The sequence below is a fragment of the Oryctolagus cuniculus genome, chromosome 16 (genome assembly GCF_964237555.1).
Source record: "Oryctolagus cuniculus chromosome 16, mOryCun1.1, whole genome shotgun sequence".
Taxonomy (NCBI): domain Eukaryota; kingdom Metazoa; phylum Chordata; class Mammalia; order Lagomorpha; family Leporidae; genus Oryctolagus; species Oryctolagus cuniculus.
This window is the reverse complement of record NC_091447.1, coordinates 52149564-52287359: the sequence shown is the minus strand read 5'-3', so window position 1 is coordinate 52287359 and position 137796 is coordinate 52149564. Positions and strand designations below refer to the sequence as shown.

Sequence of the window (137796 nt, the reverse complement as noted above, 5' to 3'; positions counted from 1 at the left end):
AAGAAGAAGAAGAAGGTGAAGGTGGTGGTTTGGGGCCGGTGTTGCAGTGAGCAGGTAAAGCCACCACCTGCGATGCAGTATCACATGTGGGCACCAGTTCAAGTCCTGGCTGCTCTGCTTCCAGTCCAGCTCCCTGCTAATGCACCTGGGAAAGCAGTGGAAGATGGCCCGAGTGCTTGGGCCCCTGCAGCCACCTTGGAGACCTGGAAGAAGCTCCTGGCTCCTGGCTTCGGCCTGACCCAGCCCTGATCATTGCAGTCATCTGGGAAGTGGATGGAAGATCTCAATCTCGCGTGCGCTCTCTCTCTACCTCTCTCTCTCTGTAACTTAAAAAAAGAGTTTTATTTATTTACTTGGAAGCAGAGCGGGGGCGGGGGGCCTTCCACCTGCCGGTTCAATCTCCCAAACAGTTACAACAGCCAGGGCTGAGCCAGGCCAGGGCCAGGAGGCGGGAAGCACATGCCCGTCTCCCATGTGGGCGGCAGGGCCCAAGCACGTGGGCCGTCTTCTGCTGCTTTCCCCGCAGAGAGCTGGATCCGAAGTGGAGCAGCTGAGACTCCAGCTGGCACTCACATGGCTGCCAGCAGCCCAGGCAGCAGCTAAACCCGCTCTGCCACGGCACCCACCCCGGACCCGGCAGGCTCGCTGTGGCTGGACGCAGTGTTACAACTGCAGCGTGAACTGAGGCATATCCACAGCGGAGCCTGCGGCCCAGGGGTCAGCGCTCCGCAGGGTGGGTGAGCGAGGACTGAAGGGAGGAAGGAGCCGCTGTCTTCCTGACCGGGGAGGCGGTCTCCACTCGGCATCTCCAGCACCGCACGCGTGGGTGTTCCCCACGTCTGGCAGTGCTCCCTCTCTGGGCACCTGCTGGTGTGAAACCGACACTGCAGAGCCTGGGCAGCCCCGAGCCCTCACAGAGGTTGGCCAGAAAAAGAAGGACTGGGTTCTGGGTTGAGTTCCCGCAGCCCCCAGCAGCGGGCAAACATGCCACAGCACCAGAGCCAGGGCCATTTCTGTCACCCTTGGGGACGGTGACCCTGCCCTGGCTAGGAGAAGAGGGTGGGGGAAGCAGAGTGGCCAGAACCCCGGGGGAGGAGGGCAGCCCGCGAGGAAGTGCACCCGTGGCATCTGGAATGATGATGATGCGGGAACAGGGCTCGGTGGGCCTGGTGCTGGGCTGTGGGTTTTCAGAGCTCTGTCACTGGGCCACGCTGCCTGTGGCTTCCCGTCGCCCCCAGGGCCAGCTGAGCCGCCGCTGTCTCAGTGGCTTTCCCTGCCCGGTGGGTCCAGGCCTCCTGGGGGTCTCTCCCGAGGCACTGTTGATGGAAATAAAGGGGTGTGTGAGTCGTGCTGACGAGGATCGCTCAGGGCAGAATACAGTGCCTGGGCCCAGCAGGCACGAGTCCGGTGGCCCTCAGGGAACCCTGGGAAGGGCGCCGAGTGGTCAGACTCCAGCCAGAATTTATGCATGGACAGAGAGCATGTGCTGGCGTGGCCCAGAGGCCAGCGAGGCCGGGGTGCGGGCAGGTTTCCTACCGGTGGGAGGCTAAAGTACCACTGGCTACAACAGCCTCAGAGGCAGGCCAGGCGCTGTCTTGGAGAGAGGCCCTTGAAGACAGGTGTTTCAGGGACTACAGCAGCACTGCAGAGATGGGGAACAGAGCCCGGCTCGGAGCAGACCCCGGGTTAGGGGGTGGGGCAGGAGGAGCCGCTCTGGGGCCCAGTCCCCAGGGCGGACGCAGCGGCTCTTGCTCCGGTGCCCGGCTCTGAGGCTTGCTCTCTGCACCTGCTCCTTCCACGACTTCCCGTGGTGCCTGAGCATCTGTGTGTGTGCCTGCGGTCACCCCAGAGAGAGGGGAGCCACGCAGGCCACCCCATGCAGCTCCCAGTCTGCAGGCTTGGAGACGTGCTGGGCACCAACACCGACCAGGTGAAGCCACGGCAGCTTAGGTTAGAGGGCTGGTTGGCTTGACTTTGCGTTCTAGAATCCGGCGACACTGTTGAAACGGCAGAAACGACAGGAAAGGCGGCGTGGCCACCTCAAAGTCGGCTTCTTTGTAAATGGGGACGGGGTGATGGGCAATAGGAAAGAGACTTGGGGGTCGACTCCAGGTCACCTCTGCGCCAGGACGAGCGAGAGGGAACTCCGCCAGCCCGCTGGTTACAACAGGCGGTGTGGGAAATGTGGCTGTTAACACGCTAATCCTGATTTCTTGGAAGGTCAGATAAACCGCTTAGCTTTAGCGAGAGCGACTCCATCTTTATTTTTAGCCTGGCCTGCTGGGACCTGGTACAGGAGCTTAGTCCAGCGTGATGGTCACATGGCATTTCTATTTAACAACACCGAGAGTATCAATTCCTAGAAACCAAACATCCTGCCAGAAAAATAATGGTTGGATACACAGAGGCTGTGCTTGGGCATCTAAGGTCGCTCCCTCCCTCCGTAGGCTCTAACCCTGCCTGCAACCAAGTCGGGCGCAGAGCTGCCCCGAGTGTGGCAGACGGCCCCTCTGCCTCGGAGCTGAGCTGAGGGGCTTCACACGAACCACGTGCCTTAGGGTCAGACAGAAGCCCGTGCAGATGGGGGCCGGTGGGGCCTGGGCCTGGGAGTGACCAGGGAGGGATGCAGGGATGGGGCTCAGCCCTCCGACGCCACGGCACCGCTCTCCAGAGCTGACTTACTCTCTCATCTCTCAGGGGTGTGGAGGCCGTGGCCTGGGGGGGGGACAGGGTACCCTCCACAGCTGGCAGGGTCTCTTTCCCATGAGCACCCCCTCAGGGGTTAGTGTGCATGTGAGCGTGCGAGAGAGCCCGTATGCCCGCCCTCAGCAGCCGGCACAGGCGGTGCCCGTGGGGTGTGCAGGCTCTCAGAGGACATCTCTCTGGACAAGGGGAAGCTGGGCCCTGAGGGGGCCGAGGATGGCGCAGGGGGGCAACCCCCCCAGCCCAGTGCCCAGGGAGGAGCACAGGCCAGGGTCAGGCCTCCCGGACAGGAAACCCATTCTTGGACGCTCAAGGGCAGTCTGGGTGAGAAACCGTCAAGCACAGGTGTCCAGCTGGCCTTGGCGGTGCCCGGGGAGAGGGTGCGCCCGGCACCCGGGGCCCACTTCATTCTGTCCTCATCCGGGCGTCAGCCGCTTTCGCTCAGTCCACTGGCCTGGCCTCTGGGCTGCAGAGCGAGTAAGATGGCGTCCTGGCCTCAGGGTCCTCCCACCTGGGGAAGGACTGCAGGAGCCCCACGGCACACAGGCCTCCTCCCGGGGTCCCCCAGAGACGCAGACGCAGCAGCAGAGTGAGAGACAGTCTGAGGGGCTGCTGCTGTGCGAGCCGTGGGTCTGAGCTCTGCAGGGCAGGGGGGCTGGGGGCCCGGGGTGGGGGGCGCCTGTCCTACAGCCCGTTCCGCTCGAAGGCTCCACGTGGAGCGGGGGTGGAAGGTCACCGAGCTCACGGAACACGTGGGCAGGGCAGGGCGTTCTGGTGGTTCTGACCCCCCACCTGGCACCTCTGCACCTCCACACCACGTCTGCCGGATAGGGACCCCGGTGTCGACCATGGAGTGTGGTGACAAAGAGAAGGCATGATGACAGTCCCTGCACGTGGCCAGGTTGTGTCCCAGCAATGGCAACAGTGCCCCTGGCCACGAGGCTGGCGGCCAGAGTCACTGCAAAAGTCACTTTGTTCCCAGTTCCCATGATATAGGAGGGTCCCCTCGGTGAAGCCTAATTCTGAGACTCAGCGCCCTCGGCACACGAGGGCAGAGCTCGCGCAGAGAATGTGCGAGGCGAGGACGCCCCGCAGCCGAGCGTCTCCCAGAGAGCACGGCGCGCCGTCCTCCCTCCCACGGGACAGCACCTTGCACCTGGCGACGCACCACACACCGGCCTTAAACCAGCCATTTGCTAATCGTCTGGGGCACGCCTACAGCAGGAAGGGCCTCAGGAGCCACAGCCACGTGTGTCAATCACGGGGACCTCCCCAGACCCTGCACGGGGCTTGGCTGGTGGGACACGCTCCAAGACTGCCCAGTGAGAAGAAATATAAAAATACGCCCGGACGGCCTCGTCCAGCAGACACTCCATTTCCGCCCCGGAGGAGGAGGCTCTCAGAGCCCCGGCAGCGGCACAAGAGGCGTCTCTAGCAGCTCGGGCTGATTTCCCCCACAGCATATGGTCCTGGTAATCAGCACGCCGCACGCGGCCTCCCCTCGCCGTCGGTCGGTGGCGTGACGCGAGAGGAATCAGCAGGAAGCTGCAGTCTGTTTTGACTTGGAATCCAGGCAGCCACATATGGTTTTAATAAGCTTTGAATTAACAATCCCTTTAGCCTGATAAACGTCTCCAGAGCAGGCTGCTCTGGTCTTCCTGGAAGACGGGGACCCAGGAAGTGGGATCGAAGCCGCCCCGCTCAGGCCCAGCCCACCCTCGGCCTCCAGTGCCCCACACACGCCGCGCGGAGCAGCCGAAGACTCCAGCGGTGTCACCAGGCTGCCCCGAGCCGCGTCTTGATTGGCATGTTTGTCACAGCAAGAGATTCATCAAGTCGGCAGGTAGATTGTCACAACCTAAAATAGTCTTGGCAGGCCAGACTGATCAATCAAGAGAGAACCCAAGAGGGGAGACCGCAAGGACCATGATGGCTTCGGAGTGTGTGAGCAGGTGTGGCTGCCCTTGTCCCTGGTCCTGAATCCTTGTCCAGGCAGCTCCCTGGGGTGTGACGTCCCCCTGGGACGCCAGTGTCAGGGAGACGCAGGCGGGCGGAGAGAAGACTGGGGTAAATAGGAGAGGGAAGGGGTGGAAACGCCCCCGACACAGAACAGCACCGGGACCCTCGTGCTGCAGGGGCTCGGGCAGCCGTGCCCTCTGCTGGTCCCCGTGCGTCCCTGGAGGGCACTCGAGCGCTGCGGTCCTGCTCACGCCTTGGAGGGGCTCCAGCTGTGGAGAGACTCCCAGGTGTCAGGGGCTGTGGGGGAGACCGCACTGCAGGGGCGCCTGGCCCCCCGCCCCTGCCAGAGCCTCCGGAGCGTTTCTCGGCCCCCCGAGCGGGCATTGCTCCTCCGCTCTGTGTGACGCCCGGGCACTGTGCAGGAATGGGGTCGTGGACTCGGTGAGCCAGCGCGTCGGCGCCAGGGCGGTGCAAAGCCGGGAGTCCTGTCTACTCCCACGCTCTACAGGGAGTTGGGCTCTTTCCTCGTTGGATGTGGCCTGGGACTGGGGCACGCAGCAGTCTTGGTCCCTTTCCCTTGGCCCACACAGGAGGCTGGAGCCCTCGCGCCTTATGACTCCACTAGAGGAAGAAGCCGGGCCCAGGACTGGGCACAAGGCAGAGAGAAGCAGCAGCTCCGAAAAGCAGACGTCACAAAATATATATATATATATATGCATATGTATATATATATGTGTATATATATATGGCAAATTCGGGGCATTCAGGGCTCTCTCTATCTCGTTCTGTTTATCTCTCAAATGAACATAAATAAATAAATAAATAAATAAATAAAATGCTGAAAGAAAAAAATGCTGCACCCGAGAGTGTGATCTGGCAAAGCTCTCCCAGAGGTGAGGGAGAAAGTAGGGCTTCCTCTGAGCCCACCGGGAGCCTGGCTCCGTGAAGGAGGCAAAGGAAATCCTCCAGGCCACAGACGGACGCGGGGCAGCCTCTCAAGGCTCACCCAGAAGCCAGCAGCAATGGCCCGGGTAGCTACAGGGCGGCTGTGGCAGCGAGCGGGGTTGCACCCCTGGGCTGCAGCTTCCTTTGTTCCAAACGACTTAAAAGAAAATCCGTAAACCAATAATTACAGATCTGTGCTAATAAGCCCACAATGGGGAAAGATGTAATTTGTGACAATGAAATCAAAAATGGAGGGATATTAATTAAAACTTGATTATAATAAAGTTAAGGTGAAATTATAGTCTCCAAGGTAACTGCTAAGGAAAACAAATTAAGATAAACCCAGAAAAAGAAAAAAGTTAATCAAAGAGTACAGCAGGAAAAATCTAACCAGCGTCGAATGATGTCAACTACCACCAAAAGGAGCGAGTGACAGATGAGTTCAGGGGCGCGAAGCAGAGAACACTCGCCGTCTTGTGGCACCGCCTTTGATGAAGCAGCCACACAACCAGCCGATTCTGTGACTCCTAGAAGTCCAACAGGTGCAAACTGGACTTCCCTGACTCCCAGCGTCCCAGCCCCTGCCCCATGGGCCCAGAGCCCGTTCCTGACAAAGCAGCACTCAACCAGGCCACCACTGCCCGGAGAGTGTCGCTGGCATCCTGACACCCGGGCAGCCCGGACCCCTGAGCTCCCCTGCCGGGGCCCTGACCACACACCTGCCTTGTTACAGGCCACACCCCAACTGGCCAGCTCCCGTCTGCCCATTCCCTGAGTGCCCCTCCGGAAACCGTCCTGGCAGAGGAAGCGAGACGCCCCCAGTCTCAGGCAGGCTCGCAGAGGGGACAGAAAGGTGACAAAAAGTCAGTGAGGCCAAGATCTTGTCAAAACTCAAGTCTTGGGGCCAGCGCTGTGGTGTAGGAGGTAAAGCCACTGCCTGTAGTGCCAGCATCCCATACGGGCACTGGTTCAGGTCCCGGCTGCTCCACTTCCGATCTAGCTCTCTGCTGTGGCCAAGGAAAGCAGTAGAAGCTCCACCAGCATGGGAGACCCAGAGGAAGCTCCTGGCTCCTGGCTGGATCGGTGCAGCTCGGGTCATTGCAGCCAATGGGGAGTGAACCAGTGGATGGAAGACCTCTCTCTCTCTCTCTCTCTCTCTCTCTCTGCCTCTGCCTCTGCCTCTCTGTAACTCTGCCTTTCAAATAAATAAATTCCTCTAAAAAAAAAAAAAAAAAAAAAAAAAAAAAAACTCGAGTCTTTGTTAACGAGGCTTCCTGACACAGCGCCCTGGGGGAACTCCCAGGTCTTTCAGATCAGTCAGTCAGTCAATCTCATTGTGGGCCAGGCTGCCTTATGTGCTCAGCTAATCCTAGGAGGGAGGGTGAATACTCTGTGCACACTTAAAACAATTAGTGCTACCCCTAAGGTGCTGGAAAATTCATCTCCGTGGGAAGTAAAGATTTTCGATCGGGGACGACTCCAGACAGGGACATAGGGTGCATCTCAGCCCCAGGGGAACCCTGCTGGCCATGGACACGCCACGGTGCCAGGGAGCGCCGGAGGACCCAGCACTGGGTGAACAGTCCACTTGTGTGTCACTGCAGAGAAAGGCGTTCAGAGGAAGGATAACACAGAAGGAATTGTGGGAGACACCCGAGCAGGGTGCAGGCTCCATGCTACTGACAGGCGGGCGGCTCTGCCGGCAGCAGCGACGGTGTCTGGGACAGCGCCAGGGTCCAGGGCTGGGCCGAGCGAATCCTGCACTCGTACACCCAAGGAAGGGGGGCTCACCGAGACGCTGAAGCCTCGGGACCCTCAGCTGCTCGGCAGGAGACCACGCGTCTGGACACAGCGGCCCCCAAGGCCCACACTGCGCGGGCAAAAGAGGGAGCCGGCTGAGATGCCCTGCGCCGGTCCCCCTGCTTGCCCTCAAGAAGCGCACTGTGGCCACCACCATCGGACGCCAGCGCAGAGCCACACAGCCGGGGGGTTCCCAGCCTCCTCCGTCCTGGCCTGGCCTCGGTCTTGGCTCAGTTCTCGACAGCGGCCCCTCCTCGTCCTCCGGCTTCCCCGAGGTCGACTCTGCCAGTGGAGCGCGGGGAAGATGCACCGCGTTGCAACGTCTGCCGCATCTGCTCCAGGATAAGAATGAAGACTCGGCCTTGGCGCTGAAGATTCTACAAACAGGCAAAGCGTGCGGCCAGACCGCGGAAGTCTCTAGAGACGCCTCCCAGCCACTACCCCGACATCCTGCCGAGGCAGGAACCAAGGCAATCAAGGCCACAGACAGGGAGGGCCGCAGTCCCCTGCCCGGGCAGTACTCTGGCCAGTTAGGAAGGCCAATAATTGAACCTACAGATTGGTCCAGACCAACCGACGGCCCACAGAGCAGCCAGGCCCACCCCTGCAGTCTCACTCTCTCTGCAGTCCCCGCGAGGGGCCACTGACCAGCCCTGAACAGCACACACGGACTTGGCTTGTGTCTGCTGTGGACAGTCGGCCACGCAGAGCTGGACAGCACGTGCCCAGCAGCCGACCAGCGTGGGTCCTGGAGACCCGCGTTGGTGACACAGGGACAGCTCCCTGTCTGCTCCCTCGGTTAGAGTGTCCAAGGCTGCCCCAGGTCCCTGGTGCGGAAGGCGCACGCTGGGGCACCAAGTCACTAAGAAGGCTCCTCCTTCCCAGGCAGGTCTCAAGGCCAGAGCCGGCTCATTCCAACCCTGCAGCTGTTCAGGAAGGACAGGGCCAGGCCTGGGGTGGCTCACTGGGGTGGAGCTGAGCAGCCATCTGTCCACGCCGGCCGGGTCACCCCTTGCTCCCGAGGGTGGAGGTGGGCCGGGTCACCCCTTGCTCCCGAGGGTGGAGGTGGGCTGGGTCGCCCCTTGCTCCCGAGGGTTGAGGTGGGGCTCACTCCCTGCGTCTCATCACTCTGGAAAATCTTCCGGCTTCACGTGGGGCCTGCCCTAAGGTCACCAGCAGCCTGGGAGATGGGCGACATCTTGAGCCTTGCACGGTTGAGCGCTCACGTTGGTCCTCGGGGCTGGGTGATGCGTGCGAGGCTGTCAACTTCCCACCTGTCTGACAGCATCCCGCTCCCCACCTGTGGCCGCCTGGGCACCGAGGGTGGGAGGAAGCACGGCACAGGAGGCATCGTAGCAGGTGTAGCCCCTCCCGGGCACCGCCCCTCAGTGCCACCCCAGGGCCTCCGTCCCACGTGTGGCAGCAAATCCAGTGACATCCAAACGCCTTGTGCAGGGAACCAGCTTGACACAACGGAGCCCAGGTCGGTTTTCAATTTGGCACCTGCTGGACCCGATCAGGGGTCACAGAGGAAGTCCCAGAAGCGCACGTGGAGCATGCTCCCCCGCTGTGCCTGCGTAGCGGCTTCCAGCATGCCGTCTGGCCGGCTCCCACGGGCCAGCAGCACTGGACCCATTCTCCACAAAGACCTAAGTGTTCACACACTCAACAAGAGAGCAGTGGGTACCTGAGACCAAGGTGGTGGAACCGGAGGAGCCGCAGACACAGCCACTCTCGCGGGTGAGTGACAGTGGGCGGGACGTGGTTGGACGCAGCAGCCCTTCCGTGCCCTGACGCTAACGCACACGGATGGACTGCTCCACCCAACAGCAGCACAAAGTCAAGCTCACGAGGGCCATCACCAAGACAGAGCCCGCTCTGGGCCGTGAGGCCCACCTTAGCATAGCAGCGTCTACAGGATCGGGTGTCGTGCAAAGTGTGTCTCTTAGACCCGTGATTCAGTGTTAATTCTCCATGTTCCAATGAACAGAAACACACACATCGTTGTTCACAAAAACAAAACCCTATTATACATTTGCTCTCTTATCGTGCTATTTTTACTTAATACATTGAAATCAAATTGCTTTTTGCAAACTCCAAAAGATTGAGTGGTTTCTGCTTACAGAGGGATTTTTATAAATGGTTTGTTTTATGAAAATGGAAATGATATATCTCTCTGGATTATCCTTAGTGGGAGCTGAGTGGCATCAATTTGAAGAGATTTAAGAGACCCAAATTAACAGGAGCTTTCTCTTTGTGAATGAGCATTGTCCTCTGTTCGAGCGACGGAGCCTGTGAGGACGTGGTCTTTCGTTAAAAGCGCGGCCTGGGCATTTTGGAGCAATTTGGCATCCGGATGGATGCAGATTTGCCTGGGTCTCTCTGGAGCAGATTAATATCTCAGTACGTAATAACCACGGTGCCACCTCTTCTAAGTACTTTGTGTTCAAATTAGAAAACGCACAGACTCGGGCAGCTCATGGTTTAATTCCTTTGATTTATTTTTTCGGGTAATTTTATTTTTTTAAGATTTATTTATGGGGCCAGCACTGTGGCTCACTTGGTTAATCCTCCACCTGCAGGGCCAGCATCCCATATGGGCGCTGGGTTCTACTCCCAGTTGCCCCTCTTCCAGGCCAGCTCTCTGCTGTGGCCGGGAGGGCAGTGGAGGATGGCCTGGGTGCTTGGGCCCTGCACCCCATGGGAGACCAGGAGAAGCACCTGGCTCCTGGCTTTGGATCAGCACAGTGCCGACCGTGGTGGCCATTTGAGGAGTGAACCAGCAGATTGAAGACCTCTCTGTCTCTCTCTTTCACTGTCTATAACTACCTGTCAAATAACTCCGAAGCCCGGAGCCAGGAGCTCCGTCGGGGTCCCCCCGTGGGTGCCAGGAGCCAGGAGCTCCGTCGGGGTCCCCCGTGGGTGCCGGGGCCCAGATACTTGAGCCCTGGCTTCTCCATTTCTGATCCAGCTTCCTGCTTCTTAATTAGAAAACTGAAACCTCAAATGGAAGCTGAGCTCTCTGCCACAACCCTGGCAGCTGCCCGGGGCCGTGTCGCCTGTTCAGAAACCGAGGCAGAGCCCACAAATGCCCCCGTGGCCTTTCTTGGGGCAGCAGGGAAAAGGCGGTGGGTGGTGCGGCGAGCGCCGGCACACAGAGTGCCCAGGAGCGCATGGGCGGCGCAGGGCGCAAGGTGCACACGGTGGCTGTGCCGGATCTCATGCACTGTGAAAGCCGTCTTAGAGGGATTTCAAACCCAGCACTAGGCCTGGCTCTGCAGACAATGACCACAGCCAGAGCTTTGCTCCTTATCTAATTCTCTGTGAAACCACAAACCTTCACCCGAGACCAACTCTCCCTGCTCTCTGCTGGGTAATGGAGGCGCCACCTCCAGGCAGGCAGCTGGCCATGCTCGGTCTCCGTGTCGCCATGTGACATGGCCCAGGCCACGCTCAGTCTCCGTGCCGCCATGTGACCAGGCCCAGCCCCAGAGGTGTGAGTACAAGGGGTGAGGGCCCAGTGTTTCCTTCACAGCCTCCCACCCGTCCCCACAGGGGGTGGGCAGTCGCCACCACCCCACAGATGGTGCCGCAGCTCAGGGGTCCTCCAGGAGCCAGGACTCCATGCCCCTCACCCCGACATGTGTGAGGACCGAAGAGGGGACGTGCACCGTGTCGGCCTCAGTTCAAGAAGCTTGGGCGCAGTGTGGCGACCCAGCGCCCGTAATGCAGGCTCAGTGCTGCCAAGGGGCCAGCTCTGCCCCCACCCCGTGTAGAGCTCAGAGGGGCCTAGCAGGAGCCCCAGCATCCGTGTGGTCGCTGTCAGCAGGTCTCACAAGCCAACTCCAAAACTGCAATGGGACAGAGAGTGACCGAGAAGGGCCAGGGACGCAGGGTTCCCCTCCCCAACCTACAGTAAAGCCGTGCTGGTTAAGACGGCAGGTTTGGCAGAACAGCCAGAGAGCTCAACGGCAAAGCATGAGAGCAAACACAGACGCGCACGGGTAGGAGCCATTGTCTCTCACAAAGAGGCCCCGGAAGCTCACAGAGGACCTGGCTTCTCCACGGATGCTGCGGGAACAAAGACCCAACCACAAAGCCTTCTCTTATCACAAGAATCAAAGCGAATCGGAGGTAGATATAAAAGACGGGTGGGGCGGGGATTTGCAGGGCCTCAGGTTTCCTGGTGAGTTTCTGATACGTCGCCAGGGTATCCAATATACAATTTTCACTTCATTAAAATCAGCGCCGCTTGCTCAGTGGACAGCACCAGGCAAGCGGTAGTCGGTGCAAACCACAGCTCTGCTAAAAGACTGTGTCCAAGGCGTATCAGGGGTTCTTACAGCTCAACAGTGAGAAATCAAACCCTGAATTAAAAACCAGACCACAGGCTCTGCGGCAGCATTGCAGACACGACCCACGCTCCGGAAGGAAGCTCGTGGGAGCCGCGCGGCGTCACCGTCACTGGTGAAACGAATGTTGAAAAGCTGAGACTCCAGCAAAACCAACACTGGCCACGCCGAACCGGGCCGCCCACTCCGGAAGGTGGCCGGGCTCAACGTGAGCCAACCATGTGATCCGGAAGCCACGATCCTGGGCGTTTCCCAAAGCGATGTGGAAACTTGCGTCTACACAACCCGCACGCAGATGCTCACCGCAGCCCCCCGCAGCCTGCAGGGCCTGGCAGCAGCCACAACCTCCCCCAGTCCTGGAAAGGCCGGGCGGCTGTGATGCGGCCGCACAGGGAGTGCTAGCCACGGTTTAAAAACAAAAACTCGAGCTAAGCAAGCCGTGTGTAGGCCTAAATGGATCTCAGACGGGTACCGGTGAGTGCAGAGCCGGTGTGCAAGGCTGGCTCCCTGCCGTGTGACCCATTAGACACTCAGGGAAGGCAGACAGCACAGAGAGGGGACAGGTGCGTGGGGGGGGGGGGGGGAGGCAGACAGGGTTCTGGGCTCCGGTAACTTCTCTACAATGCTGTGTGCATTTGTGAAAACCCACAGAACCCCACAGCTGTCACCTAAGAAGTCAGGGTGTCCCTGCCTGGAATCGAGATGGTGAACGTATAAAGCCATCTCCCTGGGAACCGCTGGGGTCTGGGAAACTGACAGGGCCGTGGGGATCCCGCGTGACACTGTGCCCCAGCTGGAAGCACCGGCCCGTGACGGCGCTGTCAGCAAGTCTGAAATCGCCACGCGGACACGCTCGCTGGACGGGCAGAGGAGCCAGGCTCCCCTCCACCGGAGATGACAGAGCAGCCGGGGCGGACTGGCTGAGGCCCCCACACCACAGCGGGTGCCGTGGTCGGGATACGGTTTGACGGTGTCCCCCGACGTCATGAGGGATCCGTGGAGACTTAATCTGGTGTTTAGGGACAGATGGGGCCAGAGGGTGGAGACCCCGTGACTGGATCCTGGGGGTCCCACGAGAAGAGGGAAAAGGACAAGACAGCACAGGCGCACACCTCTCCCCGTGTGAGGCTCTGGGCCACACAGGACTCTGCCAGCCGGGACGCCTCGCCGCATGCCGCCCCTTGACCTTGGAATGGAACCGTGAGCAAAATGAGCCACGGTTCCTTACAGTCCACACAGTCTGTGGCGTGGCAACAGAGCACCCTCATCACTCAGTCGCTTCGAGGAAGCATCCAGACTGGTGTGCGAGCAGGCAGCGGCTTCCCAGCCCAGCACAGCAAGAGCAGGGCCTGGGGTGGGCAGAGTGGGCGCAGGCGCAGGGAGGGCGGTGCCGGCGAGCAGAAGCAGGTGCCGGAGGCAGCAGGGGCAGGGCGGCCGGGAGGACAGGGCGGCCGGGAGGCTCTGGGCTCGGGGTGGCAGGGCGCAGGTGCCCAGGCTAAGTCCGCCTCTGGGACCGCCGGCTGAGAACCAGCTGCCGCTCAAAACTGTGCTCTGCCCAAAGGGCTGTTTGCTTTCTCGCACCAATTAGGAGCCCTGCCTCAGACAGAGCCCCAGCCGGCATCGGAGGAGGAATCGGTTTCCCGAGGAAGCGCTGGGCAGAGCTCCGGTGCCGCCCGCAGCTGCTCCCGGGCGCAATGCGCAAGCGCCTGGGAGTGGCGCAGCCCGGGCAGGGCCCAGGTTTCCTGTATCTGCAGAGCCGGGGGCTTGCAACAAGACAAACCTGAGGGGCCACAGTACCAGCCACGCGAGGGGGCTTCAGAAGGTGCGTGGAACACGGAACTAAAAGGTTCGTTTATTCTGGTGCCAAGAAAAACTGAAATTCATGCACACAACGGGTCTTCAGAAAGGTGAACAATGCACTTTATGCAAAAAGCGACACATGGATTCCACCTTTCCTTGTGTTGTGTCCGAATTTCCCAATCAATGCGCAAGGCACAGTCGCGGATGCAAAAGCAGAGGTTTATCTGTTACCAGCCGGCTGGGACCCCCTACCAGCACACAGCCCTTTAGCAGTGCACAGGCAACTGGCCCCTTCGTTTGCATAAGAGAGGTTTTTCTAGCCTCACACTTACAAGGGTGCAGGTCACCTCCTAGGTTACCTTCTTACTCTCTATATGGCAAGGTATTGGGACCTAACATAACATGTTCATTGGTTCATTTAAACGTAAAGACCATATACGTTATATGGCGGGAAGGCCACACAAAGGGGATGCACGGGGAGGCACTGGCGGGAAGCATCGGGCCATAGATCCCAGGGGAGCTGGTGGGGGGCAGGAGGTCATAAACTCCAGGGGAGCACAGCAGGCCGGCAGGCAGCCAGAGCACAGAAGACTCCAGCTCCCACACAACCGTCGTTCAGTGCCGTTTTTCCAAGAAGTTCTGAAGTCCCTCAAATTTCCAGGGAGACCCGGAAGTCGGGAAGTCGTGGCCTCTGCATCTGTTCGGGGCTCCCTGTTCCACTCCACAGAGACCAGGACTCGGCCCACTCTGGCCCGTCCCCAGGTTTACGTAAGGGATGGGCATTTTCCTCCAGTCTCGAGCAAGCACCCACCCTCCCAGATGATGGGGAATCCCGTGCTCTCTGTGCAAAACCCCAGGAGATGGAGCCTTGGGGACAGCGTTGCTGTCGCCCTGGCACAAGACTCTTGGAGGGTGGTTGGGTCATCCCCCAAGCCATCACCCCAGTGACCGGTGCAGGAAAGACCCTGCAGGGCTCATGGGACAAAGCTGGGGCCACTCCCATGTGCAGTGCTCACCTGACCCACACCACAGGACGGTCACAGGAAGCAGGTGCACTGACCCAGTGGGAGCCCAGAGCCAGCCCCAGGCCCCTCTGTACCACACACGCACTGAAGCCGGGCAGAGAGAAAGTGGAGGTGTTGGGCTCGAGCCCCACAGGTGGGGTCAGGAGTCCCCACTCACAACCACCAGGGCCACCTTCCCAGGGAGGGACAGCAGCAACGTGACAGCCACCTCCGCAGGACCCCACCTGCTGTGGCAGGGAGACACCTCACAGCCCAGTGAAACGTGTCTGTGTTCAGATCAGACCCAGACTTGTTCCAGGAACACAGGAGGCCACTGATGGCGTCACTCCAGACACACGGGTCTGTGCACAGCCAGACAGCGAAAGCAGGAGCAGAAACCCAAGTGGGCCAGGACCCAGGAGCCTCGGGAGTGAGGACTCCAAGATTCCCAGCAGCCACAGCAAAGGGGGAACCGTGATCCATGGCGTGCCTCAATTTCCACAAACCCACCACCGACTGCCCCAGGGGAGCGAGCGCCTCCCTATCCCAGGACAAAGTCCCCCCGGGCTCCCCTCCGCAGACAGGAGCCCGGCATAGGTGCTGGGTGTCGCTCCGCAAGGACAGAGCCAGTCTATGCGTCCACTTGTGTCCCCAGCAGCACAGCGTGCCCAGGCCTTCTCCGTGGAGGGAACGGACAGGGGAAGCGGACTCGTTGGCAGGGTGCTCTCCCTGTGGCGGGGCTGTCCGGCAAGCATGGAGCATTCCTTTTGGAGACAAAGTCTGTGCACGTCACCGCTGGCCGACGGGCGGCAGCAGCCCCTGGAGAGAGCCCGCGGAGAGAATCCAGTAGCACCCAGGGGACAAGTGGCTTCCAGGGGAGGCGCTCATTCTGCAGCACTCGCTGGGGGGTGAGCGGCCTTCCGGGACATTCCATAGTCTGCCAACGTGTTTGCATAATTATCCCATTGAGTGAACACCGTACAGTCTATTGAGCCTATACCACACTCTGCTATTGTTGGCCAGAATCAATAACCATTTGGCATTTGGATGGTGTCATTACCCAAAGGAGCCCATGGTTAGAAAAGCCTTCGGAGACTCGGCCAGGGTGACACCTGACAGGTCCGTCTCCCAGAGCGACGCATCTAGGGAGGCGGGTGCCAAGGCTCCACATTTGCTGCCTAATGCTTCCACGGGCGCAGAACGGTTCCTGCTGCCCTGGTAGAGTGGCACCGTGCGGGATGAGCCCCACGTGGATCCTGGCCAGGGCGTGGGGCAGTGTTCTCCCTGCCCTGTTTGTGGCCCCTGATGCAGGTGGAACCCTGGGTGGCGGTCATCTTTCGAAGCCAACCGTTTGGAACTGGTTGTAGAGGGTGCCCGTGTTGTGATTTACCGCTGAGGGAGACCCGGATGCGTGTGACTGACTTGAGCCGGAGGCAGCTGTGCGGCTTCTGTTCCCACAGTCCTCAGGCCGAAGGCTCCCACGTCTCATTCCGGGTCAGCAGCTGCACTGAGACGGACACGCGGGAGGGCTCCAACCGCCAAGCAGAAGTGGGCAAAGGAGGGGTTCCCGGAGCCCGCGCACGCACCAGGAGCACCTGCTGACGACGAGGGTGTTGGGAGAAGCTGGCGCGGGCTGGCGTCCCCGAGTTGATAAGTTCATTTATGCCATTGTGTTGACTTTGCTATCCTGTGAGTAATTTTACAGGTCACTGATTTCAATGCCACCATCTCTAAGCGGAGTGAAGTTGCCACATTCTTCCAATTAATTAACCAACAAATTTAATTTCACACTACAGAGCTTCGAAATAGCTACTGTTTACTGAAATTACCATTGCAAATAATGAAGCTGAGTGTTTAAAGAACCAGCGTTTAGTGTTGTCAATGAAGTCTGGGCTACATGTTAATGAAGATAACACAGTGTGGAAACCCATCTGCTGGTTCTCCCGCAGGCGAGGGACTTGGCCGTGGGCAGCCGGGCCCAGACAGCTCGCGGGCATGGGGGCGGGGGTGCCTCTCGGACCCAGGCCGCCATTCGCAGCCTGTGGAGCAGCCACGCCCACGAGTCGGGTTGTCTGGGATTGTGGAAGGTGAGCTCACTGAGTACCGGCACGGGGCCAGGCACCGCAATGATGGAACTGTGCAGTGAGCTCTGCCTGTGTCTGTTGCTCCGGCGTCTCCGAGCCTTGGTTCCTGGGTGTGCACGTGCGTTGCACGCGTGTGGAACGCACACTCAGCCCCTGTGACTGTCATCCGTTGCCTCTGCGGGTTTTGTGTCACCGCCGTCCCAGCTGATCGCCGACGCTGCCGCGCACGGTGCTTCTCGGTGTGAGGCACGCGGCCGGTGTTGCTCTCCTAGGACAGTGTCCCATCAGTGGGGCCTCGAAGCCGGGAGGAGTCAGCGCGCCGATGGCTTTGTGCTGCCCAGCGTCTCCGAATGCCCTCCCATTCATTTCTCTGGCTGTGAACATACCCACAACAGGGAGAGGTGTGCTCTGCCCTGTCTGTCAGGTTCCAGCCCCTGCGCTGCTCCGTCTCCAGGTGCCTCTGTGCTTGCTGGGACCTTCTGTGGAGGCCACGGCCACGCTCCCGGTTCCCGGTGAGGAGCCCAAGCTGGTGGGGACACCGGAGTGCTTCCTTGCCAGGGGCTCGCCTCTGGTGGGTCTCCCGCCTCTCACCAGCAGCAAACCCAGGCCTGAGGACGTCTGTTCTCAAAAAGGCTGCACTCCGATGCACCCCTCCTGCATGGCTGGGGCTTGGAGAGCAGACAGGGTGTGCTTATGAGCCTGGAGGTGTACATGTGTGCACATACTAGTGTGTGCATGTGCACGTGTGTGCATGTGTGTGTGCACGGATGTATGTGAGTCTGTGTATACCTGTTTGAGTGTGCATAAGGCTTGTACATGTGTGCACATTATATCCACACATGCACGTGATGCTGATGTGTGTATGGGCTGTGTACACACACATTCAGCCTGACAGCTGAACACCATCAGCTGCCGCTCACCTGGACCCCAGCCTCAAATCCTCCCCTCCGTCTCTGTCTGGCCGCCCCCAGCGCACCACCAACGTGACCATTTCAAATCTACTCTGATTTCAGCTCTCCCTGCACCTGTCCCTCCCAGCTCCCCAACCACCTTCACCTCTGGAAACAGCACGGTGACCTTGGCCTCGGTGTCCAGCTACAGAGACGAGTCTGGCACCCTCGCCCACACTGGTGTGGCCGGGTCGGCGGCGGGGCAGGCAGGAAACCAGACTCCTGGTCCTGCAGGGAGCACTCACCAGGGTGCACTCGCCACAGTGAATGCCAGCTTCCAGGCTCACTTGATTGGCAGCTAACAGTTGTCCTTGCGCTCCCTCCTGTGTTCCTCCCAGGGGCTCCTGGGGTGGAGCTTGTGATTGGCACTCTCTGTGGGCGTGTCCTTTCCCCGTGCTCCGCAACCACTGGAAGGCACCAGCTGCGGCTTCGGTTGCACAGGAGAGAGACCTGCTGGGAGGAGGGGCTTAGACTCTGCTCCCAGCTCCCTTCCTGAATCAGAGTCCAACATGAAAGAGAGAAAAAGAGACTCGGCAGTGCGCTCGAAACCACCCCGGTGCAGCAATGCACGGCTTGGCTGAGCGTAAGGCCCGAGCCTCCGCGTGGCGTAGCGAGGGCAGAGCAGGCCCAGAGGGCGGGAAGCAAGCAGGTGCGGCGAGGTCTGCGCTGTGTGAGACGCGGCTCGGCTGGGAAATGAGAACACTGAGAGACGCATGAGAGCCCCTGCAGGTGCCTGGGCATCGGAGAACGTGTCCGAAGGCAAAAGGCCCCGGAGTCCAGAGCCAGACGCTTGTCAGCCAGGGATTCCCACGACTGAACTGGAGAGGACGGCTCCCTATTGCAGCGAGGAACGAGCCGTCTCTCCAGCCTCGCCTACACCTCCACTCTTGAACCCGCTCCCTTCTGGCCACGCCTGCTGTTCCCACGCTAGCCCAGCACCCTCCGACCTCACCCGGATCCCACCTGGAGTCCCCAGGTGCCCACATGAGCCACCTGCTGGGGAGGGGGTGGTGGGGCACCTCCAGATCTGTCCTGCGCTGCAGAGGCTGGGAAGCAAAACCCTGGCTTCTTACACTGCCTCGCACTTGCTCCATTTACACAGGAGCACGCTGTGGCTCTGAGCAGCCCGGGAGGGAAGTTAGAACAAGCTACGAGGTACTGCGTGGAAACGGGAGACGGGGTTAAAACCCGTGTTTAGTCTAAAATAGACAGAGATGGATGTGTGTGAGCGGGACTGTGCACACACACACATACACACACACACGTGAGAAGGCCTAAAAGCAGGCACCCCACTCCCCGCACCGTCATTCAGCACCAGGAGCCACAGAGCCTTCAAGGAATGCATGAACAGGGAGACGACCCTGGACTCTCTCACGCCGAAAAATCAAGGAAGTGTCAAAACACAGAATGATGGAGACTTGTCAGGATGGCGCAGGAGCCTGCTTGGAACAGCAAAACAAACGGCATGACAGCCCACACACAGAGCCAGCGTCGTGGTGCAGAGATACGCCACCACTTGGGCTGGCCGCCTCCCACGTGGCAGCACCGGTTCAAGTCCTGGCCGTTCCATCTCCAGTCCTGCCTCCTGCTAACATGCTGGGAAGACAGCGGATGATGGGCCAAGTCCTTGAGCCCCGGCCACCCACTGGGGAGACCAGGCTGAAGTCCCCGGCTCCTGGCTTTGGCCTAACCTAGACCCAACGTGGAAGACTACAGGATGAGACCACCCCAGGACAAGGGTTTGATAACACCAGGCCAGTCTTATCCAGAGAACCCCAGTATTCCTTGTACACGTTGGGGGGGATTTGGTTCCGCTCAGTCCTGGCACGTGTACAAGTTCACGTGTTGGCCATGCAGTGAGGAGACAGCATCCCGTGTCCACTGGACCTACCACCTCCCGCCCAGTCCTGAACTCTGGCCACCAATAGCCTACTCCTCATTTCTGAATGTTGTTACCTCGGATGAGCACTGGGCGCGTGGCTAGGATGCTGTGGGCCGCCTGCGGGCTCTGTTGGAATGCCTGCTTCCAGCCCCAGCCCCCCTCTCCCAATGTGCACTGCGGGAACAGCAGGTAATGGTTCAGACTGTTAGGTCCCCACCAGCGCCGTGGAAGACCTGGACTGAGCCAGGGCCCCGGGCTGCAGCTTGACCCGAGCCTGGCTGCTGTGGGCATCTGGGAGATGAACCAGCAGATGGCAGCTCTGGCTGGCGCACTCTCTCCTGCTCTGGGTTTGTGTGTGCCCCCCCGTGTGTGTGTGTGTGTGTGCGTGTGCATGTGTATGTATGTGTGTGCGTGTGTATGTATGTGTGTGCGTGTGTGTATGTGTGTCCCAAATAAAGTAAAAATAAATAAATACTACCCCCATCATGTCACAAAAATGGAATCTCACAGGATGCGACCTTTGGGGCTGACACTTTTCACTCGACGTCGTGACTCGGAGCTCCAGAAAGTTGTCTGGCTGCACAGTGTGAACACACTCGGCTGGCCCCGCCCCGTGCCCACTGAAGGACGTCCGGCTGTTTCCAGCTCTGGCTGCTGGCAGCGACAGCCTTTGAGGACTCAGGGATTTCAGCTGAATGTGGCCGTCGTTCAGCAGGGGCCAATGCCCGGGGAGGCACTGCCGGGTGGCGTGGGTTTGGTTTGTAAAGAAGCCAAGACGTGTCTTCCAAAGTGGCTGACCGCTTCCCTTCCCCAGCCGGGGTCCGTGAGGGGTCCAGTGTCTGCACGAGCTGTGCACCTGAGGCTGAGCACGTGCAGGGCGCCCCGGCGCTGTCTGCCGGCTGCCGATCGGCTGCCAGGGGTGCGGTGTTTCCGTGTCAGGTCTAAGAACCAGCCCTGATGGTCGGCACCGCAGCTCACTAGGCTAATCCTCTGCCTAGCGGCGCCGGCACACCGGGTTCTAGTCCCGGTCGGGGTGCCGGATTCTGTCCTGGTTCCTCTTCCTGTCCAGCTCTCTGCTGTGGCCAGGGAGTGCAGTGGAGGATGGCCCAAGTGCTTGGGCCCTGCACCCCATGGGAGACCAGGAGAAGCACCTGGATCCTGGCTTCGGATCAGCGCGGTGCGCCGGACGTAGTGGCCATTTGGGAGGTGAACCAACAGAAAACAGAAGACCTTTCTCTCTGTCTCTGTCTTTCACTATCTAACTCTGCCTGTCAAAAAATAATAATAAAAATAAAAAATTAAATAAAAAAAGAACCAGCCAGCCCTGGAGGTTAATATTTCCTTTCCCCCCTAAATCTGTGTTGTTTTGCATTTTTCACCAAGTCCACGGCACACTGGGAGTGGATTTTGTATCCGGCACGAAGCTGAGACGTAGGCCCCTGATTTTATTTATTTTAGTTACGCCGCCTGTGGATGGCCACTTGCTCCGGCACTGTTGGCTGGGAAGAGACTAAGAACCGCTCGGGACCATTGCCATGGCTGTATTCCCGGGACCTCTGTGTTGTGCCATACAATTAATTACAAGGTCAAACACGTTCCCAGACAAGAAGACTTGAACCTCTCCCCCGGGGACCCATCAGCCCTCGCTCACAGACCACTGCCCAAGATTCCTCCATGGGACGGGGCACAGCCCCAGGAAAAACGCTCTGCCCAACGACACTCCCGGATACCAACCCCGGTCGCGCTCATCTGCGCAAAGCGGCAGCACAGGGCCCCAGCACACCCGTGCCTGGCGGGCCTGGCGGACGCCGCGACAGCGCGCACCGCACTTCCAACGGCTCCACGACTCAGCGGCCCAGGAGGCACTTGCAACCCTTGCTCTTTGCTTCTGGGCACTTACAAGGGTGACAGCCCCGGGCGCAGGGTTTGCACATTTCTGGGACCACACTGTCTGTCAGCCCCAGCCCTCAAGTCACCATTTAGAGTCCCGGGTGGAAGGGCCAGCAGCCCTCAGCGTCAGGCACTGGGGATCAGCGCAGAATCGAGAGGAACTGGGACCTGAGGTCTATCCTGACGACAGGAAATTAGTCAGCCCCACACCAGGACTCACGGCTTGACCTGCACGGAGCCCTGCTGATGGGGACAGGGCTCAGAAGGAGCCGGGAGCCCCAGGCTCATGCCCAGAGTGCCCTGCGCCCGGGGACCCCGGGCTCACCCCCAGAGTGCCCCGCACGCACCATGGACCCCGGGCTACAAGAACAGACGTCACCTCCACAGCCTTCCCACCCCCCCACTCTGTTTTGAGCCCTCCCTCCTGACCGCACCCCTGCTCCCTCCACAGGACCAGCCTCCCCCCTGCAGCTACTGGAGCCCCCCTTTAGCCCTTTCTATTACAGAACCGTCTCCAGCCAGCCCCGCCTGTCCTCGGGGTCTGGACTCTCCGCCCTCGTCTCAGCTCAACCCCCTGAGGACAGCTCAGCGTCCCGGGGGCCCCCAGGTGAGGGTGTCGCGGACGAGCCCCCACCGCCCCCTCCCGGCTGCTAGAGCTCCTCGGCACCGTCTTCCCAGGAGCCCGTGCCGGGGGAGTTCGATTTTACGCCTGAGTTTTCGACAGTCATTGCACCACGTGTTGTCTTCCCTTGGCTTTGGTTAAGGACAACTCTTGGAAAGACAGAGGTTAAAAAAAAGAGAGAGAGAGAGAGAGAGAGAGAGGACAGGTGCCAGCAGGCGCAGATCCGGGAGATTCACCCCGGGAACTGGAGTCGGGGGAGGCGTCCTGCACCGTCAGGGTGTCCTCGGACTCCGGCTCCCGCTCCAGCTGCTCCCTTAGCCGAGCGTCCGTCTCGTGCGTCCCGTGCGTCCCGTGCGTCCCGTGCGTCTCGTGCGTCCTGTGAGTCCCGTGAGTCCCGTGAGTCCTGTGAGTCCTGTGCCTCCCGTGCGTCTCGTGCGTCTCGTGCGTCTCGTGTGATCGCCTTCACTCCAGGGTTGCCGCTCCTAGGGAACCACAGCTGAGATGAGCGGGGGCTGGGAAGGCTCCCCGGGATTCCTTTGCAACCTGAGAAAGGGTCGCAAGGCCTGCTTGTCTGTTTCGGTAAAAAGCATCTGTTTGTTTGTTTGTTTTTTACAGGCAGAGTGGACAGTGAGAGAGAGAGACAGAAAGGTCTTCCTTTTTGCTGTTGGTTCACCCTCCAATGGCCACCGCGGCCAGTGCACCGCGCTGATCCGATGGCAGGAGCCAGGTGCTTCTCCTGGTCTCCCATGGGGTGCAGGGCCCAAGCACTTGGGCCATCCTCCACTGCACTCCCGGGCCACAGCAGAGAGCTGGCCTGGAAGAGGGGCAACCGGGACAGAATCCGGCGCCCCGACCGGGACTAGAACCCGGTGTGCCTGCACCGCTAGGCAGAGGATTAGCCTAGTGAGCCTCAGCGCCAGCCTAAAAGTCATCTGAAAAACCATCAGGAAGCTGAGGAGGCTTTGTTTTTAACAGAGTATAATGACAGCAGGCAAAAAGCATTTAAATGCACTGAGACGGCTAGCATAAGGTGTTGACGTGGCCGCCCGGGGCTCTCGGACGAACCCACTTTGCTCTGGCTGCAGGGCAGCCCCGTTTCGCTTGGGCACCTGGCTGGTTCTTCCTCACGCGAGCTGCGGACTGCGTGATAGACAGGGCTTCCTCACCGGCTCAGGGCTGGTGGCGTCGCCTCTGGGGACTGTCCCTTGCTGGCTGCCAGCACCCCCACGTTAACCTGGCTCCGGCTCCATTTTGTCGTAGCTTCGTGTTTCTGAGCCCGTTTTCTGGGTTCTGTGTGTATTTTGCAGTCTCGGAGCACTTCCTGCAGCCCGGGGGAGACGCACACAGGAGTAACGCAGCGAACACAAATCAGACGGGGAAGAGGGGCTGGCGCTGCGGCCAGGGGATCAGAGCGGGGCGTGCAGTGCCGGCTTCCCCTCTGTAACTTTGTCTTTCAAATAAATCAAACAAATCTTAAAAAGAAGAGCGGGGGAGGCAGGTTTGCTGCGCAGGCAGTTCTCCCGCCTGGGGCGCGTGCCGTCGCAGAGGTACAAAGACCTTCTGGGGGACACACGCGCACCAAGTGACGCAGACACATCAGTGTCTCGGTCCTCAGCCCCCGCGTGAGCCCCTTCCCAAAGCAGATCTGTCTGGGAAGTCGCGGACTGTGGTGCCTGCATTTCTCTGCCACAAACTCCTTCCCCTCCACACACACGGTCACCATCCCGCCGCCCGTCAGATGAGACAGGGCCCCGGGGTCTCCCGCGCACCGCAGGTCACTTCCGGGTCTTGTCGGGGCACCCACGGCTGGGCTGCCCCTTCTTTAGTGTCGACCGGAAGGACCGGGCGCTAACACGTTCTCGGGGAGGGTGGACAGGTGCGGAACCCCCAGGTTCCCGTCGGGGGCGGGACACTGACCTCCCATGGCCTTGACGCTCAGGGCAGCTGGCCGAGCTGAAGTCCTCGTCCACACTTTTTGCTCACTGAGTTTCAGGACAATGGCTCCCCTGTCATTTTGCAGTGTGTGTTTGGAAAGGCGGGACGTTAGTCGAATCCCTTTGCCTTTGCAGTGGGCTGTCCCTCATGGCGGAGGTCTTGAGGGTTTAGCTTCACATCTGACATCCAGCACGTGTCCTCGGGCTGGTCGATCCGGGATCGTTTTCTCGGGCTCCAGATGAGGTTGAGAGATTCTTACTCCACGGCACCCTTCCCTGCCAGTCAGCAACTCACACGCCTGGGGAGGTGGGCGTGTCTGTGTTTTGGAGGTGGAGGAGGCAGGAGTTTTGTGACTCTCCTATGTTGCACGGACGCTGTGGTCTGAGAGCGCCCCCCAAACCCCACGTGTTACAAACATAATCCCTCTCAGCGTCCCTGGGGACGGGACCCCACGGGCAGCTGGGGCTCCACAGCGCTGCCCACGGGAGTGAGCCCCTAATCAAAGGACGAGTACAGCACCTTCCAGGCGCTCGCTCTCTCTCGCGCTCTCTCTCTCTGCCTCGCCCCTGCCCCTGCCCCTCCCTGCACTTCTGCCTTCCACCATGCTATGAGGCCGCCATGCCCGCCCTGTGAGCCCAATCAACTTCCGCTCTGTCCGTCCCCCGGGCCGCAGTATTCTCGCACAAAATGGGCTAAGTCACCAGGACTCGGGTCCCACTTCCTCCTGTCTTCCATCACCCCATTCCCAGAGAACCCGTGGTCCTGTGCTGCACGCCTCCTGCCCCGGGGTCCGGGCTTGGGGGCCGTGACTGTGGCCACGCCTGCCCTTCAGCCCTCTGAAGCCAGAGTGGCGCGGGGTTGTGGGGGGCTGCAAGGGGTTCCCGACCCCTCCTGGGCCCTCAGCGTTCCAGCCTCCAGGGTCTTGCTCCGCAGCTTTTGTGGGTCAAGGACAGAGCAGGCAAGACCCCTGCTGGGGTTTGCGGCTTCTTCTCTCTTCGCTGACAGTCTTAGAGTTCTTTGCTTTCAAATCATGTTGCGGGCATCATTTTGCACAGAAATTTTGCGATCGAGTGACTCTGAATGAATGAGGGAGTTCCACATTCTCCTTTACGGACAACACAACCGGACCAACAGATCAGACAACTGGAGAAGATTTGAACTGTGCCATCCATCAGCGTGACCCACTTGCTATTTACGGAGCAGGACACCAGCAAGTGCCGGAGCAAATGTGCAAGGATGCGCATTTCACAAAGACGGACTATCTCCCTGAGCGAAACGAGCTCTCGACTCCACAGGCTCAGACCGGACACGGTGCCCACGACGGTGACGGCGAGACACCCACTCTCCCAAATATTGGGAAATGGAGCGAAGAATCCACGGGTCAGACGACAGCAGCAAAGTCACAGCATGATTCTCAGACGACGTCTCAACTTTAACGGAAAGAGAACAGCACACTAGAATTTGGGATGGGCCCTCGTGGTCATTGGTGACGTTTTATAGCATTCGGTGCTTATTTTAAAAAGAAGCGAGAGCTGGCGCTGTGGCGCAGTAGGTAAAGCCACCCCCTGCATCCATATGGGTGGCGGTTCGAGTCCCGGCTGTTCCACTTCCGACCCAGCTCCCTAACGATGTCCGGGAAAGAAGCCGAAGATGGCCCAAGTCCCTGGGCCCCTGTACCCACATGGGAGACCTGGCAGCTCCTGGGTCCTGGCTTTGGTCTGGCCCAGCTCTGGCAATTTCAGGCACTTGGGGAGTAAACCAGCAGATGGAAGACCTCCCTCTCTCTCTCTCTCTCTCTCTCTCTCTCTCTCTGTAACTCTGCCTTTCAAATACATCAAACAAATCTTTTAAAAAATGGAGTCAGTGGTCACAGTTACTCCTGAGACTCAGTGGGGACCCCTCTGCTCCAGGATGCACTGTCCCCCGGGAGTCCTGCTCGTCTGAGGGCAAGGTGCAGCCTCAGAGGGTGGGCTCCGCACCCTTGCCTGTCTGAGCAGTGGCTGCCACCACCCTCCCTTAAGCTGAGCTGAGCTGACCGTGTCCAGGCATGGAAGCCCCTCCCCCACACACACACGAGATCCTCACCAGGGCCAGAACTCAGCCAAGCCTTTCCCTGGGGACACTCTGACCACAGCCAGAGTGATGCAAGGTGGACCTCAGACCCACTACACCAACCAATGTCCCGCCTTGTGCCCCAGGGGTTGGGGACAGGTGCAGGGGTGGCCACAGGTTCCCAGGCCTTAGCCCACAGGGTCAGGGGATGATCTGTCAAGGACAGCAGGACCCACCCCCTTGCCCTGCACTAACCATGACAGCAAGAGGACAGTCCAGGGCCAGGTCGCAGCCAGGAGGCCACAGACACATAGAAGTGACCACTAGAGTCCACCCCACAGCCCCAAAGGCGAGGCACCCAGGTTGCTCGGGGCAGGCCAGCCTGGGCACCATGGTCAGCTCTGGTCTGGGCCAGGCAGGGCTGTGGTGACAACTACCTGCAGGTTCCACGCTGGTGCAGGGGGACACCGCTCAGTCTGCTGCGCTGCCAGCCCCAGCTCTGCCTGCAGGGCCCCAGCACGCCCCAGGGCCTGGGTGACCCGGCCCCGGCTGCCCGAGTCTCTCCTGGCCCAGAGCCTCCTCACACACAGGCAGTGCCCGCTCTCTCCGGGTTATGGGGAGCAGAGCCTTAGCCCAGGGCGGCCTTGCCGCTCACCCCGTGGCTAGGAGACTGACCTAGGGTGGCCTGCAGTGGCGCCTGCCTCCCCGGCCTGCTCCTCCTGCCGCCCGCACCCAGGGTCTGCCCTGCAGGACTCTCCCAGGTCCGCAGCCCCGGGGTCTGTAGTCCATAATTCTCTCTCCTGGGGATTCTGCTTATCCCCTAAAGCTGCTGTCTTCACAGCTTTGGGAGCACACTGCTCACTCTCAGGCTCTAAGAGGAGGCTTTGTGGTCAACTAGCACCAGGATGTTTGCCAGGTCAGAGCCTCACCTGCGGGGGTGGGGTGGGGGTGGGGGTGCAGCCAGAGGGGTGTTCCCCGGAGCTCAGCTCCCCCTGCTGGACACTTTTTTCTTTCTTTTAAGATTTTCTTTATTTGAAAGGCAGAGAGAGGTAGAGACAGAGAGACCGGTCTTCCATCCACTGGTTCACCCCCCAAATGGCCGCAACAGCCAGGGATGGGCCAGGCTGAAGCCAGGAGCCAGGGGCTGCTTCTGTGTCCCCCCTGTGAATGCAGGGGCCCAAGCACTTGGGCCGTCTTCGGCTGCTCTCCTGGCCATCAGCAGGGAGCTGGATCAGAAGTGGAGCAGCCTAGTGCTGCCATACGGGGTGCCAGCAGCTATAGCACAATGCTGGCCGTGGACAGCACAGTCTCTCCTCTCTCCTGCGTCAGTGAGGAGGTCCCGACCCCACGCTGGGCTCCAGCAGGGGCCCCGCTCCGAAGAGGACAGAGGATACAGGGGAAGGGAGCCTCCTGCCCCGCCCCCACTGTTTCCCACCCCGTCCCGTCTCAGAGCCCAGCCCTCTACCACCTCTCCTGGTTTTTTAATTGGCTGGGCACATAACGTAATATACTACCTTAATGATGCTACTTTTTTATTTACTCAAGAGCTAGAGAGAGACAGACAGACAGAGACAGGTAGACAGAGCCAGCGCTCATCTGCTGCTCACCCCCAAATGCCCGCGATGATAGGGCTGAGCCAGGAGCCGGGAGCTCCGTCTTCCAGGGGGTGGGCAGGGACCCCGCCACCTGAGCCACCCGCTGCCTCTCAGGGCGTGCTTCAGCAGGAAGCTGGAACCCGGAGCCGGAGCTCGGACGGGGGCGGGGGCGGGGTGCCAGTGCCCCAGCTGCTGGGCCCCGCACCCACCCCCATCCTGGCCGGGTCGCGTGTGTGATTCCGAAGCTTCCAGCATGCGGTGGCAGCCGCAGCCACAGAGAAACGTCTCACGTTCCCACTAAGCACCAGGTCCCCTCCCGCCTCCCGCCCCGGCACCCACCCCTCCACTCTACCTCTGTGATTCTGACCACTCTGGGGACCCCCAGTGAGCGTGTGTCCTCGGGGACTTAGCACAGCGACCCCGACTGCCTCCCCTGGTGGCTGAGCGCTCCTGCGTGGATGCCACCACATTTTGTTTATCCGTTCACCTGTCCTGCATTTCCTTTTCAAGTAAACAAAGCAAGTTTATTTCCATTTAATTCCATCTTCGTAAAATCTGTCAGCAAATGCTTTGAGCAAAACACCAGACGTTATTGAGGCCGTCAGTGGGTCTGGGAAGATCTGAGAGGTGCTGTGGCTTGGGTGCTGGCAAGGGTGTCCCCCAAGACCCCGTGTTGAGGGCCTGGTCCCCAAAGCCTGAGGCTGCCAGAGCTGGGAGAGCGGGGAACTTCCTGCTGCTCCGGGCGTGGAGCTGGGGCCTTTGGGAAGCGGTTGGGCTGCGTGGGCTGGGCTGGGGGGCTGGCCAGGTTGCCCTTGGCTGGGCAGGTTGGGCTGGGTGGGCTGGGCTGGAATGACCAGATTGGGCTGTGTGGGCTGGGCTGGGTGGGCTAGCCAGGTTGCCCTTGGCTGGGCAGGTTGGGCTGGGCTTAGTGGGCTGGACTGGGCTGGCTAGGTTGCATTGGGCTGAACAGGTTGGACTGGGCTGGCCTGGGTGGGCTGGGCTGGGTAGGTTGGGCTAGGCTGGGTGGGCTGCGCAGGTTGTGTGGGCTGGACTTGGTGGACTGGGCTGGGCAGGTTGGGTGGACTGAGCTGGCCAGGGTGGGCAGGATGGGCTGGGCTGGGCAGGGCAGGGTGGGTGGGCTGCACTTGGTGGGCTGGGCTGCGCTAGGCTGGGTGGGCTGGGCAGGTTGGGCTGAGCTAGGCTGGGCTGGGCTTGGTGGGCTGGACTGGGCTGGCTAGGTTGCATTGGGTTGGGCAGGTTGGACTGGGCTGGGCTGGGTAGGTTGGGCTAGGCTGGGTGGGCTGCACAGGTTGTGTGGGCTGGGCTTGGTGGACTGGGCTGGGCAGGTTGGTGGACTGAGCTGGGCAGGGTGGGCAGGGTGGGCTGGGCTGGGCAGGGCAGGTTGGGTGGGCTGGGCAGGTTGGGCTGAGCTAGGCTGGGCTGGGCTTGGTGGGCTGGACTGGGCTGGCTAGGTTGCATTGGGTTGGGCAGGTTGGACTGGGCTGGGCTGGGTAGGTTGGGCTAGGCTGGGTGGGCTGCACAGGTTGTGTGGGCTGGGCTTGGTGGACTGGGCTGGGCAGGTTGGTGGACTGAGCTGGGCAGGGTGGGCAGGGTGGGCTGGGCTGGGCAGGGCAGGTTGGGTGGGCTGGGCAGGGTGAGCTGAGCTAGGCTGGGCTGGGCTTGGTGGGCTGGACTGGACTGGCCAGGTTGCATTGGGCTGGGCAGGTTGGGCTGTGCTGGCCAGGGTGGGCTGGGCCGGCTAGGGTGGGCTAGGCTGGCCAGGGTGGGCTGGGCTGGCCAGGGTGGGCAGGGTGGCCAGGGTGGGCTGGGCTGGCCAGGCTGGCCAGGGTGGGCAGGGTGGCCAGGGTGGGCTGGGCTGGCCAGGGTGGGCAGGGTGGGCAGGGTGGGTGTCAGAGTGAAGCCCAGTGGTGCAATCACAGCTGACACACTCCTGTGTCTGCTTCTGCCTCGCTCTGGGTTCTTCCCGCACACACTGTGTCATGGCCGTCCTCTGACCGCAGCAGACGCAGCAACGGGGCCTTCCTCACCTTGGCCAGTACCCCTCCAACACCACGAGCAGATATACCGCCTTCCTCCTGAGTAGCGGCCCTCGGGAGCTGTGACAGCAACAAAAGCCTGACTGATACAAAGCGGCTTTTTTTTTTTTTTTTTTTTTTTGACAGGCAGAGTGGACAGTGAAAGAGAGAGAGAGAGAGACAGAGAGAAAGGTCTTCCTTTGCCGTTGGTTCACCCTCCAATGGCCGCCGCGGTTGGCACACTGCAGCCAGAGCACTGCACTGATCCAAAGGCAGGAGCCAGGTGCTTCTCCTGGTCTCCCATGGGGTGCAGGGCCCAAGCACTTGGGCCAATCCTCCACTGCACTCCCTGGCCACAGCAGAGAGCTGGCCTGGAAGAGGGGCAACCGGGACAGAATCTGGTGCCACAACCGGGACTAGAACCCGTTGTGCCGGCGCTGCTAGGTGGAGGATTAGCCTATTGAGCCACGGCACCTGCCACAAAGCGGCTTCAAGTGTATGTCCTCATGTGCTTGAGTCGGTTTTGTCATTTTCCTACACACATACCGTGTGTTCCTGAGAGCCTGTGCGTGTGCACTGATGTTTGTGCGTGTGCGTGTGGTTCTTGCATATGGGACACGTGGTCTGTGTCCGTGTGTGCGTGGAGTGCGGTGTGTGTGGATGAGTGGGTGTTTGTGTGTTGTGCGCCTGTGATGGGTGTGGCTTGTGAGTATGCATGTGGGAGACGTGTTTGTGCATCCAGGCGAAATCTCCTGGGTCCAGAGAGGACCTGCCCCGACCTGCTGGCCCTGGTTCCCCCAGGTGACACGTGAATGGCCAGATAAAGTCAAACACAACAGCCAGGACAGTGGCCACGAGTCAGAGGGTGCATGGCACTAAGCACGGTGCTGTCCCGGGCCAGCGAGGAAGGAAGGAACTGTGCAGCCAGAAAGCCCATCTTCGGGGGGAAGAACCTCAAAGAACACCTCACTCTCTCCTGCAAGAGGTGCAGCCAAAGCCCAGGCTGATGGAGCCTGTGGTCTCCCAGTGCCCTGCAGGGCCAGACCCTGCCCTCACCCCCAGCGCCAGCCCCCTGCTCCCTCCCCAAGTGCCGCACCCCCACTGCATCGCCCCCAGTGCCAGCCCTTGCCACAGTGGTCAGACAGTAGGGAGAACACAGCACTGTGGCTCAGCAGCCTTGGGCTCAGGGGCGCCCGGGCCTGAAGCATTGCCAGTCCCAGGCCGTGGCTCTGCAGTGGCCACTCATGGGGCTGGCATTGTGACAGAGACACTGGTGCCCATACCAGAGCGCCAGTTTGAGCCTCGGCTGCTCTACTTCCAATCCAGCTCCCTGCTAACGCATTTGGGAAGCAGCAGAAGATGGCTGCGTGCTTCTGGCGTGGGAGACCCAGAAGGAGCTGTATTCTTAAGAGGTACTGGTCTCGGGCCGGCGCTGCGGCTCACTAGGCTAATCCTCCGCCTTGTGGCGCCGGCACACCGGGTTCTAGTCCCGGTCAGGGTGCCGGATTCTGTCCCGGTTGCCCCTCTTCCAGGCCAGCTCTCTGCTGTGGCCCAGGAGGGCAGTGGAGGATGGCCCAAGTGCTTGGGCCCTGCACCCCATGGGAGACCAGGAGAAGCACCTGGCTCCTGCCTTCGGATCAGCGTGGTGCACCGGCCGCGGCGGCCATTGAAGGGTGAACCAACGGCAAAAGGAAGACCTTTCTCTCTGTCTCTTTTTCTCACTGTCCACTCTGCCTGTCAAAAAAAAAAAAAAAAAGAAAGAAAGAAAAAAGAAAGAGGTACAAAAGAGGTACTGGTCTCTAGGGCCAATGCTGTGGCGCAGCGGGTAATGCTACTGCCTGCAGCGCCAGCATCCCATGTGGGTGCCAATTGGAGTCCTGGCTGCTCCACTTCTGATCCAGCTCTCTGCTGTGGCCTGGGGAAGCAGTGGAAGATGGCCCAAGTGCTTGGGAGACCTGGAAGACCAAGTGCACGTGAGTGGGAGACCTGGAAGAAGCTCCTGGCTCCTGGCTTTGGATCGGCCTAGCTCCAGCCATTGTGGCCATCTGGGAAGTAACCAGATGGAAGACCTCTCTCTTTCTCTCTGTGCCTCTTCTTCTCTATAATTCTGCCTTTCAAATAAATAAATCTTAAAAAAAAAAAAAACTCAATTCAAATGGAAACTTTTGATCTGTCTTTAGATTTTACAAATTTTACATTGCAAAAGTAGACTCCTGCCTGTACCCAAGTGGTCACAAACATACCTGAAAGTTGAATTAACAGCTTTTTAAATTTAAATAATTAGAATGAAATGCAGTGAACAGTCAGCTCCTCCTCTCTGCTGCCCCCAAGTGCTGGAAGCCGGGAGTGCAGGAGCTGACTAGCAGGTAGCTCCAGCCATCCGGGCAGGCAAAGGCCATCGGCCCAGCCCCCGAATCCCCCACCCACCGGGCCTGAAGCCAAAGCTGCTGCTCCCTCAGCCGAAGGAGGCTGAGCAGCGTCCACCCAGCACGCCAGGCCCCTCGGACAGCAGGGGGCGGGGCTGAGCCAGGGAGGCTGCCACTTCCAGGAGAGGGGAGAAGCTGGGGGTGCGGGGAGAGGGCGGCTTGGACGCTGGGCAGCCCTGCCGTGGCCCCCGAGGGAGGGGCCGAGGGACTCAGAGCTCACAGCCCCTACAGGCAGCCTGAGGCCGCCCACCCCGGATCCCACGGGGTCCGGCCCGTGCCAGCTACTCCGGCTGTGCGGGTCCATCACTCGCCTGTCTCTGAGGCCCAGCTGGTGGACAGGCAGCTGTGTGCTTTCCTGGGTCTCAGCTGGACGCCGTGGCCACGCTTGAGCACCCCCACGGGGCTCCCACCTCACTGTGCCCCCTGGCAGACAGCCTGGGGGGCCGAGCCCCAGCCCCGGGGCCTTCTGCCTAATGTGCAGCCCAACACCGCTGAGCCTCACGGTAAGGCGTCCCCGAGGCGGGCGCCTCACGGCGAGACGTCCCCAGGCGGGCAGGAGGACTGAGACCCGGCAGCGCTGTTCGGGATCCCGGCTCCGGGGTCTCTCCAGAGGTCTCGTCCTGTTCCTGTCTCTGGGATGCGGATGAGCCCGGTCACCGGGCTGCCCCTGAGATCCACGAAGAAAGGTGGCTTCCTCCCCAGCGCACGGCGGGCTGGGCCAGCGGCCACCCCACGACTCCGTGGCGGGCGGTCACGGGGCTCGGCCGTGGCTCTGCAGCCCCTGTGCTCCCAGTGCGTCTCTGCCTTTCGTGGTCCTGGAGAACATGGAGGACATGGGCCCCACCAGGCTCAGCTGCTGGCCCCTCTAACCTCAGGGCCTCGAAGGCCCTCTCTGCCCTCAGGGCCCCACGCCCCCACTCCCCTGTGCCCACAACCTGCCACCACAAGGCAGCCCCTCCTCAGGCAGGGCCCCAGCCCTGGGGTGGGGGGCACACAAGGTCCAGGACACCCCCACTCACAGGCGAGGAATCTGGGCCCCAGCAGCAGAGCCGGGTGCAGCCGGGACCCCTGCAGGCAGGCGCCCCTCTCCCCTACGGGCTCAGCTCAGTCCCCAGGGCCGCCGGCCCCGGCACCGCTGTTCTAAGTGATGCGCTGGTTGTAGCAGCCCCAGGGCTGCTTTAAAATGGAACCTCGTGAAGCTGACATGTATTCGTGTAGCATAAGCCCTTGGAATCCTTCCAAGCTGCTGCCAGTCCCCAGGGCCACTCTTCCCACTGCCACAGGGCCCGGTGTGGCGGGACCAGGCCACTCAACCCCTCGCCTGGGAAGCATCTGGGCCATTTCCAGTTTTAATCTCTCACGAGTAAGTCTGCAGTGGACAGCCGTGCACAGGTTTTGGTGTGGACATCAGCGTTCTTCCTCTGGGACAAGCGCCCAGGAGTGTGTTTGTGGACCATATGGTAAGCGTCAAGTGTTATTTCTGATCATCCCAACACCATTTGCTGAAAAGATTATCCTTGGGGCTGGCGTTGTAGCACAGCAGGTTAAGCCGCCACCTGCAATGCCAGCGTCCCATATGGGCACCAGTTCAAATCCCAGCTGCTCCATTTCTGATCCAGTTCCCCACTAACGGCCTGAGAAAGTAGCAGAAGATGGCCCAAGTACTTGGGCTCCTGCCACCCACATGGTAGACCCGGATGGAGTTCCAGGCTCCTGGCTTCAGCCTGGTTCTCTCTCTCTCTCTCTCTCTCTCTCTCTCTCTCTCTCATTTGCATGCACAGCACAGATCCACACTGGAGAGTGAGCTGCCCTGTGCGGTTCGGGGCTGTCCCTAAATACTGTCTGGAGGCAAACAGAGTAGTGTCTGGGGCAGGGTTTAATTCAGTATTCACAGGGGGTGGAGTTTTGGGGGCTTAATTCAATAGTCATAGGGGTGGAGTTTGGGGGCTTAATTCAATATTCGCAAGGGCGGAGTTTGGGGGGGTAAGTCAACATTCATAGTGGGTGGGGCTTCGGGCAGACTTTCAGTAGCTCCCCTTTCCTTGCCTGTTTTTGGAAACCTCAGAAGTGCCATGGCCTCAGGTGCATCATGGGAGTAGGAGTGTCGGCCAAGGTGATTCTGTGATAATGAGATCACCGTTGGCCCCAGGTCACGGCAGGGATGCCATTGGCTGCTGCATGGTTATTTTTGGCAGTTACCAGTTATGGGTGATGGTTTTGTGGAAACTGGAGTTTTTCACAGCGCAAGGTGGGAAGGGGGTAAAGGGGGTAGGTGGGGCTTCAGAGGGCCTGGTGACCTCAGCTCTCCTTGCTAGCTGGCTCCTGGCCTTGCCACCCACCTAAGGGGCTAAGAGGCTGAGTGTAGATGCCATGGGTCAGAGTGAGTGGCTCCCGCTTCGGGAGATGAACGGAGTGGGTGTCATGGAGACCCCCGCTCGCTGGACCGGGGACCTGGACTGGGAGGCATCAGCAGAAAGGCCACCTCACTGTGTGCAAGTCCCCAGGGAGGTGTGGGGGCTGGACACCCGGGGCCAGATGGCCCTGCCTGTTACAGAGCAGACACGGCTTTCACGCAGGAGCCCTTGCCAACGGGGCCAGGGGTGGGAAGAGAGAGCGCCTCTGAGGGGCACGGAGGGGGCAGCAGGGGCGGCACCATGCCCAGCAGGGGACGAGTACCCCGGCCACCCCGTCTCAGCTCGCACACCTCTGGCAACTCGGCCCTGGGTCTGGGAAGCGAGGAGTCACAGGTGCCCTGGGGCAGACGGGGACAGGAGGGCGCCTGCCGGGGATGCAGCTCCAGGGCCTGGTGCTCTGCAGGCTGCAAACCAGCCTCCTGCTCGCAGTTCTGCCAGGCAGTGGGAACACAGACGCACACAGGAAGGGGGCAAGCTGCCCTTCCCAGCTGGCAGACAGACAACGTGTGGCCCCGCAGCCGCCGCTCAGACGGAGGACTCAGCCCCCCCCCCCCACGATCTTTCATATTCTCTCGGTTATTCCCCTGAAAGACGGGGCCTTGCTTCGCCTGGTTTGTCTTGCTTTGTTTAAATGTTTATTTTCATCTACTGGAAAGACAGAGCAGCAGAGACAGGGGACAGCTTCCGCCCTCTGGCTGAGTCCCCAAACGCCCACGACAGCCAGGACAAGGCCAGGCAGCGGGCAGTAGCCTGGAACTCCTTCCGGGCCTCCCACGGGAGTGACAGGTGTGCCCAAGCACCTGCACCGGCACCTGCGATTTCCCAGGGTGCACAGGAGCAGGCAGCTGGGGCGGCGGCGGCGGAGCGAGTTCAGGGCCCAGGCACTCGATGTGCAAGGGCCCCAGCTCATTTCCTCCGCTGTCTCGGAGCTGCTGCTCTTGCCCTTTAGCGTCTCAGTGCACAGAGCTGTCAGTCTTTTTTCTTTTTTTTTTTTTTTTTTTTTTTTTTTTTTTTTTTTTTTGACAGGCAGAGTGGACAGTAAGAGAGACAGAGAGAAAGATCTTCCTTTTTGCCGTTGGTTCACCCTCCAACGGCCACCGCGGCCGGTGCGCTGCTGATCGGATGGCAGGAGCCAGGTACTTCCCCTGGTCTCCCATGGGGTGCAGGGCCCAAGTACCTGGGCCATCCTCCACTGCACTCCCTGGCCACAGCAGAGAGCTGGCCTGGAAGAGGGGCAACCGGGACAGAATCCGGCGCCCCGACCGGGACTAGAACCCGGTGTGCCGGTGCCACAGGTGGAGGATTAGCCTAGTGAGCCGCGGCACCGGCCCAGAGCTGTCAGTCTTTTGTCTTCTGCCCGAGGTTAACCAGCAGCGGATGTGGAAGGAGGACGTGCACGTGCTGCGTGCCGGGTTCCAGGACAGACGCTCAGCGGGGACAAACGGCTGCCAGTGGGTGGGGAGGTGCAGGAAAATGCACCATTATCTGCTCGTCTGTGCGAAACACAGAACAGGAGGAACCCAAGCCAGGGCCGTCACCCAGGGGGACGGTGGGAACAGGGCAGAGGGGATGGGGACCAGGGGGGGCAGGGTGTGGAGGACCTGCCCCCTGGCGAGCTTTGCAATGGCTCCTTGAGCAGAGAAGCGCTCGCCCATCCAAAGCCAGCAAAGCCTGCAGACGCAGTGGCAGCCCGCGAGCCTGCTGCACCGCTAACCCCGGAACCCGCCCCAGTTGTTCTAGAAAACAGCATCTGGGCGGGTGCTGGACAGCTGAGGGCAAAGAAACCACCGAAACGCTACGCTGCAGCCGGTGAGGGCATCTCGCTCGCTCGCTCTCTCTCTCACACACACACACACTCAGAGCCAGTGAGCGTGTCGCACACACACACACAGTGAGGGTGTTACACACACACAGCCCAGGGTCTGGGCGAGCGTCTCAGGTGTCCTCTGAGGCTGTGTCTTCACAATGCAAAGGGGTTTATTTAGCTCGTGGTTGTGGAGGCTGAAGGTCTAAAACCCGGCAGCCCCGTGGGTTCAGCCCCCGGTAGCCCCCCCGGCTGCACCACAGCGTGGTGTCACCACACTGGGACCCAGGCTTCCAGCACAGGGGTCTCGCGCGGACACACTGAAGCCACGGCCAGACCATGGCGGGGGCAATCCTGACGCTACTTTAGAGAGGCGCCAGAGCCAAGTTCCGAGCGCGGAATCTGCACTAGCTGGGGACCACCCTGTGCAGACACGCGGGTGAGCACACACGTGCGTGTGTCCTGGTCTGGCTGCTGCTGCTGCGACCCCCGGGAGCAGCAATCCATCCGGTGCCAGATCTTGGCTCCCATGCCCCATTCCCCAGTAACCGGTGCTGGGCTCCCCAGACCCAGGGTGGAGGCAGGGAGATGGCAGACGGGTCTGGAACACCCTCGTGGACCAGCAGGAGAAGAAGCACTCGAGAGAGGGTGAACGGCTCCCGAGGGGCTCCCACCGCCCAAGCTGGCGCCGTCTGCTAAATGAGCTAAGAAGCGGCAGGGGCGGGGCAGGAGAGTGGAGAGAACACTGCCAGGCACACCCTTGGCGACAGGTGTGCAGGTGAGAGCCCCCCCCCCAGGTGGCTGGAGAGACCACCGTGCTGTGTGCTCCCACAGACCCCCCAGCAAAGAGAGGTCGCTTTCCTGCACCCAGAGCCTCCGACAGGACACACAGCGGCTGAGCAAGCCGGGGCCATGTCACAGGGTGACAGCTGGGCTGAGGCTTGGGGCTGGGGTCCTCCTGTGAGCTGGGATCTGAACTCACCAGGGAGCCGCGGTTGGAAGAGAAGCAGCAGTGACTCCTACCGGCCAGGAGAGGGGGCTGTCAGCTGCTTTGTGGCTTTGTGCCTGTGCCCTGGGTTCCTGCCTGATCCCCAAGCAGCCACAGCTGATGTCCAGGCTCACGTCCAACGTCCAACGGGGGCACCCAAGGCTTGGCCCTGGGACCTGGGGGCCACTTGTCCCTCTCTCAGCCACAGAGATGCCCAGCCAAAGTCGCCCAAGGTTACCGTCACCAGCGTGAAGACGCACCACCCACAGTGTCACCTTGCTGGGCTTGGCCCCCGGCCCTGCTGTCCAAGAGGCGGGCCAGGAGCCTAGCTCATCATTGAGCTGACTCCCTGGCCTAGAGGTGGCCTTGGGGCCCATGCTGCTCGGACCGCCTGCCCCCGCCGCCCACTCCCGTGTCCTTGCTGCCCTCCCAGCTCTCTGATGCTGCTATCGTCCAGCGTCCCAAGCCGCCCTCCCGGGAATGGTGACCTGAGTGGCTCGGCCGCCATCCCCGAGCCAGGGCTGACTCCCACTTATCAGAGAACCTGGGAGAGACTGGACATCAAAGGGGCCGTGGCCAGACCACACACAGAAACAGGACTCATCCTCGATCCACACCAGCCTGCCCGGAAGTCAGGGCGCTCTCTCCCGCCTCTGATCCCCAGGCCCAGCGGTAACCCCTGCAGCACTCAGCCCCAAATGGCCACGACCCAGTGAGTAACTGGCAGCTCTCCCACTCAACTCAGGACCAACCAGAGAGAGCCAAACACGCTCCCCTAACCAGTCCGTGGGACTCTCCAACCCTGTCTCCCTCCTCAGGCCCACTGGAGCCAGCCCCGCCGCTGTGCAGGTGCCTCCCCCTCTCCCCCTCCCCCACCCCCACCCCCAGCCACACCCAGGCGGGGGCGCCTGCAGCAGCTCTGGGTAAACAGGCCCGGTTTACTCCCGAGTGTGCTCTTTGCTTGGCCCACACCAGAGAGCTGGATTTTAATGGAAAGTCTCCCAATTCTTTAACAAAAAAATAAATAATAAAATAATGAGTCGGGATGTCCCGAGCGGCGGCTAGACTGAAAAAGTGCCCTGTGTGCGGGGAGCGGGCTTACTTCCAGCAGGGCCAGGACCCGGCTCAGCCTCGGCAGGATGGAGACGTCGGACATCTCCCCCGCGCCTCCCACAACCCTGCCCTCGCCCTGTGCAGCCCAGCGGGGTACGGGAGTGTGAGACAATTTGGGCCCCTTTTCTTTTTTTATAAACTTTTTAAAGATTATATGTTTATTTGAAAGGCAGAGGGGGAGAGAGAGAGAGAGGAAGATGAAAGCGAGAGAGAGAGAGGGAAAGACTAGAGAGAGATCTTCCATCCGCCGGTTCCAGCCATGGAATGCCCACAACAAGCAGGGCTGGGCCAGGTTGAAGCCAGGAGCCAGGAACTCCATCAGGGTCTCCCACATGGGTGACAGGACCCAAGTACCTGGGCCATCCTCCGCTGCCTTTCCCAGGTGCCTTAGCAGGGAGCTGGATGGGAAGTGGAGCAAGCCAGCAACCTGCACTCTAATACGGGACACAGGCATTCAAGTGGTGGCTTAACCCATTGTACCATGACTCCCACCACTGGGCACCTGCTCGAAGATGGAGCAGCGTGGAGGGCTGGCCCCCTGCTGCCCAGATCCATCCCCTGGGCTGGGTGTGGCCCTAGGCGGTTTCCTCCCACACTGGCCTTCATGGATCCCACCCCTGAACGATGGGGTCTCTCAGGCCAGGGCAGGCTCTCTGAGGGACAAGGGTGGCAGCTTGGAATACAGTTTATGGGGACACCAGAGGCCAAGCCACTCCCGCCTGCCCTGCCCTACAGCCTGGCTCAGCCTCTCCTGTCTCAGCCCCAGGAGACCCAGGTGCATTGTCTCATGTCCCTTCATCCTAGGACACTGTCCTGCTGCGTCCAGGCCCTCCCCCTTCCAGATAGGACAGACCCCTGTCTCTCTCCTCCCCACCACCCCTGCACCCCTGACTCTGCTCACCCCATCCCCCAGGCTCCGTGGCCCCAGCCCTCTCCCACTGCAGTGCTGTGGACTTGACTCTCCCCCAGACACCCCTCCTCCTGCCCGTGACCCCTGAAGACCCCTTCTAGCCCTGCTCACCCTGCCCCAGCTGCGGCGGGCTCTTTTCAGTGCTGGGGAGTAACCAACCTGGTGGTCACCACAAGAGACGGGCAAGCACGGGGACAGGCATGGCCTCCCCCATCCCAGCCGGCCCCACGGACAGGGCGGGGACAGAGAGTCCAGATGACCCCGGGCCTTGGCTGCCCTCGGCCTCGCCTCAATCCTGGGCACACAGAGCTCTGGGGATGTGAAGGAACCAGGACATCTCGGAAGGAGGTGGGCTGAAGCCAGACCCACGAGGGCCAAGGAACATTCCCCGGGGCAGAAGACAAACCCCGCGGCCCTGCTGCTGGGCCGAGGAGCCCAAGGAACACACTCCTTCCTGGAACCGTCTGGCATCTTCGCCTCGCCCGGGGCTCTGCGCACGGCCGTGCACCTGCCCTGAACAGCTTGTCCCGCCAGCACGGGACGTCCACCCCCTGCCCCCAGTCGCACAGAGCTTCTCCTGGCTGCAGCCACCCCTGGGTGCTGGGGCCTGGCCCCTCCCGGCAGGCAGAGCAGCCCTCCCCACCCGCCTTCCCCATAGAGCCCCGAGGGACCCTCAGGTCCAAGGCCCAAGTGCAGCCTAGCCGAGGACACAGTGAGAACAGCGTAGACTGCCGGGGAGCGACGGCTCCTCACCACCACCGTGCTGCTCCCTGAAGTCTGGAATGCACGGGCCGGCACTCGGAGTAGCCACAGCTACTGGCCGCCCGAGGCAGCCCAGGGGCACGCAGGGCAAGCTGCATTGCTCTCTCCACATGTGAGAGGAGACGCCGCACACGCACGGCGCAGAGCTGTGCTGCAGGCAGCGTGTGGGAAGGGGCCAGCACGCTGACACTGCTGCTAGGCTGTCTTCTCCCTATGCCTTTCGGGGTCGTCCATGTCCCTAGAGCGTGTGTGCGTTATTTCTCCAACTAGAAAAACAGAGGGCGATCTGCAGCATCCAGGCTGCGGCCTACAGGGAGGTCTTAGACCCGGAGGCCCCTTCGTGGTCCGTGGCTGTCGCACGGGGGCCACCCTGCAGATCCCCACGGCAAGGCTCCTTCCCGGGAGTGGTTTCCCATCCTGTCAAGGCTGTGACGTGCACCTTGACCAGGGAGTGGGACAGGCCAGCACCCTCTGCGCCCCGTCCGTCGCCTCCCAGAGCACTAGGAGAGAACAGCTCACCCCGTGTGCCAGGCGCCCCGTGCTCTCTGGAAGAACCTCCGCTAAGCCTCACAGCACCCAGGCCCGCAGGCACCAACGTCACCCACGTCACAGATGCTCAAGGTCCCAGCGTCAGCAAGGCCACGGGGCAGCTCGTCCTCTCTTGGGTCCTCCGGGCCTTCTTGCCACACCTGGCTTTGGGCTCCACTCTCAGGCACAGGGAAACCTCAGAGATTCTGGCTTGGACAGGGATGGGATCAGGCTCCAGTAGAAAGGTCACACGGGACACAGCAGGGACAGTCAACGGGAGGGGCCCTGATACCGTCCTCCCACCCCCTCCCTCCTCCCTCCTGCCCACCCACCATCAGATCCTACAGGAGGGAGAACCCGGTGATCAGCAAGATGGACAAGAGGCCGGCGCCAGTGCCCTGCGTCCCGCACAGTAGAGGAGAAATGCGACAACCGATGAGCAGACACTGCCCACTGGGGTCAGACAGGTGTGCTAAGACGGCTGCAGCGGTGGCCGCCACCACAGTGGCCCTTCCTGGGCAGTGACCGGGGAGAGCCACCAGGAGCAGCAAACCCAGGAGGGCCTCAGAAGACGGCTGCACAGGGCAGCAGGGACAGCGGGGTTAGGGCCGGCCCCCAGGTCCCCGGCCTGCAGGGACCACTCCCAGGGAGACGATGACGACACCACCAGAGGAAACCCAGGTCGATGCTGGTGACAGACGGCAGACAAGACACCGAGGCTCTGAGAGCCCACAGCTGGTCGTGCGGGGCGCAGCAGAGCCCTGGGCCTGCGTGAAGGGGCCACCCCAGCAGGGGTGCAGGGAGGCCACCCCAGCAGGGCTCAGGGGACGTGGGCAAGAGGGGCGGGAGAAGCAGCGATGGTGTTCATGAAGGGGCCATGTCCCCAAGCACAGAGCAGCAGTCGAGCCAAAGGAGACAGACGACAAAGAGCTCCCTCTCACCAGTTCTCCCCAGATGCCCTCAACACCTAGCGCTGGGCAGGGAGAAGCCAGGAGCCAGGAGCTCTCCCCAGGTGGCCCACACGGGTGGGCAGCTGCCCCAAGGTGTGTGCTAACGGGAAGCTGGAGTCTGGGCACAGCCGGGACTCGAAAGGTGGGACGCCCGGGTCACAAGCAGAGTCTTAACCTCTGCACCAAACACCTGCCCACAGGAAATGTTCCAACTTCATACGGCAGCACTTTGGCCTAAACCGGCGCAATATTTGAAATTTAAAGGACTTTAATGGTGACATGAATCTGGCAAAATGTCCACAACCACTTGCCTGTGGCTGGCACGTGGGTGAGGCCAGCAGCTGGCAGGGGACAGATGGGAGGAAGGAGAGGGCAAGGGCTGGGCCCCCAGGAGCTGGGAGGACCAAGGTGTGGACCAGGAGAGCCAGGCCCGCTGGGGAGAGCAGGAGGCTGCGCAGGCCTGGCCCTGGTTGTGAGACTGCAGAGGGAGGGACCAGGAGCCGAGGGGCTGGGAGGGCACGAGGGGCTGCATGCCGGTGACAGTGCAGCCACGGGGGCCCAAGCCGCGCCGGACACTGCTGCCCCCCTCGCGCTTCGTACTCATTCCCCCTTCGGGGGTTGTGAGTGAAGTGTGCAGCGAACACAGCACGCCCAAGAGAGCAGCACCATAGTGCCCCGCACGGCCCCAGCAGTCTGGCCACGCGGCACGAGGGGTCGCGGGGAGACCCAGATGGAGCGAGGCCCCCGCTCCCAGCAGACCTGAGTCACCGCAGGACACGGTGGCTTCTGAGAATCTCCAGCCGCCTGGGAGCCCTGCCCCGCCCCTTCCTGCTGCCTCTTCCCCGTGTGAGCTGCGGTTACGCAGAAGGAGCCGGCCTGTGCTGCGGGGAGGTGGAGTGACAGCGCCACCACACACACCCCCTACGGCTCAGACACCTGCGCACCTGCCCGTGTCACACCAAGGAAGAGGGTTGGTCCACACACTCAGGTGAGGCCCTGTTCGAGTGAGGACAAGCCTCGGCAGCATCGTGCCGGGGAAAAGGACCCAGGCAGGCAGGCCACGTGGCACACGGCACCGGTCCATTTACACGGAATGCCAGGAAGGGGCGGAGCCGGGGGGTTGCCGTTGCCAGACGAGGGGGCAGAGGGAACAGGCGGTGACTGCTGGTGGCCGTGAGGCTCCTTTCCAGGGTGAGAGAAGTGTCCAGGAAGCAGACAGAGGGGCAGTGACCCTGCTCAGTGAGTGCCCCCCACCCCCGATCTGGCCACTGTGGGAGTGAATTGTAGGGCTGTGAAACGTCTCAGTAAAGAGAAGGGAAGCAACTTTTCGTCCCCATTGCTACAAAAGCCCACCTAGGACCCAGTGCCACGGGAAGCAAGCCGACCCCTGCAGGCCGGGTCGCTGGTCTCAGCAGTTTGGACGGAACGAGGGAAAGTCCAGTTTGACGCAAGCCGGAAACCAGGCCACTAAGCAGGAAAAGAGGAGCTGCTCGAGAGGAAGCGGATTCCTCGGAACAAGACGTTAGTCTAACAGTAAAAAGAAAGGAGTGAGGAGAAGTAAGCGGAACAAAACCAGCAGGGTTGGTTCTGCGCACATTTCCACAACTGCACACCAGTGCCCATGCGAGCTGAGACCCGGCCCACACAACGCGGGCCTTGCAGAGCGTATGTGCGAGTATTATGTGTCAATTAGAAACAAAAATCTGAAATGAAATCAATGCTCTCGGGTTTGCATGTACACTGGCATTGCCTGGCAAGACTCGTGTTTCAGGACTGGCGCTGCGGTGTGGCGGCCGGCTTCCCATATGGATACCAGGTCCAGTCCTGGCCGCTCTGCTCCGACCCATCTCCCTGCTGATGGCCTGAGAAAGCAGCAGCAGATGGCCCAGTGCGCTCGGGCCCTGCACCCAAGTCCAAGGTCAGAAGAAGCTCCTGGCTCCTGGCTTTGGATCGGCCCAGCTCTGACCGCTGAGGAGTGAACCAGCAGAGGGAAGATCTTGTGCTCGCTTGCTCGCTCTCTCGCTCTCTCTCTCTCTCCTTCTGTCTCTCTGGAACTTTGCCTTTCAAATAAATAAATAATTTTTTTAAAAGACTACTGTTTTGTTTTTTTTATTTACTTAAAGCAGAGTAACAGAGAAAGAAATACATTCCGTTTGCTGGTTCACTCCCCAAATGGCCGCTAGATCCAGGGCTAGGCCAGGCTGAAGCCAGAACCCCTACCTGGGTCTCCCACGTGAGTGACAGGGGCCCAAGCACCTGGGCCAACCACCTCTGCTTTCCCAGGGACATTGGCAGGGAGATGGGTCAGGAGCAGAGCAGCCAGAACTCAGGCTGCCCTCCAATCTGAGACATCAGCTTTGCAAGTGGTAGCTTAACCCACGGTGTCACCCAGCCCCAAGATTCATGTTAATGATAGGAAATTTTAATTTTATTTGCTCAGATTGAAACATTATAAAGGCACCACAATAAGCAGAGTCCAGAGATGAGAGAAAAACAAAAAATAAAATAAAAAAATCTTGTATTTCGGTTCCTTTGCAGGCACTTTCTTCCCTTTGTGGAACAAGGAGCCCAAAAACCGCAGCAGGGGGCCCAGTGGAGATGGGAGATGCCTGGGAAGAACACCCTGGGAGGAGCTCCGGGAGGCGCAGGAGGAGGGGGTTCCTGACGGGGTCAGCTCTGGCCTCGGGCCCAGCACCCCAGTGAGAAGGATGGGAGCCGCCCAGCCCAGCCTGGCTCGGGCAGGAAGGGGCAGGCCCAACCACAGCCCCTCTGCTCCTTCGCAGGGAGCGGAACAGCCCACGGAAGCATCTTTCGGACTTAGAGCCGTGAACCTCGCCACGCCGTGTCCAGCCCACTGTCTGAGAGCCCTCACTGGCCAGTCCAGGCCCAGGCCCAGGACTCTGTGGGCAGCTGCAGGGCTGGAACAGAGTTACCCGAGCCTGGGGCTGCGAGGGGTGCCTTTGTGGAACCCACAAAGGACGCTTTGTGGAAGGACATTTGGGGCTGGAGCCTCCCCACGGCACAGCCTGAGGCCCAGGAAGCTGCGAGGAGCTCTGTGCCTGAGGCCGGAGCAGGGTCGCTGGCTGGACAGGGCTGTGGCCCCCAGCCATCCTGCCCTGGGGTCTCCGCAGTCCCCATGGCCCCTTCCCTGTCTGGGTCCTGGGGGGGCGGGTGCAGGAACTACACGGCCAGCAGCACATCCGCCCCTGCCCTGTGGCACCTGCTCCCCTGGCACAGGGCACAGGAGGGCCTTCCGAGAAGAGACCTTCTGTCCCCTCGCCCCTCCACAGTCGGCAAGCCTGCACTGGGGTCCCCAGGGCAGGGGCCCAGGCTCTGCAGTCCGCTTCTCCTGTCCCCTCGCCCCTCCACAGGTGGCAAGCAGCACATTCTTGCTTACAGAGTCCAGAAAACCACACACACACACACACACACACACACACACACACACACACACAAAAAAAAAAACACTTGCCGACGAGACAGCCCGCACTTGGTACCCGCCTCCCATGCTGCTTCTCCCGGCTCTGAGCCGTGGGTACAACCCCTCGGGGGGGGGGGAGGATTTCTCTCCCCCACCCCCAGTCTTCCTAGCAGATGTGCATCCCGGCCAACATGGAGGGAAATGGACAACCTTGCCGGGGACTTTTTTTTCTTTCATTTGAAACCATGACCGCAGCCGTTCCTCCAACCTGGCCTGACCTCTCCACGTGTCCAAGGAGGAAGCCCCCTGGCCCAGTTGAGGCCTCGCCAACCTGGCACCCCTCCAGGCTCCTCCTCCTGCTCCAACCTTTAAATGCATCCCGGGGCCCCAGAACACCATCCGACACCTGCCTGCTGCCCACCACCAGCCTACCACCTGCCACCATGCGCTGTCTCATCAGCCTGGCCCTCGGCCTGCTCGCCCTGGAGGCGGCCCTCGCTCTGGCCCCCAAATTCATCGCTCCAGGTAGGCCCAGCTGCCTTCCTCACTCCGGGACGCACTCAGGAGGGGTCCCCTTGTCTCATATCTGCTCCAGAGTCCACCCAAGACTCGTGGCCTTGGTGGCTCCGTGACAGGGACACAGCCGGCCAGGAGAGGAGCAGAGGAGGCTCACCCTTGGGAGGGGGTCCTGGGTGGCAGGAAACCAGCGCCCTGTCCCCACGCAGGGGGCCACGAGCTGCCAGGCCAAGGACTGGTCACCTCCGGCCAGGACCTGACTGGCCTGCTCCTGCAGTGGACCTGTGTCTTGTGTCCCCACTTCCACAGCTGACTTCACTCGCTTTTGTCAGCCGTATCGCAGTTCTGGCCACGGGTTTTTGTTTTGTTTTGTTTTGTTTTGTTTTGTTTTGCCCTCCTTCCTGGGCTGCTGGGGGCCAGGCTCCCACGGTTCTGTCCTCGCCCTCCTCCAAGGAGCCCTGGGGGTGGGAGGGGCAGGGCTGCGGGCCCCCACACACTTGCTCGTCCTGCCCCGTGTGCAGTGCAGGTCATGTGCCCCGAGCCCAGCTCTTCCGAGGAGACGCTCTGCCTCAGTGACAACGACTGTCTCGGCAGCACCGTGTGCTGTCCCAGCGCCGCCGGCGGCTCCTGCAGAACCCCCATCATCGGTAACGTAGCCACACTGCAGGCCTCTCCGGAAGCCCACACACCTGCCCCATGGCGCAGTCTCTCTGGGCCCCATCCACCTGCCCCGAGGCCTCTGTGCCACCCCACAGGTCCCTGAGGGCTCCAGGATGCCCCAGTGCTGCGGGAGGTCCTGCGGTGAGACCAGCAAGAGGGAGGCCACAGAGACCCAGCTGACCTCAGGGGTCCCCCGGCGCTCAACTTGTCTCAGTGGGGTCTTGCGGGTCAGGTCTGGGGGGGCCCATGTTACAGGGTGTGACCAGAAAAGGCCTGTCTCTCCCCAGTCCCTACCCCCAAGGCTGGCCGCTGCCCCTGGGTGCAGGCGCCAATGCTGTCCCAGTTGTGTGAGGAGCTGAGCGACTGTGCCAACGACATCGAGTGCAGGGGCGACAAGAAGTGCTGCTTCAGCCGCTGCGCCATGCGCTATCTGGAACCCATCCTAGGTATGTGTCCTGAGCCCTCCCCAGGCAGGGCTGTCCCTTCAGCAGGGCCCAGGGCTCAGGAGTGGATGTGGGTGAGTGAAGGGCACTCGGGGACGCAGGTGGCAGGCGGGACTTGGCCCTGGGTGGCTCACAGGCCAGCCTGTACCTTTGCCACTGATCTGAGAGGGAGTGCAGCACAGCTCCAGGTATCGGAGGAGTCGAAGGTTAGGAGCCTGGGGTGTTGTCCACCAGCTGTGGCCTGCATATTCCTTCCTACAGAGGGGGGGGGGCAGAGGCGGGGAGGGGGCTCTGCTTGCGCACTAGGGTCCCTGGCAGTGAACCACAGCCGACACTGACCTCCCACCTTGTCCCCACCTGTGTCTCCTGCAGAGAGCACTCCCCAGTGAGCCGCCTACCCAGGAGTCCCTGGCTGCCAGGAGAGTTGGGCCTGAGTCCCCCTCTTGGACCCAGAGAGCTTGTGACGCGTCCTCCCTGCTGCTAATAAAACTACTCAGCTTCATGGCTCTGGTTGTCTGTCCATCTGCCCTGGGAGCTTGGGAAACCAGTGACCCCAAGTAGGCACAGCTCTGCCTGGCTCAGCAGCCCAGCACGACGTCCGAGGGAATGGACTAGACCCCAAGATAACGCTTACCTCCCTCCACCCCTGTTTGAGCTTGCCAGGAAGGGCAGCAGGCCATTCAGGGTGAGCCACGCCCTCAGGGAGCCCCCACGTACCTGTGAGGTCACTTCCCTGGGCTTCAGTGCCCACGAACCCCTGTCCTTTTCCGTGGCAGTCAGTGAACAGAGTAAGAAGAGGAGAGTGAGCTCCAGCCTGTGAAGTTCAGCCCTTCCTGGGTGTGGCACAGAGACAGGCCAGGCTGTCCCAGGCTGTCCCAGGCTGCTGGCCGGGGGGTGCACAGAGGCCTCGCAGAAGAAAGAGCCATCATGTGCAGAGTGAGAGGAAAGGCCCCCCCAGACAGAGGCATGTGCAGGACGCCTCGGCCGGGACGTGGATCGGGCCAGAGGCCCCTGCGCGCCATGCTGGGGTGAGGGGACGTTTAGGACACAGGGCCTAATGGAGAGCAGCTAGGTCATGGGGGTGCTGCCTCCTGAGACTGGATTCGTCCCCTCGAGAAGGAGTTGTAAGAGAGCCTGGCGCCTGCCCTGAAACCGTTATGTGCGGGCCATCCACGACTCTCACACCGACTCCCGATATCGAGATGGCGTCCACCGTGAGGCCCTCACCAGAGCAGACCAGATGCCAGCACCACACTCCTGCACCTCCTGAGCTGTGAGCTGAACGAGCCCTTTCTCTTTCACGTACCCAGTCCCAGAGACAGTCAGCACCGTGCTCTCCAGGCTCCTAGGTACTCCTTGATCCAGCGAAGCTGACACACAGAACTAACCCTCACACACGTCTGCTCAGTGACCCAGGAGACCCACGTGTCACACGGATCTCTTCGTAGCAATGTCTACTCAAAACACTTGGCCAGGGGCTGGCGTCACGGTGCAGCGGGTAAAGCCGCGGCCTGCGAAGCCGGCATCCCGCGTGGGTGCCGGTCCATTTCCCAGTTGCTCCACTTTCAATCCAGCTCCCCACTAATGGCCCGAGAAAAGCAGCAGAAGACGGCCCAGACGTGTGAGCCCCTGCCACCTCCTTGGGAGACCTAGAAGAAGCTCCTGGCTCCTGGATTTGGCCTGGCCCAACCGTGGCCGTTGTGGCCATTTGGAGAGTGAACCAGTTGATGATCTGTGTGTGTGTGTGTGACCTTTTCCCCCTGTTTCTCTTTCAAATAAATAACTCTTCTAAAAAGTATTTAACTGGGTGTTGCCTGTTGTTTCTAAAGCTTAGATAGTCCCTACTGAGCTGTGGTTTGTGAACACTTCTTCTCATTCTGCGGGTGACTTCTCACTTTCTTCTCAGCATCCTTTGAAACACAGAAGTTTTTCATTTTGCTAAAAGTCCAGTTGATTGATGTTTTCTCTTGTCACTTTGCCTTTGGTATCATGTCTTAAGAAACCATTGTTGGCCGGCGCCACGGCTCACTAGGCTAATCCTCTGCCTAGCGGTGCCGGCACACCGGGTTCTAGTCCCGGTCGGGGCGCCGGATTCTGTCCCGGTTGCCCCTCTTCCAGGCCAGCTCTTTGCTGTGGCCAGGGAGTACAGTGGAGGATGGCCCAAGTGCTTGGGCCCTGCACCCCATGGGAGACCAGGAGAAGCACCTGGCTCCTGCCTTTGGATCAGCGTGGTGCACCAGCCGCGACGGCCATTGGAGGGTGAACCAACAGCAAAAGGAAGACCTTTCTCTCTGTCTCTCTCTCACTGTCCATTCTGCCTGTAAAAAAAAAAAAGAAAAGAAAGAAAAGAAACCATTGTCTAATCCTGGATCATTAAAATTTAACTTCTGTGTTTCCTTCTAAGAGTTGACTAGCTTTAGCTATGATATGCAGGTCTCTGGTCCATTTGCGTCAGTTTAGGTTACAGTATGAGGCAGGGAATCCAGCTCCATTCTTTTGCACGTAGATATTCAGTAGTCCCAGCACCATCTGTTAAAAGGACAGCCACCTCCCCGCTGAGCTGTCTCAGCACTGTCTAGAGACTCCATTCGCTGCAAAGGTAAAAGTTTGCTTCTGGACCCTCGGTTCTGTGCCCTTGGGTGTCTACACACACACCAGTTTTGATCATCATCATTTGTAGCAATTCTGAAATCACGAAACACAAGTCCTCCTGAAAAATTAAAAAAAAAAAAAACTTTAAAGAATGTTTTGAAAATCTAGATCCCTTGCATTCATTTCCATATGAATTTTAGGATCAACTTGTCAATTTCTGCAAAAAAAAAAGCCTCTGGGATTTCCACACACCCTGAGGCGACTGCAGATCAGCAGTTCAGACAGCACTACACATCAGCAACTGGAGCGTTCCAGCCTGCGAGCACGGATGTCTTTCCATTTATTTGGGTCTTCAACCTAACTTTTGTTTGTGTGTTTGTTTAAAGATTTTATTTATTTATTTGACAAGTAGAGTTACAGACAGTGAGAGAGAGAGACAGAGAGAAAGGTCTTCCTTCCGTTGGTTCACCTCACAATGGCTGCTGCGGCCAGCGCACCACGCTGATCTGAAGCCAGGAGCCAGGTGCTTCTCCTGGTCTCCCATGGGGTGCAGGGCCCAAGCACTTGGGCCATCCTCCACTGCCCTCCCGGGCCACAGCAGAGAGCTAGACTGGAAGAGCAGCCGGGACAGAACCAGCACCCATATGGGATGCCAGCGGCACAGGCAGAGGATTAACCTAGTGTGCCACGGCACCGGCCCCTTCAACCTAACTTTTGTAGATTTCCATGTGTGCCTCCAAATTTCTTCATTCAATTTATCTTCTAGCATTTCATTGTTTTTAGTTCCTTTTTTTTTTTTTAACAGGCAGAATGGACAGTGAGAGAGAGAGAGACAGAGAGAAAGGTCTTCCCTTGCTGTTGGTTCACCCTCCAATGGCCGCCGCAACCGGCGCACCACGCTGATCTGAAGGCAGGAGCCAAGTGCCCCTCCTGGTCTCCCATGGGGTACAGGGCCCAATCACTTGGGCCATCCTCCACTGCACTCCCTGGCCACAGCAGAGAACTGGCCTGGAAGAGGGGCAACCGGGACAGAATCCGGTGCCCCAACCGCAACTAGAACCCAGTGTGCTGGCGCCGCAAGGCGGAGGATTAGCCTAGTGAGCCGCGGCGCCAGCTTTTAGTTCCATTTTAAATGGAATTGTAATTCCTTTTTGAGATTGTTCATTACTACTGAGTATAAATGCAATCAATTTGACCTCATATCCTGCAACCTTACTGAAGTTATTTATCAGTTCTCATAGTTTTCTATGAGAACATGCAAGATCAGGTCATCTAGGAGCAGTGATCATTTTACTTCTTACTTGCCAATGTTGAGGTATTTTGCTTCTTTTTTCTTGCCTAACTGCCCTGAGCAGTATGTCTAGTACAATGTGGAATAGAAGTGGGGATAAATCTGTAGAAGTGAAATTGACACTTTGAGAAGCAATGACTTGAACAGCCCTTGTCTTGACTGTCCAGGAACACCTTGTTGTTTTGTTGTTGTTGTTGTTGTTGTTGTTGTTTTCTTAATGGAGAATGGGACTAGGAATGGGAGAGGGAAGAGGAGTTGGGGTGGGAGGGTGGGTATTGTGGGAAGAATCTCTATATTCTTAAAATTGTACTTATGAAATTAAATAAACAGTTTCTTTGGGAAAAATAAACTTAATCACCTCTTTTAAAAAAAGGAAGAAGTGGGGATCGCAACAATTCTTGTCTTATTCCTGATTGTAGGGGAAAGCACTGTCTTTCACAATTAGGCCCGATATGAACTCTGGGGTTTTTGTTGCTTTCCACTATCAGGCTAAGGCAGTTTCCTATTCTTAGTTTGTTGAGTATTTTAATCATGAAAAGTATTAGATTTTATCAAATCCTTCCTGGCACCTTTTAAAGGATTGTATGGTCTTGTCCTTCATTCTATTACACTGGATTTTCATGTTAACCCAATGTTGCATTCCAGGGATAAAATCCACTTACTGGTGGGAGGGGAGAGGGAGGAGGCCAGAAAGGCTGGGGCAAAGTGGACGGAGGGCCTGGGGTGAGCGCAGCCAGGGGTGGGATGGGGTGAAGGACAGGAGCGGGCGGGGGGTGGGGGGAGGCCCAAAGGACCTCGGGGGTAGTGGGCAAGGCCAGAGTGACAGAGAGATTTTCCATCTGCTGGCTCACTCCCCCAATGGCCCCAGCCGGAAGCCAGAAGCCCAGAACTCCATGCAGGTCTCCCATGCGGGTTGCAGGGACCCAGCTACTTGGATCATCCTCTGCTGCTTTCCCGGGTGCATTAGCAGGGAGCTGGATTGGAGGTGGAGCAGCTGGGACTCAAACAGGTGCTCATTTGGGATGTTGACATTGTAGGCATGGCTTTACCAGCTGCACCACAGTGCTGGTCACTGAACCAAGTTTCAACAAGATGGCTTTGGCTGCTGTGTTGAGAATAGACAGTAGTGGGGAGAGAGAGACCAGCTATGAAGTCGCTGCCATAGTCGAGATGAGAGATAGGAATGGATGGAGGTGGTGAGAAGCAACAGCAATTTTGGATGTCTTTTGCAAGTAGACGTGATGGGATTGGTGGGTGGATCAAATGTAGCTGGACGAGAAAGGAGTTGGAATTTCCAAGGCTTGAGCAACTGAACAGGTGGAGGTACAATTTACCCCAGTGGAGAGACTTCCAGCAGGAGCAGATTTTGAGGGAAAAGCAGGAGATGAAGCTGGAGCTGAGTAAATAAATATTCAAGAGATGTTGAGTGGGAGTTGGATGTGAGGCCGGACTCCCGGGCAGGTTCAGTGTGAAGGTCAGCTGGGGAGCGTGTGCATTCCCCGGGTGTGCAGAGACTGAGGAGAGAAGAGAGCCAAGCCTGAGCCTAGGCACATTCCAAACACCTGGAGGCTGTCATGAAGAGGAACCGGCAAAGATGGAGCAGGTGTGGCTCACGAGCCAGGGCTCCAGCGCTGCCACTCGCCCTGTGACAGTACGAGCCGCCTCTGGACCCCGGCAGCGGGAACACCGACCCCAGATGCCACGCCAGTGGGCCTGCCTGATCTTCCACAGTGAACCTCAAAGACGGTCGGCGTTGAGAGAAATCTTCCATCTACTGGTTCATTCCCCAGATGGCCTCAATGGCCAGGGCCAAGCCAAGTTGAAGCCGGGAGCTTCATCCTGGTCTCCTGCATGGGTGGCAGGGGCCCACGCACTTGGGCCATCATCTGATGCTCTTCCCAGGCCATTAGCAAGGAGCTGGGTCAGAAGTGGAGCAGCTGGCACTCGAATCAGCGTCCATGTGGGATGCCGGTGCTGCAGGTGGAGGCTTTACCCACTTTGCCACAGCACTGACTCTGGCTATTTCTTAAAGGCCTCCTGTGCATCCCACTGTGAGGGCACTGGTGAGAGCAGGAGGAGAAAATGGAACCAAGGAGCATACGGAAGAGCCCCTGGACTCAGGCAGATGCCGTGCAGAGACCTCGCTCCTCCCCGGAGAGCCCCTGGCTGAGGTGGGCAGGCCTCCTGCTTGTCTCAGGGGGGTCAGAAGGAGACTTTGTAGTTCCCAGACAGAAGGCTCGTGTAGCCAGACTCCTGCAGCTCCCCCCAGTCATCAAGGAGGCTTACAAAGAAAATGACAATTGTCAATGTTACTAATTAACATTCGCCTTTAGTGCAGCAACTGTAAATGGATCTGAAGCCTTGTATTAAATTTCTCTAGTCCTGAGTGGGGTTAAAAAGTAGGGGTATTTTGTGTTAATATATTCTCTCTCATTCTCAGGGCCTGAAATCCTTTACCAACAGATAGCAGTGCTCAGTGCCACCCCTGTGGGGTGTGTGGCAGTGCCGCTCCCCTCGCCCTCCAGCTGGGAGGCCTGTGTCACAGGCAGGCTCCCAGTGGGGGCTGGAACCCACAGTGGCCACCCTCTCATTCACTGCTCTGGCTTTGGACTATAGGGCGTGGGGTGGTGGGGGAGGAAGTCAGCTGTGCACCTGCAGTCCGTTCAACACGAATGTTTTTATGTTTTATATATATATATAAATAAATAATACATGCACATAGAACTTCAAAACGTAAAAAAAATCCACTTAGTTACGATGTAGAATCCTTCTTACGTTACTGGCTGCAGCTTGCTGGTATCTTAATGAGGATTTCTGGGTCAGTATTTGTAAGAGATACTGGTCTCTGGGGCCAGCGTTGTGGCATAGTGGGCAATGCTGCTGCCTGCAGCACCAGCATCCCATATGGGCGCCAATTCAAGTCCCGGCTGCTCCACTTCCGATCCAGCTCTCTGCTGTGGCCTGGGAAAGCAGCAGCAGATGGCCCAGGTCCTTGGGCCCCTGCACCTGCGTGGGAGACCCGGAAGAAGCTCCTGGCTCTTGATTTCAGATCAGCCCAGCTTCAGCCGTTGCAGCCATTTGGGAAGTCAACCAGCAGATGGGAGACCCCTCTCTCTCTCTCTCTCTCTCTCTGTCCCCCACCCCCGCCTCGCCTCTGCCTCTGCCTCTCTGTAACTGTGCCTTGAAAATAAATATTAAAAAAAAAAAAGATACTGGTCTCAGGCCCTGTGGGTTTCTTCTTTGCTGGTAGTGTTTATTTGGTTTTGCTATCATGATACTCCTTCCCTCCTGCTATTTAGTTAAGACACTCTCCTGTTCCGTGAAGTGTGTGAAAGGTTGGTGTTAGTTCTTCAAAGAGTTGGTAGATTTCACTGGTGAACCATCTGGCCCTGGGATTTGCTTTGCGGAAAACTTTTTTAATACTAAATCAACATCTTGTGATAGGTCTATTCCGATGTTCTATTTTTCTGTCCAATTCAGTGAGATTACCTAATTTGTTGGCATATCATTCTTAGTTCTGCCTCACAACCCTCTCACTTCAGTAAGTCAGTAGAGCTGTTCCCTCTTTCGCTCCTGATGTTAAAAATTTGTCTTCTCTTTTTCTCTTGGTCACTATAGCTAAGGATTGGTCAGTTTGTTGATCTTTCGATTTTGGTTTCTCTGTGAATCTGTTGCACTGATTTTCACCCTGCTCCAGTTAACCTCCCTCCTCCAGCTCAGTTTCAGTCTTTCTCCTCCTTTCAGGTTTCTGAAGGTGGAGACCTGGACTGCTGACTTGCAACCTTCTTTTTTATAGACATTTATAGTCATGAATTTCCTTCTACCCACTGCTTTTGCTGCACCACAAAAGTGTTTTCAATTTCCACGTTTTGAAGTCCCAAATTTCTTCTGTTAATGATTTTTAATTCATTTCCATTGTGAAGTGGTTTTCATTTAACTTTATTGAGGCTTTTATGACCTAGAATTATGTATTGCATTGTGAGCCCATAAAAGAGTAGTAAATTCCTACCCTCCCCTCCATACCTATGAATGGGACTGTTTTTGGTTATTCATTTTTTTTTTTCTGAGACAGCGTCTTTGCAGGTGATCCAGCTGGGGTTATTAGGGTGGGCCCTAATCTGACCAGTGTCCTTATAAAAGGAGGAAATGTGCAAACGGACACATCCAAAAGAAAGGCAACGTGCAGACACAGTGAGAGTGCCACCTACAGGCCAAGGATGTCCAAGGCCACCAGAAGCTAACAGACGAGACAGACTCCCTGCTGCAGCCCCAGGAAGGAACCTACTTTGACAACACTTCGACTTTTAGCCTCCAGAACTGTAATAAATTTCTGCTGTAAGCCACTTAGTGTGTGGTACTTTGTTATGGAAGCCCTGGAAAATCTGAGACAGAGACAAATAGCCAGGCCCCCCCTGCTGGTTGGCTCCCCAAAAGCCTAAAATGGCCAGGACTGGGCCAGAGCCAAAGCTGGGCACTGGAACCCAATGTGGGCTTCCCACATGGACAGCAGGAATCGGCAACTTCAGCCATCACCAGTGCCCCCCTAAGTCTGCACAGCAGGAAGCTGGAGTCCGAAGCTGGAGTCCGAAGCTGGAGCCAGGAACTGAATTCAAGTAACCCAAGATTAGAGGGAGGTGTCAGCTGCTAGGCTAAACATCTGCCCCTACCCCTAGCAAATTAACACAGCCAGGCTGTGGTCTGTCCTGGATGATGCTCCTTGTGCACTGGGGTAGAATGTGTACTCTTAATATTTCTGGGTGGAGTATTCTAGACGTGCTACATCTAGTTGGTTTATATTCTCCAAGTCTCCTATTTACTTGTTGATCTTCCACCCAGTTTTTCTACCCATTATTGAAAAGCAGGTACTGAAGTCTTCAACCATTGTTGTTGAGACGTCTGCTTCTTCCTTTGGTCCTATCAACTTTTGCTTCATGTACTCTGGGCGTCTCTTGTTCAGCGCTTATGTTCATACCGTAATCCTTTGGAGCAGGCACTGTGCCATACTGGGCTAAGCTGCCCCTTGGATGCCTGTGTCCCATATTAGAGTGCAGGTGCAAGTCCCAGCTTCTCCACTTCCCATCCAGCCTCCTGCTACTGTTCCTGCAAAGGCAGTGGATGATGTTCCAGGAACTCAGGTTCCTGCCACCACCCAGGAGACCGGGGTAGAGTTCCTAGCTCGTGTCTTCAGCCTGACCTGGCCCTGGCTATCGGGAGACTTTGGGAAGTGAACCGGTAGACAGTAGATCTGTTTGTCTCTCCCCCTCTCTGTCACTCTACCTTTCAAATAGATAGATTTTTTTTTTTAATGAGCTCTTGGTAAATAAAAGTATGACAGCAGAAAATAAATTTTCAGGAAATAAGTAGGAACCTGAAGTTGAGGACATTTCCCAGAAAGTGGAGCAAAAGAAATAATAAGATGAGGAGCAAGACATACAGTACAGAAAAATTAGGTTAAAAAAAGAAGAAAAATTAGAAAGTCACACAGCCAAATGTTTCAGAGAACAGTGAAGTGGAGGAAAGCAAATATTCCACAAAGTAAATGCCACGAACAAACTCCCCAACTGAAAACATGCATTTTAGAGATTGAGGGCCCACAGTGCACTCGGGAAGTGGATGCAGACCAACACCAACAACCTTGCGACAGAGGATGAAAAGACCCAAGCTTTCCGAGACAAAGAAGAAAATGGAAAAAGGCAGGAAGGCAGAAGACAGTCCTGCCGCAGGCCAGGACTGGGGCCAAGATGATGCTGGACTCACCAGAAGCATGAGAAGCCAAAGCCAGGGCTCCTGGAGCCAGCCTTCAAAACCAGAAAGTGATTCGCACACACGCTCAGCCAACCCTCCGAGCACCTCGGAGGCGGTGACAGACACTCAGACCCGGGAGGTCTTTAAACCGCACGCCCTTAACCTCTCCTCGTGGAGCTACTGGAGAAACGCCCCACCTCAGCCAGGGCATAAACCATGAAAAGGGATCCAGGAGGCAGGAAGCAAGATAGTCGGTAAGAAAAGCACAAAGAACACACAAGATAATGGTACAGGGAGACTGCAGGGCGACGCTCCCACCCAGAGAGCAGCTCGTGGGAATCCCCGTCGGAAGGAGGCGGCTCAGGGAGAGATTTCTTCAGTAATGAAACTGGTGATGAGACCAGCGTTGTGGCGTCCTGAGCAAAGCCAGCACCCGTGATGCCAGCATCATACATGGGCGCCGGTTTGAGTCCCGGCTGCTCCACTTCCGATCCAGTTCCCTGCTAATGGTCTGGGAATAGCAGCAGAAGACGGCACAAGTCCTTGGGCCCCTACCACCCCCACGGGAAACCTGGATGAAGCTCCTGGCTCCCGGCTTTGGCCTGGCCCAGTCCTGGCCGGGTGAAACATCTCTGTCTCTCCCCTTCTCTCCGTAGTCTTTCAAATAAATAAAACTATAAAATTTAAACTGTGCCACAACTGCACGTTAGACAAGTTAGAAGCAGGAGGCCAGCGTTTCGGCCTGAGCACCTGCATCCGGTCCCCAGACTGGCCCAAGCCAAAGTGGAGTCACTCGTGCTGAATGCCACATAACCACACTGGAATTCTGAAGAAGCAAACGGCTCTCCCCTCGCCCGTCCTCCCTGTAAACAGGGCCCGGTGCACCTGACTCGCCTGGGGTTGGGCAGTCACCTGCTCCCACCCGACTGGCCCCAAGGCTGCCGCTGCCCACTGGGAGGTGTTTTGTTACCAATGCTGATCTTAACTAAATCTGCTTTTTCTTTCGACACACAACTGGTGAACGACTCCAGATAGTTTGCGGTCAGTACAGGGACTCATGAGGGAAGCCAGGAAATTACCAATTCCATGGAAAATGAAAGTTCTACAAAAAGGAAAACTAGTTAAGTCCCTACACGGGCCTCAGCCAATTCCGCGTGGGTGACCTGGGGCTGTCATTACTTAAACGTCACTATCTTCCAATCAGGAGACCGCACTTGAAAACCCAGAATCCTGCTTCTCAACCGTGAGGTCCGGGGCTCATCGCTGGGGCTGCCACGACCCGTCCGGGGTGGTCTGGTCGCCACGCAGCGACCCAGACCCGCGGGGCCCAGCGCAGCGCCACACGGGCTCCACGCAGCTGGGCGGGCCGCCGACCGCGGACTCACCGAAGCACCCGGCCTGCCTCCCTAGCTCCGCTAAGCTCCCACGGCCCGACCCTCGCCACACCGCCGACCGCGCAGACTCCCCACGGCAAAGATGGCGGCGACGAGAAGGCGGCGGCGGGCGGGGCTTCCGGCCGGGCACCGCCGGCGAGCCTCGCTTCCGGCGGCCTCCTGATGACGTAGGCGGGCGCGCCACGCCGCATGGGCCAGGGACGGCGCGGATGACGGATGGAGGTCAGCGGACGTGCGGCCGGAGTGGGTCTCGCACCACGGGAGAAGCGGCTGCGGAGCGTGACTGCTGAGGGCCCAAGGCGAGGCTGGGGAGCGGTTGCTGGGTCCTGGGGACGGGGCGCGGGGCCCCGGGCGGAAGGCGCGGTGTGGGCCGGGCCGGCCTCCAGCTCGGCCTGCCCGCCAGGGTGCACGCAGCTCCCGCGCTGGGCCACGAGGCCTGGCCCGCCCTGGAAGGCGCTGCCCCTGCTGACCTCTCGTGTCCCGAGCGAGCTCGTGTTTGCCTAAACCCGAGCCGGACTTCTGAACTCGATCTGCCCGGAGCTGGCTCCCGGGGGCACCTGTAAAACAAGAAATGTAGGCGTTGCTCTTGGCAAATCTTGCTCCTCGCCGAGCCTCGTTTTTTGCCTTTTTGTAAAGTTGGAGTCAGGTTTTAACCTCCCAGGAGCAGGCCTGGCAGGTAGAATCGCTAAAGGCAGCGTCACGGGGAATGTAACAGGTTCTCGGACGAGGTGGCAAGATGGCGTTCGGTCAGGACTTGGAGAGAGAAAGTGTATTTTGCAGGGCGCCGGGGCTCACGCCCTACAGAGGTGCGAGGCCTCATCCGACTGGGGAGGGAGAAGAGAGGAAACTGGGAAGATGATTCCGAGCCACGTTGTGGAGCGCTTTTAAAAAAAAAAAAAATAAGGATTATGATTTCTTTGAAAGGCCGAGTTAGAATCTTCCATCCGTTGGTTCACTCCCCAGATGATCGCAGTGGGTGGGCTCTGCGAGGGGGAAGCCAGGAGCCTGGACTCCACCCAGGTCTCCCACATGGGCGCAGCGGCCGTCCCGGGTGCGTTAGCGGGGAGCTCCACCGGAAGGGGGCAGGTGGCGTCTTAGCCTGCTGCGCCACAAGCTGGCCGGGGAGGTTGGGTTGGGCGGCTGTGCTCGTTGATGTTAGAGCGAGAAGTGAGTAGATTGAGATGTGATCCCGGGGCTGTGCCTGCTACACCACAGCGCCGGCATCCCGTATCGGCTCTGGTCTGAGTCCCGGCTGCTCCACTTCTGATCCAGCTGCCTGCTAATGAGCCTGGGAAAGCAGCAGCAGATGGCCCAAGTCCTTGGGCCCCTGCACCCACATGGGGACCGGGAGGCAGCTCCTGGCTCCAGCTCGGCCCAGCTCTGCCCCTTGCAGCCAGGAGGTGGAAGACGTTTCTCTCTCTCTGTGACTCTTGAACAACAACACAGAAAAGCTGTGACCACCGTGGTTTGGGCGGTTCACTCCGTGTTTGTGTTGTTGAGGTCTACACACGGAAGCTCCAGGAGCTGTGTGTCCTGGGCTCTCCGGGGTTCTGACTGACGGCGTGTCCTCTTGTCTGGGAGCCAGTGACCCTTAGTCCTGGTTACCATGAGCTACGTCAGTGCTTCTCGGGCGTCGGCAGACCCCCTGCAGGCCTCGGGCAGACCTGGGAGTCTGAGGCGCTGGCCCCCTCCTCGGTGGACTGGAAGCCCCCCAGCCGGCTGTGATGCTCTGCCCTTGGGTCTGTGCGCTCCATACCGAAACAGACGCCCTCGATTTTTGCTCCAGACGATACTGTCACGTACGCGGGGCTAGTATCTGAGAAGGGGCGGGGCGGGGCGGGGGGGGGGGTAAAGCTGGCTTGCAGAGCACGGCTGTGCCTCCGTTTCCATTGTGGTGACTCGGGACGGCCCTTTCTGCTTTCTCCCTCCAGGGCTCTGGAGTCGCTGTGGTAGAAATCTCCCCGCCAGGCCAGCCCGGCCACCATGGCTGCCCGCCTGGTGAAGCGGTGCACGTGCCTCCTGAGAGAGGCCGCCCGCCTCGCCCCTGCCGCGGCCCCAGTGAGCCGGCTTCGCCTTGCCGGGGTGGCCCAGAAGGCCCTGACCTCCCCGGCCGCCTGCTTCAGCTCCCACTCCCCGGGTTCCTTGACGGAGCTGGTGGAGAAGGAGCAGGTGTTCACCCCCTACCCGGAGCACCCGGAGGTGGACCAGCTCATCGAGAAGGCCACGAGGCCGGGGCAGCTTCTGGAGCTGCTGGGTGGCGGTCACAGCCTGCACCACAACCACCCGGCCATCATGCTCATCCGACTCACTCGCCTGCTGGCCGAGAAGCCGGAGGACAAGGCCTCGCTGAGGCAGGACGCCCGCTTTCAGCAGCTCCTCCAGCTGGTCAGCAGCCAGGTGGGACTTCTCGGCTCGTCCTCACGGGCCCTCACCGGCCTCGGTGACAGCCGGCGAGCAGGGTGCACACGGGGGACCTGCGGCAGGTGAAGCCCGACTCCGCTCTCGGGCTGTAGTTGTGCTTGGTGTGGTTGACGCTGGACGTTGCGGTGCCGGGTGGGAGGAGGGAGCAGTGGGAGCAGAGCGTCTGCGTGCGATCCTGTTTCCTGCTGTGAGACTAGGGTGGCGCTGGCTTGTCCGCTGTCACAGGTGACAGGCGGGGGGCTGGGGACCCGTGCTGGGACGCCAGGCACATCTGTCTCCCAGGAGGCGGGGTGGGGCCCAGACACACGCCCTGCATGGCAGCCTCGGCCTCTCCAGTAACCGAGTGGGCACAGGTTCCAGACCTGCGCGGCTCTGAAAGCTCTGGCACCGGGAGAGCAGCCCCGCCTTTGCTGCCTGCTAATGGATGCCGCCTGGGCTGCTGGCATCTCACAGGCCAGGCAAGGGGGCGGCCCCTGGAGAGACCCCGCTCGGAGGTGCTGCTGGCTTCCCTGCCCGAGAAGCCTCAGCGTCGGGCTGGGTCAGGGCTTTCCCGCACGCAGGGAGGGCACAGGCACCTGAGCCCTGAGCGCCTCTGCAGGGCACCAGGCCTGGCAGAGCGGGGTGGGAGTGAACTGTCCTGAGGAGGGCTAGGAAATCCCAGCGACGCCTCCTGCCCTGCTGCAGGGCCAGGGGAGCCACCTGTGACGGGCCTTTGTCCTGCCCCGCGTAGATCAGCTCCGTGTGGCACGGGACCCTCGTGAGGCTGCTGCGGAGCCTGTATGCGCTGGAGCTGCCTGAGGCTTCCAAGGAGCTGCGGTCGGTGGAGCAGGAAGTGCGCTGGCGCATGCGGAGGCTCAGGTACAAGCACCTGGCCTTCCTGGCCGAGGCCTGCGCTGCCTCCACGCGGGAGCCGCACTCCCAGGAGCTGCTGGCCGAGCTGCTCGTGCACCTGGAGAGGCGCTGGACAGAGATCGACGACGGCCGCACGGCAGTGACCTTGATGATGAAGGCAGGGCACCTCTCAGAGTCGCTGATGAACCGCCTGGAAGACAAGGTACGGGGCTCACATGCCTGGCACCCAGCCGTGCCCTGGGGGCTGTGCAGCTGTTCCCTGGGTGACAGTCCTGTGAGGCAGAGGGCTGCGGGTGGCCACTCTGTAACTGTGAATCCAGCACGGCGTGATCTCGAGAGGCAACAGAGCAGACGTCCCAGCGGTGGCCCAGAGGCACTGGCCGGGCACAGGCCAGCCCTGGGCGGCCCCTGCAGTCAAGTCAAATTCAGCCCCGGCCTGTGGTGGTGTGGGCTGGCCAGGTGGCTGCCACAGCGAGCTCTGCAGTTCATGGGCCCCAGGTCCCCCACTCTGGGGCCTGGGGATAAGTTTGGCTGCGGACAGGGGTTCTGGGCCCAGGGCGGGCGGGAGGCTGGCCCTGCACAGCTGAGCCCATGCTGGGTCAGCTCAGGCCCAGTTGCTGTCTCACAGGGGCTGCACTGGATGGGACCCCTGCCCCCAGCTCGTCCCCGCTGCCTCTGGCCACCGGGCTGACCCCTGCACGGCTGTGGTTGACAGTGCCTGGAGCTGGTGGAGCAGTTTGGCCCCGAAGAGATGAGGAAGGTGCTGGTGACGCTGGCGGCACAGGGCCGGCGGTCGGTGCCCCTGCTGCGGGCCATCTCCTACCACCTGGTGCAGAAGCCCTTCCCGCTGACCAAGAGTGTGCTCCTGGACCTGACCTACGCCTACGGTGAGGCGCTGGCTGGCACGCACCTGCAGCCGTGTCAAATTCGGCACCTGCCTGCCGTGGCGGGCGCTGGCCCAGAAGGCTGCCACAGAAACATGCGGCTCATGGGCCCTGCCCCGCACTCGGGCTCAGGGATAAGTTTGGTCGCAGACACGGAGCCCTGGAGCTGAGGGCACGGGGGGTCTAAGCCCGTGCTCTGCTCTGTCCCGAAGGCAAGCTGAGCTTCCACCAGACCCAGGTGGCCCAGCGCCTGGCCACTGACCTGCTGCCACTCCTGCCCAGCCTGACCCCCGCCGAGGTGGCCCGCTGCGCCAAGTCCTTCGCCTTCCTCAAGTGGCTCAACCTGCCCCTGTTCGAGGCCTTTGTCCAGGTGAACTGAGAGCTGGCTCCGGGTTCCGTGGGGAGCCAGTGGACCGGGGAAGCCAGGCTGGTCAGGAATGCTCACAGGGCTGCCAGTTGAGATGTTTCAGCTTGTGTGGGAGAGGCGCTTACTGCTCAGTGGTGGACACGTGGAGCGGTCTTGTGTTCTCACTGAACGTCCTGCTTCCACGAGGCTGGGGCTGAGGGTCTGCTCAGAACCCTCCTGACCTGCCGCCCACCCCCGAATGGACTGTGTGGGGAGACGCCCACGTGTGCCTCTCCTGTCACTGCCCTCAACCACCTGTGCCTGCGGTTCAGGGGCACTCATGCAGGGGGCGGGGGGCAGCCCTGGCCACCCTCAGACTCCGAGCCAGGCAGGAGCAGTGCTGCTGGCTGGGAGCTCATCCTGTCCTCTGCCGCCCCTGACCGGCCCAGCACATCCTGAACAGAGCCCAGGACGTCACCCTGCCTCACCTGTGCAGCCTGCTGCTGGCTTTTGCCCGCCTGAACTTCCGTCCAGAGCGAGAGGAGGAGTTCTTCAGCCTGGTACGGCCCCTCGTCCCCCCAACCCCTTCCCATTGGCTGCCGCCTCAGGCGCTCCTCTCCCAGGAGCGCGCGGGGTGGGGCCCCTCCTCACTGCAGGGGTTTCCCCGCCAGGTGCACGAGAGGCTGGGGCCGGCGCTGGCGAGCCTGGAGCCGGCTCTGCAGGTGGACCTGGTGTGGGCTCTGTGTGTGCTGCAGCAGGTGCGGGAGGCACAACTCCACGCTGTCCTCCGCCCTGGATTCCACAGCCCGCTTCTCGGTGAGCCGCAGGCTGCCCTGCTTACGTAGAGCCGGGGAAGGCCGTGGTGGGTTCCCAGCCGTGGCCCTGTTCCTGGAGTGCCTGTGACCACAGGCCGTGGCTGCTGCCTCCTGACCTCAGGCGCTGGGCGGGGTGGTGGCCACTGCCTGCCCTCTGGGGCTCCCTCCTCCAGCCCGCCTCCCTCCGCTGTGCTCCTCCCCAGGGGCCAGGTCTCCTAAGGACCAGAGCACCTTCCAGAAGCTGCTGCACATCAACGCCACGGCCCGCCTGGAGCACCCCGAGTATTCCGGCCCCCTGCTGCCGGCCCTGGCCGTGGCCCCCAGGCCCCCGGCCCCCGACCAGAAGGTGACCCCCTTGCAGAAGGAGCTGCAGGAGACGCTGAAGGGGCTGCTGGGGGGCGCCGACCGGGGCAGCTTCGAGGTGGCCACGCAGTACGGCTGGGTGCTGGGTGAGCACACCCCCAGCTCCCCGGGGCCTGAGTCTGAATTAGACTCGTCTAGCGCTGCCCTCGTGGTAGGACCCATCCAGACCCTGGGGTTCCTGTCCATCCTTCCTGGGGTGGGGGAGGGGACGGGGCAGCTCAGGGACCTGCCACGTGCGCTCACATGCGTGCCTCCCCAGACGCAGAGGTGCTGCTGGATGCCGACGGTCAGTTCCTGCCTCTGAGGGACTTTGTGGCACCGCACCTTGCCCAGCCGGCTGGGGGCCAGCCGTTGCCCCTGGGAGCTAAGAGGTGGGTGGCCAGATCCCCCCGGTTGCCGCCCTGGTGAAAGCCACGGGGCCCAGCAGCTCTTGACCCAGGCCGCAGGTGGCTCTCTTGTCTCTGCTGTCTCTCCCTCCTCCCAGGACGGGAGAGGGAGCACTCATCAGACTCCCACTCCCTCTTCCCGCCAGGCTCGCCTTCCTGAGGTGGGAGTTCCCCAGCTACAACAGCCGCAGCAAGGACCTGCTGGGCCGCTTTGTCCTGGCCCGGCGCCACCTGCTGGCCGCAGGCTTCCTGGTGGTGGATGTGAGTGTCTGCTGGGTGGTGGTCACTGCCCAAGGGAAGTCCTCAGCCTAGAACCAGAGTGGGGACGGTGCCTGGCCTGGGCCCTGAGCTGCCCTGGGCCCCACTCCACCTGCCCCATGGGAGCTGGGGCTTGACCCCCTGGTGTGGAAGCCACCACACCTGTCGTTCACCCTCAGTGCGCAGGGCTGGAATCCCCATTCCCAGGTGAGGAAAGGAAGTCAAGCTTCTGCCCCGTGGTCAGGCCTCTTCCTGGGGAGGGGCAGGCCAGCAAGACCCAGGCCGCCGCTGACTGACCAGGAGCAGAAAGGTGGGCCTGGCCTGGCCTGGCGCTGAGCCCTCACCTGCCGGACTGCCAGCTCCGTGGGCTGCACACATCTCCTGGGAGGTTCTTTGGCCTGTGATTCCTGTTCACCCTTTAAAATCCAGAAGCTTCCTTGGGCCTGGTGGTTTGCAGACCCGTCTGGCACTAACAGCCAGAGCCTCCCCCACGCATTGGCTGCAGTGCCAGGGCGGTCCCTGAGGACAAGGGGTTCAAGAGGCAGGTGTGCAGAGCCAGGGGTCACCCAGGAGGCCCCCACCACATGACCTGTCGTCCCCTGCAGGTCCCCTACTACGAGTGGCTGGAACTCAAGTCTGAATGGCAGAAGGGCGCCTACCTCAAGGACAAGATGCGCAAAGTGGTGGCCGAGGAGCTGGCCAAGTGATGCGTGGCGCCGGTGTGCACGGCACACCCAGGCCTGGCTCTGGACCCCTGGTGGGCAGGAGGTGGCATCTGAGCGCTGGGCCTGCTCCGAGTGAGAGTTGCCCAGTAGCTCGGGGACTTGCGGTTCCCTTGTGGGCAATAAATTAAAGAATTCATTGTCACTGTCAGGAGGCTCCCGGGCTTTGTCACCTCACCTGTCACCTGTCTGCTTTGGGGGCGGGGAATGGCTTGTGAGCACCCCAGTGGCAGCTGGAGGAAGGCAGTTCCTGACTGCTCAGTGCCCGAGGGGCCCCTTCCCGGCGTGTGTTCTGCACCCACACAAGCCAGCCAGTGCCCGGGCTTCTGCGGTTGGTCCCCACAGACAGGGAGCCCTGGGATCCGGATCCAGGGCTGGTTACGAGCTGTGGTCCCCTGGGAGGCCCTGCAGAAAAGCCCGTTGCTGACTCCATGGGACTGGAGGCGAAAGCCATGTGGAATGGCCCAACCAGAGCCTTGTGCTGCCGTCACAGGACTCTGCCCCAGCAGGGACAGCTGTTCTTTCCGCCCGGTCTCCCCCAGGAACTAGAGTGGGGCTGAGAGCAGAGGAGGCTGATGCCGGAGGCCGACGCCCAGGCCTTAGAGCTTTGCCTTCACCTCTGAGCTCTGGCCCCTCACGGGGCTGCTCACCAGCCCGGCCATGTTGGGGAAAGCAGCTGAGCTGATCCTGTGGGGGAGGCGGGGAGAGCATTCCAGAGTGGGGGGACGAGCACCAGGGCCAGGCAGTGGCCGAGTTGGTGGGCGTGCCCGAGAGCCAGCCAGGGAGGTCCTTGTGTGTGTGTGGCTATGACAAAATAAAAGTGTTTACCACTGCAGGCGGTGGCTTTAATTCTGAGGTACTTACAGGTCCCCTGTCATTGGAGGAAGCACTGCCTCGTTTCCCGGCAGCTCCCGTGTGCACTGGGTGGGGTCGGGCTGGAGCACAGTGGCGCTGCCATGGTGGCTGTAGGTGCCACGTCTGCCGGCCTGTGGCCCTTGACCTCAGGGCTTCCGAGATGGGAATCTTGGGGTGGTCTGTCCAGGACAGGAGGGATGCTGTCCCCCACCCTGGCACCGACCCTTGAAAGCCGCTGGCTGGTTTCTAAGTGTTGCCTATTGGTAAAGTGGCCACAACATTTGTGTCCAGGTTTCCCTGTAAGTTGGCATGTCGGTCAGGTGGGGTTGATGGGGTTTCTGTAGAAGCTGCCGCTGCAAGGCTGTTCTCCCTGTGGCTGCACGTCACCCCCAGCAGTGCACGAGCCGGGCACCCACCCTCCCGGAGTCAGGTCTCCGGGAGTCACTGGTTTCTCTTGATTTGAATGACAGACACCGATCTTCATCTCTGGCTCACTTCCCAAATGCCTGTAACAGCCAGGGCTGGGCCAGGCTGAAGCCAGGAGCCAGTTCAGTCCACATCTCCTGCGTGGGTGGCGGAGACCCGAGTGTGTGAGTCCTCACCCGCTGCCTCTCGGGATGGCCTTGGCTGGAAATGGGAGCACGGCTGGGCCCCACCCCAGGGCCTCCGCACAGGTGTGGCGTCCCGCTCAGCGTCTCAGCCGCAGCTGGGCCCCCTGACCTAGGGGTGTGTGAGGCGGCTGGGTCATGGCTTTCCCTTGCAGGTCCCTGAAGACCCACCTTTCCCTCTCCGATACAGGGCTAAGGAGCTTGCCTTCGTGACCTGCCTGTCTTTCTGCCTGTGTTGTGATTGGGCTGTTTGTTTTTGTGAGTTTGTCCCCTCATCACCCAAGGTCTTCCGAAGGGCAGAAGTTTTGCTTTGCTGGAGCCCAGGTGCAGTTTTCCCTCTGCGGTTTATGCTTTCCGAGCCAAGCCTCACGTTTCTGCTGGTGTTTTCCTTGGGCGTGTTAGCAGGTGTACGTTAAGTCCATGATCCACGTGGAGGATAGCGTTAGGACTTCTGCAAATGGAGGGAGGTTTTTGGGGGGTGGGGCATGATTTCTGTGGGACGCGAGGCCTGGGCTTGTTCCTGTCTCCCGATCCGCACGCTGGAGAGGCCGCCCCTGCCCAGGGACGTGAGTTGCGCTCCTCCAGAAAGTGTTGGGCGCACTTGCAGGTCTGTGCCATTGATCGAAGCCACTGTCCCCTCCCAGCGTCACACTTGCTTCAGAACGGTAGCCATGAGGTGGGCCTTAGGGGTCCTACTCCCTTCTGCAAGGAGGGTGGAGCCATTCTGATTTCTTTGCCCTTTCGTGTACATTTTTAAATGACTTTATAAGAAAAGCCTGGCTGGAATTTTATGTATTTTTATGAGAAAGGCAAGATCTGTCATCTGCTGTTTCACTCCTCAAATGCCTGCTGCAGATGGGCCGGGCCAGGCCGGAGCCGGAGCCCTGGAACTGCAGATGGGCCGGGCCAGGCCGGAGCCGGAGCCCTGGAACTGCAGATGGGCGGGCCAGGCCGGAGCCGGAGCCGGAGCCCTGGAACTCCATCCAGGTCCCTGGCGTGGGCAGCAAGGGCTCGAGGGCTTGAGCCGCCGCCTGCTGCCTCCCGGGTGCACTTCAGCAGGATGCAGGTGTCCCGAGGCCCCACGCCTGCCCCCTGCTGGGGTTTAACCCTACAGATGGGTTTGGGAAGTCGCGACTCCTCTGCCGTGCTGACCCCCGCCCCCCGTCCCTGGGTCCAGCACGCAGCCTCTGCATTGCTATCTGGGTCTCTGATTGCTTTCATCAATGTCTTGTGGTCTGCATTTTGTAGGTTTGTACCTACGACGTCCACATCTCTTGGGGTGATGGTAAATGGTGGTGTTCTTATTCTGGACCACACCTGTTTGTCATTAGTACATGGGGTTGATTTTTATCCACTATCAGTTTTATGTACTTTTAAAATTCTGTTGGATTTCCTATGAAGACAGTCATTTCCTCTGCAAATAGGGATAGTTTTTCTTTCTTTCTTTCCGGTCCATATGCCTTTTTAAAAAAATAAGTTTTAAATACAATTCATGAGCCATACATGTCACCCATTTAAAATATGTAACCACGTGGTTGTTTGTGGTTTTTTTAAGATTTATTATTTATTTGAACAGCAGAGTTAGAGAGGCAGAGAGAGACAGGTCTTCCATTTGCTGGTTCACTTCCCAAATGGACACAATGGCTAGAGCTGGGCCAATCTGAAGCCAGGAGCTTCTTACGGGTCTCTCACATGGGTGCAGGGGCCCAAGCGCTTGGGTTGTCTTCTGCTTTCCCAGGCCATCACAGAGAGCTGGACTGGAAGTGGAGCAGCCGGGACTCAAACTGGCGCCCGTATGGGATGACGACAGTGCAGGTGGTGGCCCCAACCCAGTGGATTTTAGTCTCGAGTTATATGCAGCCATCACCACTATCGGTTTCTCAGCTCGTTGATCACCTCCCTACCTGCTCTCCCCTGCCACACACAGCCACTGGTCTGTGTATTTCCCTCCTCGGAACTGGGTCCCACCGGGACCACACAGGCTCTGCTTTCTGTGGCTTCTTCGGCTGTGGCAGGTATCAGTACTCCGTCCTTTTATGAGTGAATAATTTATTACATACTTTGAAGAAAACATTTGTTTATTTGAAAGCCAGAGTGACACAGACAGAGATGCAGACAGAAATCTTCCATTCCTTGGTTCACTCCCCAAGTGGCTGCAACAGCCAGGGCTGAGCCAAGCCACAGCAGAGCCCGGAGCTCCACCGGGACCCCACAAGGCTGGCAGAAGCCCAAGTACTGGGGCCGCCTTCTGCTGCCTTCCCGGGAGCATGAGCAGGGAGCTGGGCTGGAGACGGCTCTTAGAGGACGTGCTCAGCCCTGGAGAAGCTGCCGGTCTGTCCACCTCTGGCTTCTCCACGTCCACCACACGGGAGTCTGCCGGTCAGACCCCGACTGGCTTGAAGTGGGAGCTCACGGGTTTGCTTGCATTTTCCTGATAACTGATGACACTGAGCATCTCTTCATGAGCTGGACGTTTGCATGTATTCTTGGAGAAATATTAAGCAGATTTGCCATCTTAAGTAGTTTGTCTTCCTTACTGAGCTATAAGGACTCTGTGTTCTAGGTGTGAGTCTCTCATCAAATATCTGACAGCCAGGCAGTGTCTCCCACTCTGGGTATCTTCTTGTTCATTTTATCTAGTAATTTGAGAGGCAAGGAGACAGGGCTGCCATCTGCTGGTTCATTCCCCAGATACCCACAACAGCCCAGACTGGGCCAGGCCAAAATCAGGAGCCAGGAACTCAATCCAGGCTGCCTCTGTCGGCGGTAAGGCCCCAACCACTTGAGCCATCACCTGCTCGCCAGGGTATACATGAACTGGGCATCCCAAACTGTGGCTGAAGCACTATGCCAGACACCGCCAAACTCATATTTCTAAGTCCATTTGCCCATGAACTTTTTTTTTTAAGATTTCTATTTATTTATTTGAGAGGTAGAGTTACAGACAGGGAGAGACAGAAAGATCTTCCATCTGTCCACTGGGTCACTCCCCAAATGGCCACAACAGCCAGACCTGGGCTTGTCCGAAGTCAGGAGCTTCTTCCTAGTCTCTCATACAGGTGTAGGGGCTCAAGTGCTTGGACCACCCACTGCTCTCTCAGGCCACAGCAGAGAGCTGCATTGCAAGAGGAGCAGCTGGGACTCGAACTGGCACCCATATGGGATGCCGGCACCTCAGGTGGAGCATTAACCTGCTGCGCCACAGTCCAGCCCCTTAAAGGATATTCATTTTGAGAGGAAGTGACCGAGCTTTCATCTGCTAGTTCACTCCCCACGTGGCCACAGTGGCCAGGGCTGGGCCAGACCAAAGCCAGGAGCTTCTTCTGGGTCTCCCACATGGGTGCAGGGGCCCGAGGACTTGAGCCATCTTCCACTGCCTTCCCAGGCACGTGAGCAGGGAGTGGATCAGTAGTGGAGCAGCCAGGACTCAAACCCATGCCCATATGGGATGCCGGTGCCGCAGGTGAAGGCTTGTTAACCTGTGCCACGGCGTCGGCCTCTCCACGTTGGTGCTAACGGTGCTGCAATAGATGTGAGAGCCGATGTCTCTTTTCCTTTGGAGACACACCCAGGTGTGGGACTGCCGGGTCGTACGGCTCCGTGCTGCTCTCCACATAACCGTTCCCATTTACAGTTAGAGTCCCCCCGCCCCACATCCTCGCCAGCATTGGCTCTGTTGTGTGTGTGATAGCGCCTCCTGGGGTGAGGCGATCCTGTGTTGTGGTCTTGATTTGCATTCCCCTGATGGATGGGACGCACTTTGCATATACTCACCGAGAAATGCAGGTCGTCTGACCATTCTTAATTGGCCTATTTTTTTTATTTGTATTATTTGTTACTGCATTCTGGACAGTAAGCCTGAATAGGTAAGCAGTTGGAGGTGCGTCCTCCCCATCTGAGGGCTGTCTAACCCCTGCTGCACTTGATGAGTCACGGCTCCTCCCGAACAGATGCGTCTGCATTGGCTGCTTGTCCTGTGGACCAGTGCCAGCGGCTTCATGGTTTTGAAAATCTTTTCTCCGGTTTCAGTGAGCTCTTCAGTCCTTGGTTCTGGAAGCCACTCTGCCTTCTCTTCCTCTCTCTTCCCCTGCAGGGGCCACAAACCCGATGAGACTGGCGAGGGCGACACTCTAGCCTTCCCTGCTGGCCTCTCACCACGCATGGGTGAAGTGCTGTGGCTGACCTTCAGCAACCCAACTGGCTAAAAACTTAAAATTGTATGAGATGCCAGGACCAGGCAGTGGCCACAACACTGGCCCCACTGCTGGCTTTAGATCCACTCCCAGACTGCTTTTCTGTCTAGAAATTCCGTCAGTGTTGAGAGGAGTGGAAGTCTTCAGCTAAAAATGTTGATTTGCCTGTTTCCCTGTTCAGTTCGGTTCACTTTGTGTATTCTGAGGCTGTGTCTGGTGCCCGCAGATTTAGGATTGCTTGTTCTAGTGGTTGATTCCTTATAGAAAGTCCCTCTATCACTAACAGTCCTCTGGGCTCTAACGCCTGCTTTCTCACGTGCAGTGGAACCATTCCTGCTTCAGTGTCAGGTTCGCTGGCTTTCTCTCTTTCTGGTTGACCGATGTTTGCAGTGTTCATGTGGTGTATCTTCTGCTGTTGTTTTACTTCCAACATACCTATTGATTTTTAAAACGTATTTATTTATTTGAAAGAGTTACAGAGAAGGGGGAAGAGAGAGATCACCCATCCACTGGTTTCCTCCCGACAGCCGCAATGGCAGGGGCTGGGAACTCCCTATAGGTCTATGTGGGTGCAGGGCCCAAGTACCCAGGCCTTCTGCTGCTGCTCCCCCCGGCGCGTGAGCAGGTAGCTGGATTGGAGTAGAGCAGCTGAGGCTGGCACCAGCTCAGGTGGGATGCAGGTGTCACAGGTGGGGCGTGACCCACGGAGGCGCAGCACTGGCCCCTGCACTGAGTCTGTTGTGAGCAGCATGATTTAACCCTTTCTCCACTCTGCCAGTCTCTGCCTTCTGTTTGCGCGACCTGGTTATACTGACAAATGTTAAGGGTTAAGTCTGCCACGTTGTATCTTTGGTTTCTGCTCCTTTGTTTGTCTCTTCTTGCTTTCCCGTGGACTACTGCTGCTCCGTCTCCACAGCGGATTTGGGTGTGTCACCGTGCACTTTTCCGAAAGGTCCCTCTCGGTATGGAAAAGACAGCCGAGTTTGCTGTGGTCTACACTCGTGTCTGGTCACTCAGAGGGAGGTGTGCAAACTACTCCATTCCAGTCCCTTTCTCGCTCCTGCTTTCAAATTTGTCCAGTGTCAAAAGCAGGGGAAGATGGCCCAAGTGCTTGGGCCCTGCACCCGCGTGGGAGACCCGGAAGAAGCTCCTGGCTCCTGGCTTCGGATCAGCGCAGCTCCAGCCGTTGCGGCCAATTGGGGAGTGAGCCAGCAGATGGAAGACTCTCTCTCTCTCTTTTTCTCTCTCTCTCTCCTCTCTGTAACTCTATCTCTCAAAGAAATAAATCTCTTAAAAGCAATTAAATTTACTTTTTAAAAAATTGAAAAATAAATTTTGTCCAGTAGCAAGCGGTGTTACAATTTTTTTTGTTTTGGTTTTGGTACCGGCACTGTGGCACAGCAGGTTAAGCGGCACCAGCATCCCGTATGGGCGCCGGTTCAAGTCCCAGCTGCTCCACTTCCAATCCAGCTCCCTGCTAACGGGCTTGGGAAAGCAGCAGAGGATGGGCCAACTGCTTGGGCCCCTGCAATCCACGTGGGAGTTCCAGAGGAAGCTCCTGGCTCCTGTTGCAGCCATCTGGGGAATGAACCAGTGGATAGAAGATCTCTCTCACTGTGTCGGTCTCTGTAATTCTTTCAATAAGTAAATCTTAAAACAAGACACAGTTTCTGTTTTGCCCATCACGTATGTGTTAGGAGACACACAAGGAGAAGGATTACCGGAGTTTCCCCATACCTCTGGCTCTTGCGCTGTGCTACCTCATGCCCACGGGTCCTCGCTGTCTGAGGAACTTCTCCCAGCCACTCTGCCAGGCAGAGCTGCAGGTGCCAGTCCAGTTTCCCTTCCTCTGAGGATGTCTCCGCCACTGAATGCTGGCCCCTTGCTGTGGGACCCCCTTGCATGCCCCACTTCCAGGAGCCTCTGGGTCGGTGGGGGGAGCCTCAGGCCCAGGGGAAGGCAGACCCCTTGCCAGATGTGCCCAGCTTGGTGCTGCTGTCAGCGGGGCCCCCACTCCAAATGGGGCAAGAAGACTCCGGACTGCCTCTGGTGGGGAGGCTAAGGGTCAGGAGGCTCTGGGGCTGGGTCTCCCACTGGGTGGGTGGTCCATCCCCGTCCCTCTGTCCGAGTTCTGTCTTGGTCTTCTGGGTTGTGTCTGAGTTAGCCCCGAGGAGCAGAGATGCTTGTCCAGACAGGAAGCCCCTCGCCCCGCGGTCCCGCTGCCGATTCCTGAAAGCGCGAGGTGACGGTGGTGGAGCACTTGGGAGGCCAAGATGCGGATCCTTAAGGGGGAGACCAAGAGGAGGCGCGCACCCGGGCGGGAGGATGCTGGGCTGGGCTGGGCGCCCCGGGGTATGGCAGGCCTGCCAGCAGCCAGGTGTGTGGTGCCGAGCCTCGCGAGGTCCGGGGGCTGCGTGGGAGGGCGGCCGCTGGCAGCAGCAGCCCTGCCTGCGACAATGGCTGCTCTGACTCCTCACCCCAGCTCAGGGTGCTGACAATGCCTCGTTCATCGCTGGCCGGTGCCTGGCACGGCGAGAGGGGGCGCGCATTCAGCAAGGCGGGCGCCATCCTTGGAGCCATGGCCCGCACGGAGGGAGGCGGACCGGCGAGCTCAGGCACCGGGCTGCGGGGAAACTGGGGACCCGGAGGCCTGGCCCAGGAGCTCGGCCCGGGCTGCCTTCCCCGCGGCGCACTCTCGGGCTCCGACTCCGGTTGCCACGGAGACAGGAGGCGGTTGCCACGGCGACCGACGACTGAGAGGACCAGCCAATCCCTCCCAGCCGCGGCTGCCGCTCCCCGCGGGATGGAGGCATCGCGCGGGGCGGGGCCGCCCTGCCGGGCCCCCGCACCGGGCTCCAGACAACTCCCCGCGTCTTCCCGGCTCGGGGTGATGCCACTCTGGGGGTGCCCAGCCTCCGCGTGGCCCCGAGCCCCTGCCTGGTAAAGGGGAGGATGCTGCGGGAAAGGCCAGGCCAGGCGCAGGTGCCCCCGCCCCTCGGACCCGCGCTCTGCAGTGCCGGGCGCGCGCCCGCGCGGGAGGGGGGCGGCGGGCGGGGCGGCGCCGACGTCATCCGCTCCCCACACCCGGCCGAGGGGCGGTGGCCGCGCAGCCTCCGCCGGGCGGCGGCACAGACGGACGGACCGAGGGACAGAGGCATCGAGGGACCGGCGGGCAGACGGCCAGGCCATGCCAGGGGAGGCTGCGCGAGCCGAGCTGCTGCTGCCCGAGGCCGGCGGGCCCGGGCCCCGCACAGGTGAGGCCGCACCCGCACCCCTTCCCCGCGCTCTCCTTTCTCCGCCGCCGCGCCCCCTCTGCCCTGTCCGCGGCCCGCCCCCCCTCCCGCGACCCCTGTTCCCCAAGCCCAGGACTTCGGGGACGGGCGCGGGGCAGGGAGTGCCCCACCCCGGGAGCCAGAAGCGACGCGGGGGCCCACCCTGGGCCTGTCACCGGGCTTTCAGGGCTCCGTGCGCCCTGGCGCGTCCCGCCTGCGGGGCCGCGCCTCATTGTCTGCGGAGCCGCGGTCGGCGGGGCTGGGCAGCTCTGGACCCAGGCAGGCTGCGATTCCGGAGTTGGGGGTGGGAGAGTGGGCAGCAGTCTGGAAGGCCTAGGGGGCGCCCACCCGTAGGGCCCTCAACTTCAGCCCAGGGCCGCACCTGCTGGGGTTCAGGAGGAGCGGGGATGGCTGGGCCTGGGCAGCCCGGGAGGGAAGCCCTGGGGGCGGAGCCCCAGCGTCCTTGGCGAAGCCCTGGCCCGGATGGCCCCTGCTGGAGGTCTGCCGTGTGCGGCTGGGGCAGAGCCAAGGGCACCTTGCTGTCGAGAGGAGTCACCTGAGGAGGGGCCCAGGCTGCGTCCAGGGCTGGCCTGGGTGACACAGGCTGCTGCTTCTGCCCTGGGTGGGAGCCGTGCAGGCCAGGACTCCCTGGACCCAGGCCCTGTGCCGGCTCTGCTCTCACTTGCTTGGTGACCTTGAATGAGTTGCAGAAAACCTTTGGCCTTTGGATTCTGACCTTGGCCTAGAGCTGCCCTCAGCCTTCCCTGGGAGCCCTGAGCCCAGCCTTGGGGCATCTAGTGACACACCCAGCCACACCCACTCCCAGTGTCAGGTAGCAGAGACGAGTGCCCAGCAGTGCCACCCTCAGGTGACCAGTCCTAGCTGGTGGCCGAGGGCCCACGACCCTGACTCTGCAGAGGGCAGCCGGGCAGCCTGCCAAGGGGCCCTGTCCGCAGCTCCGCGCGTGGTCCTAGCTGAGCTCTGCCGTGTGGTCCCCGGCCCCCCAACAACGGAACGTGGATGAGCACTTGCCCCCCACCCCGGGCTTGCCCCCCACCCCGACTGGGCCAGCATTGGGCTGGCGCTGAGGCGAGGAGGGCATCCAGCAGAGGCTTCCGACGGGGCTGTCCTTGGCCTTGGTCCAGGCGAGGGAGGGGATGTCGGGGCCATCAGGACTGAGATGCGTCCGCAGCTCCCGAGTTAAGTCAGGGCGGAAACAGCAAGATCCGCGGCAGAAAGTGCGCCTCAGTCTAGCGCTGATGAAGTGATACAGCAAGAGGGCAGGAGGCTGGAGGCCATACAGCGAGGGGCGGGGGAGGCCACCAGAGGGGTCTCCTCACAGCCCAAGGCCCTGCCGGACAGGCACTGCGACGGCTGCGGGTCGAAGGCGTTCCAGACACCTGTGACCTGCTCACCAGGGAGCCTGGGGACAGAGGGGCACCGTGGGACCCAGAGAAAGGCCAGGAGGCAGGCCGTATCTACCGTGGGGTGGCCGCCACCTCGGAGAGGCCTCACTAGAGGCTCAGCTGGGCCTGCACGCCTGCTGGGTTCACAGTCACCGGCACGGCCCACCGCTGCCTGTCGGGCCGGATGCTCCGACTCAGCCTCTCATCCGGCTATCGCGGGGCTCTGCGGGGACGCTGGCTGCCCCTTGTCCTGCGCCGCTGGAGAGGGGACAAGGTCAGAGGTGGGGCCCAGGTGAGACCCCGGCGGGGGGAGAGGAGAGAGATGAGCCAGGCCGGGAATGTGCCCAGCTGCCAGCACGCAGGCCCCTGCCCCTGTCACGGGACTGGCACTGCCCAGCGGGCCCTGCCCACTGCCGGTGAGGCCCAGCTGACCAGGTGGAGGTAGCAGGGACGGGTGCTGGCTGATCTCAGCTGAATGTCCCCAGGACCCTTCTTCGTGACCTGCAGCGACAGCCCCACGCTCCACAAGACTGCGTCAGCTGCTCCCTGCGGACAGGACTCCCGGGAAGCCGTCCAGGGCAGCCCACCCCGCCTTCCTTGGGACACGGTCCAGCGGCAGTCCGGCCCCACCCTGCCCTGGAGCCACGTCCCGGGGCGCCTCACATCTTCTCTGTCTCCACAGATCTCTCCTGTGATGCGGCTGCCGCCACCATCCCGGGAGGGGACCTGCAGCAGCCCCAGGCCCTGACGCCAGGTTCCAGTCCCCTGGCCCTCTCGTTCCTGCCCAGCAAGCCGGGCGCCCGGCCCCAGCCCGAGGGCGCCAGCTGGGATGCAGGGCCTGGCGGGGCCTCCTCGGCCTGGGCAGACGCAGCAGAAGGCGGCCCGAGCCCCACCCTCCTCCCCGAGGGCCCGCCGTCCCAGGCTCTGTCCCCAGAGGCGCTGCCCTCGAGCCTGGAGCCCCGGATCGTGATGGGCGAGGAAACGTGCCAGGCCCCCGCCTCGCCTTGGGCAGCCGGGCCCGCGCTCAGGGACAGGGAAGGTGGGCGTGCCGGCCTGCACCCACCCCCCGAGCCGTGTTCTCAGGGTGACCCTCCTGTGCCTTCCCCTCCCCCAGACCCTGATTCCTTCTTCACACCTCCCTCCACCCCCACCAAGACCACCTACTCCCTGCTCCCCAGCCATGGGGACAGCTGGGACCCCGAGCCCGAGCTGGACTCGCCACCCGCCTCGCCCTCGGGCTCCTACATCACGGCCGATGGGGACAGCTGGGCCTCGTCGCCATCCTGTTCCCTCAGCCTGCTGGCGCTGGCCGAAGGGCTGGACTTCCCCTCCAGCTGGGGCCTCTCCCCGCCAGGGTCCGTGGTGGACGAGGGCGAGCGGAGCCCGCCCAGGCCGCCGGGAGCCCCGTCCACAGAGTCCAGTCTCTCTGCAGACAGCAGCTCCTCCTGGGGCCAGGAGGGCCACTTCTTCGACCTGGACTTCCTGGCCAATGACCCCATGATCCCCGCGGCCCTCCTGCCCTTCCAGGGCAGCCTCATCTTCCAGGTGGAGGCCATGGAGGTGACACCGCTGCACCCGGAGGAGGAGGAGGAGGAGGAGGAGGTGGAGGAGGAAGAGGAGGCGGTGGGAGCAGCTCCGGCCCCGGGCAGGGACCTGGCCGGGGAGGGCGAAGACGACAGCACGTCCACCTCCTTCCTGCAGTCGCTGTCCGACCTGTCCATCACAGAGGGCATGGACGAGGCCTTTGCCTTCCGGGACGACACCTCGGCCGCCTCATCTGACAGCGACTCGGCCTCCTACGCAGGGGCCGACGACGAGAGGCTGTACAGCGGGGAGCCCCACGCCCAGCCCAGCGCCCCATTCCTGGAGGGCACCCAGAAGGCAGAGCAGGAATGCAGGGCGGCCGCTGAGCAGCCGCGCGGTCCAGAAGGGCCCGAGTCCTGCGGCCTGGAGGCCGCCGGGGCCACACCCACCCCTCGGGTCTCAGAGCGAGAGGCCTGTCTCACCCAGAGCCAAGACCGGATGGAAACAGCAGGAGAGGAGCACACTCCAGGCCAGGAGGCCACAGCCTCCAAGACCCCTCCTGCCCTGCAGGCAGCCCCAGGCCCCCAGCTGACCCCTGAGGCCGAGGAGGAAGAAGAGGAGGACTCCACAGCTGGGGGAGCACCATCCCAGGCAGCCCCAGGCCCCCATATAACCCCTGAGGCTGAAGAAGAGGAGGAAGACTCCACAGCTGGGGGAGCACCATCCCAGGCAGCCCCAGGCCCCCATATAACCCCTGAGGCTAAGGAGGAAGAAGAGGAGGACTCCACAGCTGGGGGAGCACCACCCCAGGCAGCCCCAGGCCCCCAGCTGACCCCTGAGGCTAAGGAGGAAGAAGAGGAGGACTCCACAGCTGGGGGAGCACCATCCCAGGCAGCCCCAGGCCCCCAGCTGACCCCTGAGGCCGAGGAGGAAGAAGAGGAGGACTCCACAGCTGGGGGAGCACCATCCCAGGCAGCCCCAGACCCCCAGCTGACCCCTGAGGCCGAGGAGGAAGAAGAGGAGGACTCCACAGCTGGGGGAGCACCATCCCAGGCAGCCCCAGGCCCCCAGCTGACCCCTGAGGCTGAAGAAGAGAAGGAAGACTCCACAGCTGGGGGAGCACCATCCCAGGCAGCCCCAGGCACCCAGCTGACCCCTGAGGCTGAAGAGGAGGAAGACTCCACAGCTGGGGGAGCACCATCCCAGGCAGCCACAGGCCCCCATATAACCCCTGAGGCTAAGGAAGAAGAGGAGGACTCCACAGCTGGGGGAGCACCATCCCAGGCAGCCCCAGGCACCCAGCTGACCCCTGAGGCTGAGGAGGAAGAAGAGGAGGACTCCACAGCTGGGGGAGCACCACCCCAGGCAGCCCCAGGCCCCCAGCTGACCCCTGAGGCTGAAGAGGAGGAGGACTCCACAGCTGGGGGAGCACCATCCCAGGCAGCCCCGGGCCCCCAGCTGACCCCTGAGGCCGAGGAGGAAGAGGAGGACTCCACAGCTGGGGGAGCACCATCCCAGGCAGCCCCAGGCCCCCAGCTGACCCCTGAGGCTAAGGAGGAAGAAGAGGAGGACTCCACAGCTGGGGGAGCACCATCCCAGGCAGCCCCAGGCCCCCATATAACCCCTGAGGCCGAGGAGGAAGAAGAGGACTCCACAGCTGGGGGAGCACCATCCCAGGCAGCCCCAGGCCCCCATATAACCCCTGAGGCTAAGGAGGAAGAAGAAGAGGACTCCACAGCTGGGGGAGCACTACCCCAGGCAGCCCCAGGCCCCCAGCTGACCCCTGAGGCTGAAGAGGAAGAAGAGGACTCCACAGCTAGGGGAGCACCATCCCAGGCAGCCCCGGACCCCCAGCTGACCCCTGAGGCTAAGGAGGAAGAAGAGGAGGACTCCACAGCTAGGGGAGCACCATCCCAGGCAGCCCCGGACCCCCAGCTGACCCCTGAGGCTAAAGAAGAGGAGGAGGAGGAGGACTCCACAGCTGGGGGAGCACCTGCCACCAGGGCACAGCCCCTGGCAGCCACAGGCCCCCAGCTGACCCCTGAGGCTAAAGAAGAGGAGGAAGACTCCACAGCTGGGGGAGCACCATCCCAGGCAGCCCCGGGCCCCCAGCTGACCCCTGAGGCTGAAGAAGAGGAGGAGGACTCCACAGCTGGGGGAGCACCATCCCAGGCAGCCCCAGGCCCCCAGCTGACCCCTGAGGCCGAGGAGGAAGAAGAGGAGGACTCCACAGCTGGGGGAGCACCATCCCAGGCAGCCCCAGGCCCCCAGCTGACCCCTGAGGCTGAGGAAGAAGAGGAGGAAGACTCCACAGCTGGGGGAGCACCATCCCAGGCAGCCCCGGACCCCCAGCTGACCCCTGAGGCTAATGAAGAGGAGGACTCCACAGCTGGGGGAGCACCATCCCAGGCAGCCCCAGGCACCCAGCTGACCCCTGAGGCCAAGGAAGAAGAGGAGGACTCCATAGCTGGGGGAGCACCATCCCAGGCAGCCCCGGACCCCCAGCTGACCCCTGAGGCTGAGGAGGAAGAAGAAGAGGACTCCACAGCTGGGGGAGCACCATCCCAGGCAGCCCCAGGCCCCCAGCTGACCCCTGAGGATGAAGAGGAGGAGGACTCCACAGCTGGGGGAGCACCACCCCAGGCAGCCCCAGGCCCCCAGCTGACCCCTGAGGCTGAGAAGGAAGAAGAGGAGGACTCCACAGCTGGGGGAGCACCATCCCAGGCAGCCCCAGGCACCCAGCTGACCCCTGAGGCTAAGGAGGAAGAAGAGGAGGACTCCACAGCTGGGGGAGCACTATCCCAGGCAGCCCTGGGCCCCCAGCTGACCCCTGAGGCTGAAGAGGAGGAGGAGGACTCCACAGCTGGCCGAGCACCTGCTCCCAGGGCACTGTCCCAGCCCTGCCAGGAGAGGGCCGGCGCTGCCTTGGGCCCGGATCCTGGCACTGCAGAAGGCCCTCCCTCTCTGCAGGATGAAGCCGGCCACACCTCGTGCCCAGACCCTCCTCAGAACACAACAGCAGCAGGACCAGACCTCCCTTCAGGCCCAGGGCCTGTGGCTGCAGCTCCGCCCGTGCCCCCACAGGCCCTCCTGCCCGACTGTCCCACGGCAGGCTGCCCAGCAGGTCCAGAAGCTGTGGCTGCCAGCGGCCTGCAGGCCGCAGGGACCAAGGACACAGAGCCTATGACTTCCCAGAACCAAGCTGTGGCCTTAAGGGCAAGGCCAGCTCTGGAGAACAAGTCCACAGCGCCCCCTGCAGGCCCAGCGCTGCCAGTCGCGGCCCAGGCCCAGCAGGATGACCCGGAGCTAGCCGCAGAGGCCGAAGACGCGAGTCCCACCTCCGGCATGGAGGCCCCCGGCCCCCCTGGGCCTGCCTTTGACATCGGGGGGGCAGCAGCTGCACCTGAGCGGGAGGAGAGTTCCGGAGCCCACGTGCACACGAGTGACGAGGCTGAGAAGCGGAGGCGTGGAGGCCCCAAGCCACTGGCACAGGGACATGGTGGACCCAGGTCAGCACCCCCTGGTGCAGGGGAGACTCCCGGGGTCAGCCAGGGGCAGCCCCCGAGCCCAGCCAGGGAGGGAAAGCGTCCGAGTGGCAAGTCCACCTCGAGGCCCAAGCTTCCCGCCGCCAAGCTGGCAGAGGCTGGGCTGGGCTCCTGCTCCAAGGCCCCAGCAAGGGCTGCTTCCAGGCTGGGCAGGGGCTGCCCCGAAGAGCCTGCCCCGGCTACACCCTGCCGCCAGCCAGAGCCCGTGCTGGGCCTGGGCCGTTCCCAGGTGGTCCCCAGCGTCCTCAGCCCCACCCCACCTCAGCCTCCAGAAGACCCTGCCCGGGCCCTGCCCACTGCACCCCAGCACAGGCACCCGGGCTCCCTCGGCCCCTGCCTGTGCCAGCACCCCCAAGACTCCCTGGACGACGAGGAACCTCCAGACTCTCCGGCTCCCCCGACGTCCAGGGCAAGAGCCCAGCGGGCCACTGCTGCCGTCTCAGGAACCCCGCGGCTGCCAGGGCCCAGGCAGCAGGCGGGCCTCGCCGCCCGCTCCCCGCTCCCGAGCCCCGAGGCAGCCCCCACCGATGCCAAAGACGTGGCCTCGGGGCCTCTGCCCCCCCGCCAAGTGCCTCCTCCACCCGGGCCCAGCAGCCTGGCGGACGCCCCAGGGGCCCCGGCCCCCGAGCCGCAAGAGGACGAGGACAGCCCTGAGGAAGGTGAGGGGCTGAGGGTGGGCAGTTCTGGGTGAGGGAGCCCCGCCCCGCTGCAGCAGGGCCAGGCCTCTCCCTCATGCCTCCCCCCTCCCCCAGACTCACCGCGGGCCCCAGGCTCGGGCCAGCACTCAGACAGTCACGGGGAGTCGTCGGCCGAGCCGGATGAGCAGGACGTCTCGGCACCTCAGCCGGCGCAGTGCCCGGCCCAGGTGCCTGGTCCCAGGGGGAGGGCGGGGCCTCTGGTGGGGGAGGGCGGGGTCACACCGCACCCAGGGACGCTCAGCCCCTGGCCTTTCTCGTCCAGGCCCCGGCCAGCAGCAGCGAGGACACCATCGCCAAAGCCAAGCAGAGTCGCAGTGAGAAGAAGGCCCGAAAGGTGGGCTTGGGGGCACCCGGGTAGGGGCGTCCTCCCCACGGCTAACGAGATCCCAGCCGCAGCAGGGCCTTTCGGCCATGCCAGTGGCCCACACGCCTTCCCTGGGCCTCTGCCCCCCTCGCGGCCCCGGGCCAGCACCAGGCCTGAGCCCCGTCTGCCCCAGGCCTGAGCCCCGTCTGCCCGCTGCCCGCAGGCGATGTCCAAGCTGGGCTTGCGGCAGATTCAGGGCGTCACCAGGATCACCATCCAGAAGTCCAAGAACATCCTCTTCGTCATCGCCAAGCCCGACGTGTTCAAGAGCCCAGCCTCTGACACCTACGTGGTCTTCGGGGAGGCCAAGGTCCCCCCGGCTGGGCTGTGTCTGGGGTGGGGGTGGGGCCGGAGCATGGGGAAGCAGGGCTCGGCTCACCCAGCCATCGTGTGCTGCAGATCGAGGACCTGTCCCAGCAAGTGCACAAAGCCGCGGCCGAGAAGTTCAAGGTACCCTCGGAGCCCTCGGCCCTGGTGCCCGAGTCACTGCCCGGGCCCCGGGTGAGGCCTGAATGTGAAGAGGAGGAAGAGGAGGAGGAGGAGGAGGAGGAGGTGAGGCCGAGGCTCTGGGACCCCGGCTCCGGGGTGGGCTCCACCCAGGGACGCCAGGCAGCGGCCGATACCACCTTGTCCCCCCACAGGTGGACGAGGCCGGGCTGGAGCTGCGTGACATTGAGCTGGTGATGGCGCAGGCCAACGTGTCCAGGGCCAAGGCTGTGCGGGCCCTGAGGGACAACCACAGTGACATCGTGAATGCCATCATGGTGAGTGAGGCTGCCCAGTCCCTGCCCCTCGCCGTCCATGGGCCAGGCAGGGCCCCTCCCCCACACGACCCCCCTGTGCCACTGTTCTGCAGGAACTGACCATGTAGCTGCTGACCAGACGCGGGACCACCGTGCACCTCCCTCCATTGCTGCTCAATAAACCAGTGCCCCTCACACGCTCTGCGCCGTCCTCCTCACCAGCTCCGGGCCCCTCCGCACGCTCCGCTCCTGCTGCGGGCACTGCCCAACCCACAGCCTCGGGTGCACACAGAAGGCCCGGGCGAGGCCATGCTGGGTCTGTGTGGGGAGGGGGACAGGGCTGGGCACAGGCTGGGCGCCCCAGGCCAGATCTCTGGGTCGACCAGGGGTGGGGGCTCCAGCCTGTAGGCAGTAGGCGGCCTGCCTGGCCTGGCCCTGCCAAGGCAGCTAGAGATGGGACTGGAAATTCAGCCTGCAGCAGGCTGGTTTGTACGGGTACTGTGTGTGGCCCACGAACGATGTTACATCCAAACGGCCCCTGGCAGGAGAAAGGTTCCCCAGCCCCTGTACATCCAGGCAACCACACAAGGGCTCTCTCTGGCCTCACCTGATGTCCCGTGACCACCTCTGGCCCAACCCAAGTCAGAGGAAACCCTCCCCGTAAAACCACCCGGGCCCTTCCTGTCCCGCATGAAGTGTGACATCACACGGACCTGGCCACGCTGCCCGGGAGGGCGCCCGCACATACCTGGGGGCCACAGAGCCACGGGGGTGCTCCCAGCAGGGCAAGGGGAGCCCACGCGCCTGTGCAACCACTGCCCAGCAGGCCACGGGCTCAGCCTGGGAGCTTCCTGGTTCTCCAGAGGGCAAGGCCACTCGGGTGGAGGAGGTCCCAGCACATCCTGACCCCAGGTCACCTCCCCTCCTGCGAGGCCCGGAGACACAGGGCGGGGCAGCAGGGGACGTGGGCCGCGGCAGCCCTGCTGAAGACCCTGGACCTGGACTCCCAGATGGAGACGGACGGGCTCAGGCAAGGAGCCGTAGGCAGGCAGTGTCCTTGGGGGACGCAGTACACGGGCCCCTGGGCTCACACCCCGCACACGGCCCCTGCCCCACGTCCACAAAGCCCAGGCCCAAACCAAGACTTCCTGCAGCCTACGAGCGATGTGCACAGTGCTGGGCCCTGCAGCGCAGGTGTGGCCCCAGGGACGGAGACCAGAGAGGACGAGGCACCCAGGGCTTTCACCCAGCCGGAGCAGAAACACGCGGGGCACGAGAGATTAAATTATTCACATTGCAGTAAACTTCTCTTTACGTCTCTGGGAGTTGCAATAGAACACCGTGTGCAAAACAGAGCCGTGCGGCCCGCGAGCAGGGCCGTGTGCGGGCGAGGCTGCGCCCTGCAGGCCCGGGAGGGGCGCGCCCGCCCGCGGCAGCTCTGTGCTCCTTCACAGTAGAGGGCTCGGCCGCCCGGAGCCTCCGGCCCCCGGCCAGCGGGCAGGGCTGCGCCGCGCCCCGTCAGGCCGAGTCCTGGTCCATGCTGCAGCCCAGCGCCTCGATGTCGCTGCTGATGTCCGAGATCATGCGGTCCCACTCGTCGCCCTCCGAGGGCGCCGACCGGTCGTCAGGGCTGCCCGCGGCCCTGTTCCCGTCGGTGGTGGAGGTGGAGGCGGTGCTCAGGGCCCGCCGGTGCCTGCCGAAGCTGTCGGTGATGATGCCACGGCCGTCCTTGACGCCGATGGTCTCCAGGAAGTTCTCGAAGTGCTGGCTGTCCTTCTCGGGGATGAAGGGCCTCAGACCTGCGGCAACACCACAGCGGCACGGCCCTTCCCGCGGGGCTCGCCCACAGGCCTGCAGCTGCCCCGGGAGCAGCCGCCCCGCCCGCAGCCACCCGAGGGCCCGTCCCCCTGCCACCCTGGCCTGCGGACGTGCAGGGCCAGGAGCCCGTGCCCGCCCCTCCCCGGCAGTCCTGCCTCAGAGCCCACAGGTCACAGGTCAGAAAGCGGAGGCCTGCAGCAGTTCTGAAACCGTTTGCTGGATCCCAGTCACAGAGCCAGGCCTCAGCAAGGCCAGTGGCCAGCCCAGGGCGACTGTCCCAGCGAGGAAGGCTACCCCTGTGCTGAGGGTCAGAACCTCTGCTCCCTCTATGGGTGCGGAGGCCCCCGGGAAGACGGAGTGCTGCCTACCCAGAGCCCGGGTACAGACAGGCCACCTGGCCCCAAGCTGCCAGCACCACCGTGTGCAAGGGCCCCGTGGGCTTCCCGAGGAGGGACGAGACCTCCCCAGGCCACAGTCAGAGCGGGTGGGGCCTTGCCCACCTGGCCCCAGGCTCCGGGCAGCGGGCCCCACGGCTCAGCCCCTCCCCATCTGAGAGCAAGACAGGAAGGCGCTGGGTGCAGACCCCAGTACGTGGAGGCGTGTTCTGGCCGGGGACTGTTCTGGGGAGGCCACGGGGGAGCAAGAGCCAGTGCCGTGCCACCACTTCGGGTCTGCAGGGGGCACAGGCCCAGGGAGGGGGAACCTGCAGCTGTGTCACAGTCCCCGCCAGGTGTGGGTCAGACACGGTGGGCAGAGCCCAGCTGCCGCCCAGCCCACAGCCACCCTGCCCAGTGTGCGAGCTCTGCAGAGGCCCAGGCTGGTGCTCCCACCCGGGCTGGTGCTCCCTCCCACCTGGGCCCCGCCCCCTCCAGGAGCAGCCCCAGCTCTCCAGCACACTCTTCCCCAGACCGCCGAGTCTGGGTGCTCCCAGCCCCGGCTCGGCTCAGGGCTGCGGGGGCCTGGGGACCCGGGCGCGGCTCACCGAGCAGCAGGAACTTGCGGCTGTCCCCGTAGAGCTGCCGCAGGCTGATGCAGAACTCGTGGACGGAGGCCCCGTGGCGGTACTCGTGCAGCAGCGCGGCAAACTGCTGGATCTCCTGGGACGACAGCTTGGTGCGCAGCTGCGAGGGGCAGAGCGGAGCCTTGGCGGGCTGCTGCAGGGGCACGGCAGGCCCAGCGGGGCGCCCCGGGGAGCCGGCAGAGGGCACCCGAGGACGGCCGCCTGGGGCCCCGGCTGGGGGCGCTCCAGTGAGCACACAGCCCGGGCGGGGAGGGGACGGGGTGTGCAGCGCAGCGGGACCCACTCACCGTCAGCATGTAGTCCTGCAGCAGCTCGGCGGCGCTGGTGCTCAGCTCGCTCTCGCTGGCCGTCTTGCCGTGCGGCAGGGCCGGCGCGCAGAAGGACAAGGGCGGCAGGCCGCCGGCGTCCGCAGAGTCCAGGAAGCAGCTGCAAGGAACGGACGCCTGAGCAGGTGGCTTCCCAACCCTCACGGCCCACGCCGGGGGCCTGGCTGGCCCCTGTCCTTGAGGGAGCAATGTGGGTGTTTGCCAGTGACAGAGGTGACACCAGGGGAGGCCTGGCCGGGCCTGAGGGTCCCCATGGGGATCTGAGTCGGGGACGGGCCCAGGAGCCGACACAGGGTGCGTGCAGTGCGGTGAGTCTGGGGGCCCGGGCTAAGCGGGGTGGAGCCCAGGAAGGCCGGTGGTGTGTCTGCTGCAGGTGCAGCTCGGGGCTGGGACGCGTGTACTCACAAGGGGCTGGTCTCCGCCTCGTAGGGCTCCTTCATGTCCACTTTGGTGGAAGAGTCATCTGTACAAGACGCAGAAAACAGACAGCCCTCAGGCACGGGCGGCGCTGCCAGTCCGCTCGCACGCAGCCGTCAGCCCGGGCCTGGCCTGGCCTCTGGGGACCTGGAACGTGCGTGTGCCCAGGGTGGGGCTCCTGGACCTGAGTCCACACTCAGCCACAGAGGCCGCCCTCAGCCAAGGGTATCGACAGGTGTCTCTGGGGCGCGGGGCCTCAGGGCCTGGCCCTCTAACCCAGGCCCGTGTGGTCCAGGTCTCCCTTGCAGAGGAGAACTGAATCGAGAGGTTATGCATCCGGGCCCGGGTCACACAGCAGAAGTCCGAGCCAGACAAGCGGACCCCAGCCTGGACACGGCCAAGACCTTGGGGTCCCGGAGAGCCGTGGAGCAGCCGCACGGCTGCCGCTCAGCTGAGTGACAGGCGACTGTCTGAACCCGAGGGAGGGGCCGCGGCGACGCTCAGACAGGAAGCAGGGCGGGACTTCACGAGAGGCAGGTAGGCCCGGGGAAAGGAGGGAGAGGCTGTGAGTAGGAGCCGAGGTGAGAGGTGGGTGGGGGTCGGAACAGCAGCGCCGAGGAGACCCTGTCCCTGACCCCGGGGCTGTGACCTTACACGGCGCGGGGCGACCTAGGATAGCCACATGTGACCGCGAGGGTTCCTAACGGGGAGGGAGGGTCAGAGGCAGGAGCGGCTGCAGTGGGCAGGGTGGAGGGGCCATGGGCCAAGACCCGCAGAAGCCTCTGGACGCTGGACGGACAGGAAAGGGCCGGCCCCAGAGCTGTGGAGGCGGCAGCCCGTGACACCAGGGAGGCCCGTGCTGGGTCCCAACCCGAGAACCCCAGAACCGGTGTGCCGCTGCTCCTGCTCAGCTCTGGGGGCAACGGGAGGAGATGCGTGCCCGCGGGTGCATGTGCGTGTGTGCACGCGGGCACGTGTGCCGTGGCGCGTGAGCACGTGGGGGCTCGGGAAGGCACAGGGCGGGAAGCCCAACGCTGGGGCCCCATCCGATGCACACAACCGCGTATTCGGCAGTAAAAGCCTCAGTGAATCAAAGCTCCCCTGGGAATTGTACGGCCCGGGGCTAACCCCGTCACAACTGGGCAGGGTGACCAGCAGGTCCGCTCACCAGCCCGCTGACCACGTGCAGGGCTGCCCTGGACCAGCAGTGGCCTCAGCCTCAACGTCCCCAGCCCTAAGATGGGGACAAAGGTTGTACCTGTGTGACCGGGGCACCAAGGACTGGCTGAGACAGCACAAGCAGGCAGCAAGGGAAGCCCCCAGGGCTCCCAGGGGGGGCAGGAACCGAGGGCAGCACGTGCAGCGGGGCACACGCTGCTCCCTGGCCCTGCCCTGGGCTGTGCCCGTGTGCAAAGGGCTCCGTGCCATCTGCCATCCTGGCCGGTAGGGGATGCAGGCTGGGCTGGCGTCCACGCACACAAGCAGCTGTAGGCCACCAACTGCTCTGTTTATGTAGACGCCACTCATCTGCAGCACACTTCTAGCGACAGCGCCCTGTCCTGTGAGACAGCTCGGGCCAGCTCAGCGCGCAGCACGGGTTCTGTCCACCCTGCTCCGGCCCCGGCGTGCTGGTCCAGCTGTGGCACCTCCAGGGCCTTCAGTTCTCCCCAACTCATACGGCCAGCCTGGTCTAGGGGCGGCCTGAGCCCCCTTCCCCAAGTAACAGCAGCCAGGGCCTCAGCCTGCTGCCAGGGAGGCCCCCAGACCTCCACTCAGCCTCCCCAGCACCACGGCCCGGAGCCTGGGGCCTGAGCAGACGTGCTCCCAGCCCCAGCTACACCAGGAAGCACAGCACGCTGGCCCGGGGTCTGTGCCCCTCCCCAAGGGCATCCCCGCCCTGAGCCACAGCTCCGCACTCTTGGGCAGGGGAGTGGGGTGGAGGGCAGGGGAGGGGAGGCCACTCCCGCCGGCTGCCACTCCCACTGGACGTACCGCTGTGCAGGGACAGGTGGTGGGTGGGTGTGGAGGCCCCATCAAAGATGGCTCTGTCCAGGAAGTCGATGGTGGACTCCGTGTAGACGATCTGGAAGACCTGGCCGAGCAGGGCGCACAGCTCCTCCGCAGCGGCCTACAGGGGGCAGCCGCCTGGGTCAGACTGGCAGGCAGGAGACCACGCCCTCCTGGGCGGCTTCCAAGGCACCCGAATGTCTCAGAGGCCAAATATGTTAAGACCAAAGAGCAGGCACAGCCCCGGGACCCCACTGCCATCACTGCCCACAGAGCTGTCCAAAAGGGACCCAGCCAGCCACCCAAGACTCATCTAAGAGGTGGCCTCAGGGGTAGGGACTGGGCCAGGCCAACCGACGGGTCCGTCGGCTCGGTCAGCAGCGCGGTCACCTGGATGCAGCCCCATGCTGTGGAGCAGCTCCCTGCTGGGCCCAATCCCAGCCCAGCCCCCGACAGGGCACATGCAGCAGTGACGGGGGACAGCCAGGCTGCTGCCCGACACACTGTCCGCACTCCCAGGCCGAGGAGGCTGAGCCCAGGCTGCTGAAGGTGGGGTCACTGCTCTGCACCGCCCAGGGCAGACACTGCACGAAGGTGTCAGGTGACTCCCCAGGCACTGCAGCTCCTGGGAGCCGAGGGGAGCCCCAGACCCTAACCCTTGAACTCCCAGCTCCTCTGCACCCCGAGCGATCTGTAAGTAGAGTCCTGAGCTCCGGGGCAGGTCTGGGGGGCAGGTCACCGCACAGGTGGCCCCTGTCCACCTGCCCATCAGCGTGGGGGCAGACGGGGCCTCTTGCAGAATGGTGAGAAGCTCGGCTGTCCTCGCGGGGAGTGAAGGGGACCAGGAGAGCAGAGCTGTGCTGGGGCCAGGCTGTGGGCAGGGCTGAGCCATGGGTGGACTGGGTTGTAGGGGATCGGGCCGAGCGTCAGGGGCAGGGCCGGGGGCTCACCTTGCTCTCCGCGGCCAAGATGACCAGACAGCAGGCCTCCACCGGCCCCACAGTGCTCTCGGACAGGGAGCCTGCGCTGAGGCCTCTGGAACTTTCCGCACACAGACTCTGGCTGGGAGAGATGCCAGGGTCCTGGGCTGAGAAGTGAACACCATGCAGGTTAGCGCAGTGAGGGAGAGCAGAGGGAGGGCCCCGCCCCCCCCCCCCCCCCCCGACAGCTCTCAGCGCTGCCCTGGAGACCACCTGTCTCTGGCGCGGGCCTTGTGACCCGGGCAACGGGCCTGCTCCTGATGCACCCTCTGGGCAGCCCCCTCGGCCCCCTTACTCCTCTAAACAAGGGCAGGAGGGGCTGGAGTAGGAGGTGAAGCTGCCACCTGCGATGCCCGCATCCCATCCCATATGAGCACCGGTTTGAGTTCCGGCTGCTCCACTTCTGATCTCGCTCCCTGCTAATGGCCTGGGAAAAGCAGCAGAGGAAGATGGCCCAAGTGCTTGGGCCCCTGCACCCTGTGGGACACCCAGATGAAGCTCCTGGCTCTTGGATTTGGTCTGGTCCAGTGCTGACCGCTGCGGCCATCTGCAGAGAGAACCAGCAGATGGAAGATCTCTCTCTCTCTCTCGCTCTCTGCAACTCTGACTTTATAAATCAATCTTAAAAATGCCCTGAGCCCTGAGCCATGAGCACTTGCCCGTCTTCACACTGCACCCACGTCCCCTGCTGACAGCCACCCGTCCCCACCTGCTGGAGGCCGGGGTCCTCCCAGCACCCTCAGAAGCTTGGAGGAGACACAGGCCAGAGCAGTGATCCACGTGACGAGGAAATGCACACGAGAGCCCGGGCACAGTGGGGACGTGGTCCCTTACAGATGGGGCAGGGGCCAGCGCAGGGGCCAACCCCGACAGTGAGACCCCAGTGCCCACCGGGCAGAGGGCCAGGACATCGTCCCAAGTACTGTGCCTTCATCGAGTCCCAAGGGCTCTGCTGACCTCAGACGGGAGGGTCGATTCCCAGCAGAACCCGTCCCCAGAGCCTCGGGAGGTTCGCGGGCGCCCCCCAGACAACGCCCGGGGCCACACCTGTCTTCAGGACCACCAGGTGCGCAGCGTCGTCCCGGACGTAGGAGACGGCGGCGACGTCGTGGATGGGCACCCTCAGGATGATGTCCTCGCCATCCCTCCAGGCCAGCTTGACGTTGTAGGCCGACAGGCTGAGCACGGCGTCGTGCTCCGGGGTCAGGTGCCCGGGAAGCTGGTGGGCTCGCTGCAAGAGCCCCAGGCGTCAAACGTGGGGCCAGTGTCGCCCCCGTGACCACGCCGAGCGAACGCCGCGTGCCGCTCCCCCAGCACAGCGGGGCACGCCGTGGACCCCAGCACGCTCACCCCATCGGGGGGACTCCTTGGGAAACCTCTTTGGGTTGAGAATGTTCAGAATACCTGAGTGTGAGTTTGGGGAACAGCAAGCCGGAGGCTGAGGCTGACGGGCAGACCGAGGACCGGTCTCCACGCCCAGGGCCGAGTGCACCCGGGGACACAGCGGGTCACCCACCAGGGCGAGGAGTGGGCGGGGCCCCCGGGGGCTAGGTTACCTTCGCGTTGTCGATGAAGTGCAGGATCTCGGTCCTACTCGAGGGGTTCAGGTATCCTGGGATGGACGTTAACTGACCTAAGTACTGAAAGAAAGTGAGAGAAAAAAGTGCTGTGACACACGGGACAGGGGCCGCACCACGGCCACCGCGGGACCACCTGGCCTATGGTCTCTGGCTGGGCTCTGGGGGGGTCCTGAGTTCTCACAGACGCCCACCGCCCCAGCACTGCATCCAGAGGCCTCTCAGGACCATCAGTGGAAACGACAAAAACAGGCACGGGTTTTGAGCTAAGCACGTGCACAGCCCCACTCGAGAAAACCCCATCGACGGAGGGCGCCCACATGCACGGCGCAGGCCTGGCTTCAAGTCCTGCCCCCAGCCTGCAGCTGAAGCCCACCGCGCCCCCCCAACTCTGGGTCCCCGTCACCCAGCGGGACACCTACACTGCACTCCCTGCTACTGAGCTCAGCCTGACCCAGCCCCAGCCCCGGCCCCCGCAGACGCCGGGGGAGCGAACCAGTGGATGGGAGCTCTGTCCAACTCGCTCTCCTCTGCCGCTCCAACAAGTAAACAAGACGATAAAAATAAACGAGCCCGCCAACGGCAAAGGTGCGCACGGCTGAGAAGGGGGTGCTGGGGCGCAAGCTCACGACCTGGAGGCTTAGCCCTGGCGCCAGAGCGTCAGGCGGGCCTGGAGAGGTGGCCAGGCCACGGGGGCCCTGCCTGGGACAGGATCGGCGCCACCGTGCAGGAACAAGCTCGCTACTGCGGACAAAGCTCCTCCGTGGAGGCTGGCCTGCCCCCCTGCTCTCTGCAGCGCCCTCCTCCGCGGGTGACCAGCGGGAAGACCCCCCTTCCTGGACTTCCAGCACCCCCCACCCCGCCCACGACAAATGAATTTCTGCTCACTGCAAGGCACCCAGGCTGAGGAGGTGGTGCAGCTGTGGAGGCCCAGGGCAGGTCGCAGGGCCGCCCCCTACACGGGCTCGGAGCGCGCGGCAGGAAGGGCAGCTCGGGCTCCCGGCCCGGTCTCGGCTCCCCGACACCGCGCGTCTGAGCTGCTCGTTACTTTTAAATGGCTCACGGGTTTCTTCCCAAGAACCAATCCTCAGACTCGGCGCCTCGCAGTCATTCACGGGTCACCTTCAGCTCTCGCGCACGAAGGGATAAAGCAAACCTGTGATTTCCGAACGGCACGGCACGAGATCGGCAGCGCCACGCGCTTGCTCACAAGAAAACTGACAGCCGTCAGTCAGACACTGCCCCAGGAGCCGTCAGATAACGGAGGACGTGGGAAAAACCCGGGACCCCAAACCAGAGCCAGGCAGCAGGCGCCGAGAGCCATGCCGAGAGCTGCACCTCGCCGGGCGGAAACCCTGGGGCTGCACCGGCGGGGATTGCGCTGGCGAGGGGCTGCGCTGGTGGGGGGCTGCACTGGCGAGGGGCTGCGCTGGCCGGCGCCGCCCAGACACGCACCAGGCTCCCAGGTGAGGAGCAGAGACGGTGCCGGTGCCTCCTCCCGGCTGCGATGGGGTGTAAGCAGCGCCGAAGCACGACCAAGGCGCTCTGTTACCCCCTAAAGACAGGAAAATGCCCACCCCCTCTAGCCTTCCCATGTCTCCCAGGAGGGAGAAGACAACGCAGCAGGCCAGGGGCAGCGACCGGGAAGCTGAGCCCCGTCACAGGCCCACACCCACACCTCCAGCCCCTGACATCAGGGCGCGCAGGCTACAGACCTGGGCCAAATCCCAGACGGAGGCACCACAAGCATTTCAGCCCTGACCCCACAGCTGCAGCGAGCAGAGCCCGGCCCCCAGCCAGGGGGGCAGAGAGCCCCCACCCAAGACCTGCTCACCGCAGACCTGAGTGCCTGCTGCCCGGCGCAACACAGGCTGCAAGGCGAAGGCCACGGCACAGGGAGCACGCGCCGGCCCGGCCGCGGCAGCCACGCGGGGCTTCAGCCTGGGAATCTGGAGCCATGAGGAGCGTGCGGAGGGCTACAGTGGGGGAGGCGGACAACGCGCAGGAGCCAACGGGGGGCATAAACAGAGAGAAACGCTGAGAGAGACCAGAGACCAGAACACTGCTGGAGAAAACAGACGCTCTGCCGGGCTCGCGCGGACGTGGTGAGGAAGGGGACCCGTGAGCTGGGCGGAGCCGAGAAGCAGAGAGAACCTGGGGGGGGGCGACTCCAGCCGCGGGATGACCACACGTGTGGTGTGGGGGGACGGGGAGGGCAAGCACGAAGAAACGTGCCAGCGCTGGTGGCTGAGAACCCACCCCCCACCCCACCCCCATTGACGTCAGACACCACCTCACAGACCCGGGAGGACTGCAGGACAGGAAACAGGAAGGGAGTTAGAGACCTGCCCCTGGGCTACCACACGCAGTGCAGAACCCGCAACGTGGACGCAGGGCTGGGTGCCTGACGCGGGGACACAGACACAAACTACAGCAAACGCTCTTCAGAGGCACGCGAGCCAGAAGAGAGATTTGAAGATTTATTTACTTACTTGAGAGGCAGAGTCAGACAGAGAGAGGCAGAGAGAGAGAGAGCTGCCGCCTACAACATTAGAATCCCATCGGAGCACAGGTGCAAGTCCCAGCTACTCCACTCCCGACGTGCTGGTTCACCCCCGAGATGGCCACCATGGCCGGAGCTGCGCTGATCCGAATCCAGGAGCCAGAAGCATCTTCCAGGTCTCCCACACGGGTGCAGGGCCCAAGCACTTGGGCCATCTTCTACTGTTTCCCAGGCCACAGCAGAGCTGGATAGGAAGAGGAGCAGCCGGGACTCGAGCCGGTGCCCATATGGGAGGCGGGCACTGCAGGCGGATGCTTAACCTGCTGTGCCACAGCGCAGGCCCTAGGGGCGCTACACTGAAGGGGCTGAGAAGATTCTGCCAAGCCACCATCCTGCACTTAGTGGAGGAGAGGAGGGAGCCACCAGGCTCGGCCAGCGGTTGGACGCCACCTGGCATGCCTGCACCCAGGTCAAAGTGCTGGTGCTCCCAACGCCAGCTTCCTGCTCATGTGCACCCTAGGACACAGTGGTGATGGCTCAAGTAGTGGGGTCCCTGCATCCCATATAGGCACTGGTTCCTGTCCCGACAGCTCCACTTCCCATCCAGCTCTCTGCTGTGGCCTGGGAAAGCAGAAGAGGACGGCCCAAGTCCTTGGGCCCCTGCACCCGCGTGAAGATCCTGGCTTTGGATCGGTGCAGCTCCAGCCATTGTGGCCATCTGGGGAGTGACCCAGCGGATGGAAGACCTCTCAGTCTCTCTCTCTCTCTCTGCCTCTGACTCTCTGTAACTCTTTCAAATAAATAAATAAATCTTAAAAAAAAAAAGTGGATGTAGATTGTCAATCTGTATTGTAAACTGAGGGTAACCACTAAAGAAATTTAGGGCAGTATAATAAATATGGCAAAAGAGAAAAATGCAATCATATAAAATGTTCAAACAGAGCCATAGAGGGCAGAACAAGAGTGGAAGATGGAAAGAATAAGGCAATAAAGGGAAAATTATAAATAAGGTAAACATAAACCCAGTTGTATCAATAATTACTTTAACTGCAAGACAAGTTAAAAGACAGAGATTGTCAGAGTGGATTTTAAAAGAAATCAAGACTCAAGTACATGCTGTCTACAAGAAAATCAGTTTAATTAAAGACGCACACAGATTAGAAACAACAAACAGCACAGCAGAGTAAGCCACCACCTGCAGCACCGGCATCCCATATGAGCACAGGTTCAAGTCCCGGCTGCTCCACTCCCGCTCCCGCTCCCTGCTACTGTGCCTCAGAAAGCCCGGAGACGCCCAAGTGTTTGGGCACCCACCACCACGCGGGGACCTGGATGGAGCTCCAGGCGCCTGGCTTTGGCCTGGCTCGGTTACAGCCAATGCAGCCATCGGGGAGTGAACCAGCGAACAGATCGCTCTGCCTCCCTCTCTCCCTCTCTGTAACTCTGCCTTTCTAACAAGTCAGTCTCACTGAAGAAGGAGATAACAGGAGGGAGAACACCACGCTAATTCCCCAGAGGAGGAAGCTTGAGGGGCCGCAGAGGACACGTCCCAAAGTTCGTGGGCAGACGGAACTGCAAAGTGAGTTTGTTTCAGAGGGAAAAGTTTTGAAATCCATGCATATTTCTTTCATAATGTGTACTTCTCATGAACTCTTTTTTTTTTTTTTTTTTTTTTTTTGACAGGCAGAGTGGACAGTGAGAGAGAGAGACAGAGAGAAAGGTCTTCCTTTGCCGTTGGTTCACCCTCCAATGGCCGCCGCGGCCGGCGCACTGCGGCCGGCGCACCGCGCTGATCCGATGGAGGAGCCAGGAGCCAGGTGCTTCTCCTGGTCTCCCATGGGGTGCAGGGCCCAAGCACTTGGGCCATCCTCCACTGCACTCCCTGGCCACAGCAGAGAGCTGGCCTGGAAGAGGGGCAACCGGGACAGAATCCGGCGCCCTGACCGGGACTAGAACCCGGTGTGCCGGCGCCGTTAGGCGGAGGATTAGCCTGGTGAGCTGCGGCGCCGGCCTTATGAACTCTTAAAACATTTTAAAATTTATTTATTTATTTCAAAGGCAGAGCCCGAGACATTTTCTACCCACTGAATTGGTTCGCTCCCCAAATGCCTGCAACAGCCAGAGGTGGGCCAGGGGTCCAGGACTCAATCCAGGCCTTGGGCAGGGGTGGCTCCAACACTCGGGCCCTGCGGCCCAGGAGGAGGCCTGGATCCAGCCCGACTCCTGCCTCCGCTCAGAGCAGCACACGTCTGCTCGGGCTCACACGGCGCACTCACCAGCCAGTGCACACACTCGGTCATGAGTGCACCGTGCCAATCTAAGGAATAAAAACCACACATGTGCACCCAGATCACAGTGCAGTTCTCTGAGACACAATCTACCCCAATCCACGCGAGGGGAAACAGCGCGACGGCCAGTACTCTACTAAAGATACTAGATGTTGGCCGGTGCCACGGCTCACTAGGCTAATCCTCCTCCTGCGGCGCCGGCACACCGGGTTCTAGTCCCGGTCAGGGCGCCAGTTCTGTCCTGGTTGTCCCCCTTCCAGGCCAGCTCTCTGCTGTGGCCCGGGAGTGCAGTGGAGGATGGCCCAAGTGCTTGGGCCCTGCACCCCATGGGAGACCAGGAGAAGCACCTGGCTCCTGCCTTCAGACCAGCGCGGTGCACCCGTCACAGTGTGCCGGCCGCAGCGGCCATTGGGGGGTGAACCAACGGCAAAGGAAGACCTTTCTCTCTCTCTCTCTCTCTCTCTCTCTCTCACTGTCCACTCTGCCTGTCAAAAGAAAAGAAAAGAAAAGAAAAGAAAAGAAAAGAAAAGAAAAGAAAAGAAAAGAAAAGAAAAGAAAAGAAAAGAAAAGAAAAAAAAAAAAGATACTAGATCTTTACAGGCCGAGTGGTTCACCAGTGAGGACCACCAGTCCTTTAGGTGGAAACTGTACCAACTCGACCGTCTTCTCTAGACACAGAAACACCTAACCCATCCGGCGAGGCCCCGGCACTTCAGTACCAAAACCAGACAAAGGCCCAAGCAGGCAGGCATCGGAGCAGCGGCTCGCCGCCACCTGTGCTGCCGGCATCACCCCATACTGCAGTGCCCGGTTCAAGTCCCAGCCACTCCCCTTCCAATCCAGCTTCCTGCTAACGTGCACCCCTGCCCCCCTCGTGGACGACCTGGACTGAGTTTCAGGCTACACATCCAACAACTGGCTCCCGCTTAGCCTGTCATCAAGAGGGCTTTCCAGGGGCTGGCGCTGTGGTGTAGGGGGCAAAGCCACCACCTGCAGTGCTGGCATCCCATGTGGACGCCAGTTGGAGACCCGGCTGTTCCATTTCCAATCCAGCTCTGCTGTGGCCTGGGAAAGCAGTGGAAGACGGCCCAAGTGCTTGGGCCCCTGCACCCACATGGGAGACCCGGGAGAAGCTCCTGACTCCTGGCTTCAGCTTAGCCCAGCCCTGACCATTGTGACCATTTGGGGACTGAACCAACAGATAGGAGATCTCTCTCTCTCTCTCTCTCTCTCTCTCTCTGCAGAGGCTCCCATGTGGGTGCTTTGCGTCCCAGATGCTCCACTTCTAATCCAGCCCCCTACTGATGTGCCTGGGAAGCAGTGGAGGACGGCCCATGTCCTCGGCCCCTGCACCCATGTGAGAGACCCAGGTGAACTGGCTCCTGGCTTTGGCCTGGCCCAGCCCTGGCCATTGCGGTCATCTGGGGAATGAACCAGCGACGGAACCTCCCCCGCCCCGCCCTCTCCTTCCCCGTAACTATGACTTTCAAATGAGTAAATACATTTTAAGAAGCAGCCGTGGTGGTACGGCAGTGCGGCAGTGGTGTGAAGACAAACACGCGGGCGAGTGGAGCAGCGCGCAGCACCCAGAGAAACCCGCCGTGTGCTCAACTGGCTGCCAAGATTACAGTGGGCAAGGAAGGCTACTCAACCAACCGTGCGGGGACAACGGGGTGTCCACAGTGCGGGACAACGGGGTGTCCACAGGTACAGGGACAACGGGGTGTCCACAGGTGGGGGAAAACGGGGTGTCCACAGGTGCGGGGACAACGGGGTGTCCACAGGTGGGGGACAACGGGGTGTCCACAGTGCGGGACAACAGGGTGTCCACAGGTGGGGGACAACGGGGTGTCCACAGGTGGGGGAAAACGGGGTGTCCACAGTGCGGGACAACGGGGTGTCCACAGGTGCAGGGACAACAGGGTGTCCACAGGTGGGGGAAAACGGGGTGTCCGCAGGTGGGGGACAACGGGGTGTCCACAGGTGCGGGGACAACAGCAGATACAAAATTAACTCAAAATTGGTTAGACGCCCACGACTGCCGACTCCCAGGAGAGAAGACAGGGCAGACGCCCCACAGCGCGGTGCTCACTCAGGGCTTCCTGGACAGAACTGCACGCTCAGGCCACGAAGCCAGCAAGCCGGATCCTTTCAGAAACATGTATTCATAGTTCAGCTTTTGATTGCTGTGGTAGGAACCTATCAGAGTTTGCTTAAATGTATCAACTTGGTGTAAATGTTCACCCACTGAAGAAATCTTGTTTCGAGTTTTTGTCTATTTCACATAAAACTGCTATGAAAACGCACATAAAGAAAGAGACTGATCTGAAAAGCAGAATGACAGGCAGAGAGGGAGAGGCAGAAACAGCAATCTCCCATCCGCTGGTCACTCCCCACACGGTTGCAGCAGCTGGGGCTGGGCCAGGAGCTCCATGGGGGCTCCCACGTGGGCGGCCAGCATGTGCCACGGCAACCCCCAGTGCTGTCCAAAGGGGCGGCGCTGGCCTGGCACAAGCCCCTGGGTACCTCTGACGGCTCTGAACAGAGCATCCAGGGTGACACTGACACACGGGGACACCCACGGCCGACGAGGTCCTCTATGGGGCAGGGCACAGGTCAGTAGGAGCGCGCATGCCCAGTCTGTCCTCTGCACAAACCGGGGCGAGGACGAGGATGGCAGTGGAGAGCTTACACTGAACTAGGGGAGCCCTGACCAGAGGAGACAACACGGTCTTGGGTACAGAGAGTGTGGCTACTGATGGAGCAAGCACGTCTCTCCCAAACCCAGCAGGAACCATTCCCACGGGATGGACAACAGCATGCACTCGTGGGCTCCACCCATGTCCCAGACCCCAGGACACCCAGCAGAGCTGACGGAAGCCTCCCGTGGGTCACCCCTCCAACCTCAGGGCACCCAACTCAGCAGCCGGGGCGGAAAGCCTAAGCCTGGCCACCGCGGCCGTCCCCTCAGGCAGATCTGTCAGTGGAATTACGAATCTGCCGTCCGGGTGAGCTGTCGTACCCTGGGCGGCCACACGGGGGCCCCGCGTCTGCAGGCAGGTATGGGTTTGCCTCTGCCTGCAGGACCAGCGGGCCCCAGCCTTTTCTTGCTCTCAGGGAGGTCCTGCTGCCCACCCAGGGCTGCCAGCCTGGAGATGTGCAATGACAGAGCACGCTGGGAGCAGACCTGCGAGGGCGTCCTCTCCCCCCGTCCCCACGTGGTGCGGGGCTCCGAGCGGGCAGGACACAGAGCACTGGGACCCACAGTACGGAAGCAGAAGCGTGCTGAGCGCCACAAGCCAAGCAGCCGCTGCGGGCAAGGGGTGTTCGTGCCTGCATCCCCTCCCCGCAGGCCGCACAGCTAGGGAGGCCCTGGCCCGTGGAGGCCCAGTGAGAGCCAGCTGCGGCTCCGCATGCCAGCTGTCAGGTAAGAGAGGAGGCGGTGCTCTGAGCGGCAGGTGGCAAGACCACCTCGGGGAGCCGGGGCGAGGTCGGGGCCTCACTCATCCTTGGGTTCCCCGGCCTGAGTGGGTACACGGCAGTGGGAAAGGGCTGGGGGACTCAGGTTCAGCCCGAGGCAAAGCAAGACCAGGAGGATCACCATCAGCCAGGGTAAGAGATGCCCGACGGGCAATGGAGGAGGAAGACAAGGACTACAGGGACAGCCCTGGACCACGGGCAGGGTGAGGGCCGTGCCCCACCTGGCAAGGCTTCCAGAACACCCAGCACCTGTGCAGGGGTGAGGGCGGGCGTGGGGCGGATGCGGCTCTCAGCCTTGGCGGACACCCCAGTGCTCTGCCTTCCCAGAGCCGCCCGGGCCTCCACTGCCTGCCTCCCTCCCTCACTGCCCGCCGGTGACCGCCAAGTCTGGCCCATCTGTGCCACAGCAGGCATCAGGACGGCAGCCAGCTGGAGGTGACCCCTGAGCCTACACTTCTCACACACCTTCTTCTCTGCCTCCCTCCCTCCTTCTCCTAAGAAAACCCCCTACACACACCGGCCACACACAACCAATACCCCTACACACACTGGCCACATACAACCAATACCCACACACACACCGGCCACACACAACCAATACCCACACACACACTGGCCACACACAACCAATACCCATGCACGAAGACCAGCCACACACACACACACCAGCCACACACAACCAATACCCACACACAAAGACCAGCCACACACACACCAGCCACACACAACCAATACCCCTACACACACCTGCCACACACAACCAATACCCTTACACACACCTGCCACACACAACCAATACCCCTACACACACCAGCCACACACAACCAATACCCACGCACACACTGACCACACACAACCAATACCCACACACACACCAGCCACACACAACCAATACCCACGCACACACTGACCACACACAACCAATACCCACGCATGAAGACCAGCCACACACACACCTGCCACCCACAACCAATACCCACACACACACTGGCCACACACAACCAATATCCACGCACACACTGACCACACACAACCAATACCCACGCACAAAGACCAGCCACATACACACACCAGCCACACACACACACACCAGCCAGTTTCAGGCTCTGCTGCTGCACTTCACAGCCAAGGGCTGACTTCCGTAAGGAGCTACGAGCAGTGGGAGCTGCCTGGAGGGACAGCCTCCAGCCGCACCTGGAAGCACCAACTGCGACAACGCCTTATGGCACAGACTGGCAAGACCAACGGCCTCGCGCGCGGCGCTGTGCCTGGGCTGCAGAGCGGTCCTCTGGGGACACCAGCACGGGCAGGGCTCTAGGCCCCAACGAAGAGCCGCCAGGAAACGTCTGGCAAGTTAAGAAGGAACTCGACCCGTCTGAAACCCAGAAAAGCCACTCTGGGATTTTTCCTCTGTAAATTCACCCACAGTCAAATGTGTGTGACTCAGGAAACAACCTAAACATGTACGAAAGGTCACTGGTTAAATACAACTCGGTATCTCTCTCTGAGGGAGTCCCGTGCAGCCATCAGAACGATGGGGCAACTTCACGTGCCCCTCCGGGAATGCACGGAGACATGGGGACACATCACTGGCTGCAGAGAGCAAGGCGGGGCTGGCGCTGTGGTGCAGCGGGTAAAGCCTCCGCCTGCAGCACTGGCATCCCAAATGGGCACCGGTTCAAGTCCCTGCTGATCCACTTTCTTTTTTTTTATTTTTTGACAGGCAGAGTGGACAGTGAGAGAGAGACAGAGAGAAAGGTCTTTCTTTTGCCGCTGGTTCACCCTCCAATGGCCACCGCACCGCGCTGATCCAATGGCAGGAGCCAGGTGCTTCTCCTGGTCTCCCATGGGGTGCAGGGCCCAAGTACTTGGGCCATCCTCCACTGTACTCCCTGACCACAGCAGAGAGCTGGCCTGGAAGACGGGCAGCCAGGACAGAATCCAGTGCCCCAACCGGGACTAGAACCCGGTGTGCCAGCGCCTCAAGGCGGAGAATTAGCCTAGTGAGCCGCGGCGCCGGCCTGCAGCTGATCCACTTTCAATCCAGCTCTCTGCTTTGGCCTGGATGGCTCAAGTCCTTGGGCCCCTGCACCCGCGCGGGAGACCCAGGTCTTCCTGGAGCTCCTGGCTTCAGATCAGCTCCGGCCCTTGCAGCCATTTGGGGAGTGAACCAGTGCATGGAAGACTTCTTTCTCCCTCCCTCCCTCTCTCTCTCTGTAACTCTGCCTCTCAAATAATAAATAAATTCTTTAAAAAAAAATAAATAAAGGAGCAAGGGCAGGAGCAGGTGCTGTGGCACAGTAGGTTCAGCTGGATCCAGCTTCCTGCTATGCGCCTGAAGTTAGCGAAGCACGGCCCAAGTATCTGGGCTCCTGACGTCCATGTGGGAGACCACCGTGGGGTTCTGGGCTCCTGGCTTCAGCCCGGCCCAGACCTGGCCTGGCAGCCACAGCCATCTAGACAATAAACCAGTGCCTGGAAAATCTCTCCCCGTGCCTTTCAAATACGTAAATTAACAAAAAGAAAAACAGAAAAGAAACTGGTGCCTGAGGTTCTTCCCAGAGGAACGACCACATCTCACCAGGGACCAGTCTGAACTCCGGACTTCCGAGCCACGGACGTGATTACACGTTCAGCTTAAACACACTGATAACAACAGCAGCTCACCAAGAAGCTCCTCGGATTGGACTCAGAGATGTGATTCGTGGCCACTGCACCCCGGGAACCACGTGAACGCTGCAGCCGCACGCAGCAGGCACTCCAAAGACAGGGGCGAATTCCCTCTCGACTCCACTGGTCACGTCCGTCACAAACACAGGGCACCTTCCAGGAGGCCGCCCGGGGTGTGGGGGCTGTCTCCTCACCACTGTCACTGCTTCCATTTTATCAACGCCAGAAAGTGCAGTCGTAAAAGGCTTTTTCATACAGAAAAACCAACCATCTCCCATCCCAGCCAGGGCAACCCTGGAAGCCACGAGCAAGAGGCAGCCTCGCCGAGGCTGCTCCTCTGGATCCAGGCCAGGCGTCTAATTCCCAGGTCCCATCAGCTGGGGCGTCACCTGCTAACTCCCGGTTACATCACCGCTGCCGCCTCCCTCCCCTCTTCCTCACAGCCGAGCCAGTCTCCTTCATCGCCACTTAGTGCTTGTGTCACTTTGTCACACATCTTCCACGTCACTGCCGGGCCAAGCAGTAAAGAAATCAGCAGTCTGTTCACGCACAGCCTTTCTTTATAGTTAAGTTTTCACTTTGACATGATGGTAAATTTGCACGCCGCAGGGCAGTGTGCGCCCTTTCCCCGCCGCCCGAGGCCACCTCCTGCCGCGCCCCACAGCAGTGCAGCTACGTGTGGGTTTCTGAGAAGCTGACAAACCCTTTTCCTCAACAGCTGCACTGTTTCCCACCGTCACCAGCAACCTGAGGGACTCCGCTCCTCCGGGCCCTGGGTCCCGGCCTCGCCTGGGGCTCTCACTGTCCCACCGAGCCCTTCCGTGTCTGTGTCCTGACGGCTCACTGCGGTTTTAACTTCCGCGTCTCCAACAGTTGGCAGATTTCATGTGCTTATCTGCCGCCTGTGCATCCTCTTCTAGGAAATGTCTTTCTTTTATCCATGTTCTAATTGATTGCTCTTTTACCGTTGAGCTTTAAGAGTTTTTAGGGGCCGGTGCTGTGGCATAGAGGGTAAAGCCACCACCTGCAGCACTGGCATCTCATATGGACACTGGTTCAAGTCCCAGCAGCTCTACTTCCAATCCAGCTCCCTGCTATGGCCTGGGAAAGTAGTGGAAGAAGGCCCAAGTCCTTGGGCCTCTGTACCCAAGTGGGAGACCTGGAAGAAGCTCCTGGCTCCTGGCTTTGGATAGGTGCAGCTCTGGCTATTGCAGCCATCTGGAGAGTGAACCAGTGATGGAAGACCTCTCGCTCTCTCTCTCTACCTCTACCTCTCTATAACTCTGCCTTTCAAATAAATAAATAAATCTTTTTAAAAATGATTTTAAGTATTGTTTTTCGTGCTCATACAGATTTTAAAATAATCTTGTTTACAGCTACAAAAAAATTTTATCGAGAGCTTGACAGGAATAGTATCATTCACTTTTTTCTTTTGGATAGGCAGAGTTAGACAGTGAGAGAGAGAGACAGAGAGAAAGGTCTGCCTTCCGTTGGTTCACCCCCCAAATGGCTGCCACGGCCGACACACTGCGCTGATCCGAAGCCAGGAGCCAGGTGCTTCCTCCTAGTCTCCCATGCGGGTGCAGGGCCCAAGCACTTGGGCCATCCTCCTCTGCCTTCCTGGGCCACAGCAGAGAGCTAGACTGGAAGAGGAGCAACCAGGACAGAACCTGGCGCCCCAACCAGGACTAGAACCCGGGGTACCAGCACCGCAGGCGGAGGATTAGCCTAGTGAGCCACAGTGCCAGCTAGTATCATTCACTTTTAATCACTTTACATGAACTTGGAGGGAACTGACACACGAACTCAGCTGGGTCTTCCAATCCATGAACATGGTATGTCTCTCCATCCATTCAGATCTCTGCTGGTTTCCATCAGTGCTATGTCCTTTTCAGCATACAAACACCATACATGCTTTGTAACATTTATACTTAAGTGTTTCAGTTTTTGGCAACTGTAAGTGAAAATGCATTTTTAAACTTTGGTGTTCACATAGTCCTTGTTCCTTTATCTTGTTTTCTGGGTTTTTATCAGGAATGGGTGTTGCATTTTCTCAAACTCCTTTTCTATGCTGGCTGATAGGATCATGAGGTTTTTCCTCCCTTTGCTTGTTAATATGATGGATTCCATTTTTTAATATCCAGCCAACCTAGCATCTTGGGAGTCAACCCCACTGTCGTGGTATATACTTCTTCTCATACGTTACAGAACGCTATTGGCCAGCATTCTGAGAAAGGGCTTTGTGACTCTATTTTATTTATACTGTTTTCGTCTGATTTTATATCAGGGTGATACTGCCTTCAGAAACTGAGTCAGAACATGTTCTCGCCCTGTTTTTCTGGAAGATATTGTGTAGAATGAGATAAGAGATTGTAGAGAAATGGTGCTAATTCTTTAGATGTTTGCTAAGACTTCCTGGTGAAATCATCTGGGTCTGAAGAAATCTTTTATGGAAGTTTTCATATTTTTAAAAAAGAGTTTAGTTAGGGGCTGGTGCCATGGCGTGGCAGGTTAAGCTGCTGCCTTGCAATGCCAGCATTCCATGTGGGCGCCGGCTCATGTCCTGGCTGCTCCACTTCAGATCCAGCTCCCTGCTAATGCTCCTGGGAAAGCAGTGGAAGATAGCGCATGCATGGGCCCCTGCACCCACACAGGAGACCCAGAAGAGGCTCCTGGCTCCTGGCTTTGGTTGCGGCCATTTGAGGGGTGAACCAGCAGATGGAAGATCTCTGTGTCTCCCTCTCTCTGTCTCTTAACTCTGCCTTTCAAATAAAATAAATAAATCTTTTTAAGAAAGATTTAGTTAGTTAGTTATTTGAAAGAATGAAAGAGAGGGACAGAAGGCAAGAGGTCTCCCATCCTCTGGTTCCTTACCCAAATGCCACAACAGTCAGGGTTCATCCAGGCCAAAGCCAAGGGCTGGACACTCCATCCTGGTCTCGCATGTGTGTGGCAGGGAACCAAGGACTTGGGCCATCCTCTGCTGCTTTCCCAGGTGCATTACAGGGAACTGGATCAGAGGCGGAGCAGCCAGGCCTACCAGCACTCCGATATGAGACACTGGCGTAGCAAGCTGCTGTTCAAACTGCTGCACCACGAAACCAAGCACTGGCAGTTTTCAAATTAGATGATGAATTTCTGTGCTAGGTCTAGGGCTACCCAAGCCACCCACCACACCTGCGACGCGCAGCGGCCGGGGGCTCCAGGAGCTGGTCCATTTCCTGGCCGTGCTTCTGTGTGCTCCCCCTGCAAGGCCCGGCATCGAGGAATGCCGCCGCTCCCTCTGCTGTCCAGGCTTCTGGCAAGAAACCCGTTGTGACCGAGCTGCCCTCCAGGGGCGGAGCGTTCACGTGTCTTCACACCTCAGAAGCTTCACTCTGCTGTCTCGGCGTGGATTCTGTCTGTGGTTGCTCGGGGCAATGCCGCCCTCACAAAATGGATCTCTCGGTCGCTCATTTGTCCAATTAGAGACGTTCCAGCCATTCCGACCCGAGCGTCCTCCCCTCCATAGGGGACAGGACTGGGGTCAGCCCAGCCCGTGCTGGCTGTATCAGGCCCTCGGAATCGCTTGGTCTGGCCTTTGCCAAGGCAACTGCAGGTGGCACTTGGAATTCCCTAAGTCTAGAGCAGACTCATTCTTAAGCTGACAACTTTGTGTGGCCCACGAATGATGCTATAAATACCACAGGGCCCTGGCAGGAAACAGGCTCCCAGCCCTGCTCCAGGCCCTCAGGAGGAGGGGCCACCACCTCCTCACCCCAGCTGGAGCCGCCCTGGACAGCTGGGAGGGGGCTCTGCTCTTCACAGCTGGCGTGGCAGCCCCTCGGGGGTCTCCACTGACACCCAGATTCCCCAGGGCTCCCTAGGGGGCTGCTGCCGTCTGGCAGGGATGAAGGCCCTGCTGCCCACTCGGCCTGCCCACTGGTGGGCACAGGCGGGCCAGTGTTTCCGGTCATTCTTGGCGCCCCTGGGTTGCTGGCTCCTCAGCTCCCAGGCTGGGCTGCGTGAGGCCAAAGCAGAACCTCAAACCTCGCCACGCGGCCTGCGGTCCCAGCCAGCCTGCTTTCCAGCTTTTGGGGGTCCTCCTACGGGGCTGCTTACCAGACGTGCCGGGAGACCACACGCACTGCCCAGCAGGACGGACAAGCTCGTCTGCTCCACCTTCCCTCAGGACAGGAGCCAACCGCTCGCCTGTTTCTCTGGGGGAGCCCGGCTCCCTGTGCACGTTCCCACACCCCCACTCTCCGACAGCCGTCAGCAGCTCGTCCCCACACCCACGGCGAGGTCCGCACTGCCCTCCCAGAGACGCTGGCCTGCTCCTCACATCCTCGTCCTCCACGGCCGCCCTTTTCTGTTTTATTCAATGACCACGTACGTTTGAGCATCTTCCTGTGAATCCGTGGACTCTGCACCAGCGCTGTGTTATAAATAACAGGTGAGTCTGAGGGACTCCCGGCACTGCACCACAAACCCGTCACACTTTCCCCGTGACTCCCCGACAGGCTCAGGTGCTGCTGCTTTTCAGACCTGGGCCTCATGGGGGCGCCGTCGAGTCCATCAGTGAATCCTGCAGCACGCTCGGGGCTCCAAGCTGACAGCTCCCTCCCACTCTCCTTCATCTTCAATCTTCATCCCACGGTTGCAGCTGGAACCTCCTGGATCCGTCTACTTTCTTTCTTTGTCTTCTGGTTATTCTTCCTGGGAGTTTTTTTGACTTTAATCTTCCAACCCCTCTACTGAATTTTTTAAGAAACACACTTCTAATGCCAACAGCTCTTCCCTCACTTTTTCTTGATTTAAGTGTAGAATCTCGGGGCCAGCATTGTAGCACAGCCAGCTAAGCTGCCGCCTGCAATGCCAGCATCCCATGTGGGCACCAATTCCAGTCCTGGCTGCTCCACTTCTAATCCAGCTCCCAGTCAGTGAGCCTGGGAAAGCAGCAGAAGATGGCCCAAGTGCCTGGGCACCTGCACCCACATGGGAGACCCGGATGGAGTTTCTGATGGAGCGAGGTCAAGGAGCTTTGGGTCTGTGCTGACCTCTCTCCCGCACACAGCAAGCAGGCCCCATTTCTCCACCTGCTAGCACAGCCCCCACACCTGCACTGCTGGGCTCTCCACCAGCGGAGGAGTCCAGCCGTCAGCTCCTCCCAAGCTCTCTCCCCTCTCCCAGCTCAGCAGCTCGGCCCCAGGGTCCAGCCCCAGCCAGCCCCAGCCCAGCCCCTCCCAGCTCACCCTGTGACCTCCCAGGACCTCGCCATCCGGCCTGAGCTCCCCCTCCATCTCGGCAGCCCAGCTTTAGCTCAGACCCCCAGGCCCCTTCCCGCCACTCTGTGCTATAAGAACCGCTAGTCTGTAAGGGAGGGGCTCGCTCTCTGCTGCGCCTGCACCTGGGACGGAGCCCCCCAGGCTTCACCCTTCCGAGCAGACCTGGCCTGGCTGTGGCTGCATGCTCTGTCTCTTCTGACAGCTTCAGGCTCCTGGCTTTGGCCTGGCCCAGCCCTGGCCGTTGTAGCCATTTGGAGTCAACCAATGGATGCAAGATTTCTCTTTCTCCCTCTCTAACTCTTCAAATGAATAAATCCTTTAAAAAATAAAATTAGGGGCTGGCACTATGGCATAGTGGGTAAAGCCGCTGCCTGCAGTGCCAGCATCCCATATGGGCACCGGTTCAAGTCCCTGCTGCTCCACTTCCAATCCAGCTCTCTACTATGGCCTGGGAAAGCAGAAGATGGCCCAAGTCCTTGGGCCCCTGCACCCATGTGGGAGACCTGGCTCCTGGCTTCAGATCAGCGCAACTCTGGCTGTGCGGCCATTTAGGGAGTGAACCAGCAGATGGAAGACCTCCCTCTCTCTCTCTGCCTCTGTGTGACTCTGCCTTTCAAATAGATAAATAAATCTTTAAAAAATAAATAAATTTTAAAAAGTAGAATCTTGTCATTTCACCATCAGTATAACCACTTAAGTTCTGAAAACAGTACATACAGTTTTGTATGTGATCCACGAGATTATAATGGAATGAAAAAGTCCCTTTGCCGAGTGACACCAGAGCTGCCTCATGCTGTAGCACAGCACAGCCCTACGTGCACATGGCCGTGTGCGTGTAAACACACCCAGGGCACTACCAGCCACAGGATGGCACACACCAGCAGCTGGGGCGGATGACATTGAGCGACTGTGACGCACAGCTGGGGATGGCTGACACTGAGCAACTGTGACACACAGCTGGGGCAGCTGACGCTGAGTGACTGTGACACACAGCTGGGGACGGCTGACGCTGAGCGACTGTGACACACAGCTGGGGATGGCTGACGCTGAGCGACTGTGACACACAGCTGGGGCAGCTGACGCTGAGCGACAGTGACGCATAGCTGGGGGCTGACACTGAGCTGCTGTGACACACAGCTAGGGGCTGACACTGAGTGGCTGTAACACACAGCTGGGGACGGCTGACGCTGAGTGACTGTGACACACAGCTGGGGCAGCTGACGCTGAGCGACTGTGACACACAGCTGGGGACGGCTGACGCTGAGTGACTGTGACACACAGCTGGGGATGGCTGACACTGAGCGACTGTGACACAGCTGGGGATGGCTGACACTGAGCAACTGTGACACACAGCTGGGGCAGCTGACGCTGAGCGACTGTGACACACAGCTGGGGACGGCTGACACTGAGCAACTGTGACACACAGCTGGGGCAGCTGACGCTGAGTGACTGTGACACACAGCTGGGGACGGCTGACGCTGAGCGACTGTGACACACAGCTGGGGATGGCTGACGCTGAGCGACTGTGACACACAGCTGGGGCAGCTGACGCTGAGCGACAGTGACGCATAGCTGGGGGCTGACACTGAGCTGCTGTGACACACAGCTAGGGGCTGACACTGAGTGGCTGTAACACACAGCTGGGGATGGCTGACACTGAGCAACTGTGACACACAGCTGGGGCAGCTGACGCTGAGCGACTGTGACACACAGCTGGGGACGGCTGACGCTGAGTGACTGTGACACACAGCTGGGGATGGCTGACACTGAGCGACTGTGACACAGCTGGGGATGGCTGACACTGAGCAACTGTGACACACAGCTGGGGCAGCTGACGCTGAGCGACTGTGACACACAGCTGGGGACGGCTGACGCTGAGTGGCTGTGACACACAGCTGGGGATGGCTGACACTGAGCGACTGTGACACAGCTGGGGATGGCTGATGCTGAGCGACTGTAATACACAGCTGGGGCAGCTGACACCGAGTGACTGTGACACACAGCTGGGGGCTGACGCTGAGTGACTGTGATGCATAGCTGGGGGCTGACACTGAGCCGCTGTGATGCACAGCTGGGGACAGCTGACGCTGAGTGACTGTGACGCACAGCTGGGGACAGCTGACACTGAGTGACTGTGACGCACAGCTGGGGATGGCTAACGTTGAGCGACTAACACACAGCTGGGGGCTGACGCTGAGCGACTAACACACAGCTGGTGATGGCTGACGCTGAGCAATTGTGATGCACAGCTGGGGACGGCTGACACTGAGTGACTAACACACAGCTGGGGACGGCTGACGCTGAGTGACTGTGATGCACAGCTGGGGGCTGACGCTGAGTGACTGTGACGCACAGCTGGGGGCTGACGCTGAGTGACTGTGATGCACAGCTGGGGGCAGCTGACGCTGAGTGACTGTGACGCACAGCTGGGGGCTGACGCTGAGTGACTGTGATGCACAGCTGGGGGCGGCTGACGCTGAGTGACTGTGACGCACAGCTGGGGGCGGCTGACGCTGAGCGACTATGACACACAGCTGGGGGCGGATGACGCTGAGTGACTGTGATGCACAGCTGGAGGTGGCTGACGCCGAGTGACTGTGACACCAGCTGCGGTACACAGCTGACAGCTGAGTGCATCTTGCTTCTAGATGTGGCCACTGGAAGACAGTGTGCTGTGCTGCACTGGCACAGCCTCCTGATGGCACCAGGAGGCCACATCCAGTCACCCACCTGTCCTGTCTTTGCTTCTGGGAGTGTGCTCTTTGTGATGGTCACACACAAGCACCAAGTCACCCGCGACGCGTCAGGGGATCCGCGCCTGCATTTTACAGCTTCTTCCCTTATCTTCCACATGGTTGTTTTTCATTCACACTGAGTTTCTGGGTTTGTCTTGCACTCTGACTTTTGGTTAAAGTCTTCCCCAGAAGCTGCAAGGAGGCTTGGAAAGGCTGAGGAAGCCGCACGCGGGTGGGCATTACCAATGCTGGGGCACCCATCCGGCTGAGGTGGTACTCCCCCAGGGCCCCCAGCCAGTACCCTTCCATGGTCATCCTGGCTGCAGGCGTCCTGGAGGCTGTGGAGGGGGGTCCCCACCACTGACACTTGCATCTTTGGCCTGTGTCCCTCCCTCCCAGGGGCTGGGGGTGAGCAAATCAGAGCTGGGCCATGTGACAGCAGAAATCCTTCCTACAGGCATTCAAGCTGCCCACGCCCCTGGAGCCCCTGATCCCGTGCCCTGCACTGGCCTCGGAGGCAGCCACGTTGGCTCCAATGCAGCCATCTCCCCCCAACAACCCCTCCTGTCCATCCTGCCATCTCCCCTCCCCCCACCTCCGACTCTGTGGCCCTAGGGGAGGGACTGCCAGTCCACCCTGCACATCACATAGCTTAGGGCACAGGCCCTTCACAACAGCCACCGAGTCAGGCCTGGGGCCCCAACCCTTGGGGCAACCTGCACCATAGCCCTGACTCCTGCCCTCTGCAAACTGCAGGAGACCTGAGCTTCCTCCCAGCCCTACAACCCTCTGCCAGTGCAGGAGCACAGCCAGGCCTTGGGGAAAAAGCAGGTGGAAAGAACCAGAAGCAGCAGAGAGAGGCAGGGAGCTGGCGTGGGCCCTCTGGTCACTGGGCAGCTCAGCAGGGCCGGCTGGGGGAGGGGCCGGCTGGGGGGTTCATGCGAGGACTCTCCCAGCTCAGGACCACTTACCTTCACCTCCTTCTCAATATAGTCGCTCAGCAGTCTGTCTGGCTCGACGCGCTCGGGCAAGGACAGCACCACAGTGTGCAGAGGGCGCCTCTCTGTCACCTTCTCATGGGCTTTCTTATCTCTACTCTTTTCACCTTTTAGGAATACTCGTTTAAATGGCGACACAATTCCAGGCTGCAGGCAGAAATGGCAATGGTTGGAGTTCATTACTTACAGGTGCTTTGTGAGTCCCAACGGCTAACGCACAGAAGTAGCCGAAAGCACTTCCACGGTCCCCATGCAAACTGGGTACAGACGAGCGCTCACGAGCCCTGGGCGCCAGGTCCCTACACCTGGGAAGGGGACAAACGACATCGTTCCAACTCCTCCCCCAGCTCAGGTCCCTGAGAAGGCAGCCAGGAAGCATGGCCGGGGCCAGCGTCCCAGCAGCCAAGGTCGGCCGGGACACGGCTGGGACATGGCCGGGACACGGCTTCTCACCCGACGCTTCCCTCTGGTCAGGCCTCAGGGCTCCAGGCGCCACATCTGGAAATTGACCACCACGGGGAGAACAAGGGGGAAGCGATGATTGGCGGCTGGCTGGACCCCAACCCTAACTGACAGCCTCACGCCCCAGGCAGCCCTACGGAGGGCTCAGAAGGCTAATCCTCTAACCAAAGGAGAGAGAGAGAGGAGAGGAGAGCAGGTGGACACGAGCCTCCCCTCTGGAGCCCAGGACACCGACGTGGGGCCGTGGTGAGGCAGCAGCCCAGTCCTGCCAAGACCACTCCTGTCCTGTCATCCCAAAGGAATACACACCAGGGAAAACAGGACCTGACATACGGCCTCGGAGGCGCAGAGCCCAGGGCTGCTACAGTGCCAGGGAGAGGCAGTGTCAGAGTACTGTGTGCGGCTCCCGCCAGGGAAGGCTCGGAGGGCGATGACCGGGCTCCCGCCAGGCTCGCCCCTGGCACCGGCACACAGAGAAGCAAGACGCCAACAGCCAACTGCCTGCTGAAAGCTCTCCTGTGCATGGGACACCTGGCAGGGCCAGGACCTGTGGGCACCTGGTCAAAGCCAGCAGCTTCACAGACGGACAACCACAGCCCGGGGGGGTTCAGTGGGATTCAGCAGCCACCCCCACCAAGCAGCCTGGGGTCCCCCACCTCAAGGGGGCACTCCAGCACTAGGGCAGAGGTCAACAAAGGAAACCCCTACAGGTCTCTGCCCTGCCGCCCCCAGCAGCCAAGGACACACGACCCTGCTCCTCAGCTTTGCCTGGACCAAATGAAGGTTAAGGTCAACCATCTGGGGAGTGAACCAGTGAATGGGCCCTCTTCTCCCTGGGTCTCTCCCCACTGACTGTCAGCACTGGCCGGGGAGCAGGAGGTTCGCTCTACAACACAGAGTCCCGGCACCTCTGAGCCTCGTCACCCTCTCCCTGGGCCCCCGCAGCGCAGGGCCCTCTGACAGCACACGCAGAGGTTCCAAGGCCTGACCCTGACCTCTGCTCTAGCACGGGCTGGTGGGCGGAGCTCTTGCCAGCCCCACACAAGCTCAAGACCCTGGCAACACGTGACAGACTCCGGGCAGGCAACAGACAGCGCCCTGGCTTACAGTGGCCTCACTGGAACTCTGCATCTCCACGGTGAGCTATCTGGACGGAAACCTACTTACAGAGCCAGCAGCAGGTGGACTTAACGATGGTTCAACTCCTGACTTCTCAAGTTATTAAACTCATTTATTATACAGGTTTAACAAGTTATGAAGTGCATTTTTAATTAATTTACTTATTTGAAAGACAGAGAAAGACACATCTTCCATCTGCTGTTCCGCTCCCCAAGTGACTGCAAAGCCAAGACCTTCATTTGGGCCTCCGGTGTGGGTAACAGGAACCCAAGTACCTGGGCCATCACCTGCTGCCTCCCACGTGCTCTGGCAGGAAGCTGGGTCGGCAGCAGTGGTGGGACTGGGTCCCAGGCACTCTGACAAGGACGCAGGCTCCCCACGCAGCAGCTCAACCTGCTGGGCCACGGTACCCACCCCCTAGATGAATTTCTGACTTAGCAATATTTTTGAACAACAATGGGTTTGTTGAGCTACAACGTGACACTAAGTCAAGGAGCATCTGTCTGGCCCAGGTCCTTGGGCCCCTGACCCATGGGGGAGACTCAGAGAAGCTCCTGGCTTTGGCCTGGTCCAGTCCTGGCCGCTGCAGCCATCTGGGGAGTGAACCAGCAGATGGAAGACCTCCCCTCACCCCCCTCTCCTCCACCACGTAACCCTGATGTTCAATTAAATATTTTTTAAAAAGAAAACAGGAGTGTCCGTAATGTCAACAGTTACTTTCTATGATGACTTTTTTTTTTTGAAGATTTATTTACTAGAAAGTCAGAGTTACACAGGAGAGGCAGAGAGAGAGAGAGAGAGAGAAGGAGAAACAGAGAGAGAGAGAGAGAGAGAGAGAGAGAGGTCTTCCATCTGCTGATTCACTCCCCAGTTGGCCACAACATCTGGAGCTGCGCCGATCTGAAGCCAGGAACCAGGAGCTTCTTTGGATCTCCCATGTGGGTGCAGGGACCCAAGGGCTTGGACCGTCTTTTACGGCTTTCCCAGGCCATAGCAGAGAGCTGGATGGGAAGTGGAGCAGCTGGGACTTGAACTGGTGCCCCTATGGGATGCCGGCACTCAGGCGGCAGCTTTACCTGCTACGCCACAGTGCCGGCCCTCCATGACTTTTAACCTTGACAGCCCACTAGCAACCCATCTCTCCTCCACCTGCCGTCACCACGCAGGTGAGACCAGAGCCTCAGCCTGGTCCACACATCATGACCACAGACTGGGCATCACTGGCACCTGCGTCCTGACGGAGGGCCGCCCCGTGAGTCCCTCACACGGGCCTGCGCCCACCCCTGGCCTGGAACATCCACCTCCCCTGGGACAGCCTCTCTCATCAGGAGCAGCGCCCCTCCCCCGCTGCCCCTCAGCACCTCTTGTTGGTGGTGGGGAGAGTCACAGAGGGATCCCCGTGACACAGGGTCCTCAGGGCGGGTGACAGCGGGGCTGGCATGGTTTGCACACAGGCCTTCATTGACTGTTCTCTCTACACATTTTTATAACTGAAATTGTCTCTATGACTACACACGTGCAGAGGACAGAGCTGAGCCTCCTACGATGTCCAGGACGTAAACTCAGGAAAAGGCCCAAAAACCAGCACCCAGCAATGCTGGCTGCAGGCGGCTCAGGCTCGGGGCTCAGGGTCTCTGCTGTAAGGAGGCGGGGAGCCCACCCCGGGACGTCCTTCACGCATCGTGGTCCTCAGCCCCCCACCAGCTCCGCGTCCCGGGATGAGCACGGGGCAGGGATGCGTCTGGAGCAGGCAGCGGCAGCGTGGGCTTCCCGGGGAATGTCCCCTGTGACCTGGCAGCCGGCAGCCCCGGTAAGAGCCGGGTTTCATCAGCACCCCTGAGAGCCGCTGTCTTCCTTCCTGCCGGCTCCTCCCTGGGCTCCTGGGACTTGCAAGGTCCCGTCCCAGAGCTGAGGGACACGCAGAGGTGAGTGGCTGCGGCCTGGCTTCAACAGCCTCACCTGCACAGAGGGAAAGCTGCAACCCCAGGGCCCACTCCTCCTCATCACCGCCCCCGCGGCAGGGACGGTGCCAGAGTGCTGATGGCAACAGCACAGCCAGGCCGCACGGCCCAGTCTGCCTGCTCTGGCAAAGCTGCTTGTCAGCCTAACTGGTTACTCATGCACACATGGCAGCAACAGGAAACCAACCCTGAACCAGAGACTTGCAAAACCCACCTCTAACCAATAAGCCACACCAGCCAAATCAACAGGCCCACAAACCACATGCAACGTACACTGTTATTTCAACGCTGATGTACAGCTCATAAAATTATAGTCCGCACAGAGAACTACAGTCCGTGCCGGGAAAGAGCTGGGCCCCCAGCCTGCAATCCCGCTGCTAAAGAGAGAGCCTCAGAGACCAGGCACTGAGGCACAGCTGGGCAAGGAAACCAGGACGACCCCACAGCTGCCTCTCAGCACCCAAGGGCCTGGGCCCCCTGTGACCCCAGCAGCCAGCACACGGCCTGCCCGGGGCTGGAGAGCCGTCAGCGCTGCGACTGACCCTTGCCGTGGGTAGAGGACAGACAGCCTCTGCCCTCTGGGATGCCACAGTCAAGCAGGAGAAATGAGACAGAGAAACAGGAACTAAACAGCCAGCCAGGCCACACCGCCCTGGTTTTACAGGTGCTGCCCTGAGCAGCGAGGGACAAAGAGATGATGCAGCCCCTGCTCGAGACCAAAGCGAATTCCGGTTATGCATCCCGAATCTATGACCCCACAGACGGAAAACTGCACACCGACCTCCTGGGACAGGAGGCGGGGAGAACGCGGGCACACTGAAACGCGGTGGACAATCACCTCCAGGCTAAGTGGCCAAGGGGTACGCGAAACACCAGTGAAGCTTCTGCTTGGAGTCGGATCCCACGCCCCAGATATCACACACGCAAACTCCGAAAAAGTCCAAAACCGGGAACATGCCTGGTGTTAAGTGTCCAGGTAAAGGACACGCAGCCTGCAACACTGCTACACACACCACGCCTCCCTGCACACACCCGACTCCCGCGTCACCCTGGACAAAGTGCTAAGAGGCCCCCAGCACGTCCAGGAGTGTACAGGCCCCCGTGTGTCCCGAGGATCAGCTGCAGGTGGGTTTAACGAGACAGCGATGCCCCGCGTGTCCTTAGTGCAAGCTTCAGCCAGTGTTTCGTGAGCACCCTGCAAGTGCTGGACACTCGGGCAGCGACAGGGAAGGAGCCTCCCCATCCCAGGCACCTCCACCTCAAGGGAGAGACAGGGACTGGTGTTGTGGCACAGCAGGTTAAGCCGCCGCCTGTGAGGCCTGCTTTCCATATGGGTGAAGGTTCAAGTCCCGGCTTCTCCACTCCCAATCCAGCTCTCTGCTATGGCCTGGGAAAGCAGCAGAAGATGGCCCAAGGGCTTGGGCCCCTGCACACATGTCCAAGACCCAGAGGAAGCTCCTGGCTCCTGGCTTGGCCTGGCCGAGCCCTGGTCGTTGGGGCCATCTGGGGAGCAAACCAGCAGATGGAAGGTCTCTCTCTGCAGCTCTTTCAAATAAGTAAATCTTAAGAGAGCAGTAACACCAGCTCCACAGGGACAAGAGGAGACCGTGAGCTCAGCACGCAGGTCTGAGAAGGGCACTCAGTGTGGCTCAGCTTCAGCAGGACAGAGCGAGGGGCTGTCCCTGCAAGGGACACCTGCCACCTCCCATGAACCACACCCGGCGGGTGCCTGTCAGGGGCGCTGCAGCCCTGCCCACCAGCCAGCCCCAGGCCCCCCTGGCCACACAGACCAGCCATCGCTTCTTTATTAAAAACACGAAACCCTGTGGTCGGCAAGATCTTTCCTTGATGCCCTGGGAAGCAAGCGGGGCTCCCAGTAAGGCAGCCAGGGCCCCTCTGGACGCGCGAGGGACGGGACTCTCACTGCTGCCTGTTTGCTCTCCTGCACACAGAGCACAGGGCGGGGGGGGGGGGGGGCTGGGGGCCGCAGGGGATCCGGCACACAGAGCACAGGGCGGGGGGGGGGGGGGCGGGGGCTGCAGGGGATCCTGTACACAGAGCACAGGGCGGGGGGGGGGGGGCCGGGGGCCGCAGGGGAATCCTGCACACAGAGCGAGGTGGGGGGGCTGGGGGCTGCAGGGGATCCTGCACACAGAGCCACAGGGCAGGGGGGAAGCTGGGGGCCACAGGGGGATCCTGCACACAGAGCCGGGGGGGAGGCTGGAGGCCACAAGGGATCCTGTACACACAGCACAGGGCAGGGGGGAAGCTGGGGGCCACAGGGGGATCCTGCACACAGAGCGGGGGGGGGGGAGGCTGGAGGCCACAAGGGATTCTGTACACACAGCACAGGGCAGGGGGGAAGCTGGGGGCCACAGGGGGATCCTGCACACAGAGCGGGGAGGGGGGGCTGGGGGCTGCAGGGGATCCTGCACACAGAGCACAGGGCGGGGTGGGGGGGGGCTGGGAGCCGCAGGAGCCTCCCTCACGGGTGAGATTCAGGCACAGGCCCCACCCATCTCCGGTGCCTTTCCCGATGCCACTTCCCACCTGGGATCTCGGCCCCTGCTGACCGCACAGCCACAGGAAGGGGACATTCCCTGCAGACACAGAACCTGCACTCTCACCAGCCGCCCTCCGCCCGCTTGGTCAGAAGCTGTGAGTCCGCCCCGGTGCCCCAGACCTCCACCCAGCACACAAGGCCCGAGCCCTGGGGAGCAAATGTCACTCCAGGACCCCAGCCCCCCACAGTCCCCTCCAGCCGCCCTCCCACGCGGGGCCTGGACCCACCTCCCTCTCCATCAACGCTCCGTCCCAAACTCTGCAGAGGGCTGCTTGGGGAAATTCTGGTTCCTTCTTCTGCCGACACTTACTGGGTTTCTCTGCTCACTTCTGAGCTGGCTGGGAGGCTCGGGAGATGTGAGCCCTCCCTCTGAAAACCCCCGTGAACAGGAAGACCAGAAACCACAGCTTCCTCTGCAGAGCCCACTGGGGCTGTTTACAGTTTTCAACGTTGAACAACCAGCTGCACGCACAGAGGGACGCTGAGCCAGCCGGTGAGCCCGCTCCACAGGCAGCCTCCCCCCCGTGCCGGCAGCCGCGGGCCCGCGCCGGTGCGCACGTCTGACCGTCCTGCGCGTTCAGATGCCAGAGCCAGACAAGCGAGGGGCGGCCCCTCCCCAGGGACACGGAAGGACAGCCCCGACACGTCACTCCCACCTCGCGCTCTATGGCAACGAGACTTGCGAGGTGCTCGGGCTGCAGGTGCCTCCACCGCCCCCAGGCCTTGTGCGTGAGTCACCACTCTGCACTCCCCTGAGCAAGCCCCACTTCACTTCTTCCGCGTTCACCTCCCGGTCTGGGAAGGACGAGTCGGATCTGCTGCTGGTATCGGCCCTTTGACGTGGAATATTCCAGAAGAGCTTGCAAACAGGACAGGGCACTGAATTAAACGTTCTGACTAACCAGAGTGACGGTCAACGCTCCCAGACCAACAGACACGCCGGCTACAACGCAGGTGCCCTCGCCCGTGAGGGGCTCCCGCCTCCCCGAGCCGTGCCTGCGCCCGGGCAATGCCGTCTCGGGCAACGCCGTCTTGGGCAATGCCGCCCAATGACAAAGCATCGCCTCTCTCAGTGAGTGCTTCACGGAACGCCGTCCTGAAAGTGAAAAACAGCGCCCTGTGGGGAACTTCCCCGTCATCACCAGGCCCAAAGATCAAACCACCCTGAGACGAGCCCAGCGTTAGGTGAGACCAAACCAGCGTGCCGATTCTCAACACAGTTCCGCCCATGAGAACGTAGACTTCGCACGGCAAAGCTGCACTCATCCGTAACACTGAAGGGCGAGAGGTCCTGATGCTACGGACTCCCGACTTCCGAATGACCCTCTGGTGCGCCCATCACGAGAGCACCTGCCCGGATGCACAAGGGACAGGCCGCAGCTGGGCCTGTCTGAATGGACACAGGCGTCACACAGCCTGTCACCCACCTCCCCTACAACCCACAGGGCAGCACAGCTCAGTCCTCTTCCTGACAGAGCACAACCAGGCAGTCCGCCCACTGCGGCTACACACAGGCCTGGGAGAAGGGAGCCTTCCAAGGAAACAGAGCCACAGCACAAACACCAGTCAGCACGTCCAGGGTCGCCTAGGGCGAGCACGAGACAGGAGTCCGGCACAGGAGCCCAGAGAGGGAGCCACGGCACAAGGACAGGCCAGAGCCATGCTCGCAGCACCGCCCACACCAGAGGCTCACTGCAGGGACAGGGACCCAGTGCAGTGCCGGCCAGAGCTCTGGGGGCAGAGGGAAAGACCAGCCCACGCCCACCTGCTTCTCCCTGTGAACACACCATCCGCGTGACCTGAGAGGCACACTCCCTCGAACCCTACTGAAGCACCGCGTCGGCCCCCCCAGGAATCCCATCATCAGCAAGAGAAACAAAGAGCTACAGTCATTATGCAACACCTCAAACTGCAGCAGTGGAAACCGGAGATGCGCTTCCTTTCTCCTGATGGGAGGACGTACCTGTGGCCTTGGCTTTGCCTCTTGGCCACAGAACCTAAAATACTTACTATCTGGCCCTTTAAAAAAAGATTTATTTACTTGTTTGTTTGTTTGAAAGGTAGAGTGACGGGGCCTGGCGCTGTGGCATAGTGGGTAAAGCCGCTGCCTGCAGTGCCGGCATCCCATATGGGCTGCTCCATTTCCGATCCAGCTCTCTGCTGTGGCCTGGGAAAGCAGGGGAAGATGGCCCAAGCCCTTGGACCCCTGTACCTGCGTGGGAGACCTGGAAGAAGCTCCTGGCTCCTGGCTTCACATCAGCTCAGCTCTGGCCGTTACTGGCAACTGGGAAGTGAACCAATGGATGGAAGACTTGTGTGTGTGTGTGTTAACTCTTTCAAATAAATAAATAAATCTGAGGAGAGGAGAGGAGAGGAGGGAAGGTAGAGTGACATAGGAAGGGGGAGAGAAGGAGAAAGAAAGAGATCTTCTACCCCCTGGTCCACTCCCACACCCAGGACTGGGCCAGGCTGAAGCCAGGAGCCAGGAACTCCGTCCACGTCTCCCATGCAGGCAGCAGGCGGCCACGTCCTTGAGCACAGAGGCAGGAGGCTGGAGCGGAGGCGGAGGCAGGAGGCTGGAGCAGAGGTGGAGGCGGAGGCAGAGGCAGAGGCAGAGGCAGAGGCGGACGTAGAGGCGGGACTCAAGCCCACTCAAGGCACTCCAGGATCCCACCTGGCGGCCGAGCCCCCGCGCCTCCACCTGTCCTCCACGTGAACTCTGCCGACCCGTCCCGGCCGCCGTCTAGGAGAATGGCAGGAACAGAGTCCAAAGAGAGACACAAACATCGGCACCAGCAAGAAGACTTGGCTGTAACAGGAAGGTTGCGCGCGGAAGGATCAAACCCCAGACCGGCTCTCCTGATCAAACTGCAGGATTTCAACAGAACTCGGCTGCCAACGAGGGAGAACCAATGTGTCACGTGTGCAGGGAACACGGTGATCCTGTCACTGCTCCCAGGGTCAACTTAAAACCAAGCTGCTGGGCTGAGGTCTGGCACTGCGGTTAGACGCCTCCCAGGACACCTGTGTCCCAGCTCCGCTTCTGGGCCGGCTCCCTGCTAATGCACCCTGGGTAGCAGCACCAGGGCCCATGCCACCCACAGGGCAGACCTGGATGGAGCTCCAGGCTCCTGGCTTCTGCCTGGCCCGGCCCTGGCCGTTGCAGCCATTTGGGCAGAACCACCGGATGGAAGATCTCTCTCTGTCCTCCCTCTCTCCGTGCAACTCTGCCTTTCAAGTAAATAAATCACCTTAAAAAAAAAAAAAAAAAAAGGCCAGCGCCGCGGCTCACTAGGCTAATCCTCCACCTGCGGAGGGGCACACCGGGTTCTAGTCCTGGTTGGGGCACTGGATTCTGTCCCGGTTGCCCCTCTTCCAGTCCAGCTCTCTGCTGTGGCCAGGGAGTGCAGTGGAGGATGGCGCAGGTGCTTGGGCCCTGCACCCCATGGGAGACCAGGACGAAGCACCTGGCTCCTGCCATCGGATCGACGTAGCTCCGGCTGTAGAAGCCATCTGGGAAGTGAACCAACGGAAGGCAGACCTTTCTCTCTGTCTCTCTCTCTCTCTCTCACTGTCTATAACTCTACCTGTCAAAAAAAAAAAAAAAAACTATGCGACTAACAGCCTAGACATCCTTGATGATAAAAAATTTTCCTTTTGAAAGAAACTCTAGAGAAACTAAAAAATGAACTCTTGCCCCCCTCAAAAAAATCATGACCCCCACGTAAAACACACTAAACTGCAGACTGCAGCCTAATTCTGAGTCCCCCACAGAACGCAAGCCCCTCCACCTGGTCTCGCTGCTGGCACGTTCCCCTTCCAAAGCACAGTGACAGCCCCCTCCCCATGGGACCCTTACAGGACCCCACACATCACAGGACCCCCAGGGGATGCCCACATTGTTCCTATATGTGCGCGTCTATGATAGTTTAACTGACAAATCAGACACAACAGGGGCGGCGTGGAGGCCCCGCGGGTTAAGCTGTGGCCTGCAGTGTCGGCATCCCATGCGGTTGCTGGTTCAAGCCCCGGCTGCTCTACTTCAGATCCAGCTCCCAACAAAGGCACCTGGAAAAGTAGCAGAGGATGGGCCAAGTCCCTGGGCCCCTGGAGACCCAGAAGAAGCTCCTGGCTCTGGCTTTGGCTTGACACAGCCCTAGCTGTTGTAGCCATCTGAGGAATGAACCAGCAGATAGATCTTTCGGTCTCCGCTCTCTAACTCTATCTTTCAAACAAATAAATGAACCTTTAAAAAAAAAATAGATACAGTAAGAGATTATTAACAGTAACAAATAATAACCTAGAGCAATCACAACAGTATTCTGTCCCCAAACTGGCAGCATCAGTACTCCTGTGTCTCAGGGCCACACTAGGTAGGATCCAGGTTAGCTGAACACAGTGAGACACTGTGGCCCTGGTTCCGAGAGGCCACGGCGCTCTCATGACGACAGGTGGACAGCACCCCCAGCCTGCACACACGGAAAAGGGTCGGCTCCTGTTCCAGGTAGGGCACAGTGAGATTCCATCCTGCTTCTCAGACGAATGCAATCTAGAATTGATTATTTCTGGAATTTTCCATTTAATATTTCTGGACCTGGCTGACCTCAGTGAATTTAAACTTTGGAAAGCAAAACTGCAGACAAGGGTGGGGGGAGGGGATTATCGTGCATACATTCTCCCGCTGACCATAACCACAGCATTTAAAATAGAATTCAGGCTACAGAGGAGGCACGTGGCACAGCAAATAAAGTCCCCAAGTGGAGCCCACGCCCCACGGCACAGTGCCTGGTTCCGGCCCGGCTCCTCTGCGCCCAACTCCTGCTCTTGCTGCTGTACACGCTGGGAGGCAGCAGGCAATGCTCAAGGGCGTGGGAGACCCAGGCAGAGCTCCTGGCTCCCGGCTGGCCCAGTCCCGGCTGGCCCAGGCATCGGGAGGGTGAACCAGCAGATATCTCTCTCTCTCTCTAATAAAATAAAGTTCAACAAAAATCTAAAGAATTCAGACTGCAGCAGGTGCTAAGTGTGCCCACTGCTGTTGATGTCATGGCTTCCAGGGTCCCCACTGGGGGCAACAGGCGGCTTCAAAAAGAAAAAACATGAACAGCTCTAACTCAAAACGAATCCAGAAGGATTTGTCCTTAAGTTCTTAAGTTCTTCGTCCTTACCCTGGGATTTTTTTTTTTTTTTTTACAGGCAGAGTGGACAGTGAGAGAGAGAGACAGAGAGAAAGGTCTTCCTTTGCCGTTGGTTCACCCTCCAATGGCCGCCGCAGCCGGCACACCACGCTGATCCGAAGGCAGGAGCCAGGTGCTTCTCCTGGTCTCCCATGGGGTGCAGGGCCCAAGGACTTGGGCCATCCTCCACTGCACTCCCTGGCCACAGCAGAGAGCTGGCCTGGAAGAGGGGCAACCGGGACAGAATCCGGCGCCCCAACTGGGACTAGAACCCGGTGTGCCGGCGCTGCAAGGCGGAGGATTAGCCTAGTGAGCCGCGGTGCCGGCCTACCCCTGGGCTCTTTTTAATGCTCGCATGGAAACGCTGCTACCGACATCGCTGGTTTCATGACCCACAGCCAGCAAACCCCACCCACAGAAGCAGCCCCCATGGCTGCCGCCGCCGCCACCACCACGTGCAGGGACCGCAGCAAGAGGGACCAGCCCTGCTCCCCAACTCTCCGCCCTCTCCTCTGCACAGCCTCCCCTCCCCCTGTCCTCCCACCCTCACCCACCCTGCAGACCAGGCTCCCCCAGTCCAGGGTACAGGGAGAAGCTGCCTGGGTACACAGCTTCAAACCCACACACCTCTGCCTGCTGCACTTCGGTCACGGCACTCCGCGCTCTGGGCCACGGTGGGCACTGAGCCCCTGCGGCCAGCGAGGGGGCTCAGAGGGCCGCGTCAGTTCCCCAGGGGGTTCTCCACCTGCTGGACACTGAGCCGCCCCTCGCCATCAGCAACACCACGGCAGGAGGCCACGTGCACAAACTCCACTAACAGTGGCTTCAGTGGGAAGGTTTTCTCAATGAATGTATTTTGCTATTTCTTCTGAGATGTAAATGTACTTTTTACTAAGGAAAAAAGTTTGAAGTTCATTTTGGAAATATCCAAAATGCTTAGCAAATATCATTTTCATCTTTATACTGAGAAACATTCAATAGTTTGGGACTGTGCTACATGGGCAGCAATGTGTTGGAATGACCACTTTCATCCTAAATTGTCATGTTCATGCTTAGAATAACCACTGCAGGGCTGGCGTTGTGGCACAGCAGGTTAAGCGACCGCGTGACAGGCCGGCATCACATGTGAGCACTTACTCAACTCCCAGCTGCTCCACTTCCAATCCAGCTTCCTGTTAACACACCTGGGAAGGCTGCAGAAGATGGCCCAAGTCCCTGGGCCCCTGTACCCACACACGAGACTAGCAGGGAGCTCCTGGCTCCTGGCTCCTGCCTGACTCAGCCCTGGTTGCTGTGGCCATCTGGGGACTAAGGCCATGGACGGAAGGATGGACAATCTCTCTCTCCCTCCCTCTCTCTCTGTCTCTCCCTCTGTCACTCCGCCTTTCAAATAAGCAGATATATCTTTAAAAAATAATAAGGGCCAGCATTGCAGCACAGCAGATTGCAATGCCAATATCCCACATCAGGGGTCCACTCAAGTCCCAGTTTCCTTGCCTCCAACCCAGCTCCCTGCTAATGCGCCTGGAAAGGTAGTGGGAAATGACCCAAGTGCTTGGCTTCCTGCACCCATGTGGGAGACCCGGATGGAGTTCCTGGCTCCTGGTTTTAGCCTGATCCAGGCCCAACTTCTGTAGGCATTTGGGGAGTGAAGAAGTAGATGGAAGATCAATCAATTGGTCACTTGTTCACTCTCTCTCTCTCTCTCTCTCTCTCTCTCCCTCCCTCCCCTCCACCTGTCTGTTGCTCTGCCTTTCAAATAAATTAATTTTTTAAAAATTGGTGATACTATGGAGCACATCTGTTAGTCTCTGTTAAGATTACAAAGGTACATTTGCTTTCCCAGGAACTGCATTTTCAGAACTTAACCCTACAGATGCATTACACAGGCCGGCGCCGCGGCTCACTTGGCTAATCCTCAGCCTGCAGCACTGGCATCCAGGTTCTTGACCCGGCTGGGGTGCCGGGTACTAGTCTCGGTTGCTCCTCTTCCAGTCCAGCTCTCTGCTGTGGCCCGGGAAGGCAGTGGAGGATGGCCCAAGTGCTTGGGCCCTGCACCTGCATGGGAGACCAGGAGAAGCACCTGGCTCCTGGCTTGGGATCGGCACAGCACCGGCCGTGGCTGCCATTAGGGGGTTGAACCAACGGAAGTAAGTCCTTTCTCTCTTGTCTCTCTCTCACTGTCTATAAAATAAAAATGGCAAAAAATTAAAAAAAAAAATGCATCACACACCTGTGACAGGCTAGCGGCAGCTTAACCTGTTCAATATCTGTGAGGGTAAACTGACAACCTAGTAGTCCACAACCAGGCGTCTGGCACAGTGGTCAAGCCATCACCTGGGCACCAGATCCTGTTTCAGAGTTCCTGGGCTTGAGAACCGGCTCCACTTCTGACTGCCCCCTCCTGCTGATACACCCAAGGAGCAGCAGGTGTCGGCGCAAGTACAAGAGTCCCTGCTTCCACGTGGGAGACCTGGATTGAGTTCCACGCTCAAGAGTTCCGCCTGGCGCAGGCCTGACCCTGGCTGTTGCTGGTATTTGGGAAGTGAACCAGCAGATGGAAGATCTTTCTCTCTGCCTTTCAAATAAATAAAAATTTTTAAAAAAGAATAAGTAATGATAGTAAAAGATTAGTCTCGTGAGTAAAATAAGGACTTTCAAATGGAGACACCTGGCAAATGCCACCCTAGCCAAGCCATCACAGTTGTTCACCACCCCAGATCCGGGGCAAGGAGACGCACGCCCAACACACGCAGAACAGCAGACGGCACCTCCAGGGTCCCTACCACGAGTCAGCACAGACAGAACCAATCTCGGTGACCGGCGATCTCCACAAACGCCAACCATCGAGCAGAAGGAGCACAAGCCGTTTCAGATCCAACGGGCCCACGGGGCAGAGACCTGGTGCAAAGACCGCTCGCGGATGACAGCAGGTCCGGACGGCCACCAGCGAGGCGGCACAGAACATGAGTGGCGTCCTCCTGACTGAGGGTGAGCTGAGCGGGGGGAGGGCGTCCTGTCCTCGTACCGAGGGAGGCACACGGTGATGGGGAAGGCTCACAGGACGTCACACCTGCGGCTCATTCCTAAATGGCTCAGAAATGCAAAACCACCGGGGAATCTGGGAGGAAGGTAGCGGGGAATCTGGGAGGAAGGTGGCGGGGAATCTGGGAGGAAGGTGGCGGGGAATCTGGGAGGAAGGTGGCGGGGAATCTGGGTACCGTGTCTGCAACTTTCATAGATCACAGCTGCTGGGGGCCGGCGCTGTGGTGCAGCAGGTGAAGCCACCGCCTACGATACCGCATCCCATATCAGAACACGGGCTCAAGTCACAACCCACTGCTCTACTCCCAATCCAGCTCCCTGCTAACAGCTTGGGAAAGCAACAGAAGGTGGCCCAAGTGCCTGGGCCCCTGCACCCACATGGGAGACATGGACGAGGCTGCTGGCTTCAACCTGTCTCAGCACGAGCTGTTGTGGCCACTTGGTGAGTGAACCAGTGGATGAAAGATCTCCGTGTCTCCCTCTCTCTAACCCTCACAAATAAATAAATAACTTTTTCTAAAAAATGTAAAGAAGTAAAATATCAAAAATTGTGCGGGGCAGGTGCTCGGTGCAGCATTTACGATGCTGCCTGGGACACGTGCGTCCCCCAGCAGAGTGCCCGGGTTCAAGTCTGGGAAGCAGCGGTCATGGCTCGACGACTTGGGTCCCCACCACCCACGTGCAAGACCTGATCTGAGTTCCAGGCTCTTGGTTTTGCCCTGGCCTGAGCTGTTGAAGGCACCTGGGAAGTGAACCAGCAGATGGAAGATCTCTCTCTCTCTCTCTCTCTGCCTGCCTTTCAAAATAAGTAATTGTACAAAGAACAGGGAGAATAAATGGAAAGATACTGTTTGCAGGTTTTTGGGCTGTTTCTTAAAGATTTATTTATTTGAAAGACAGAGTGACAGAAAGGGAGAGAGATCTTCCATCCACTAGTTCATTCCCCAAAAGGCAGCCACAGCCAGGGCTGGGCCAGAATGAAGCCAGGAACTCCATCCAGGTCTCCCACATGGGTGGCAGGGACCCAAGGATCTGGACCACCTTCTGTAGCTTTCCTAGGCACACTGGCAGGGAGCTGGATTAGAAGCAGAGCAGCCAGGACTAGAACCAGCGCTCTGATATGGGATGCCGGCGCTGGTTTAATCTGCGGCCCTGCAAAGCCAGCCCCAGCTTACAGGGATCCCTACAGGATCAGAAGCAGTGATCCCTAAAGGAGAGACAGCTAAGAAGCCAACTGCAACAGGACAGAACACTAAAAACACTCAAGTAACCCAGAAGACCAAAACAGAACTAAACACCAAGAAATAGAAAACAAATAAGAAGATGGCGTTAAACAGAGCCTACCAATGCTACATTAAACCTGCATAAGTGGGATTTGGTCTCTAAGGAGCGAACCAGTGAACGGGCACTCGCACGCCCTCTCAAATAAGGAAGGGAGGGAAGGAGAGGAGGAGAGGTGTCCAGCCAGATGTGATGGGCAGGTGGGCTTCAGCCGGTCTGAGAATGCAAACATGAGCCACGGGCAGTGATGCACGGGACGGCAATGAGGGCCGCCAGCCATCCTGACTCCTGGGCACCCTCACCAAGTCACACAGGGTCACACGTGTGACCTCTAGACCTGTCCACGGTGTCTCCTCAACACGTGTCCCTGCCACGGAAACCAGCCCAGGCCTGAGCACAGAGCCGTCATCGTGGCCCACAGGCAGCAAACCAGAGTTTTGGAAAGAACTTGTGTGGAGCTGTAACCTAGAGGATACTGAGATTTACATAAATCAATGTTTTTCTGTCTTTTTCCCCAAAGCTGCAAGCAACGACACAGGCGAAGTGGCGACTCCGGCCGCAGGGATGCCCCACCCAGGGAGGCAGCAGAGGTCAGCCAGCCACTCTCGTTTCCGGAACCCAGCTCCTGGCCCTCCCCGGGTTACGGGATACACCACCGCTAAGCTGCAGACAAAGGCCAGCCCCAGCTTCCCAGCGGCCTCACCAAAGGGGATTACTTCCACCGCACACCCGACGCCGGCCGCCAGCACAACCCAAGCGAGACGGCGACTGTTCAGGCAACACGTGCGAGGACAAGGGCTGCGCTCCTGGCACAGGCACAGAACTAGGGAGAAGGTTTCCTGTTTCCACTGTCAAAAGAAAAGGCCAGAGGTTCAACTGACAAGTCAAATGTGAGACGTGCACCGACAGGGACAGGAGCACAGGACCGGGCCCACTCAGAGCCCAGGCCCAGCACGGGGACGGCCCCAGCACGCAGGCCCTGCACACAGGCGCCACTTCCCGGCCACTCGGAGGGCAGCACGGGCCCTCCCACGTGCAGGCGACAGCGCAGGTGCACGGCAGCCCCCGGTGTGGCCCTAAAGCAGCCAGGCCACAGGCCCTCTGCAGCAACGTTTTGTCGGTCAGCAGCGGAAGTCCAAAGTCAAGGTGCAGCAGGCAGCTTCCCTGGATGGCTGCAGGCTCCGTGTCCTCCCTGCGCCCGACCACACATGTCTCCCCATGCCCTCCATGTGTCCTCCCCGCACCCTTCCCATGTTCTCTGTGTACTCCTACGCCATCCCTGTGTCCTCCACGTGTGCTCCGTGTCCTCACACTGTGTCTTCCCTGTGCCCTCCCCATGTCCCCCCACGCTGTGTCCTCCTCATGTCCTCCCACACCATGTCTTCCTTGTGTCCTCCCTGTGCCCTCCCCGTGTCCTCCCACACCATGTCCTCCTCATGCCCTCCCTGCATCCTCCACGTTGTGTCTCCCTGTGCCCTCCCACTCCATGTCCTCCCACACCATGTCCTCCCACACCGTGTCCTCCCCATGTCCTCCCTGTGTCCTCCCACACCATGTCCTCCCCATGTCCTCCCCGTGTCCTCCCTGTGCCCTCCCACACCGTGTCCTCCCACACCGTCCCTCACGTGTCCGTGCCCCATCTCCCCTCTTACAAGGACATGGCCGTGGGAGAGCGGTGGCCACTGCGATGGTCGCCATGCCCTCCCTGTCCTCCCCATGTCCTCCATGTGTTCTCCCACACCGTCCCTCATGTGTCCTCCCACGTGTGTTCACCCATGCGTGTCCTCCCACGCCGTGTCCTCCCTGTGTCCTCCACGCTGTGCCTTCCCACACTGTCCCTAGCGTGTCCGTGCCCCATCCCCCCTCTTACGAGGACACAGCCGTGGGAGAGCGGTGGCCACCGTGACGGTCACCGTGCCCTCCCTGTGTCCTCCCTGTGCCCTGTGCGTCCTCCCACGCTGTCCCTCGCGTGTCCTCCCATGCCGTCCCTCGTGTGTCCTCCCACACTCTCGTGTGCCATCCCACGCCGTCCCTCGTGTGTCTGTGCCCCATCCCCCCTCTTACGAGGACACAGCCGTGGGAGAGCGGTGGCCACCGTGACGGTCGCCGTGCCCTCCCTGTGTCCTCCCTGTGCCCTGTGTGCCCTCCCATGCCATCCCTCGCGTGTCCTCCATGCTGTGTCCTCCATGCTGTGTCCTCCCACACCGTCCCTCATGTGTCCTCCCATGCGTGTCCTCCCACGCCGGCCCTCGTGTGTCCTCCACGCCATGTCCTCCCTGTGTCCTCCCATGCCGTCCCTCGTGTGTCCTCCCACACTCTCGTGTGCCCTCCCACGCCGTCCCTCGCGTGTCCTTGCCCCATCCCCCCTCTTATGAGGACACAGCTGTGGGAGAGCGGTGGCTACTGCAATGGTCGCCGTGCCTCCATCACCCTTTCAGGGCTCCGAATACCGGCCCGGTCACGTCCCGAGGTCCCGAGGCCCCAGCACATGAACTCGGGGGCCACAGCTCGGCCCAGGCAGGTGGGGTAGGAGAAGGAAGCACGTCAGAAACACGGTACACACGGTGACACCGCCGGAGGCCGGGCACAGGCCTCGGGACGCGATGCCCCTGCATTTACATCTGAAGTTTCCCTGACAGACAGGTGCGCCATCACCGCCACCACGTCCGCGTCCTCCACCCGCACTCCCTCGCCTGCTGCTCCGAGGTCCGGGCTCGTCCCGCACACCCGACGCCCACAGGTGGCACGGAACTCCCCAGGCCTCCGAGTGCACACAGGCCCGGAGCCCCCTTCCCTTCCTCGGGACTTCCGCCCGTGCCCCGGGTCCCCGCCCGTCTGCTCTGCGGCGCTGTGGCATCTGCGCTCTGCCGCTCTCATTTTACGTGTGCTGCTGACGCTCGGTGCAAGGCCCGTGCATCTCCCCACAGCCGCCAGCGTCAGAGGCTCTCGTGGAAACGGGGAGCTCGGATGCTGAACACGGCACTTCCAGGACTCCCTGCCGGCCGAGCGGTCCCTCGCGCTGCGAGTGAGGGTGAGGAGAGGGCGCGGAAGAAAGCGGGAGAGCAGCCGCCGGTCCCCACCGTCCCCGCGGCCCCCGTCTGCGCCTCCATGCAGCGAAGAGCAAGGTCCGTGACAGCACCTTCCTCTGAAGCGACCTCAGAGCCGCAACCCAGCGCACACGGGCCTCCGCCGCGCCTTCCGAACCTCCGTCTGGCCACAGGGGCCGCATCCTGGCACCGCGGGCTAAGCCCCGGCTAGCGCCGGCTGGCATCCCACGTGAGCTCCGGCCCCTGCCCCCTGCTAACGTGCCTGGGAAGGCAGTGGACAATGGCCTTAACATCCAGGCCCCTGCCACTCACACGGGAGACCCGGGAGTTCCTGGCTTCTGGCTTCAGCCTGGCCCGGTCCTGGCTGTTACGGCAACTTGAGGACTGGACCTGTGGATGGAAGACCCTCTCTCCCTACCTCTGCCTCTGCCTCTGTCTCTCCCTCTCTGTCACTCTGCCCTCAAGTATGTAACAGAATCTTTACACGATAAACTACGACTACAGACTGACTCCGTATTGAAAATTACTAAGCAGGCAACATCACAAACGGCAACCCTCCGAGCCCGGGAGGAGCGAGCCTCCTGTTGAGTCCTCGTCCGTCCGCCCCCTCTCCTGAGCCAGGGTGACTCACGCTGCCTCCCAGAACCACGGTGCCAACCACGCAAGGGGAAGGACACACGGTGCAGAACCGCAAGCCCGCGGGCGGCTGACGGCTGCAGACGCAGCACGGCTATGAAGGCGACTTGGGTAAGTGTGGACCAGCGCTGGCGAACGGAAAAAGGAGTAAAACCACCAGCACGCGCTGGCCACGGTGGAGCGGCTTCCCCTCAGGGGCTGGGTACGCACAGGGAGCTAAGCTGCCAGACGCAGGCCGCCAGTTCGAGCCCCGGCTGCTCCGCTTCCGGTCCAGCTCCCTGCTCATGGCCTGGAAAAAGCAACAGAAGACGGTTCAGTGTTTAGGCCCCTGCCACCCACATGGGAGACCCAGATGACGTTCCTGGCTCCTGGCTTCAGCCTGGAGTATCACTGCTGTTGCAGCCACCTGGGGAGTGGACCAGCAGACGGAAGACATCCACCCCTCCCGTCAAATAAATTAATTAAAGGGGGAAAAAAAGCTTCATTTCAGGGGTTGGCGTGTTGTGCAAGGAGCCAAGCTGTTGTCTGTGCAGCACCGGTTTGAGTCCCAGCTGCTCCACCTCTTATCCAGCTCCTTGCTGATGCTGGGAAAACAGCAGAAGACGGGCCCAAGTGTTTGGACCAAGCCACCCACAGGGGAAACCCAGACAGAGTTCCTGACTCATGGCACTGCCCTAGCCCACTCTTGTTGCAGGAGTGAACCAGCTGATGGAAGATCAATGGAAAGAACTCTCTCTCTCAAATAAATAAATGTATCTAAAAAAGTGAAAGAAAAAATCCACTTAGTCTCAGCTGTGCAGACACAGGTGCACAGACATACCACGTGTCTACGGGGGGGGGGGGGGAGGGGGCATGCAGAAGGCGCAGCCTCCGGAGCACCGAAGTTCCCAGACTTCAAAGGCTCGGCCAGTCCAGTGCCGACAGCCTAGGGCCACGACCTAGGGGACACCTCCTCCCTGTTTTGTGTTACACAGAGACAGGCTTATCACACCCCCTGTTTAACTGCTGTCACTCGAATGTGCTCTCCCAGGTCCACAGACTGCCGGAGCTGCTGGGAGGCGGTTACCTGCCTGGTCACGGGCTCCGCCTTCAGGGAGGGGCTGCAGAGCCCCGCCTCCTCTCGCCCGCTCCCATTCTCCTTTCCTCGCCCCTTCTGACCTGGGGTGATGCAGCCAGAGGCCCTGGCTGCACACTCACCCCAGCCTCCGGAACTGCAAGAAATCAACGTGCCCTCTTCATAAATCACCCAGCCCAGATACTCCAAGACGGCAGCACCAATCAGACTTCGACGCAGAGCACTTGGCCACCCCCCTCCCTTTTGTCTTCTCCTCAGAAATCACTACTGCACCTACCAATGCCTCGGTGCTCATGCACAAAAGGTCTTGCAAACGTTCACGGCAGACACATCTTATGAAAAGCTATGCACAGGGGCCGGTGCTGTGGCAGAGCAGGTAAAGCCGCCGCCTGCAGTGCCGGCATCCCATGGGGCACCGGTTCTAGTCCCGGCTGCTCCACTTCCCATCCAGCTCTCTGCCGTGGCCTGGGAAAGCAGTAGAAGATGGCCAAGTACTTGGGCCCCTGCACCTGCGTGGGAGACCTGGAGGAAGCTCCTGGCTCCTGGCTTCAGAACGGCGCAGCTCCAGTGGTTGCGGCCATCCGGGGAGTGAACCAGTGGATGGAAGACTTCTCTCTCTCTCTCTCTCTCTCTCTCTCTTTCAAATAAATAAATAAATCTTTAAAAAAAAAAAAAAGAAAAGAAAAGCTATACATAGATTTCAAAACTTTCTGCACCAAAATAAACTCTTCACCGTTTTCCACAAACTTTTTGAAGCTCACTCATCTGTCTATCAAATCAGAACTTAACAAAACATAATACAAAATGAGTGATTCCTTATTAACATTTAATATCAACAGGGCTCCTTACAACCTTCAATTTAAACAATGCAAATAAGCTGGACCAACACAAAAACATTTAACTTCATCAAGCCCAAATCACAGCTACCGATAGGTGTGACCCAAGACCTTACAACAGGTGCAAGAAAAGCCAGGACTACAAGTTTACGACCAAACAGCGACGTCCTGAGGCCGTGATCCTCGTCAGTAGAAAAACACACAGGCCTGGCTCCAGCGACGCCTGCGCTTCTTCCAGGACAGGGCCACGAGGTGGCCGCGTGCAGACACGAGCCCCAGCCTCCTGACTCAAATCAGGACTTGCGTCTGCCAACTCCCAGCTGCTCTGCAGACATCAGGGGAGCAGGGCACCCCCAAAGGTCACCCCTGCCCCTTGGTAGCCAGCAGAGCTCCCTGCCAATGCACTCAGCCCTCCAGGTGACCAGCACTGACCCAGCTTCCACTGCGTCTCCCAGCACCCTCGTCAGCATGGTTCACAGTGGGGCCTCAACACGCATTTGCCAACTGCACTACGGCCCCCTGGGAGCAGCCTGCCTGGACCACTTCCGTGCAGTCCGCTCAGGCCCGCTGGTGCTCTGGCAGCTCCCTGGCTCCCGTGTCCCAAGGAAAATGGGCCACAGCGGCACAGGCTGAGCCCCTGCTCGACAAGACAAGCGTCTGAGACCCAGAAAGAGCCTGCCGGCCCACATGTGTGCAGGTGCTGGTCTGCGTTTTTTGGATAGCTAACTTGGAAGAGAACTGAGACGTTCAAAGTACGGTTTTATAAAACCTCCGAGACTGTGTCAGTTTGAGACGGGTGTTGCTGGCTGATTTATTGTAAGGAGAATAAAGCAGGCTCTCGGGTTCCAAGCTGGAGGGGACCGCGCTCCGAGTGGGCGAGCAGTGTCAGAAGGCTGTGCCCACCCCGCCGCAGAGCCCACGAGGTGAAGTGCGTTCAGCCATGGCCTGGATTGAATCACATGTCCCCAGCGCGCCCGGCCGGCCTCCTGCGGGGACCGAGCTGGGACAGGCGGCACAAGCCGGGGCTGAGCCAACTGACCGATGACCTCCCCGGACAGGGACGGCGAGATGAGCCATTCACCTGGTCCACGGTTAAATTCTCTCTGCCCAGCTGTAACGTTCAGTTCTGCGGTCTCCTTCTCTCCCTGCCCAAGCTCAGAGCTGCCTTGGCGCTCTCTGGGGCTTTCTCGGGACCTCTGCAGGCTCAAAGCCGGCGGGGGCCTCGGAAATCCAGTCCACCCCGCTCCGGCCGGTCAGACAGCGCCGGTGGGTCAGGCGCCCCGTCCCCGCGCTCACGGCAGCCGGCTCCGGCCCAGCCACGCTGGCCAGCGGCCCCCAGCCGTCACCACTGGGTGGGCGCCTCGCCCTCCAGCCACCTCTTCCTCCCGCGGTCCGGCCCGTCCGTCAGCTGTCTCCCAGCCTTAGCACCGCGTGTGCGGGGAACCGCACCTGAGTCGGACGGCGGGAAAGAGAAGCGGCCGCACAGGACCCCGCGGAGGCCACCAGCGTCCATTCCGCACCCAACTTTGGAAAAGTGGGGCACCTCGCCGAACAAGGTGAGGGCGCGGGGCTGTCGGAGGGCCAGGCCCGCGTACCCGGGCGCACGACAGGCAAGACCGGGCGATGGAGCAGCACCCCCTGGAAAACCCGCGCTCCACCCGGATGCGCGCGGACCCCGCACCCGTCTCCCTAAAAAGTTCTGTATCAACTCCTCCGGCCTGCAATCAAAGCCACATTTCACACCACGCAAACTACAGAGCCTCTCCAACCCCTGCCAGCGTCACGTCAGCGAGCGCACCCCACGGCGTCCGTGCCGGCGACGGTCCCCGCACGAGGCCGCCGGGCCGGGCCGGACCCCGGAGGGCGCGGCGCTTCCTCCCGCGGCCGCAGGCCCCCTGCCCATTGTCCCGGGCCCGCCCGCCCCGCGGCCCAGGGACCCCCCGACACCGCGCGGCCCGCTCACCTTCTTGCCCTTTTTGCCCTCCTCCTCCATGTCGCCGCGTGCGGCCCCCGCGGCCCGCCCGGCCCGCCCCGGGAGCCCCGCCGCCAGGGCCACTACATGCTCGCCCTGGGCCCGCCGCCCCGCGCTCCCGGCGCCGCCCGCCCGCAGTCCCCGCCCCGGCCGCGCCCCGCACCCGCACTTCCGGGCCCAGGGTGCCGCCCCGCCCGCGCAGGCCCCGCCCCAAGCAGGGAGGCCCCGCCCACAGCCGCCGCGCGCTCGCACTTCCGGGCTTCTGCGCACCGCCCCGCGGCCAGGCCCCGCCCCTTCGAAGAGGAAGCCGCGCCGAGGCCCCGCCCACTAACCCTGGCCCCGCCCCTTCAGGGCGGCTGAGCGCGCCCCCGGTCACCCGGCTCCCCTCGGGAGGACCCCGAGCGCCTCCACCCTGCCAGGGCCTTCCAGCGAGCCTGTCCAGCCGGCCACCCGCCCCGTGCCCTCAGGGAGGGCGAGTGGCTGGCCCCGCCCCCGCCCCGCCCTGCGCGCCTCAGGGCCACGGTGGCGCGCGCGGGAGCGGCTCCAACTTTTCAATTCTGCCGCCTCCGCCCGCGCAGTCCGCGGCGCGCCGGGAAGGCGGGGCTCGGGCGGGGCGGGGCCTGGCCGGGGGCGGAGCTCGGGGCGGGGCCTGGCCCGGGGGCGGGGCTATTGCTCCGTTTCTCCTGGGTCCCGCTGGACTCTCTCGGCCCCGGGGGAGCCCCTTTCTCGCTCCTCCCGGTTCCCAGACCCCTGAGGAAGCAGGATGTGCGGGCGGGGCCCCCAAAGCCCCGCGTATTGGAGTCCCAGCGGCGGTGGGACTGCGCTCAGCCCGTGGCGTTCGTATCGCGTCTGTGGGACAGGCCCGAGGGGCAGCCTCCCCAGGAAGGCACCTGCGACGCACACCTGCCGGCGCCCCTGCAGAGCAAGCTGGCCGCCGAGAGTTTCGCAGCCCGACACCCTGGGGGCCGGTTTCCCGCGAGTTCGGCTGGCACTGCCCGGCGGGGTGGGTGCTTCTCCCTTGGGAAGCGTGGCTGCGCCCTGTGTCTGCTGTCCTTGGTCTTTTTACCGCCTGTGATCCTGGCCTCTGTCAGTAGTCCTTGCATTCAGTCTTTGCTGTACTGTGTCTGCTCCGGTCGGGCCCTGTTCGGTCCGGTTACTTAAGAGCCGGCCTTGAGCCGGCGCCGTGGCTCAATAGGCTAATCCTCCACCTTGCGGCGCCGGCACACCGGGTTCTAGTCCCGGTCGGGGCACCGGATTCTGTCCCGGTAGCCCCTCTTCCAGGCCAGCTCTCTGCTATGGCCAGGGAGTGCAGTGGAGGATGGCCCAGGTGCTTGGGCCCTGCACCCCATGGGAGACCAGGAAAAGCACCTGGATCCTGGCTCCTGCCATCGGATCAGCGCGGTGCGCCGGCTGCAGCGGCGGCCATTGGAGGGTGAACCAACGGCAAAGGAAGACCTTTCTCTCTCTGTCTCTCTCTCTCACTGTCCACTCTGCCTATCAAAAATAAAATAAAAAAAAAAAAAGCCGGCCTCCAGCGCTTCCCGGGGCAGACAGAGCAGCACCGCTGCTACGATCCAGCTGCCCACATCCCGACACCAGGGCAGCGCACTGGGGCCTCACCACACCCACCATCCCAGGACAGCGGCCTGGAGCAGAGCAGCCCACAGCACTGCTTCGGGAACGCGCTGGGATTTCTCTGGTTGAGCCCACGTTGGAAGCAGGGACAAAATGAGCAGCGGCGTCCTAGCTGTTCCTGTTTAGCTTCCTTGGTGGTCATTGGACCCAGCGCCTGGTTGCCCACCAGTCTGACATACAGCAGGCTGGCGGCCCGGGCTGGTGACTGCGGGCCGGCATCAGTGTCCCGGACACGTGGCTGTGGGTGTGGATCTGAGTCCTAGCTGTGTAAGTGGTCTGGCTCTCGTAAGACCACTGCAGCAGTAACAGAAAACAGTCAGACCTCGAAGTGTCCAGCAGTCCACTTCCAAGGGCCACTGCTTTCTCACCAGTAAACCCCTCAGCCTGCTTGGTGGCTCCAAGCTCTCGAGCCACCAAGCCACAGTCACCGCGCTGTCTATGGTACACCAGCTCTGCTGTGTTCAGTGATGGAAACGCCCGGAGGCCCCTCTCGGAGCACGCCCCACGGGACCTGTCCACACCTCAGGCAGCCCTCGCTCCCTCCCTCTCCTCCTCGGAATCATTCAGAACCAGCCCAAGCCTGGGTCAGCAGTGCCGGCGTTGCTGGACCCCTGGCAAACATGGCTTCTTGGGCTTTGCCTCCCAGCACAGTGCCTCCTCCTCCCCGCCGCCTGCAGTGCCGCCTCCCCTCCGTGTCGGTCATGCTGACGGCAACCACGTCTGGGACAGCTCCTCTGAAGGCAGGGACAGCCTGGGATCCCTCCTGGCACCACGGGAGCTCTGAGGCGCTGGTGTTCAGCTGGCCAGACGGAGGTGGGTGGGCACTGGCAACACCGCCTGGACACAGGCGCACACAGATGCTCCCAGCCTCACCCTCTGTTTTCTGGAAACCTCTGAACTCTGGAAACTTACCCTTACCTGGCCCATCCAATGTTCCCAGACCTGCATCTTTGCCAGGTTCCAACCAATTTTTTTTATTCTCTCTTTTTTTTTTTTTTTTTTTTTTTGGACAGGCAAAGTGGACAGTGAGAGAGAGAGAGAGAAAGGTCTTCCTTTACCGTTGGTTCACCCTCCAATGGCCGCTGTGACCAGTGCCCTGCGGCCGGCGCACTGCGCTGATCCGAAGCCAGTAGCCAGGTGCTTCTGCTGGTCTCCCATGGGGTGCAGGGCCCAAGCACTTGGGCCATCCTCCACTGCCCTCCTGGGCCACAGCAGAGAGCTGGACAGGAAGAGGAGCAACCGGGACAGAATACGGCGCCCTGACCGGGACTAGAACCTGGTGTGCCAGCGCCGCAGGTGGAGGATTAGCCTAGTGAGCCGCGGCATCGGCCCCACACTGGTTTCTTAAAGAGCGAATCTCCTCTGCTCCACGGCTGTTTTTTCCTTCCTATTCCTTTCTGCCATCTGGCCCTGACAGCCCATCACCCACCTCCCTCATAGGAGAACCAAAGGGCTCACAAGCAACTAACTGGGCGTCCGTGTTATCCTCGGGCACACGCCATCCAACTGCTGTGCCCGAGACAAATCCTTGCCGTCTGCCCACTGCTGAAGGAGGGAATTCTCAATGAACTGATGATATCCAAGTTCCGAGCCTGTGGATTTGGAAGAAACAAACAAGTTCTGGCTCTTAGTGACGTCCCGCCAGCCTGCGTGGCCCCCAACAGGGGCGTCCCGGGAGCCCCACTTGACGGCTCCTTGGCTCTATTCTTCCAGGGCCAGACTGCTGGTTTCCTCTCCTGGTCCACATCTGTAAAAGACTAGATTAGGCCACCCTAAAATATGAGGAAGAAACCAGAATGGGTCACCCCAGAATATGCCTAATTTGCATTAAGTATTATTTTGAGAACCAAAAGCTACAAAAACAGTATAAGCTACCCTTTTGGAAGGACAACTTACATTTATAAAATAAGTCCCCATGTGTAAGGGGGTCTCCTTATGTGTGCGTGAACCACTGGAGACCCTCGGGCCTGCATGGGGGGGCACAGACCTGCTCCACAGGGGCTCCCCTGCTGACCTGTGCCCCTCCCCAGCCCCCCCCCGCCTCCCTTCTTTTCAGATGAAGATGGTATCGAAGCCTGAACCCCAGGCACCTCCTGCACACTCACTGCCTTGGGGAGCCCCTATGGATGTGTGAAGTGCACGTTAGTAAGCCGCTGTTGGTTCTTCTCTTGTTAATTATCTTTTTTCAGAGGGCCCCTAACTGAGAACTTCCAAGGGTAGAGGGAAAACGCTTCCCTCCTCCCCGGCGCGTGCCACTGGCCTGGAAGCTCTTTGGTGCTGACGTGTGGCTCTGTGGGAAGTTCTTTCCAGTATCCTGGTACGTAACACTGCTGGCACCAGTCTCGTAGCTTCTAGGAAAACCGCAATGAACCTTGTATACGTGTTTCTGTCTTGGCATACTTTTTAATATTGGATAAGCGGCCGGCACCTCGGCTCACTTGGCTAATCCTCCACCTGCGGCGCCGGCACCCTGAGTTCTAGTCCCGGTTGCTCCTCTTCCAGTCCAGCTCTCTGCTGTGGCCCAGGACTGCAGTGGAGGATGGCCCAAGTGCTTGGGCCCTGCACCCACGTGGGAGACCAGGAGGAAGCACCTGGCTCCTGGCTTTGGATCAGCGCAGCGCCAGCTGTAGCAGCCATTTGGGGAGTGAACCAACAGAAGGAAGACCTTTCTCTCTGTCTCTCTCTCTCACACTAACTCTGCCTGTCAAAAAAATATATATATATATACATATATATATATTGGATAAGCAAGCGTCTCCCGTCTCTCGTGGGCTTTTTGGTTATCTGTATTGAAAAGCTCCTCTCTAAGATCCATTTATTTGAAAGGCAGAGTTGGGGCGGGGAGAGAGAGCAGTCCCTCCTCACCCGGCTGAAGCCAGGAGCGAGGAGCCCCATCGGGGCCCCCCGTGGGTGACAGCACTTGAGCCCCCACTGCTGCCTCTGCGGTGCACTAGCAGGGAGGTGGGCTTGGGAACGGGCTGCGACTGGAGCCAGGCACTGTGACAAGGCACGCGGTGCCCCACGCGAGTCGTGCTAGCACCCGCCCCGGGCGTCCTGAGAAAGGGGCTTTGCCAGCTGCACG

At 60.5% G+C, this 137796-nt stretch overlaps 4 protein-coding genes and 2 non-coding genes across 11 annotated transcripts; 5 read left to right on the top strand and 1 right to left on the bottom strand.

Annotated features, from left to right (window-relative positions):
- Positions 1–45322: 45322 nt before the first annotated feature.
- WAP (whey acidic protein) lies at positions 45323–47046 on the top strand. The gene is given in 4 exon segments (NM_001082390.2): positions 45323–45450; positions 45963–46088; positions 46389–46547; positions 46917–47046. Coding segments are annotated over 4 exon segments (384 nt in total). The 5' UTR covers positions 45323–45368; the 3' UTR covers positions 46934–47046.
- Positions 47047–57724: 10678 nt separating this feature from the next.
- On the top strand, positions 57725–64760 carry TBRG4 (transforming growth factor beta regulator 4). 3 transcript variants are annotated; one of them, XM_008261831.4, is made up of 11 exons: positions 57725–57865; positions 59498–59963; positions 60718–61041; positions 61555–61726; positions 61936–62093; positions 62519–62629; positions 62741–62885; positions 63088–63333; positions 63507–63618; positions 63780–63894; positions 64497–64760. In XM_008261831.4, the coding sequence occupies exons 2-11, from the start codon at positions 59550–59552 to the stop codon at positions 64596–64598; spliced, it is 1899 nt and encodes a 632-aa protein (XP_008260053.3). In that variant the 5' UTR covers positions 57725–57865; positions 59498–59549; the 3' UTR covers positions 64599–64760. The 3 variants fall into 3 exon arrangements, with proteins under 3 accessions (XP_008260053.3, XP_051709085.2, XP_002713900.3); XM_051853125.2 differs by having other exon boundaries at positions 57769–57788; XM_002713854.5 differs by lacking the exon at positions 57725–57865 and adding an exon at positions 57884–59365.
- LOC127492715 (small nucleolar RNA SNORA5) lies at positions 61249–61382 on the top strand. The gene has a single exon (XR_007922412.2). It is a non-coding gene; the product is annotated as a small nucleolar RNA SNORA5 (small nucleolar RNA).
- Positions 61751–61879, top strand: LOC127492714 (small nucleolar RNA SNORA5). The gene has a single exon (XR_007922411.1). It is a non-coding gene; the product is annotated as a small nucleolar RNA SNORA5 (small nucleolar RNA).
- Positions 64761–72814: 8054 nt separating the features above from the next.
- NACAD (NAC alpha domain containing) lies at positions 72815–82018 on the top strand. Its single transcript, XM_070059892.1, has 8 exons — positions 72815–73523; positions 75630–80675; positions 80769–80881; positions 80977–81048; positions 81242–81388; positions 81478–81630; positions 81720–81842; positions 81935–82018. Exons 1-8 carry the CDS (start codon positions 73457–73459, stop codon positions 81947–81949), a joined length of 5736 nt encoding a protein of 1911 aa, XP_069915993.1. The 5' UTR covers positions 72815–73456; the 3' UTR covers positions 81950–82018.
- A 1083-nt stretch (positions 82019–83101) lies between these two features.
- CCM2 (CCM2 scaffold protein) lies at positions 83102–133229 on the bottom strand. 4 transcript variants are annotated; one of them, XM_051853126.2, is made up of 10 exons: positions 133071–133229; positions 109882–110055; positions 89947–90030; positions 89438–89621; positions 88361–88497; positions 87396–87531; positions 85392–85449; positions 84948–85086; positions 84622–84760; positions 83102–83620 (listed from the first exon to the last, which is right to left on the bottom strand). In XM_051853126.2, the coding sequence occupies exons 1-10, from the start codon at positions 133098–133100 to the stop codon at positions 83340–83342; spliced, it is 1362 nt and encodes a 453-aa protein (XP_051709086.1). In that variant the 5' UTR covers positions 133101–133229; the 3' UTR covers positions 83102–83339. The 4 variants fall into 4 exon arrangements, with proteins under 4 accessions (XP_051709086.1, XP_069915994.1, XP_051709087.1 ...); XM_070059893.1 differs by lacking the exon at positions 133071–133229 and adding an exon at positions 130549–130581; XM_051853127.2 differs by lacking the exon at positions 133071–133229 and adding an exon at positions 116241–116379.
- Positions 133230–137796: the final 4567 nt, after the last annotated feature.

Excerpts from the sequence above, each read along its gene's own strand:
- CCM2 (XM_051853126.2), bottom strand. The coding sequence starts at position 133,100 with ATGGAGGAGGAGGGCAAAAAGGGCAAGAAG. Across the intron at positions 90,031-109,881 it reads ATATTGAGAAGGAGGTGAAG|TACTTAGGTCAGTTAACGTC; the intron begins GTAAGTGGTCCT and ends ACTTTCTTTCAG. Across the intron at positions 89,622-89,946 it reads ACTTCATCGACAACGCGAAG|CGAGCCCACCAGCTTCCCGG; the intron begins GTAACCTAGCCC and ends GGGCTCTTGCAG.
- NACAD (XM_070059892.1), top strand. The coding sequence starts at position 73,457 with ATGCCAGGGGAGGCTGCGCGAGCCGAGCTGCTGCTGCCCGAGGCCGGC. Across the intron at positions 73,524-75,629 it reads CGGGCCCGGGCCCCGCACAG|ATCTCTCCTGTGATGCGGCT; the intron begins GTGAGGCCGCAC and ends CTGTCTCCACAG. Across the intron at positions 80,676-80,768 it reads CGAGGACAGCCCTGAGGAAG|ACTCACCGCGGGCCCCAGGC; the intron begins GTGAGGGGCTGA and ends CCCCTCCCCCAG.
- TBRG4 (XM_008261831.4), top strand. The coding sequence starts at position 59,550 with ATGGCTGCCCGCCTGGTGAAGCGGTGCACGTGCCTCCTGAGAGAGGCC. Across the intron at positions 62,886-63,087 it reads ATTCCACAGCCCGCTTCTCG|GGGCCAGGTCTCCTAAGGAC; the intron begins GTGAGCCGCAGG and ends GCTCCTCCCCAG. Across the intron at positions 63,334-63,506 it reads GCAGTACGGCTGGGTGCTGG|ACGCAGAGGTGCTGCTGGAT; the intron begins GTGAGCACACCC and ends GTGCCTCCCCAG.